Source organism: Megascapheus bottae, chromosome 10 (genome assembly GCF_031878675.1).
Source record: "Megascapheus bottae isolate mThoBot1 chromosome 10, mThoBot2.hap1, whole genome shotgun sequence".
NCBI lineage: Eukaryota > Metazoa > Chordata > Mammalia > Rodentia > Geomyidae > Megascapheus > Megascapheus bottae.
The window spans coordinates 41746330-41888403 of NC_143518.1; the positions used below are offsets into that span (position 1 = coordinate 41746330).

At 40.6% G+C, this 142074-nt stretch overlaps 6 protein-coding genes and 1 long non-coding RNA gene across 17 annotated transcripts in view; 5 read left to right on the plus strand and 2 right to left on the minus strand.

Annotated features, from left to right (window-relative positions):
* Positions 1-233: 233 nt before the first annotated feature.
* Ctxnd2 (cortexin domain containing 2) lies at positions 234-7826 on the minus strand. Of its 2 annotated transcripts, none has more exons than XM_090339902.1 (3): positions 7741-7826; positions 3253-3490; positions 234-253 (listed from the first exon to the last, which is right to left on the minus strand). In XM_090339902.1, exon 2 carries the CDS (start codon positions 3419-3421, stop codon positions 3254-3256), a length of 168 nt encoding a protein of 55 aa, XP_090196028.1. In that variant the 5' UTR covers positions 3422-3490; positions 7741-7826; the 3' UTR covers positions 234-253; position 3253. The 2 variants fall into 2 exon arrangements, with proteins under 2 accessions (XP_090196028.1, XP_090196027.1); XM_090339901.1 differs by lacking the exon at positions 234-253 and adding an exon at positions 1729-2091.
* Positions 7827-13704: 5878 nt separating this feature from the next.
* Positions 13705-72729, plus strand: Arnt (aryl hydrocarbon receptor nuclear translocator). 5 transcript variants are annotated; one of them, XM_090341064.1, is made up of 22 exons: positions 13705-13820; positions 21877-21988; positions 26122-26166; positions 34642-34686; positions 39721-39765; positions 43208-43421; positions 45192-45405; positions 47288-47390; positions 49356-49421; positions 51860-51945; positions 55896-55972; positions 58109-58243; positions 62155-62229; positions 63535-63686; positions 66111-66221; positions 66603-66675; positions 67675-67798; positions 67970-68069; positions 68425-68572; positions 70245-70407; positions 71058-71221; positions 72106-72729. In XM_090341064.1, exons 1-22 carry the CDS (start codon positions 13796-13798, stop codon positions 72193-72195), a joined length of 2367 nt encoding a protein of 788 aa, XP_090197190.1. In that variant the 5' UTR covers positions 13705-13795; the 3' UTR covers positions 72196-72729. The 5 variants fall into 5 exon arrangements, with proteins under 5 accessions (XP_090197190.1, XP_090197191.1, XP_090197192.1 ...); XM_090341065.1 differs by having other exon boundaries at positions 70248-70407; XM_090341066.1 differs by lacking the exon at positions 39721-39765.
* An 18-nt stretch (positions 72730-72747) lies between these two features.
* Positions 72748-88186, plus strand: Ctsk (cathepsin K). The gene is made up of 9 exons (XM_090341070.1): positions 72748-74733; positions 76942-77064; positions 78490-78610; positions 80337-80459; positions 80550-80705; positions 83336-83554; positions 86084-86249; positions 86398-86503; positions 87859-88186. Exons 3-9 carry the CDS (start codon positions 78491-78493, stop codon positions 87956-87958), a joined length of 990 nt encoding a protein of 329 aa, XP_090197196.1. The 5' UTR covers positions 72748-74733; positions 76942-77064; position 78490; the 3' UTR covers positions 87959-88186.
* Positions 88187-97235: 9049 nt separating this feature from the next.
* On the plus strand, positions 97236-112108 carry Ctss (cathepsin S). Of its 2 annotated transcripts, none has more exons than XM_090341072.1 (8): positions 97236-97331; positions 98672-98801; positions 105064-105186; positions 106052-106201; positions 106901-107128; positions 107993-108158; positions 110780-110882; positions 111681-112108. In XM_090341072.1, exons 1-8 carry the CDS (start codon positions 97306-97308, stop codon positions 111778-111780), a joined length of 1026 nt encoding a protein of 341 aa, XP_090197198.1. In that variant the 5' UTR covers positions 97236-97305; the 3' UTR covers positions 111781-112108. The 2 variants fall into 2 exon arrangements, with proteins under 2 accessions (XP_090197198.1, XP_090197199.1); XM_090341073.1 differs by having other exon boundaries at positions 97240-97331; positions 98675-98801.
* LOC150058305 (uncharacterized) lies at positions 98661-139665 on the minus strand. Of its 4 annotated transcripts, none has more exons than XR_016536866.1 (6): positions 139560-139665; positions 115241-115836; positions 111499-111604; positions 107207-107386; positions 105017-105089; positions 98661-98776 (listed from the first exon to the last, which is right to left on the minus strand). It is a non-coding gene; the product is annotated as an uncharacterized LOC150058305 (long non-coding RNA). The 4 variants fall into 4 exon arrangements; XR_016536865.1 differs by having other exon boundaries at positions 139520-139578; XR_016536867.1 differs by lacking the exon at positions 98661-98776 and adding an exon at positions 98983-99098 and having other exon boundaries at positions 139520-139578.
* On the plus strand, positions 115638-138523 carry Hormad1 (HORMA domain containing 1). Its single transcript, XM_090341071.1, has 13 exons — positions 115638-115732; positions 116649-116709; positions 118157-118301; positions 121443-121506; positions 122573-122609; positions 125434-125454; positions 125702-125728; positions 128261-128328; positions 130344-130495; positions 133457-133710; positions 135965-136048; positions 136788-136856; positions 138012-138523. Exons 2-13 carry the CDS (start codon positions 116677-116679, stop codon positions 138090-138092), a joined length of 1035 nt encoding a protein of 344 aa, XP_090197197.1. The 5' UTR covers positions 115638-115732; positions 116649-116676; the 3' UTR covers positions 138093-138523.
* A 208-nt stretch (positions 139666-139873) lies between the features above and the next one.
* The window catches only part of Golph3l (golgi phosphoprotein 3 like), a 21398-nt gene continuing 19197 nt past the window's right edge, over positions 139874-142074 (plus strand). The window contains exons 1-2 of one of the 2 annotated variants that reach the window (XM_090341074.1): positions 139874-140053; positions 140494-140625. The gene's annotated coding sequence lies outside the window, so the exon portion shown is untranslated. The remainder of the gene's footprint in view (positions 140054-140493; positions 140626-142074) is intronic. The other variant, XM_090341075.1, reaches the window with a different exon arrangement.

Here is a 142074-nt window from a genome sequence, read left to right on the forward strand (position 1 = left end):
CCAGTGGTTTGGCCCTCCCAATAAACTCTTTTCTGTCTGAAGAGCATGGTGGTCTTCTTTCACCATCTGTTACACCCAGGCCTTGAATTCAAGCTCCATGACCAACACTTGTAATCCTAGCTACTCGGGAGGCTGAGATCTGAGGATCACAGTTTTAAGCCAGCCTGGGCAGGAAAGTCTATGATACTCTCACCTCCAATTAATCACAGAGCCTGGTGCTGGAGGGTCACAATGGGGCACAGTGATTGACCTCCTGCAGAAGAGCAGAAAAACATTAAATTTATCACACTACTCAGAAGAGCAGGTAGCCAAAAACATATGGATTGTTATTTCTAAAATTTTCTACTTAGCCAAGCACGGTGGCTCATGCCTGTAATCTAGCTACTCAGAAGGCTGAGATCGGAGGGTCTTGGTTCAAAGCCAGCTCGGGTACTGAAGAATATGAAACTCTTGTTTTCAATTAATCACTAAAACTCTGAAACCTCTGAAAGCAGAACTGTAGATAATGGGGGGAGGGAGAGAATTGGATTGGCTCTAGGAGCTGAAGGTTGACCTGTACTGTATGACTGTTAAAAGTTTGGCCTAGTGGTAGAGTGCTTGCCTAGCATGCATGAAGGCCTGGGTTCGATTCCTTGGTACCACATACATAGAAAAAAGCCAGAAATGGTGCTAAGGCTCAAGTGGTAGAGCTCTAGCCTTGAGAAAGTCCAAGGACAGTGCTCAGGCCCTGAGCTCAAGCCTAGGACTGGCAAAAAAACAAAACAAAACAAAACCCTAGTCCAGGGCTGAGATGTAGCTCAGTGGCAAAAGCGCTTACCTGGTAAGTGCAACGTCCTGGGTTCAATCCCTAGTACCAAAACAAAACAAAACAAAAAAGCCTGGTCCAGCACAGCTCCATAGCAGCATGTCTCCTTTGCAGTGATTACTTATTGATCCAATTCCTGCTTCACTGCATAGGCCTAGGTAATTCCTCACATTTAAGCGTCAAGATTCAGTTCCCATGATATCTTATTGTTATCTAGACTATTTGGCCAGCATGGATGGTTATGAAGGTTTTCATTCTCCTTTACTTACTATGACAGAACTAATCCTTTTCCCCCATCGTGAATTTTGGTCAGCAGCCTCACTGTCCCCTTTTCTTCCTAGTGACTTTCCTCCTAGACTTTCCCACCAGTTAGCCCGTAGCCCACTCTTGCAACTTTCTTTTAACCTTGGAGTTCAAGATTATGATTTCCTTTCCTTTTCCTTTGAAAGATCTCTAGAATGATGACGGTAACAATCATGCATTTGTTTCCTGGGGTTTTCATAATATGTTACCTTTTCTTTTTCTTTCTTTTGTTCTGGTCGTGGGGCTTGAACGCTGGACCTGAGCACTGTCCCTAAGCTTTTTCGCTTAAGGCTAGCACTGTACCATTTGAGCCACACTTCCACTTCTGGCTGTGTGTGTGTGTGTGTGTGTGTGTGTGTGTGTGTGTGTGTGTACACATGATTAATTGGAAATAGTATCATGGACTATCCTGCTCAGTTTGGTTTTGAACTGTGGTCCTCAGATCTCAGCCTCTTGAGTAGGTAGGATTATAAGCTTGAGTTTTGTGATTTAAAGCACAGAGATTTATTCTCTCCCAGTTCTGGAGATAAGAAGTCTACAGTCAGGGACTTAGTGAGTCTACACCACCCGTGAGGCTAGAGAAGGGAATCTTTCTTTTCCCTTTTCTATTTCTTCCAGTTTCTAGTAATTCTCGTCAACAGTGTCTTGGCTTGCAATGTTTTCAGTCAAACCTCTGCCTCCATCTTCACATGACGTTTTTCTCCATCTTTCGGTCTTCTCTTCCATTTTTGGGGGGGGGTGTAGGGAGGGTGCTAGGTATCCATGGGTCTCTCTGAAATTATCTGGTGTTTCTTTTTTGTTGTTGTTGTTGAACTCAGGGCCTGGGTACTGTTCCTGAGCTCTTAGGCTAAAGGTTAACACTACCACATTGAGCAACAGCTCCTCTTCCAGGTTTCCAGTGGTTAATTGGAAGTAAGAGTCTCATGACCTTTGCTGCATGGGTTGGTTTTACCATAATTCTCAGATCTCAGCCTCCTGAATACCTAGGATTATAGACATGAGTCATCAGTGCCTGGCTATTTGAAGATTAAAAAAAACATATACATATATATATATTTTTTTTTTTTTGCCAGTCCTGGGACATGAACTTAGGGTCTGGGTACTGTCCCTAAAATTGTTTTGCTCAGGGCTAGCTCTCTCTCATTTGACCCACAGTGCCACTCCTGGCCTTTTCTGTTTATGTGGAACCGAAGAATTGATCCCAAGGGCTTCATGCATGCTAGGGGAGCACTCTACCACTAAGCCATATTCCCAGCCCAATTTATAGAGACCTTTTCCCAAGTAAGATTATAATCATAGGTTCCAGGAGTCAAGATTTAGATATATAGCTGGGCACAGTGGCTCATGCCTGTAATCCTAGCTACTTAGGAGGCTGAGATCTGAGGATAACGGTTCTAAGCCAGGCCAGGTACTAAAGTCCCTGAGACTCTTAGCTCCAGTTAACCATTAGAAAACCAGAAGTGGTGCTGTGGCTCAGGAATAGTACAGTAGCCTTGACAAGCTCAGGGACAGCACCCAGGTCCAGGGTTCAAGACCCACAACCAAAAAAAAGAAAAAAAAAGATTTAGATATATCTTTTGGGGACTCAATCATCCCAGTACTTGTTGGTTTACAGATGAAGGTATTGTGGTTGAGTGTGATTTGCCCAAGGCAAAGTAGGCCTCATTTACCACAGAGGCAAATGAGAACTACCTGTTTCAGAGCAGCAGATTTTGCAAAACCTCATAAACTAAAAAGTTCTTATTAGGTTCTCCCCAGGGAACTCTCAGTTCCTGCTTAGCTTATATTTTTATGACTAGAACAATCACTCAAGCCTGCCACCTCTAGGTGATCTTCTATTTTCAGATAGATCTTACAAAGTATATCATTATGTTACATTGTATCACAAAATTCCCAGCTCAGAGGCTGGGAATGTGGTAAGTGCATACCTTGCACTGCATAAAGCCCTGGGTTCAATTCCTCAGTACCACATAAACAGAAAAAAGTCAGCAGTGGCATTGTGGCTCAAGTGGAGAGTGCTAGCTTTGAGAAAATTCAAGGATAGTACCCAGGCCTTGAGTTCAAGCCCCAGGACTGGCAAAAAGAAGAAAAAAAAAAAAGATTGCCAGTCTAGTTAAGACAGAATCTTCCAGGGTTTATCTTACTTCAGTTCAGTGATGGTTCTATGGTTATGGAGCTTGTTTCATAGGGATTCTTCACCAACTTGGCACATCGGAAAATCATCACAATTAGAAATAGAAACAAGAGAATGACAAAGGCAATGGCAAAGCCCTTGTCCGCATCAACACTGCTGGATAGGCCTGAATCTTCCATGGAGACATCTGTTTACTGTTTCCCGGATGCAGCTACCTCTTCATATGTATCTTCTAACTGATTATAGTCCTAGAATGAAGAGTATAAAAACCAGTGCTTGAGCTGGATGCTGGTGACTCCTGCTTGTAATCCTAGCTTCTCAGAAGGCTGAGATCTGAAGATCACAGTTCAAAGCCAGCTCTAGCAGGAAAGTCTTTGAGACTCTTTTTTTTTTGCCAGTCCTGGGCTTGAGCTCAGGGCCTGAGCACTGTCCTTGGACTTTCTCAAGGCTAGAGCTCTACCACTTGAGCCTCAGCACCACTTCCAGCTTTTTTCTATGTATGTGGTACCGAGGAATCAAACCTGGGTCTTTATGCATGCTAGGCAAGCACTTTAACCACTAGGCTAAACTCCCAGTCCTGTCTTTGAGACTCTTATCTCCAATTAATCACAGAAAAAGCTAGAAATGGAGCTATAACTCAAGTGGCAGCATACTGGCCTTAAGCAAAGATGTTCAGGGACAGTGCCCAGACTCTAAGTTCTAGCCCCAGTGCAGGCATACCAAAATTAAACATTAAAAATAAATAATAATAATAATAATAATAAACATTTGGCCAGTTGTTTGTGGCCTGCACCTATAATCCTAATATCTGAAGATCACCCCCAGCCCAGGTAGGAAAGTCTGTAAGACAGTTAGCTTCAATTGACTAGCAAAAAAGCCAGAGGTGGAACTGTGGCTTAAGTGGTAGAGCTCTAGCCTTGAGTGAAAAAGCTAAAAGTCAGTGCCAGACCCATGAGTTCTAGCTGCAGTATCAGCATACACACACACACACACACACACACACACACACACACACACACACAAATTCCCAAACACACATTAAAAAAAACTGTCTTGAACATCCTAATTTTATGATAGATCCAACCCCTCCCTGCCTAAAATTTCTTCCAATTCCAAAAGCACTAATTGTACCTAATTTTTGTATAATCTTAAAATCAATACATAAGTAAATAATTTCATCAGTGTTTTGATTACATACAAATAAAGCTAAAAATCTTGTTCAGTAAAGGACTGATTGACATGGTAAGGAGCTAAATTGTTTTGATACATCAAGTGTTGTAGCTATTAGGGCCACTAAATTGGTGTAAGAGTGCCTCCTGATGGCTGAAACATGTAAAAGATTGGCAGTGATTTGTATCATCCTCTAAAGTGTTTATGTGTAAACACTTTATGTATAGGGCTCAGAATGTGTATTAGCGGTAGAGTGCTTTCCTAGCATACCTGAAAAACCTTGGGTTTGATTCCTCAGTAACATGTAAACAAAAACCTAGAAGTGGTAGAGCAATAGCCTTGAGTACCAAGAGGCTGTGGGTCTTGTACTCTTTTCTTTTCTTTTTGTGGGTTATGGGGCTTGAACTTGGCCTGGGTGCTGTTCCTGAGCTCTTCTGCTCAAGGCTACTGACCTACCCTCAAGCCAAGCCCCACTTCTTGTTTTCTAGAGGTTAATTGGAGATAAGAGTCTCAGGTCCTTTTGTTCCAGGGCTGGCTTTGAACCTTGATCCTCAGATCTCAGCCTCCTGAGTAGCTAAGATTACAGGTGTGAGCCACTCTGCCTGGCTTGGGTCTTATTCTTTCTAATGCCCCACTCCTCTCTCCCACCTACCCTTCCTCCCCCCTTTTCATTTTCCAGGGCCTAGGACTGTCCCTGAGTTGTTGTTGTTGCTGCTGCTGCTTCCTCCCCCTCCTTCCTCTCCTCCCCCTCCTCCCCCTCCTCCCTTTCCTCCTCCTCCTCCTCCTCCTCTTCCTCTTCCTCCTCCTCCTGTTCCTCCTCCTCCTCCTTCTCCTTCTTCTTTCTCAAGGCTACCACTTGAGTCACAGCCATATTCCAAGCCTGTTCTAGTGTTTTCACTTCTACGCTTTTGAGTTCTAAAAACTTACAGAATAGGCTGACAAACCCAGAAGCTTTTAGCTTCAAGCCCTGAGAACCACAGATCTATTGCTCCAGTTATTAGAAATCAGAAACTTGTAGGTACTCTGGTTAGAGGCTTACTGATAATTTCCATTAGCTCAGAAAACTGGAGCTAATAAAAATCCTTGGCTCTAAACAGCAGCTAGCAATGCCTGCTGGTGTTTCAACTCCCAGCATGCCTGAGGTATTGGGTCCTCTCAGTTCTTATAGTGGCTAGTGTTCCAATTCTTAAAAGCATAGGGTGTCGGAACTCTTGGCTCTTGAAGGTGGCTATTGTTACAGCTCTCAGGCCTAGTGTACATAACCCATAATTCTTAGAAAGGCGCATCCTTGGCTTTTCACAGCTTTCCTTTTTCCTTTAGCCTTGGCTCTTCACCCTCTCCTCTCTTGTCTTTTCTCTATTACTGCTTCTCTTGTCTATACTGCTTCAGCTGGCCATCACCTCTGTAGCGACCACTGCAACTATCTGACTGCTTCTGTATTGCTGCTCTTTGTATTATCACCTCAGCCCAAGCTACTTACGATAAAAATCACAAATAGGGTTGCGTGCCAGTGGTTCATGCCTGTAATCCTAGTTACTCAGGACAGTGAGATTTGAGGACTACAGTTCAAAGTCAACCAAGGCAGATAAGTCCATGAGATTCTTAGCTCCAATTAACTACCAAAAAGCCAGGAGTGGAGTTGTAGCTCAAATGGTTACAGGGATAGTTTGGGACACAAAAGCTTAGGAGCAGTACCTAGACCCTGAGTTCAGATATACCTCCTTCTCCCCAAACGAGGGGGAAAAAAAATGTGTGTGTGTGTGTGTGTGTGTGTGTGTGTGTGTGTGTGTGTAAATCACAAGTAGGTGTCACCCGAAAATCCTTTTATTGGGCCTTGTGTTACAACACTAGGGGTCAGTACAGTAGCTGGTCTTCCAGCTGATTTGAAAAGTGAGGCAAACAGGCTGCTTATATCACCAGAAAGGATTGTAGCAAGGGCTTTCACATCCATTTGCATGAAGAGCTATGTTTTCACCCATCAGCCTTTCTCCTGAGCCCTTAGGGTAAGCGCTCTGGCTACAGTTCATCAAGGCTTAAGAAGGCAGCATAAAGGTCTGGCACAAGCTGTTTGACACTTCTGCAGCAAGTAACTGTGGTTACAACATAGCTTTCTCAAGGTGTATGTGAAGTGTATTAGGGAATTAGAGAGACCTATCTCAAGTAACAAGCTAGATGAAGTGGTTCCTTTCTGTTCTGCAATCCCAGTTAGGTGAGAAGCATAAATCTAAGGCTTGGCCTAGGAAATACCCAACTTTATCTTTTTCTTTTTAATCTCAAGTATAAAGTAAAAGTAAACAAAGTAAAATGTTGTAGAAGCTTGGCTAAAGTGGTAGAACAACTGTCTGGCAAGTTCACACAGCAGTGGGATGGGGGTTATGGGACTTGAACTTGGCCTGGGCGCTGTCCCTGAGCTCTTCAGCTCAAGGCTACTGCCCTACCCTTGAGCCAAATCCCACTTCCAGTTTTCTAGAGTTTAATTGGAGATAAGAGTCTCAGGTCCTTTTGTGCCTAAGCTGGCTTTGACCTTGATCCTCAGGTCTCAGCCTCCAAAGTAGCTAGGATTTCAGGCGTGAGCCACTGTGCCCAGCTTATTTACCCATTTTTTGTCAGCCTTAGACTATGATTCCCCTACCTAGCTGGGATCACAGGATGGCCTCAGATTGCAGTTTACTTAAGCTGTACCTTCTGAGTAACTGGAATTACATACATGAGCCACAACATTAAGGATTAAACACAGTGACTAGTTAGGCAAGTATTCTACCACTTGAGTGAAGGCCCTAGTATAATAGGGCTTTACTCTTAATCAAATTCCCCTGGGGAGAGAAGCTATTTTTGTCTGTCTCACGTGTCCCAAAAACAGAAAAGAATGGGAGAAAAGTCAAGCAATGATTGAAATCTTGGATTTTTTTTTTTGTGTGCTAGTCCTGGGGCTTGAACTCAGGGTCTGGGCATTATCCCTGAGCCTCTTTCTGCTCAAGGATAGAGCTCTATCATTTGAGCCACAGTGCTATGTCTGGCTTTTTCTATTTATGTGGTACTGAGGAATGGAATGCATTCTAGGCAAATACTCTACCACTAGCCACCCTCTCAAGCCCTGAGACCATGGGTATTTAGTTTCTCAAGATCTTTTAAGCAAAAATAGTTTTTCTTGACAGATGCAGTATAAAAAAAAATGGTACAGGTCTAAAATGTGTTATCCAAGAAGGAAATCTGCTTGAAATATTTTTTTTTCTTTTAGTGGGGTTTAATCCTGTTTTGAGACAAGTGAATTACTGCTCAGGACCAGCATGGGGGGGGGATTAAGCATGACACCTACTGTTTATATTACCTTTAACCCTGCTAAGGTAAAAACCAGAATGACAGTATTTAGGATGTTCAGCAAAATCACTTCTACTTTGACTTCCAAAAAAGATGAAACCTTTTTTCTTTTTTATGTTTTCTCTCCAAGTCATTTAATTCTCCTCACCTACTTGATCATTCCTGAAAAGAAAAGAAAAAAAAAAAGGAGACAGAAAAAACAAAAACAAAAACAAAACAAGATTCTGCTTTAATCTCCTGGCCATAAATTTAGTCTGAAGGAAGATACAGGTGACAGTGGAGAAACCCAATAATTAAGCTTTTTTTGTGTGTATGTGCCAATCAGGCACTTCAACTCAGGGCCTGAGCACTGTCTTTGAGTGTTTTGCTCAAGGCTAGTGCTCTACCACTTGAGCCACAGAACTACTTCTGGCTTTTCTGATTGTGTGGTGTTAAGGAATCAAAGCCAGGGCTTTGTGTATATTAGGCAAGCACTCAATGGCTCAGCCATATTCCTAGCCCCAGAAGCCTTCTTTCCCCCCCCCCCCCATTTTTAGGTTCTGGGGCTGGAAGCCAGGATGTTGCACTAGCTAGCCAAATGCTTTGCCACTGAGCTACATCCCAGCCCTCCCCTCCTTTTTTATGTACAAGTTCTAAAATTAAAACACACAGAGGGATGGGAATGTGGCTTAGTGGTAGAATGTTTGCCTAGCATGCACGAAGCCCTGGATTCCATTCCCCAGTACTACATAAACAGGAAAGGCCAGAAGTGGTGCTGTGGCTCAAGTGGTAGAGTGCTAACCTTAAGCAAAAGAAGCTCAAGGACAGTGTTCAAGCCCCAGGACTGGCAACACACACACACACACACACACACACACACACACACACACTCTCACACACACAGAGGCCACCCTCTGGCTAATGGGACCAATCAGAGATTCCTCTTACTTGCCTGGAAAAGAGTATGTCTTTGACAACCAATCTTCTCTCAAATGGAAGTTTGGCTTTCCCCAGAAAGTTCTACTAGTTCTACTTCCCACAGTATTTTCTCCAATATTTCCCAAGCTCACAAGAAGGTACTATTAAATGATGAATCACTAAAAAGTTTCCCAGTTAAAATGCCAACAGGAAGGCAATGTGGTAGTTGAGTACCTTTTGAGAAAGTTCTTCCAGGCTTGATTTGGCTGTTGCCAGGACACTCTCCTCCTCTTCAAGCATATCTCTTGGCAGTCTCTTTCTATCAACCCCCTTTTACAAAAGGAGAGTGGGTTAGTAGCTCTCTCACCATTCCAACTCAGAAGCCTCCTGAATAGTTCAAACTAAAACAAGATCAAGTTTCAGACACTCCTGTAGTGAGTGAGAAAATGATCTTGCTAGATTAAATTGGAGCCTAGATCAGTGGAAGAATATTTCCATCACTCTGCCAGGGCTGGGGGCAGCCAAGGTTAATAGCTCAGGTGATATCTTCTAAGGTTTTATCACATGGGTGGTAGAGGATGGTGTAGTATTGGCTATGCAATGGGAGTAGGCAGTCTAGATCAGCATCCTCATCTGTGAACTTGCTAGGAATGCAGATTATTAGACTTCCCCCCAAACCAGCTTTAATGAGTAAAAGTTCTTGGGGATGCTGGCATCTGGCTTTTAACTAACTCCTCTAGGTGAATGTCGTGCACACTCGATTTGAGAACTACTTATCAGCAGGATGAGTGAACTTTCAAAGTATTTCTCAGCTGGGTGCTGGTGGCTCACACTTGTAAGGCTAGCTACTCAGGTGGCTGATATCTGAGGGTCGTGGTTCAAAGCCAGCCTTGAAAGGAAACTCCACGAAATGTTAATCTCCAAGAAACTAGTCAAAAAAGACAGTGGTAGAGTGCTCTCCTTGAGCAAAAAGAAGCTCAGGGAATAGTGCTCAGACCAGAGTTCAAGCCCCAGGATCAGCAAAAATAAATAAATAATTTCCCTGCTCCCCTCCCCAAAGATATTTGATATTTGAACAAGAAAAGTAAAAGTAAAAATGTTTCCACTTACCTTACTTATTATACAAGATAGAGAATGTGCACAGTTTACTAATATTTCTTCAAGGTTTTGTGTGTGTCTGTGTATCTGTGTACACATATGCATACATACTAGTACAAGGACTTGAATTCAGAGCCTTGTGCTCTTAGCTTTTTTGCTAGGGTGGCACTTTACTACTGAGCCACTCTTTGATTTAGATTTTTTTTTTTTAGTTAATTGGAGATGAAGTCTCACAGACTGTCTGCCTTGGTTGGCTCTGGCTTCAGTTCTCAGATCTCAGCCTTTCAAGTAGCTAAAGTTATGGTGTGAGCCACTGATGTCTAGACACTTCCTCTTCCTCCTTCTCTTTTGCCTTCTCCTCTTCCTCTTCCTTTTTCTTGCTTTTGGTTCAGGTCTTCAAGCTTGAACTCAGGGCCTAGGGGCTGTCCCTAAGTTTTTGCTCAAAGGTAGTGCTTTACCACTTGAACCACAACTCCACTTCCAGCTTTTCGAGTGGTTAAATGGAGCCAGCACCAGTGGGTCAGATTCTTTTTTTTTTTTTTTTTTGTGGGTCATAGGGTTGAACTCAACCTGGGCACTGTACCTGAGCAATTCAGCTCAAGGCTACCACCTTACCCTTGAGCCTGGGCATTGTTCCTGAGCTCTTCAGCCCAAGGCTACCACCCTACCCTTGAGCCAAACTCCACTTCCCATTTCCTAGAGGTTAATTGGAGATAAAGAGTCTCAGGTCTTTTTGTGCTGGGTTGGTTTTGAACCTTGATCCTCAGATCTCAGCCTCCTGAGTAGTTACAATTACAGGCATGAGCCATCACACCCGGCCAATCGGTCAGGGTGACCATAAGGTCACCCTAAAAGTTTCAAATTGGAAGAGATCAGAAATTGTATTCAGTTGCATTAGTTGCATTAGTTGCATTCTTTTGCAACACTTGGATGTGGTTTAGATTATATTAAAAAATGTGTTCTTTTAATTTTTCTCTAAAAGAAAGAAAGAGTGTGTTGGGAAATAATAAACTCTTGGCAGACAAAGCATTTGCATCATAGTCTGGTCTTCTTTCAAAATCCTGATGCTTTGTTCTTAACTTTAAAAATCATAGTTTTGCATAGATCTTTCTTTCAACTCAGCTACACTGCTGCTGGGAACATCCCAGAACATCATAAGTCAGGATACCGTAAAGACATTGCACATTCATGGTCACTGCTGCACTATTCACTAGAGTCAAGTTCTAGAAACAGCCCAAATGCCCTACAACAGATGATTGGATGAAAAAAATGTAGTACTTATACATAATGGAATTTGACATGGCCGTTAGAAAGAATAGTATTATGTCATTTGCAGAGAACAAATCACATTGAGGTAAGCCAGACTCAAAGAAATGGTGCATATCTTCTCTCATATGCAAAAGCTAGATCTAAAATACAGTAAGATATGGTAAATTACACAGTACTCAGGCATTCACATATGGCTAAACCAAAGGAGGATACACTTAGGGAAGGAATCCCAAGACACATACCTCTGTGACTCTGAACAAATGAAATAGTATAGATTGAAATTAATTTGAGGAAATGAGAACAAGGGTTTTTTTTGTTGTTGTTAAAAAAATTGAAGTCTTTTTTTTTTTTTGAGAGTGATCTGTTGTAGAAGCATAACCAAATGCAATTTTTTTTTTTGGCCAGTCCTGGGCCTTGAACTCAGGGCCTGAGCACTGTCCTTTGGTTTTCTCAAGGCTAGAGCTTTTCCACTTGAGCCACAGCACTATTTCCGGCTTTCTCTATGTATATGTGGTACCCAGGAATTGAACTGAGATCGTTGTGCAAGCACTCTACCACTAGGCCAAATTCCCAGCCCCAAATGCAGATTAAAAAAACAACAACAACAACAAAAACTTTGTTTGTTTGTTTGAATGGATATGGAACTTGCTAGGCAGGTGCTCTACTGTTGAACCCTGTATCCAGACTGTCATAAAAACTTATGGGAAAATACATTTCCTCAAGATTGAACCTTCTGTTATAATAGAAAAGATAAAAGATCTTCCAAGGTAAAGAAGGAATTCCCTCCTCCTCCTCCTCCTCCTCCTCCTCCTCCTCCTCCTCCTCCTCCTCCTTTTCCTCCTCCTCCTCCTCCTCCTCCTCCTCCTCCTCCTCCTCCTCCTCCTCCTCCTCCTCCTCCTCCTTCTTCTTCTTCTTCTTCTTCTTCTTCTTCTTCTTCTTGCCAGTCCTGGGGCTTGAATGCAGGGCCTGGGCACTGTCCTTGAGCTTTCTCAAGGCTAACATCTACCACTTAAGCCACAGCACCACTTCTGGCTTTTTTCAGTGTATGTGGTACCAAGGAATCAAATCCAGGGCTTTGTGCATGCTAGGCAAGCACTCTACCACTAGGCCACACTCCTGGCCTCAAGGAAGGAATTCTTGCTAACCAACAAAGACTGAGTTTTATAACAAGCAAATGGAAGATGAATGTACCTTCTTTGACTTTTGGTGTTGGGGGGACTGAACTTAATGCCTTATGCATGCTGACTTCACTCTTCATTTTGTGTTGACATCTGTCCTATTGCTAAGAAAAGGAAAAAGTGGAGCACATATTATGGCTGACTTTCCTAAAGTCAAGATAGAAGAGGAGGCTCATTTTTGAAATTGGTATCATGCTATTCATGAAGTAGTACCGTATAATATGCACATCGGTGATGTCTGTCTATGGCCTGTTATTTTTTTATTTTTTATTTTTATTTTTTTGCCAGTCCTGGGCTTGAGCTCAGGGCCTGAGCACTGTCCTTGGACTTTCTCAAGGCTAGAGCTCTACCACTTGAGCCTCAGCACCACTTCCGGCTTTTTTCTATGTATGTGGTATGGAGGAATCGAAACCGGGTCTTCGTGCATGCTAGGCAAGCACTTTAACCACTAGGCCAAACTCCCGGCCCATGGCCTGTTATTTTTAATAAAGAAATAGAAAGACTAACTTATGTCTCATTCCTTGAAGATCAGGTTGGAGTGAAAAGGTTCCAAACAAAGCAGTTCCTTAATTATTTAGGAAGACATAAAAGGACAATTTATCCATCTTCTAGTTCCTAGGAGGCCTGATACAGAAAATGAGGGGAACACTATAAAAGTTATACTGTTTGGAATTGGAAAATGATATATAGCCAAGGTCATGGAAGATTTAAACAATTCAGCTTCAGAAGCTAGTTTGTAAAGAATTTCCTGATTAAATAGAAAAGGAATGAGAATTTCTAGAATACTTACTTGATTATGATAAGAGCTTACTAGGGATGGAAGGGGAAGAAGTTTATATGAAGGGCCTGAGTTTGGCCTAGTGGTAGAGTGCTTGCTTATCATGCACACAGCCCTTGGTTTGATTCCTCAGTACCACATACACAGAAAAAAGCTGGAAGTGGTGCTGTGGCTCAAGAGGTAGAGCGCTAGCCTTGAGAAAGCCCAGGACGTTGCCCAGGCCCTGAGTTCTAGCTCCAGAACTGGCAAAAACAGCAACAAAAAAAGGAAGTATACATGAAGAGCTTACCATAACCTCTGGTTAAATGACTGAACTTTTGAGGGCAGCACGGTGAGTTTTCCTATGTTAGTAGGTTCCAGTGCTTTTTATATTAACTTTTGAAAACTTTTTTCCTTCTTATTAGAACACCTTAAAGGAGGATTTAGAAAACAAACCATTTGCCCAAACTCGGGCCTCACTCTCTGAAACTTTATTGGAAACACCCATCTTTCATTGCTTTTCAATGACGTCACTCGATCGCCGACCTCTGACGTAGAGAAGGCGGGATTAGGACGACAGCTGGACTTCCGACTTGGTGTTCCCATTGGTCGTTCTTCTCAGAGGCGGGCGATGAGTTGACTCCGCCCACCAAGCAGGCGTGGCTTTCCAGCCCCCGGGGCCGGGCTGGTGTGTGTTCGGGGTGGGGGTGGCGCGTCCGCCATCTTGGGTTCCGCGGTAGCGGTGGCTGCGGTGGGTTGCCGCTTCTGAGGAGTGGCTCTTCCCTCCCCCTCCCCCCCTCGGCTCGGTGGCGGCGGCTCCTCCCACTGGGGGGAGGAGGTGGCGAGGTGGCGGTGGCTTCTAGGCCATGGCGGCGACTACTGCTAACCCCGGTGAGGAGACGGTGGGTCGGAGAGCCTTTAAAGGGGGAGGGGCTGGAGCGACTGACAACCGCGGAGACCGGGGTCTGAGCGTCGGCTGCCGGAGCTGCGGGCGCGGGGCCCGGCGGGGGCGGCCCGGGGCGGTGGGGGAGGGGGCCGGGGAAGGGACGCCACCCCGGTGGACTGGGGAGAGCCGGCGAATGGAAGCCGAGGCGTTCGGGGCCCGTCGCGCACCCCCCTGCGGCGGTGGGCAGGTCTGTCGTGTGGTGGTTTTCTTGGCCTCGGCCGGCTGAGATTCTGTGCGGCTGAACTGCCTTCCTCGGACTGGACCGGGTGGCTCAGGTCCCTTGGAGGGTAAGCTTGCATCGGTGAGCGTCGCCTCACGTTGCTGCTTCGCTGACGGCCCGTTTCCAGACATTGAAAAAGTTTAGATTTCCAGGTAAATCTTCAGACTCTGGGCATTTCCACTGAGGTTCCGCAGGCCGAACCTCCAGCCCCACCCCGCCCCCTCGGGCTACACTTTGAAACTTGCTGTCCACGTTCTCAGGGTGGCCTCCGAGGCAGTGTCTAACCGCTGAAGGCCGAGGTTTTCAGGACCGTGCCTGCCGCTTCTCCACCACTCCAGGTTCGAGGCAGTTCCCATTCTTTCAGAAGTTTAGTTCCAGAACATTTTTCAATGAATATTGAAGACCACGTCCCCCAAATCGGGCCATGTCTCAGAGATGAAGTAGGTTATAATGCCGATCTAGAGAGGAGAGCCTCAAAACTCAACTAGTTTTCACTCTCACTATATTGAAATTATTTCTCCCTAGGAGTCATTTCATTTTGGAAGACCTAGTTTACCTTGTCAACCGTGGTCATTTTCTTGCAAAATTCTGTAGAGAAAGCCCGGCCCCTTGATAGTCTTTTAAAAAGGACAAGGTGGGGGCCGGGAGTTTGCCCTAGTGGCTAGCACGCAGGAAGTCTGGGGTTCGATTCCTCAGTACCACATACATAGAAAAAGCCAAAAGAGGTGCTGTTGCTTAGAGCTCTAGCCTTAGAAAATCCAAGGACAGGGCTCAGGCCCTGAGCTCAAACCCGAGGATTGACAAACAAAAACAAAATAAAAAGGGTGTGTGTGTGTGTGTGTGTGTGTGTGTGTGTGATACTCTATGCAATCCTCAAGTTAGAATTTTTTATTTTTTTATTTTTTGCCGGTCCTGGGCTTGAGTTCAGGGTCTGAGCACTATGCTTGGACTTTCTCAAGGCTAGAGCTCTACCACTTGAGCCTCAGCACCACTCCCGGCTTTTTTCTATGTATGTGGTACCGAGGAATCGAACCCCAGTCTTCGTGCATGTTAGGCAAGCACTTTACCACTTGGCCAAACTCCCGGCCCTCAAGTTAAAATTTTTATTTGATTTTATTGTTTGTGAAAGGCAGTATTGTAATATTCAGGTTTTGGTAGTATTGCTGAATCACTGTGAAATTTATTGTCTTTCCATTATGTTTCTCGGAACAGAGCTATTTTAAGAAGTAGTTAATTTGTCACATGTCAGTGTAAGTTTTTTGTTTTAATCAATCTTATAATTGTTATCTTTGTTAAGGAAAATAGAGATGAAATTAATGACTAAAAATTCTTGAAGGAAACACTGAATGATGGAGTAAAACTACACAACTGGAGAAATACTGTTAGTAAAATTTGACCTTGTAGTAAAATAACCAATCTGAGAACTGTTTAAACTGATCACACATTGCAAAATCCTTATATAACCCCAGTGAAATTGCAAAGCATTTCTCTTATTAAGAAGTGGCCTGGGTAAACAAGTTTTAGTTGGTTTGTCAGAAGCTTTTTTCCGGCTGGGTGGGTGGGGCTGCTTTATATTGTTTTTAAACTACAGTCCCCAGAAGGACATTGTCTTGAGTATATTTTCATTACCTGGTCATTATTAAATGTCTAGAATATATATATATATATATATTTGTTTCAATGAAGAATTTAATAAGCTTATATTGGTATCAGATATGGACTAAAGCAATTATTCACCAACATAACAGTCAAAAGTAATGCTCCTTGTCAGGTGGCATCTGCCTGCAATCCTAGCTACTTGGCAGGCTGAGATCTAAGTATTGAAGTTTGAAGCTGACTCTGGCAGGTAAGTCTATGACACTCTTATCTCAAATTAACCACACATGGTGCAAAAGAAAAACAGAAAGTTCAGGGACAGTGCCCTGGCCCTGAGTTCAAGCCCCAAGTCTCCCTCCACCATCACCAAAAACATCAAGAGAAGAGAGAGCATACCTAAAGGACTCTGGCTCTGAGCATTAGGTGCTGTCATATTCAGCAGTTGTGGATGCAGTGGGGTTTTGATGGTATTTTGAATATGTTTCTTTATTTTTTTTGCCAGTCTCAGGGCCCAAGAACTGTCCTTAGGCTTTCTCAAGGCTAGCAATCTACTGCTTGAATCACAGAACCACTTCCAGCTTTTTTCTATGTATGTGGTACCAAGGAATATATATATATATATATATATATATATATTTCTAATAAGGTGCAGAATCTTTGCTAATGAGAGTTAATTTTGTTTTCTGTCTTTCAGTTGGTTGGTTGCTTCTTTAATTTGCTTATTTCTTTTTTTTTCCACTCCCCCCCCTTTTTTTTGCCAGTCCTGGGGTTTGAACTCAAGAGTTTGGGCACTGTCCCTGAGCCTCTTTTTGTTCAAGGCTAGTGTTCTACCACTTGAGCCACAGCACCTGTTTTGGCTTTTTCTGTTTATGTGGTACTGAGGAATCAAACCCAGGGCTTCATGCATGCCAGGCAAGTACTCTACCACTAAGCCACAGTCTCATCCCAGATTATTCTTTTTTTTTTTTCCCCAGTCATTGGGTTCGAACTCTGGGCTTGGGCGATGTTCCTGACCTCTTCAGCTCAAGGCTACCATTCTACCCCTTGAGCAACAGTGCCACTTCTGTTTTCTAGTGGTTAATTGGTCATAAAAGTCTCACTGTCTTTAGTGCCTAGGCTGGCTTTGAACCGAGATTCTCAGATCTCAGTCTCCTGAGTAGCTAGGATTACAGGTGTGAGCCACCACATTGGGCCAGATTAGTCTTTTGTATAAGTTCTTTTTTATTATACAAAGGACTGTAGTAGTTATCCAAGGGGGGGGTCTTGTGAAATATCTAGACATGCACTTAATTTACATTTAAGTTTTGTTTTCTTCTAACATGTAAAATTCCTAAGGTCCCACGGGAGTCAGCAGAACTGTATATATTCTGTTTTGCTAAGAATAGTCTTCTCCCACTCTCCTACTCATTATTAACAGTTTTCATTGAAATTCCTATGTCATCTTCATACATAGTTGTACTGTATTTTGAAATTATTCATTCTCCATCTTTTTTCCTTCCCATCCTCTCATCTTCCTATAATTAGGATTTATATACATATATAATATGATACATATTATATATAATTTGTGTATAGGTATACTTACATATGTATATATCCATGAATATCTATGTCTTTTACATATTAGCTTTCACATATGAGTGAAACATGTAATCTTTGGCTTTTGAGCTTGGCTTACCTTGTTCAATATGTCTAATTACATTCATTTTCCTATAAATGATATGATTTCATTTTTTTCTATGGCTATGTAATATTCCATGGTTTATATAGATATATAATCTTTATCTGTTCATTTATTTTTGGCACCTTGATTCCACTGTTTAGGGTAAACAGTGCTGCAGTGACCATTGAGTTGCAAGTGCTTTTTTGTTCCTTCCTTTTCTTTTTTCTTTTTTGTCAGTCCTGGAGCTTGAACTCGGGGCCTGAGCGCTGACCTTGGGCTTTCTCAAGGCTGGAACTCTACCAAAAGAGTGACAGTTCCACTTCTGGCTTTTCTATGTATGTGTTACTGAGGAATCAAACCCCAGTCTTCATTCATGCTGGAAAGCACTCTATCATTAGGCAAAACTCTCAGCCCTACTTTTTTTTTTTTTTTTTTTGGTCTGTCATAGGGCTTGAATTCTGGGCTGGGGCTCTGTCCTTGAGCTCTTCAACTGAACGCTAGCAGTCTACCACATTGAGCTACAGTGCCACTTCTGGTTTTCTGGTGGTTAATTAGAGATGAGTCTCATTGGCTTTTGTGCCCCGGCTGGCTTTGAATCATGATCCTCAGATCTCAGCTTTCTGAGTAGCTAGAATAACAGGCTTGAGCCAGTGGCACCTGACTCACTTTCCTTTCCACCCTCTCTCCCCTCCCTCACACTCCCTCCTTTTTCTTTCTTTCCCAGTCCTGGGACTTGAACTAAGGGCCTGGGCACTGTCCCTGAGCTTCTTTCGCTCAAGGCACTTGGGCCCCGTGCTGCTTCTGGCTTTTTCTGTGTATGTGATGCTGAGAAATTGAACCCAGGGCTTTATGCAAGCACTCTACCACTAAGCCACATTCCCAGCCCAAGGATTATATGCCCAAGGATAGTGTGGTGTGATTATAAGGTAGGTCTTTATTTTTCTTTCTTGTGCCAGTCTTGGGGCTTGAAATCAGAGCTTGAGTGCAGTCCCTGAGGCTCTTTGTGTTCAAGGCTAGCACCCTACCAGTTGAGCCATAGGTTTATTTCTGGCTAAGACTCTCAGGGACGTTCCTGCCCAGGTTGGCTTTAAACAATCATCCTCAGGTCTCAGCCTGTGAGTTGCTAGGACCCACTTATGGAAGAATCTCCATACTTATTTACATAATGGTTGCACTAGTTTATATTCCCATCAGCAGTTTATGATGATTTCTTTTTTTTTTTTTTTTTTTTTTTGCCAGTCCTGGGCTTGAGCTCAGGGCCTAAGCACTGTCCTTGGACTTTCTCAAGGCTAAAGCTGTACCACTTGAGTCTTAGCACCACTTCCGGCTTTTTTGTCTATGTATGTGGTACCGAGGAATCGAACCCGGGTCTTTATGCATGCTAGGCAAGCACTTTAACCACTAGGCCAAACTCCCGGCCCGGTATGATGATTTCTTTTCCCCATATATCCTTGCCACCATTTGTTTTCTTGATGATTTCCATTCTGACCTGGATGAGATTTTTTTTTTTTTTTTTTGCCAGTCCTGGGCTTGAGCTCAGGGCCTGAGCCCTGAGCACTGTCCTTGGACTTTCTCAAGGCTAGAGCTCTACCACTTGAGCCTCAGCACCACTTCTGGCTTTTTTTCTATGTATGTGGTACCAAGGAATTGAATCCGGGTCTTTGTGCATGCTAGGCAAGCACTCTACCACTAGGCCAAACTCCTGGCCCCGAGATGTTTGACTTTCTTTTTTTTTTTTTTTTTTGCCAGTCCTGGAGACTGAACTTGGCTTGAGCACTGTCCTTGGACTTTCTCGAGGCTAGAGCTCTACTACATGAGCCACAGCACCATTGTCCAGCGTTTTTCTATGTATGTGGTACCACAGAGTTGAACCCTGTCTTCTTGCATGCTAGGCAAACACTTCACGACTAGGCCAAACTCCTGGCCCCGACTTTCATTTTCTTTATGGCTAAGTATGTTGAATAATATTTCATGTATCTATTAGTTGTTTGTATTGCTTCTTTTGAAAACCAGTTTTCACTTCATTTGCCCATTAATTGGATTATTAATTCTTTTGCTAGTCAGCTTTTTGAGTTTTTTATATGTTCTAGGTATTAATGCATTATCAGTTGAATAGCTGGTGAAGATTTTTTTCCCCCATTCTGTGGATTGTCTCTTGGTTCTGTAAATTGTTTCTTCTGCAGAAATGCTTTTATTGATGCAGTCACAAATGTCGTTTCTTTTTCTTTTTTCCCTTTTTCTTTTTGGCACCAGTACTGGGACCAGGTTGTACTTGAACTCAGGCAGGGCCTGGGCTTTGGCTCCAAATTTTTTTTTCTCAAGGCTAGTGATCTTCCACTTGAAACAAACCTTTATTTCTGGCTTTTAGCTGGTTAATTGAAGATAAGAGTGTTAGGGACTTTTCAGTCCAGTTGGCTCTGAGATCCTCAGATCTCAACCTTCTGAATAGCTAGAATTATAGTCAAGAGCCATTGATACAGCCTGATTCTTATTTTTGTTTTCTAAGTAACTGAAGTACTATTCAGAAAACAATTTTCAGTTTGCACAACTGAATCTTAGGATTGTTTTTTATGACCATGGATGATGAGCATTTTCTCATATGTTTCTTTGTCATTTTAACCTCTTCTTTTGATAAGTCTCTCTTAAGTTCCCTTGCCCATTTAATGATTAGCTTGTTGAGTTTGGGGTGGGGGGATTCGTTTCTTGAGTTCCCTGTAGATATTGGATTGTCTGATGTGTTATTGGTAAATATCTTTTCCCAGTTGGTTGGCTGTCTTTTTACTTTATTAGCTATGCCTTTGTCTGTACAGAAACTTTTTTATTTTTAGGTAGTCCCATTTGTCGAGTCTCCTATCTGTTGTGATCCTGGGACTCTGTTTAAGGAGTATAATGAAAAAAAGCATTTTTTAGATGTTTATATGCTTGAATTCCACCTCCCCGAATCCATGATAAATACTGAGAACTAAAAACTACATATGCAGGGCGGGGGGTTTGGCCTAGTGGTAGAGTGCTTGCCTAGAATGCATGAAGACCCAGTTTCGATTCCTCAGTATCACATACATAGAAAAAAGCCAGAAGTGGTGCTGTAAAGTTCAAGTGTACCGCTCTAGCTTTGAGAAAATCCAGAGACAGTGCTTAGGCCCTGAGTTCAAGGCCTAGGACTGACAAAACAAAATCTATATATGCAGATATTTTCTCTACCACCACCACCTCTTCCTCCTCCTCCTCTTTTTCTTCTTCTGTGAGTCATGGGGCCACTGTGCCTGGTATTATGCAAATATTCTTAGAGCATTATTTGTAATAATAAAAACGTGGCAACACCAGGTGTGGGGCTCATGGCTGTAATCCTAACTACTCAGGAGGCTGAGATCTGAGGATTGAGGTTCAAAGCCAACCCCGACACCAAAGTCAGAGAGACTCTTATCTCCAGTTAACCACCAGAAAACTGGGAGTGGTGCTGTGGCTCAAGGGGTAAGGCTGTAGCCTTGAGCTAAAGAGCTCAGGGACAACGCCCAGGCCTAGAGTTCAAGTCTCACGACTAGAAAAAAAAACAAACAAAAAAACTTGGCAGCGACCTAAAAGTTATTCAGTTGAAGACTGATTGAATAAAATGTGGTACACATGAGGGCCTGTAGTGTTGGAACAGTGAACACAGAGAAAGCAGGCTGAAACTGCTGCCAGAACCATACTGCTAGCAATAGTGTCAGCTTGCTTGACAGAATGTGAAAAAGCAGAGTGACTGTTAAGAGAAAACACTAAGATAGTGAGCTTTCTGCTGCTACCTATAAGAAGAGGCACACAGAGGCCACAAAGTAGAAATGGGAAAAGGCAGATAAGAACAAACTCAAGGGGTTTTGTGGCTATGTCCACTTACCTTGGTCTTTGCCTGTGTGCTTGCCATGTTGAGCCATAGTGATACTTCTGGTTTTCTGGTGTTAATTGAAGGGTCTCATGGACTTTTGTTCCTGGGTTGGCTTTGAACCATGATCCTCAGATCTCAGTCTTCTGAGTAGCTGGGATTGTAGGCGTGAGCCACTGGTGCCTGGCTTCTTCTGTTTAATTCTTAAATAAAAAGTGCAAATATTCACTGATTGCATGAAATCTATAAACCAACTTCTAAATGCTTATTTTGTATTATGTTACTTTTATAAGACTGAAAATGAATGCTAGTCTTGTATGAGGGCACATACCTGTAATCTCAGACTCTCTAGAGGTTGAGTCAGAAGGATTGCAGATTTAAGGTCAGCCTGGGCAATATAGAAGACTCTGTTTCCAAAAAAAAAAAAGAAGGCTACAGCATATAGTGTTCATATAAAGTTGGAAAAACTGAAGTATGAGGAAACCTTTTACCAGTGTAAGAATTCAAGAAGTAATCTATATGTGAATAGTTGAGTCTTCTAATAAATTGAGATTTTTATCCATACATTGAACTTTTAGCTAACTTGATATTGGTGATATTTATATATATGTATATGTACACACATATGCATATATATATTTATTTTTATTCCTTTTCTGAAAGAAATGGCATCAGATGTACCATCGCTGGGACCCACTATTGCCTCTGGAAACCCTGGGCCTGGGATTCAAGGTGGAGGAACCATTGTTCAAAGGGCTATTAAAAGGCGACAAGGGTGAGTTTGAATATAATGTCTTCTTATAACTGTCTGAGTTAGTTGCTAAATCTGCAACTTTTCTTTTACTCTCCCCCCTCTTTTTTTTTTTTTTGCAGTCCTGGGGCTTGAACTCAGAAACTGAGCACTGTTCTTGGGCTTTCTCTACCACTTGAGCCACAACACCACTTCCAGCTTTTTCTGTGTATGTGGTTCCAAGGAATTGAACCTGGGTCTTCGTGTATGCTGGGCAGTAACTCTACTACTAAGCCAAACTGCCAGCCCTTATTTTTCTTTTAATTTTCTAGATTTTCTGCAATGAATGCATGTGATTAGTAAGAATATATATTACATATAAAACATATTTAATAGATTGTAAATATTAAAATGGAATCTCTTTTTTTGTGTGCCAGTTCTAGTGCTTGAACTCAGGGCCTGAGCACTATCCTTGGGCTTTTTTTTTTTTTTTTTTTTTTTGCTAGTCCTGGGCTTAAGCTCAGGGCCTGAGGACAGTCCTTGGATTTTTCTCAAGGCTAGAAGTCTACCACTTGAGCCTCAGCACCACTTCTGGCTTTTTCTAAGTATGTGGTACCAAGGAATTGAACCCGGGTCTTCGTGCATGCTAGGCAAGCACTCTACCACTAGGCCAAACTCCCAGCCTCCTTGGGCTTTCTAAGGCTAGCACTCTACCACTTGAGCCACAACACCATTTCCAGCTTTTTCTGTGTATGTGATACCCAGGAATCAAACCCAAGGCTTCATGCATGCTAGGCAAGCGCTCTTCCAGCAGGCCACATTCCCCACCCTTAAAATGGGATCTTTCCATGTAACTGAGATTGACCTCAAACTCATGATGCTCTTGCCTGTTTCCCAACTGTTGGGATTTCAGGCATGTGTCTCACAGAAAAATATAGTCGAAGTCATCACATATTTGTTCTACAGTAATATTGGAAATATAAAAGCTTAGAACAGGGGCCAGGACTGTGGCTTAACAGAGTGCTTGCCTAGCATGCACAAAGCCCTGGGTTCAATTGTCCAGTACCACATACACAGAAAAGGCTAGAAGTGGAGCTGTGGTTCAAGTGATAGAGTGCTAGCCTTGAGAAAGCCCAAGGACAGTGCCTAGGCCCTGAGTTCAAGCCCCAGGACTAACAACAACAACAACAACAACAACAACAACAAAAACTTAGAACAGTCAAAAGGACCATCAAATTTTGTGTGTGCATGTATTGTATGTGTTTTCAGATGTATATGTGCCCGCCAGTACTGGGCTTCAACTCAAGACCTGGGTGCTGGCCCTTAGCTATTTCACTTAAGACTCCTCCACTTGAGCCACACCTCTATTTCTTATTTATTAGTGGTTAATTGGAGATAATTGTTTCATGGACTTTCTGCCCCCATCTGGCCTTGAACCTCGATCCTCAGATCTCAGCTTCCTTGTGGTGAGGATTTCAGGTGGAAGTCCTGGTGCCCAGCACTACCTTCAGCCTTTCTATGTATCTACTTCCTATAATGTTAACCTTAATCTCTTTGAATAGTAACACATCTTTACATCTTACCACATCAGATAGCCTTATTTGTATTGTTTCATATAGCAATTTTAAATATTTGCACAGAAATATGTACTTAATTTCTATTTCAGAGCTCTTAAGTTGTTTTGAAGGTTTTGTGTATTGCTGTGTTGAACTTCTTTTTTTTGCCAGTCCTGGGCTTGGGCTCAGGGCCTGAGGACTGTCCCTGGATTTTCTCAAGGCTAGGGCTCTACCACTTGAGCCACAGCACCACTTCTGGCTTTTTGATTAACTGTATTTTTTTTTTTTGACCTTTTTTTTTTTTTTTTTTGGGTACTGGGGATCGAACCCAGGACGTTGCACTTGCTAGGCAAGTGCTTTGCCTCTGAGCTACATCCTAGCCCTGCACTTCTGGCTTTTTGCTACGTATGTGGTACTGAGGAATCGAACCCAGGTCTTCGTGCATGCTAGGCAAGCACTCTACCACTAGGCCAAACTCCCGGCCCCTGTATTGAACTTCTTTATGATATAAACACTTTCTTCCCTATTTCAATTTTTTTTTCAAATTATTTCTTTAGGATTCTTATAGAGTTAGGAGGTAGATTAGGATTTTGATAAATGATCAAGAACTTCAGGAAGGAGGAAGAGGAATAAACATTTTTAGGATTGATATCACATACTTCATCTGTAACCCATGTAGAGTTATCCTACCAAATTATCTCACTAGTAGAAATGCTAAAAGTGGTTATTGGGTTAAGATGAGTACAGACATAATAGGAGATTGACCTCCCCTATTACCTATAATCTTCACTAATCCCCTTAAGTGAAAATCATTTCTCCTTTTCTTTTCTTTTCTGGTTTTTTTTATCTCTTCTTTTTTTGAACATCCACAGCATGTTATGTCCCTCACATGACATTTTTCTATCCTCCTTTTTTTTCCCTTTGCATTTGTTTTAAGCAGAAACCACATTGAGAGCAGTTTTTTGTTTTTCCCCTCATCTATCACAATCTTGAATGTACTGAAGGTTATGTATTTAAACTAACAAGTTTCTTTTGTCTAGGTTACTGTCATGTAATGTTACTGCTTTAAAAGATTTCAAGCTGGGTCCCAATGTGCTCATGCCTATAATCCTAGCTACTCAGGAGGCTTAGATCTGAGAATCAAGGTTCAAAGCCAGCTTGGGCAAGAAAGTCCATGAGACTCTTAACTTTGAATTAAAAAGCCAGAACTGGCTTTGTGGCTCAAGTGGTAGAATGCTAGTCTTGAGCAAAATGCACAGGGATGGTACCCATGTCCTGAGTTTAACCCCAGGACCAGCCCAAAATAAATAAATTAAAAATCAACCTGATAATATGGTATAGACTATAGAAATAAAAAATTGTGTATTTTAGTTTTATCAGTAGTAATATACTTGTCTTGCACGTACAAGATCCTATCTTTTGATTCTCAGCACTACATTAAAAACTCAACTGAAGCTGGGTGCCCGTGGCTTATGTCTGTAATCCTACCTACTTAAGAGGCCAAGATCTGAGGATTGCAGTTTGAAGCCAGCCTGGACAGAAAAAGTCCCATGAGAATCTTTTTTTTTTTGTCTAGTCCTAGGGCTTGAACTCAGGGCTCGGGCACTGTCCTTGGGCTTTCTCAAGGCTAGTGCTCTACCACGTGAGCTACAACACCACTTCTGACTTTTTCCATGTATGTGGTACCAAGGAATTGAACCCAGGGCTTCATGTACGCTAGGCATGCACTTTACCATGATCCCTCCCCTCCCCTACTCTCCTATGACAATCTTATCTTCAGTTAACCACTCAAAAACTAAAGTGGTAGTTGGGAGTTGTGGCTCATGCCTGTAATCCTAGTTACTCAAGAAGCTGAGGATCTCAGTTCAAAGCCAGCTGGGGCACTAAAGATCGTGAGACTCATCTCTATTTACCACTAGAAAACTGGAATGAAGCTGTGGCTCAAGGGGTAGGGCAATAGCCTGGAGCTGAAGAGCTCAGGGACAAGCCCAGGCTTATGTATGGGTAGGGTAGTAGTCTTGAGCTAGAGAGCTCAGAAACAGTGCCCAGGCATAGACCAAAGGGGAAAAAAAAGTGGTAGAGCACAAGCCTTGAGCAAAAGAGCTCAGGGACAGCACCGAGGCCCTAAGTTCAAGCCACTGACAAAACAACAACAATAACAACAACAAAAAAGCCTGAAAATCTCTTCTTTTCCTTATTCCTATTCCTTCTGTAGAGGTTATATTCACATGCAGATCCTTGGTTAGAGGCAGGCTGCCACTCCAGGAAGTTTAGTGATAGTTAGCATTTTTTTCCTATTGCTCAATTTCTTTTTCTTTTTTTCTTTCTTTTTGTCTACAAGGTCTTATAATCTAGCCTTGGCTGGCCTCATGCTCACAATTCTTCTGGTCAGTCTCCTAAGTGCAATGGCATCATATCTGATTTTATTGCCCCCCCTCCTTTTTTTTTTCTATTTTGTCATTTTAGGGAAGAGGTCATATAGATTGGATTTCTAACTTTTGCCTACTTCCTTCTTCCCTTTTATTGGACTAAGTATAAGGAAGCTTGTTTAAATAAATTTTAGGTTCTCAGTATTCTGCATTTTCAATAGGCTTACAGTTACTTTTTGTTGATTTTTCCCAGGCTGGATTTTGATGATGATGGAGAAGGGAACAGTAAATTTTTGAGGTAAGAGTTTGAAAATTTTTCTTGAGATTTTTTATATTGAAAATTAGTTACTAATATTTATAGTTCTGACTACTAATATTTTTGTTCTTATGCCTAAGAAGAGTGGTTTATCTTAGAACTATATTTTCATATTATACCCCATAAAGTTTTCAGACATTCTATGAATAATTTCAAAGACCTCAGTGAAGAGAGGACAGAGAGTTTACAAGAACCTCTGATTATCAGTTACCTGTTGATGCATGGTTTAAGAAGAACAACAAGGGCTGGGAGTTTGGCCTAATGGTAGTGCTTGCCTAGCATGCACAAAGACCTGGGTTCGATTCCTCGGTACCACATACATAGAAAAAAGCCAGAAATAATGCTATGACTCAAGTGGTAGAGCTCTAGCCTTGAGAAAGTCCAAGGACAGTGCCCAGGCCCATAGTTCATAGCCCAGGAATGGCCAAAAAAAAAGGAGAAGAAGAAGATTGCCTCGTGGTGGCTCACTCCTGTAATCCTAGCTACTCAGGATGCTGAAATCTGAGGATTGGGTTCAAAACCAGCCCAGGCACTAAAAAGTCTGTGAGACTCTTATCTCCAGTTAACCGCCAGAAACCCAGAAGTGGTGCTATGACTCAAGGGGTAGGGTGGTAGCCTTGAGCTGAAGAGCTCAGCGACAGCACCCAGGCCCAGAGTTCAAGTCCCACAACTGACGAAGAAGAAGAAGCGGAGGAGGAGGAGAATGTGAAGGAGGAGGAGGAGTGTATTATTTCTCACAGTTCTGAGGAGTCATTGCATGGTTATTCTGCTGATCTTGCCTAGACTTGCTCATAAGCCATATTTGCCTAGTGATCAGCTAAGTTCAGCTCAACTGCAGTGGTTGTGTATGTTTGTAAGAAGGCAAGTCTGAGTTTCTTCATATTATAATGACTATACTACAAGTAAAACACACTGGCAAGTCCCCTTGTGCTTAACAAGTTTCTACTTCTATGACATTTGCTAATGTCTTATTGGCCAAACAAAGTCATGTGATTGTGTCTTGGGTTGGTGTTGGAGAGGGCTGTGAAAGGAAGTAGACACTGGGAGATATAATTTGTTAATGTGTAACTGAGTAATACCTTCTGATATCATTTATTGATTCCCTCTATAAGAAGGAGAAATTGGAGCATACATATTTATGTGTGTATATATGTATATATATTCCAAAGTGTATGTATTTTTTGCTTATGTAGTACTGGGCTTTGAACTTAGAGTCATACTTGCTAGGTAGGTGGTTTTCTGCTTAGCAATGCCCACAGCTCTTTTTGCTTTCAGTTATTTTGCAAGTAGGGCCTTGAGATTATTTCCTGGGTCAGCCTGGACTACAGTTTTCCTACTAATACCTTGCTCCATAGCTGGAGATTTCAGGCACTTTTTTGATGAGGTGAGGCCTTGCTGTCTTTTACTCTATCTGGTCTCAAACTATAATCTTCCTGAAAAATGTCTTCCAAGTAGCCGAGATTTCAGTTGTAAACTATTGTGTCTGCTGGTTTGTATGCTTGAGTAATGAATCTTCTGGAGCACTGAAACTGGATTTTTATTTTTATCTTACTTTTTTTGTGGATCATGTGGCTTGAACTCTGGGTGTAGGTGCTGTCCTTGAGCTCTTCAGTATAAGACTACTGCCCTATCCCTGGAGCCATAGTGCTACTTCCGGTTTTCTAGTGATTATTGGAAATAAGAGTCTCACTGTCTTTAGTGCTGGGGCCTGGCTTTGAACCCCAGTCCTCAGATCTCAGCCTCCTAAGTACCTAGGATTACAGGCATGAGGTTGTGGGCTGGCTGAAACTGGATTTTAAAATATATTTTTAAAGGGATTCTTCCAGAAAGGTGGGATATTTTGGCACAAAATAAAAAAAGCAAAACGTTTGCTATTCAGCAAGAACATACCTGGCCAGGAGTGTGGCCTAGTGATAGAGTGCTTGCCTAATATTCAGGAAACCTTGGGTTCTATTCCTTGGTAACAAATACATAGAAAAAGCCAGAAGTAGTGCTGTGGCTCAAGTTGTAGAGCACTGGCCTTGATAAAGCCCTAGGACATTGCCCAGGCCCTGAATTCAAGCCTCAGGAATGCCCCTCAAGAAATATATAATTTGGTTATATGATTAGCAAAGCTTCATTTATTTTATTGTTTTACTAATTTATTAATTTAAATTTGGGGCAGTACTAGAGTCCCATGCTTGCTAAGCTTTAGGGGTTTGTTTGTTTGTTTGTTTGTTTATTGCCAGTCCTGGGGCTTGAATTCAGGGCCTGAGCGCTGTCCTTGGGCTTTCTCTATGCTAGAGCTCTACCACTTGAGCCATAGCACCATTTTCAGCATTTTTCTATGTATGTGATACTGAGGAATCCAACCCCGGTTTTCGTGCATGCTAGGCAAGCACTCTACTATGAGGCCAAAGTCCTGTAGCCCCTCCCCCTCCTTTTCTTTTTTGGCCAGTCTTGAGGCTTGAACTCAGGGCCTGAGCACTGTCCTTGGGGCTTTCTCCATGCTAGAGCTCTACCACTTGAGCCATGGCACCAACTGCTAACTTTTTCTATGTATTTAGTAGCCAAGGAATCAAACCTAGGTCTTTGTGCATGCTAGGCCAACACTCTATTGCTAAGCCAAACTCCTGGCCCTAGGGGCTTTAATTTTTAAATTTTATTTTTATTTACTTATTTATTTTGCCTGTCATGGGGTTTGAACTGCCTTCTGATGTTTTTTTATTTTTTTTTATTTTTTTGGTCATGGAGCTTGAACTTGGGTACTGGACACTGTTCCTGAGCCTCTTTGTATTCAAGTCTAGTATCCTACCACTTAAGCCACAGTACTACTTCTGGCTTTTTCTGAATAGTTTATTGGAGATGAGAGTCCCATTGACTTTCCTACTCAAGCTGGCTTTGAAGTTTGGTTTGCAGGTCTCTGCCTCCTGAGTAGCTATGATTATAAGTGTGAGCCACCAATGCCTATCTTCTACTTTTTATTTTTTATACAAAAAACTGTCCAAATTGTAAATTGTTCACTATTGTTTAGTTTTTTTTTTTTTTTTTTTTTTTTTTTGCCAGTCCTGGGCTTGAGCTCAGGGCCTGAGCACTGTCCTTGGGTTTTCTCAAGGCTAGAGCTCTACCACTTGAGCCTCAGCACCACTTCCGGCTTTTTTCTATGTATGTGGTACTGAGGAATTGAACCCGGGTCTTCATACATGCTAGGCAAGCACTTTAACCACTAGGCCAAACTCCCGGCCCCTGTTTTGTTTTGTTTTTTTGCCAGTCCTGGGCTTGAGCTCAGGGCCTGAGCGCTGTCCTTGGACTTTCTCAAGGCTAGAGCTCTGCCACTTGAGACTCAGCACCACTTCTAGCTTTTTTCTATGTATGTGGTACCGAGGAATCGAACCCGGGTCTTCATGCATGCTAGGCAAGCACTTTAACCACTAGGCCAAACTACCGGCCTATGGTTTAGGTTTTTAAAAAATGTTTAATACAGTTAGTAGATACAGTAGTATCTATGTTTTTTCACCTTTTTTAAATGGTAATTAATAGAATGGTTACATTATATTCCCCAGATAAAAGGTGCATTACTCCACAAACATTGATACCCCTTCTCATGTTTTTGTCCCCAGGTCCCTCCCCCAAGCCCGTACTTATATATTTTTATATATTTTTTATTATAATTAATAGAAGGGTTACATGATATTTGCCAGATAATCGTACTTATATTTTTTATAACATTAAAAGGTAAGATTCATATTTCTAGCAACTGACTAGTTGATGAGCCTTGCCAGATACTCTTGAAAACAACTGTAACTGGGTTACCATAAGAAATTAGGGCCAACCTATATGCTTGTGGCTCATACCTGTAATCCTAGCTACTTAGGAAATTGAGATTTGAAGATCATGGTTTGAAGCTAGCCAGGGCAGGAAAGTCCATGAAACTCTTATCTCCAAGTGGAAGTGGAGCTGTGGCTCTAGTGGTAGAGCAGCCTTGAGCAAAAGAAGCTCAGGACAGCATCTGGGCTCTAAGTTTAAGTTCAGAACTGTCACTGAAAAAAAAAAAATTAAAGAAAGAAAAAGAAAAAAGAGTGATTTAAAATGGGCTAGGAGTCATAACTCAGTGGTAGAGCATGTACTATGAGGCAAGAGGCCCTGGTTTCAATCCAGGTCTGAGAAAAGACAAACACACACACACACACACACAAGTCCAAATCATTATTCATTGAAAATGAATAGAAACCTTCCCTCTATCCTTAGGATTCACTGAGTCTGTGAGTTAATCTGTGGACAGAAAGGAAAGCAGAAGAAAAGACAGACTTAAAAAAAGGTAGATTCATGATATGTAAGCTCTGAAAATACACACAAGTGTGTGTGGGGGTGTAGGGGAAAGAGTGAGATGGAGGCATAGGAAATCAGAGTAAGTATACAAACATCCAGTGGAGCGTTCAGAACTAATGTGCCCTCCTCATAGATAGAGGGAGGGAGATGCAGGTAACTCAGAACCTAGTAAGTGATTTGGAGAAAGGATGAATAGGCTTTAGTATAATAGGTGGTACTGTACTAATAAGGTTCCTAGCAATATATGGCTGTTTTTCTTTCTGTTCTGAGCATATAAGTTGGAAAGTCAGAATTTATTTTTCACATACATTCATTTTAGTACAATAATCAATATAGACCAAACAGTTATGTTTGGAATGTCATTTACTGACTCTTCTAAGATAAGGTATCTGCCCATATGAGCTACCACATTGATTGGCTTAAATAAACAGGTCAACAGATGAGATCAACTTTTGTAGGACAGTGATAAATGACAAAGAGACTGTTACTTACGGAGGCTGTTATGGAAACAGCTTTTTTTTTTTTGACCAGTCCTAGGGATTGAACTCAAGGTCTGGGCACTGTCCTTGAACTTTTTCAAGGCTAGGGCTCTGCCACTTGAGCCCCAGCACCATTTCCAGCTTTTTTAATGTATGTGGTACCGAGGAATTGAACCTGGGTCTTCTTGCATGCTAGGCAAGCACTCTACCACTAGGCCAAACTTCCAGCCCCAGCTTTTTTTTTTTCTTTTTTTGTCAGTTGTGCTGCTAGAACTCTGGGCTTGGGTGCTGTCCCCGAGCTCTTCATCTCAAGGCTAGTGCACCACCACTTTGAGCCATAGTATCACTTTTGGTTTTCCGGTGGTTAGTTGAAGATGAGTCTCACAGACTTTTGCACCTTTGAACCACATGGCTTTGAACCACGATCCTCAGATCTCAGCCTCCTGAGTAGCTAGGATTGCAGGCATGAACCACTGATGGCCTGCTAGAGATACATTGAGAATCAGAGAGGCCTTGGAGGAGTGCACATTCCATCTGAGATTGAAATGTTAAGTAGGCAAATTGGGATGACTGGTTTGGGTAGAATAAGTAGATAGAAATTCTGCCACATGGTATAAAATGTAGGAATGTTGGATTTTTATACTAAGTACGGTAAGCCAGTCACAAAAAGACAAATATTGCTAAGCACTGGTGGCTCATGCCGTTACTCAGGAGGCTGAGATTTGACGACTGAGGTTCGAAACTGGTCTGGGCCAGAAAGTCCATGAGACTTACTTATCTCCAGTTAACCACCAAAAATAAGAAGTAGGACTGTGGTTCAAAGTGGTAGAGCACTAGCTTTGAGCTATTTGCTCAGGGACAGTGCTCAAGCTGAGTTAAAGCCTCAGGACTGGCAGGGGAGGGGGAAAAATTACATGATTCAACATGATTCAGCTTTTGTGAGGTATGCGTTATTATATAAGTAATTAAACTCATAGACACAGAAAGTAGAATGGTGCTTGGCAGTGTTGAAGGTTGAAGGTAAGGGAGACTAGTATCCAATGAATATAGTTTCAGTTGTGCAGGATGGAACTTTTTTTTTTTTGCCAGTACTGGGGCTTGAACTCAGAGTCTGGGCACTGTCCTTGTGCTTTCTTAAGGTTAGCACTCTACCACTTGAGCCATATTACTACTTATAGCTTTTTCTATGTATGTGGTACCAAGGAATTGAACCCAGGATTTCATGCATTCTAGGCAAGCACTGTAACAGTAGGCCACACTCCCAGCCCCAGTGTGGAACATTTTAGATTAACTTTTTTGTGTGTGTGTGGGTCATGGGGCTTGAACTAGGCCTGGTTACTGCCCCTAAAGGCTACTGCCCTACCCTTGAGCCAAGCCCCACTTCCCATTTTCTAGAGGTTAATGGGAGATAAGAGTCTCAGGTCCTTTTCTGTCCTGGCTGGCTTTGAACTTTGATCCTCAAATCTCAGCCTCCTGAGTAGCTAGGATTACAGGCATGAGCCACTGCACCCGGCTAGATTAACTTTTTACCACAGAGTGAATTGACCACTGAACTGGATTGGGAGACATGGCATAAATAGGAGTTCCTGGCTAGCAAGCACAAGAGTAGTTCAAACCCTAGTGTTTTTGTTTTTCTCTGGTCATGGGATTTGGACTCTGGACCTGGGTGCTGTCCCTGAGCTCTTCAGCTCAAGGCTACTGCCTAACACTGGGCCTGGACATTGTCCCTGAACTCTTCAGCTCAAGGCTACTGACCTACCCCTTGAGCCTCAGCACCACTTCGGATTTCTGGTGGTAAATTGGAGATAACAGTCTCATGGTATTTAGTGCCTAGGCTCGCTTTGAACCCTAATCCTTAGATCTCAGCCTCGTTTTTTTTTTTTTTTTTTTGCCAGTCCTGGGCTTGAGCTCAGGGCCTGAGCACTGTCCTTGGATCTTCTCAAGGCTAGAGCTCTACCACTTGAGCCTCAGCCCCACTTCCGGCTTTTTTCTATGTATGTGGTACCAAGGAATCAAACCCGGGTCTTCAGGCATGCTAGGCAAGCACTTTAACCACTAGGCCTAACTCCCAGCCCAGATCTCAGCCTCTTGAGTAGCTAGGATTACAGGTGTGAGCCACCTCTCCTGGCACTAGTATATATATATATTTTTTAAGATAATTTTGTGTTTGTATGTATGTACATCTGTGCATGCTGGTACTGGCACTTGAATTCAGGGCCTCATAATCTCACTTGGCTTTTTCACTCAAGTCACATCTCTGTTTCCAGCTTTTGGCTGGTTAATAAGAAATAAATGTCTCACAGATTTTACTATCCAGACTGGCTTTGAACAAGGATCCTCAGATTTCTGAATAGTTAGGATTATAGGCATGAGTCACCAGTGCCGGGTAGTATTTTTTTTCCTGCAATTTTTAAAAGGGGAAAATGAATATATCCCTAATATATCCATATATGTATATTGTTTCTTGCTGGTCCTGAGGCTTGAACTCAGGGCTTGGATGCTCTCCTTGAGCTTCTTTTATTCAAGGCTAGGGCTCTACCATTTGAACCACAGTGTCACTTTTGGCTTTTTTTTCCCCCCTTTGAGTAGTTTATTGGAAATAAGAGTCTCCCAGACTTTCCTGGCTGGGCTGGCTTCAAAGTATTATCCTCAGATCTCGGCCTCCTGAGTAGCTAGGTTTACAGGTGTAAGCCACCAGTGCCCAGCTTTTATTGCTAATTGTATAGTGTTACTAACAGGGTAGTTAGCTATGTTTTTTTTTTTTTTTTTTTTTGCCAGTCCTGGGCTTGAGCTCAGGGCCTGAGCACTGTCCTTGGACTTTCTCAAGGTTAGAGCTCTACCACTTGAGCCTCAGCACCACTTCCGGCTTTTTTCTATGCATGTGGTACCGAGGAATCGAACCCGGGTATTCATGCATGCTAGGCAAGCACTTTAACCACTAGGCCAAACTCCCGGTCCTTGTTTTTTTTTTTTATGTCTGTTGTGGCTTCAAATCTGGGCCAGGGTACTGTCCTTGAGCTCTTCAGCTCAAGGCTACTGCCCCCCCCTGGAGCCACAGTGCCACTTCCGGTTTTCTAGTGGTCAATTGGAGATAAGAGTTTCAAGGATTTTAGTACCTGGGCTGGCTTTCAAATGCTTTCTTCAGATCTTAGCCTCCTCCTAAGTAGCTAGGATTACAGGGTGAGCCACTGGTGCCCAGCTTTTTTTAAAAAATGTCTGATAAGGTAATGAAGATATCAGGAACCTGGCAAATATTAGTCATGAGATTATTTAAGTTCTTTGGGGTGCTGTGCTGTTTGTTTTTATTATTTTATTATTCTTTTCCATGAGCTCTTTTTTTTTTTTTTTTTTTTTTTTTTTTTGCCAATCCTGGGGCTTGAACTCAGGGCCTGGGCATTGTCCATAAGCCTCTGTGCTCAAGGCTAGCACTCAACCACTTGAACCACAGCACCACTTCTGGCCTTTCTCTGTGTATGTGGTACTGAAGAATTGAACCCAGGACTTCATGCATGCGAGGCAAGCACTCTACCACTAGGCCAAACTCCTGGCCCCTGTGTGCTTTTTCTTTTTGAACATTTTAATTTCTAATTCTAGTTTTCACATCAGGGTGTAATAAATATAACAAATGTGATGCTTTGAATTAAATGAATCATTTTTTTTTCTCCTTCAGGTGTGATGATGATCAGATGTGTAATGATAAGGAGCGGTTTGCCAGGTAATCTAGATCGTTTTGGTCTTTGTTATAGGACCAGACAATATAATCATCCTAAATTTTAATTTTATCTGAGTGAGTGGATTTCTCTAGTCTTTTTTCCTTTTCTAAAAGGTGATGAAACAGTATTATAGCTCTTGTATATGTTCATGTGACATGGCTTTAACTCAGAGTTAATATTTTATATAGTGCTTTCCTATGTATGTGACACATAGAGGAGTACGCAGCAAGGGTACTGTATATCTTTAGAAACATAGATTGTGGATTTCTTGATTTCGTTTGCTATTCAATTGGTACAGAATTAATGGAGGAGTCTTTATAGCAAATGATTTTATTCACTAAGAAATGACAAAGCCATTGAAACTGGAGTTTTGAATGAAAGAAACATAATCTGTTTTAATTACTGTCAAGATGATGAAATATACTTATTCCCTTCCTTCCCCCCTTTTTTTTCTGATAGGAGAACTTGAATTCAGGGCCTGGGTGCTGTCCCTGAGCTCTTTTGCTTATGGCTAGCACTGTACCCCTTTAATCATACCTTCTCCCGTGGTTATTTGGTGGCTAATATAAGAGTGTCATAGAATTTGTTGCCTGGGCTGTCTTTGAACTGCACTTCTCAGCTCTCAGTTCCTGAGTAGATAAATTACAAGTGTGGGCCATTGGTGCCCAGCCAGTGGTTTATTTTTTTTTACAAATTAAGTTTGTGGATTTGTGGGAATGAGTATCTTCCTAGCAAGCATGAAGTCCAAAGTTCAAATCATAATACTACCAGAAAAATAAATTTGTAACAACTGCAGAAAATTAATAATCTTACTTAAAAATGAAATACTTTGCTTTTATATTTTTTATTTTTGTGTTGGTACTGGGACTTGAATTCAAGGCCTTCTACTCTGTCTTGCCCTTTTCAATTATGGCTGGTATTCTACCACTTCAGCCAGGCCTCCAGTTGGCATTTTACATAGTTGAAGACAGAGTCTCATACATTTTGGCTGGTTTAAAACATCGATTCTCTAAGAGTCAGCCTTATGAGTAGTTAGGGCATGTGCCATTGGTATTCAGCATAGTGAAATACTTTGTTCATTGCTGAAGTTTGCCACTTTAAGAACAACCGATTTTTTTTTTTTTGCCAGTCCTGGGCCTTGAACTCAGGGCCTGAGCACTGTCTTTGGGCTTTCCTCAAGGCTAGTGCTCTACCATTTGAGCCACAGCACCACTTCTGGCTTTTTTCTATGTATGTGGTACCAAGGAGTCAAACCTGGGTCTTTGTGCATGCTAGGCAAGCACTCTACCTCTAGGCCAAACTCCCGGCCTCAGAACCACTGATCTCTAAAATCAAGAAATATTGGATTGTGTAGATTTAAATCCTCTGAAACAGTAAGATGCCACCACATGCTTTGAGTTAGAATATTTTATAGATAATAAAAATTTGATATTGATATTTCCATCATGGCAGTTTATAGGTTTGGTAACAGAGAGGACTTTAGTGAGGGTAGTAGAAAGAAGCTGTTGAAATGGTAAGAGAGCAATGAAGTCATGAGCGTATGAGCCAGAGTAGTGGAAATAAAACAAGGAAAGGGGAAGAAATAGGTTTATAAAAATTATTTGTCAAAACTACTTCAGTTAGATCATCATAAAGTCTTAATGTGAACAATTTCTAAAATGAGTTGATAGAAATTTGGAAGATAGTTTTTCAAGCTATATTAAAAAGTTAATATATCAGCCAGGGTGCCAGTGGCTTATACCTGTAATCCTAGCTATTCAAGAGATTGAGATCTATGATTCAGAACCAGCCTGGGCAGGAAGTTCTGTGAGACTCTTATCTCCATTAAAGCTGGAAGTAGAGCTGTAGTAGAGCTCAAGTGGTAGTGTGCCTAGCCTTGAGCAAAAACGCTGAGGGATAGCACTCAGGCCTTGGGTTCAAGCCCCAGGATCAGTGTCAATTAGTCTGGGTGGTTCAGGTCCACAGTCTCTTGACTGAAATTCCAAAACACTGTGAAAATGTGCCCTGAGCTATTTTAGTTTTCATTTGTATGCATATCTATACGTTTATTTAGAAATGTTGTGGATTTGAGGTGAAAAGATTTTTCTTTTTTTGTGTACTGATATTTATTTATTTATTTATTTATTTGCTAGTCCTGGGGCTTGAACTCAGGGCCTGAGCACTGTCCTTGGGCTTTCTCAAGGCTAGAGCTCTACCACTTGAGCCACAGCACCATTTCCAGCTTTTTCTGTGTATATGGTACTGAGGAATTAGGTCTTTTAGGAATTTTAGATATTTAATTTTCTTTCAAACAATGGAACTCAACCCTTAAATTTATGACTTGCAAAGATAGTTCATCTCATATACTTTTAGGGTTTGTTGTTGTTTTTGCCATTCTTGGAGCTTGAACTCAGGGCCTGGTCACTGTCCTTGGACACTTTTGCACTGCTCTGCCGCTTGAGCCAGAGCACCACTTCTGGCTTTTTCTGAGTATGTGATACTGAGGAATCCAGCCTAGGGCATGTGCAAGCGAGACAAGCACTCTACCACTGGGCTGTGCTCCTGGCCCCATCTCATATACTTTTGAGAGTTTAATAGACAGCCATCAAAAGCTAAAAAAAGAATGAATTTTCTCAAATTTTGAAAAAAAAAAATCTGTTTGGGCTGAGAATGTGGCTTAGTTGTAGAGTGCTTCCCTAGCATGCTTGAAGCCCTGGGTTTGATTCCTCAGTACCACGTACACAGAAAAAGCTGGAAGTGGGTATGTGGTTCAAGTGATAGAGCTCTAGCCTTGAGCTGAGAGAGGCTCAAGGATAGAACCCAGTCCCTAAGTTCAAGCCCCAGGACTGGCAATCCCCCCCCCCAAAAAAAAAGCCAACTGTTTTTTTGTTTGTTAGCAGGCTATCTGGAAGTAATAACTAAAGGAACCCTTAATATCATTGTTGTCATTCTGTGTTCTCATCAAGAGTACATACATAAAGTTTTACATGGTTCTTACTGTTACTGTTTGTCTTTTTTTCCTTTAGAGTATTTTATCGAATATTTGCCATGTGCTGCTAAAATCATTGCTTTTTGTTCCTTTTGTTTTTTTGGGAAGGGTCTCACTATGTTGAAGTCTACCCTCAAACTCATGATCCCCCTGTCTCAAATCTCCCAAATACTGGTGGGAGCCACTGTGCCCACTTTTGTCATTGTCATTTTTCATAATTAAACTTTCCATACTGTTAATATGTTTTACTTTACTTAGACATTTTATTTGAGACTTATCTATCAATCTAAAATATAATTGAGCTGGGTGCAGTGGCTCACGCCTAAAATCCTAGCTATTCTGGAGGCTGAGATCTGAGGATCAAAGTTCAAAGCCAGCCTAGGCACAAAGGATCTGAGACTCTTATCTCCAAGTAACCTCTAGAAAATGAGAAGTGTGGCTTGGCTCAAGGGTAGGGTGGTAGCCTTGAACTGAAGAGCTCAGGGACTATGCCGAGGCCAAGTTCAAGCCCCATGACCCACCCCCCCCTCAAAAATATATATATATATATATATATATTTGAGTACTTATACATTGATCCTCTAAAACTTTGTTTCTTTTCTTTCCTTTTTTCTTGTTGTTGGTCATGGTTGGTCCTTTTTGTTTTTTAAATTGACATCCATTCTTACGGTAACATGTAATGATGATTATCTTCATCCAGAGGAGGAAGAATTGATTTACCCATGCCTTTGTTATGCTGTGGGAAATAGTAAAGTAATAGATTCAAAATTAAGAATTTAAATTTAGCTGTTAGGTTCCCGCCCTCCCCCCTGGCCCCCAGTCCTGCGGCTTGAAACTCAGGGCCTGGGTGCTGTCTCTGGTCTTCTTATGCTCAAGATTAGCACTCTACCACTTGAGCCAGAACACCACTTCTTGCTTTCTTTGAGTGTTTTATTAGCTGGCTTCAAACCCTGATCCTCAGATCTCATTCAACTTCCTCAGTAGCTAGGATTACAGGCATGAGCCACCTGCACCTGGCAGCTCTTGGTTTTACTTAATATAATTCCTCTACTAAAATCTGGTCTGTTATTTTGTCTTTTTTGTTGTTATTTTGTCATTTGTGCATATGTGCTTTTTTGTGTGTGTACATGTATGTGTATAGGATGGGATTTAATTGTGATCATTTAACACTATCTTTACTCTCTTTAATTTTTTTTCATTATAGAATAGTACATGTGCAGGCCAGGCATGGTGGCTCATGCCTGTAATCCTAGCTTACTGAGGAGATTGAGATCTGAGGATCAAGGTTCAAAGCCAGCTGGGGCTCAAGGGGTAGGGTAGTAGCTTGAGCTGAAGAGCTCAGAGACAGCTCCCAGGCCCAGAGTTCAAGCCCCACAACCCACACACACACAAAAAAAAAAGTAGAAAAGATAAAAGAAAAAAGAAAGAATAGTACATGTGCCTATTATTTTCTTTCCAGATTGAGAGCAGTATATATATAAGAATTTTTTTTTTCTACCTCCGCCAGTCCTGAGGTCAAAGTCCTGGGGCTTGACCTCAGGGCCTGGGCATTGTCCTTAAGTTTTCCCAAGGTTAGAGGTCTACCACTTTAGCCATAGCACAACTTCTGGCTTTTTCTGTATATGGAGTACTAGGGAATTGAACCCAGGGCTTTGTGAATGCTAGATGACCACTCTACCACTTAGGCCATGCTCTCTGCTCCCAAGAACGGTATTTTTGAATTCCTTTGATATTTCTTGTTCAAACTATATATGCTTGGTTCCTATAGAGATTGGTTGATAAAATGCTTTGTGTTGAAATCTCAATTTATAGTTTGCCTTGCTTTTATGTTGACCTTCATATTATAAGTGAATCTTCTTTATCCTAACAGATAGCTTTATAAATTAAAGGCAGGATTCCAACGTGTATTTCCATTTCCCTCTCTGTTCTCTGCATTTCGTTTTTTTCTCTTTTCTCCCCTATCTCTTCTCCCCACTCTTCTTCCCTTTTCCCTTTCCCCTTTTTCTATTTCAATTTCCTTTTTTTTTTTAATTTAAATTTTAGCTTAGTTCATTAATTCTGTTTTTAGGTCGGATGATGAACAGAGCTCTGCGGATAAAGAGAGACTTGCCAGGTAGGAGAACAGTGTTGTTTAGCATGATGAAGCAGATGCTGCTGCTTTTGTATCCTTTTTCTTACTCTATCTTTTCCCATTTCTCTTTGTATTCTTCCTTATCTATGGCAAGAAAGGACAAGAGTTTTTAGAAGTTTGGGTGTAACAGGAACTTTGGCTTCCTCCCATCAGAAAGTGGGTGAGTTGAGGGAACTTTACTTAGGAATTTAAGAATTTGCTATTTTAACTTCATATTTTTCCTCTTTCTCTCAACAAGTTTCATGTAACCAAAAGGATTTACAAATAATGCTGCTGTGTCAGTACTTTAACAGGAAAACACATTTTATTAGAAAACTAATATAAAATATATCTGTATTTGACATTGTTCCCAGAATTTGGGCCTCAGCATTTATACCATATATCTCTAAAAGATTCACTTTTATTTTCCTATGTAGACTCATAGTCTAAACTGGTATGCCACAATAGAATTTATGTTACTTTGGTGATTGAGTCCTTATTTGTGTTTTTCCAGAAAAGTTTGTAGCCAGCTTGGCAAGGCTAATAAAAAATCAGATTTCAGCCTGTCAGAGGTGGCTCATACCTGTAATCCTTGCTACTCAGGAGGCTGGGATCTGAGGATTGCATTGAAAGCTTGCTGGGGCACAAAAGTGAGTGATACTCTTATCTCAAGTTAACCACCAAAAAGCTGGAAGTGGAGCTATAGTTCAAGTGGTAGACTCAAGCACAAAAGACCAGTGATGGATAATGTCCAGGCAACTGTGTTCAAGCCCCAGGACTGGACTGGCACCCGCCCAAAAAAACCGAATCAGTTTTCTGTACTAAATTGTTAAAAATCTGTCAGGTACTAAGAAGATGAGTGCATGAAATTTAAATTCAATTTTCCATCTTTTCAGCAAAGTAACTAAATTTGGACCTATGTGATGAGAAGTTGCCATTTGGAAAGAAAACTCAAGAATCTCTTTGGAGCCAGGTGCCAGAGGCTCACACCTGTAATACTAGCTACTCAGGAGGCTGAGATCTGAGGATTGTAGTTTGAAGCTAGCCTGGGCAGGAAAGTCTGTAACACTCTTCATTTAGTCACCAAAAAAGCCTGTACACAGCTAGCTGTACACAGCGGGGGCAAGGTGGGGAACAATCTCTTTGGAGACTATAATTCTTTCTCCTCAGACATTTCTGTCTGATCTGTCTGGTATGTAATGCCTTAATAGTTGTAAACAACTATTTTTACTACCCCCCCTTATTTATCATTTACCCCTAAGCTGGGCTACAGACTCAGTTTGGTGCATTTCAGCCCATGCCTATTGCTATTGGTTTTTTTTTTTTTTTTAAGTTTTTTCTTTTTAAAAATTTTTATTGTAATGTATAGAGGGGTTACAGTTATATTCGCCAGATAGTAGGTGCATTACTTCTCACACATTTATACCTCTTCTAATGATTTTGTCTCCATTTCACTCCCCCCACCCTCTCCCTGCTATTATTTTTACACTTCAGAAAGGCTCTTCTTCTTGTACATGATGTTTTGAAGAAAGCATTACATTGTCCATGAGAGGAACGCAGGGAAAAAGTAAATTTGGATTAGGTTATAGATGAGATTTGTTTGTTTGTTTGTTTGGTTGGTTTTAGCCAGTCCTGGCTTGAACTCAAGGCCTGAGCACTGTCCTTGGGCTTTCTCAAGGCTAGAGCTCTACCACTTGAGCCACAGCACCACTTCTGGCTTTTTTTCTATGTATGTGGAATTGAACCTGGGTCTTCGTGCCTGCTAGGCAAGCACTCTACCACTAGGCTAAACTCCCAGACCTTCCACTTAAATTTTAATATAAAGCTGAGCACTTGAGGCTGGCTCATACCTATAATCCTGTTTTAAGACACTGAGGTCTAAGGATCATGGTTCAAAGCCAGCCTCTGTAGGAAAGTTCATGACACTTACCTCCAGTTAACCACCAAAAAGCCAAAAGTGGAGCTATAATTCAAGTGGTAGAATGCTAGCCTTGAGCAAAAAAGGTCAGGGATAATACTCAGGCCTTAAATTTGAGCCCTAGGATCATTAAAAAAAACGGGGGGGAATTTAAAAAGTAATATCCATCCATCTCAGTTTTTAGCAAGTTGTTAAAGAAATGTTCTCTTAGCTTTTGACTGGCAACCATATGATATTTTACATTCTCTTTTAAGAACTTTAAGCCAGGCACAGTGACTCACGTTTTTAATATTATCTACTTTGGAGGCTGACATCTGAGGATTGTGGTTCAAAGCCAGCCCCCAGCCTGGGCACTAAAGAACAAGCAATTCTTACCTCAAGTTAACCACTAGAAAATGGGAAGTGGGGTTGTGACTCAAAGGGTAGTGTTGTAGCCTTGAGCTAAAGAGCTCAGGGACAGCACCCAGGCCCAGAGTTCATTAGTTGGATAAATGAAACTTTTTTTTTTTTTTTTTTTGCCAGTCCTAGGACTTGACTCCGAGTCTGTGTGCACCTTTGCTCAAGGCTAGCACTCTACCCTCACTGGCCTGGAAATGTGATCCTCAGATCTCAGCCTCTTGAGTAGTTAGAATTATAGGTGTGAGCCACCAGTACCGGGCAGATAACTAAAACAAGACTCTCTCTCTCTCTCTCTCTCTCTCTCTCTCTCTCTCTCTCTCTCTCTCTCTCTCTCTCTCTCTCTCTTTCTCTTTTTTTTTTTTTTTTTTTTTTTTTTTGCCAGTCCCAGACCTTGTACTCAGGGCCTGAGCCACTGTCCTTAGGCTTTCTCAAGACTAGAGCTCTACCACTTGAGCCATAGCACCATTTCTGACTTTTTCTATGTATGTGGTACTGAGGAATCCAACCCGCGTCTTTGTGCATGCTAGGCACTCTACCACTAGACCAAACTCCTGACTCTAAAACTTAAGACTCTTACACTTACATTTTCAGTGTCATTAAGTGATTATTATAACAAAGCAACATTTTTTTTTTTTTTTTTTTTGCCACTCCTGGGCTTGAGCTCAGGGCCTGAGCACTGTCCTTGGACTTTCTCAAGGCTAGAGCTCTACCACTTGAGCCTCAGCATCACTCCGGCTTTTTTCTATGTATGTGGTACTGAGGAATCGAACCCGGGTCTTCATGCATGCTAGGCAAGCACTTTAACCACTAGGCCAAACTTCCGGCCCAACACTATCATTTCTTAAAACAGTTTTTGTTCTGAGGGAATGATATTTACATAGGAAATGAGGTTGCCAGGGATAGTGGGAATTGAGGTATCTGCTTGCTCTTTGTTTACCTTGTTAATTTCTATTCCATGCCTGCTCTGCATGAAGTTGGGGAACTTTACCTTTAATTTCTGAGATGTAAGCATCATTAAACCTAATTATTACATTCTTCAGCAGCACGCTTGGTATCCATATCACTGTCCCTGAGACCAAATAATTTTATGTGACCACCTGGATGGGTCTTCTTTCTCTTTCCATGTAGGGAAAATCACAGTGAGATTGAACGGCGGCGACGGAATAAGATGACAGCTTACATCACAGAACTGTCAGATATGGTACCCACTTGTAGTGCCTTGGCCCGAAAACCAGACAAGTTAACCATCTTACGCATGGCAGTTTCTCATATGAAGTCCTTGAGGGGAACTGGCAATACATCCACTGATGGATCCTACAAGCCATCTTTCCTCACTGATCAGGTCTCGGACTTAAAACTGTGAGAGAGTAGCTTCTGGGTGAATCAATTGAAACTTTTGATTTCTTTTTTTTTTTAGTAAGAATTTAATTATTCAGGAAAAATGCAGACCATGTAAAAATGAGTTTCAGTTCTTAGCTGAATAAGCCTTGTGGTATTAAGAAGAAAAGAATTATGGGGGCCAAGAGCATAACCTAGTGGTAGAGTGCTCACCTAGCATGCACAAATCCCTGGGTTTAGTTCCTGGGTACTCTATACACAGAAAAAGCTAGAAGTGTCTCTGTGGCTCAAGTGGCAGAGCACTAGCTTTGAGCAAAAAGTGTCCAAGGACAGTGCCCAGGCCCTGAGTTCAAATCTCAGAACTGGCAAAAAAAGAAGAAAAAGTTATGGAATCTATTTAGCAAATAAGGTATTTGACAACTTGATCCATAAATATAGCCTATAAAGGTAGAAAAATAATGACATCCCAGAGAGACTAGATAACTATGTCCTTGGATCCAGTTTTCATCCTTGGCTTTAGAGTTACAAGGGATGAAAGAAACTTGTTTTTATTGGTAGTTTTTATGCCTAGTATGTAGTATTCTATGCTCAGCCACACTTCATGCCCATTTTCTGCTGTTTATTTATTTTTATTTATTTTTGTTGGTAGTGGGGTTTGAACTCTGGGCCTAGGCACTGTCCCTGAGCTCAAGGCTTACTGCTCTACCCCTGAGCTTGGGTGTTGTCCCTGAGCTCTTCAGCTCAAGGCTACCACCTTACCCCTGGAGCCATAGCCCCACTACTCCTTTTCTAGTGATGAATCTCTCTGTTCTTTAGTGCCCGGGCTGGCTTTGAACTGTAGTCCTCAGATGTCAGCTTCCTGAGTAGCTAGCATTATAGGATTATAGCTACCACACCTGGCTTGCTGGTTATTTTTTTAAGGGCAGAAAAGAGCCTTATTATATGATAGATGTTGGAAGACAACACTTCAGTAGATCTTCAGCTGTCTTCAGAGGTACAGATAATGGCCTCAGATTTGATAAGGAGAATAGGGGACAGAAGGTGAAAATGTTATACATAGTTAAGAACATCAAAGGTGTATGGCCTAATTGACCATTAGCTCAGTCTTGTTCCTGGAAGAGTTCCAGAGAATTGTTATTACTTTATTACTGAAACAGAATAAGAACAAGGTGGTCTCTTGAATTTTGGGCTGTTTGCTGTAAGATGATAAGAAGACATTGCCTTTTACCCAAGATGATTATCACTAGATTTAGATTTTTCTATAGTAATCTGCCTTCTAGGAATGATTTTTTTTTTTTTTTGGGTCAGTCATGGGGCTTGAACTCTGGCTCCTGGGCACTGTCCCTGAGCTCTTCAGCTCAAGGCTACTACTCTACCCCTTGAGCCAATACCCCTGCTCCCATTTTCTGGTGGTTAATTGGAGATGAGAGTCTCACAGACTTTAGTGCCCAGGCTGGCTTTGAACCATGATTCTCAGATCTCAAGCTCCTGAGTAGCTAGGATTACAGGCGTGAGCCACTGTGCCTGCTGGGAAATCTTTTTTATTTCCCCTTTGTCTTGAGATGGTTAGGAGGAAGGGGTAGACAATGACAGAAAAATTGTGGACATAATGAAGGTAATTATATTTAAGGTAGAAACTGGCAGCCATGAATCTGGTATGAACCAGGAGTTGCATATGATTAGAAGTGTGTGTTCTAAAGGGGATCTTGCTTTTCATGAATAGAAATAATTTTTCAGAGTTCATTATTAACTTTCATTTCTTTTCCTTGGCCAGGAACTGAAACATTTGATCTTGGAGGCTGCAGATGGCTTTCTGTTTATTGTCTCATGTGAGACAGGTCAGGTGGTTTATGTCTCTGATTCAGTGACTCCTGTTTTGAACCAGCCACAGTCTGAATGGTTTGGCAGCACACTCTATGATCAAGTGCATCCAGATGATGTGGATAAACTCCGTGAGCAGCTTTCCACTTCAGAAAATGCCCTAACAGGTGAGCTATGTGGATGGCAAATAAATGGGAAGTTCTTTATTTTTTTGATGTGTAAGAGGATTTAAATTTTAAATTGGTTTGTTGGATCTGGCCAAAGCTTTAGAATTTTCTCCTTTAGTGAATATAATCAATTCTTTTTATTCACATTCAGATTATCTACTCCATGGCTCATTCTTTTTTTTTTTTTTTTTTTGCTAGTCCTGGGCTTGGGCTCAAGGCTTGAGCACTGTCCGTGGACTTTCTCAAGGCTAGCACTCTACCACTTGAGCCTCAGCACCACTTCCAGCTTTTTGCTATGTATGTGGGGTACCGAGGAATCGAACCCGGGTCTTCATGCATGCTAGGCAAGCACTCTACCACTAGGCTAAACTCCCGGCCCCCATCCATGGCTCATTCTTATAAAAAGATTTGTTTAGGGCTAGGAGTTTGGCCTAGTGGTAAGAGTGCTGGCCTAGCATGCATGAAGACCTAGATGCGATTCCTTTGTACTATATATATAGAAAAGGCCAGAAATGGTGCTGTGGCTCATGTGGTAGAGCTCTGGCCATGAGAAAGCCCAAGACAGTGCTCAAGCCCTGAGTTTAAACCCTGGGACTGGCAAAAAAAAAAAAAAAAAAAAAAAGGTTTAGTGATTATGTTCATATAATATAATCACTTATTTTTATCTTAATCATTTATAAAATCATTAAATTGAAATTCACTATGAGGTTTGCAATTATGATTTGACATATGTTCAACTGCTGAGACTTATTGTTAGAGGAATTAATACCTTAAATCCAAGTTTGTCCTTTGTTTTGTGCAGCAAAACACATGATTTTTTCTTTCTTTTTTTTTGGGGGGGGGATTGCTTGTACTGAGGCTGAAACTCGGGGTTGGAACATTGTCAATTAGCTTTTAGCATAAAGCTGGCACTCTTTATGTGAGTGAGACATAGTTCCACTTCTGGCTTTTTGGTGTTTCATTGGGGATAATCGGGTCTCATGGACTGAACATTCCTGATCTCTTCGTGCTTGTATATGTTTCATTTTTTACAGTTCTTCCTTTTCCTATAAAGAAGAGAAACAGTTTTGATATCAGACAGATGTATGTTTCTATACCATATAGCATATCAAATTTCTTTTTTTTTTTTTTGCCAGTCCTGGGCTTGAGCTCAGGGCCTGAGCACTGTCCTTGGACTCTCTCAAGGCTAGAGCTCTACCACTTGAGCCTCAGCACCACTTCCGGATTTTTTCTATGTATGTGGTACCAAGGAATCGAACCCGGGCCTTCGTGCATGCTAGGCAAGCACTTTAACCACTAGGCCAAACTCCCGGCCCCAGCATATCAAATTTCTATCGCATATAAAATTATTGACTCTGTGTATGTGTCTTTATGTAAAAGTAATCAGGAGCTTGAAATGGATGGTTCCCTGTAATGCTAGACACTTAGGAGGCCAAGATCTGGAAGACAGTGGTTCAAAGCCAGCCTGAGACTCCCTCTTCAAATAAACAGCCAAAAAGCCAGGTTTAAGGATCAAGTAGTAGAGCACCAGTTGTAAATGAAAAGGCAGATAGAGATGAGACCCTGGAGTTCAAGCCCTAGTACCAGCAAAACCCCAAAAACAATGACAACAAAACCTATCAGGCATAAGAATATATTCTTGCCTCTTTCTACTAGCTTCCCTTATACAAAGTTATTTTCTGTGTTATATTTGAATTTACAATTAGATTCATAGATGAGAATTGAAATAGTGTAGTCTTCAAAAAAACCATCTCCCACTTGGCCTATGCTGCTGTATGCAAAGCATTGGTAGGATGCTCACTTATCTTTGCTCCTAGTATTTCTCCCCTTGTTCCCTGTTGATGAGAATGCACTTCAGATTGTTCTTCCCATGTTTTTTTAGGGCGTATCCTGGATCTGAAGACTGGAACAGTTAAAAAGGAAGGTCAACAGTCTTCCATGAGAATGTGTATGGGCTCAAGAAGATCATTTATTTGTCGAATGAGGTATGAGAGGATTGAATTGTGAATTGGGGAAGGGGAGAAAAGGGAAAGGAAGGAAGAAAGAAAGGGTGGGAGGGAGAAAGAGAGGATTAATTTAGTTTTTTTTTTTTTTAATGGGTTGTTATTTTTGTTTTGGGGGGGATAGGGTCTTGCTATGATGCTTAGCCTGGCCTCAAACTTGAATCTTTCTTTCTCAGCTTTGTGTGTATATATATGTACCCATGGGACTTGAACTCAAGACCTCGGTGTTCTTCCTTAGCTTTTTCACTCAAGGCCAGCACTCTGCCACTTGAGCCATACCTCTACTTCAGGCTCTTTTTGGTAATTAATTGTTATGGGCTTTTCTGCTCCTGATAGCTTCAGACTGCAATCCTGAAAACTCAGTCTCCTGAGAACAGCTAGGATTATAGGTGTAAGCCCCCAATGCTCATCGTTGCCTTAGCCTCTTGAATTTTGGAATTACATTTGAGCATCACCACATTGGCTTAAGAAAAAGCAGGCTGAGGTCTGTAATCCTAGATACTCAGAAGGATGAGATTTGAGGATCAATGTTCAAAGCCAGCCCATGTACAAAAGACAAAAGGACTTTTTTTTTTGGCCAGTTCTGGGCTTGAGCTCAGGGCCTAAGCACTGTCCTTGGACTTTCTCAAGGCTAGAGCTCTACCACTTAAGCCTTAGCACCACTTCTGGCTTTTTTCTATGTATGTGATACCAAGGAATTGAACCCAGGTCTTTGTGCATGCTAGGCAAGCACTCTTGCCACTAGGCCAAACTTCCGGCCCCCAAAAAGGCATTTCTTAATGTTACAAAGTGAGTTCAGGTTGTATAATAGAAATGTTGTACTAACAAGTTACATAGTAGAAATAGTTAGAATATTAAAGATGTAAAACTGAGTATTACATGGCTTAGTGGTTTAGAATAGTCTGTGAATTCACACTGCTGAGTTTTGCTTTTGTGAGAGGGTCTCATGTTACTCAGGTTGATCTTTTAACTCCTGGACTCAAGTGATCTTCCTTCAGCCTCCTGCATAGCTTTAGACTACAGGGTTAGGTCTAGTTTTGTTTTAATACACAGTAGTGATCTATGAATTTGAATTCTAGCTTTGACACTTTTCTGAAAGCATGGACAGATATTATGACTTCTTTGGGCTTTGATTTTATCATCTAATATTGGGAAATAATACTAATTACTGACTAAAAAGTTGCTAGAAATTAGTTTATGTAATATTTAAAAAGAGCATGTTTCATATTAAAACTTATATACATAGTGTCTCTATTTTAAAGAAAAAAAGGAGGGAAAGTAGGATTTAGAGGGATGTACTAACATGGCTATAGAAAAAGATAACTAGCAATGAAATGTAGCAAATGTAAAGCAGAAAGAAATCAGCAGACTATAGCTCTTTATTTGTAAATGAACTTTTATTGGAATATAGTCATACTTTTTTGCTTACATATAGTCTGTGATTACTTTATGGTACAGTGTCAGGATTGACTAGCTGTAAAATCTGGCCCATAGAGCTGAAAGTGTCTGGTCCTTTGCAGTTTATCAACTTGTGATATAGAGAATCTTTGCATTTGAAGAGTATAACATTTTCAACTTACAATTCTACTCAGTTACAAGTTTTAGAAATACTAAATCTCACTTTTGCCATTCTTTATTCTTAGGAGTTTTCTGTGTCCAGAGTCTCTTGTGCTATGAAAGGTTCACTCATCATACAGCCTTTACTAGTTTCTGTTTGTACTCAGCACCTGAATGCTGTCCCTGAGCCTCTTTGTGCTCAAGGCTTCTTTAGCACTTAAGCCTCAGTGCTACTTTTGGCTTTTTCTGAGTAGTTTATTGGGGATAAGAGTCTCATGGACTTTTCTGCCTGGGCTAGCTTTGAATCATGATTCTTAGATCTCAGCCTGCTGAGTAGCTAGGATTACAGGTATGAGCCTGCCTTACTAGTTTTAATCTCTGTTCAAACAGATGTGGCAATAGCACTGTGGACCCAGTCACCATGAACAGACTGAGCTTTGTGAGGAACAGATGCAGGTAAGGCCTTAAACATTGCAAACCAAAGAAAGCATCACTTTTTTTTAATTTCTAATTTATTGTGTAGTTCCTCCCTTCCTCCCATCCTTTCTTTTCTCTTTTGTCCTGGGTCTTGAACTGAGGTCCTTGGTGCTGTCCCTGAGCCCTTTTGTAATCAAGGCTAGTGCTTTATCGCTTGAGCCACAGTACCACTTATGGCTTTTTTCTGAGTCTCATAGATTTTCCTACCCAGCCTGGCCTCAAACAACAATCCTCAGATCTCAGCCTCCTGAGTAGCTAGGATTACAGCGTGAGCTACCTTATAGTTACTTTTTTCTGGCAGTATTTTCTTAGGTTGTTTTTTTGTTGTTTGTTTTGGTAGGTCATATGGGACTTGAACTCTGGGTCTGGGTACAGCTCAAGACTAAGAGTTCTACCACTTAAGCCACAGTGCCACTTCTGTTTTTTTGATTAGGCTAATTGGAGATGAGTCTCATGGATTTTTTTGTGCCCGGGCTAGTTTTGAACTGAGATTGTCACATCTCACCTCTTGAGTAGCTGTTATTACAGATGTGAGCCAACTGTTCGTTTTTTTATTTTTTAAATTTTTTAAGCTGTAATTTTTTTTTTTTTGCCAGTCCCGGGGCTTGAACTCAGGGCCTGAGTACTATCCTTGGGATTTCTCAAGGCCAGAACTCTACCACTTGAGCCACAGTACTACTTCCGGCTTTTTTGGTGTATGTGGTACTGAGGACTCAAGCCCAGGTCTTTGTGCATGCTAGGCAAGCACTCTACCACTAGGCCATACTCCCAGCCCCCTGGCAATATTTTCTTAAACTTTGTTCTCCTAATTCTATTTAAGGAAGTAGTACACTTTGTCTATTTTCCTCTTGGTTAACTATGCTTTTAATTTTTTTTTGTTTTATTTTTGTTGGTCCTGGGGCTTGAACTCTGGGCCTGGGCGCTGTCCTTGAGCTCTGCAGCTCAATTGAGATAAGAGTGTCAGGGACTTTAGTGCCTGGGCTGACTTTGAACCATGATCTTCAGCTCTCAGCCTGCTGAGTAGCTAGGATTACAGGCGTGAACCACACCCGGTTTGCTTTTAAGTTTTGTTGTTTGTTCTTTGGGTGAACTTAGGGCCTTGAGCTCTTGCTTGGTTTTCTTTTTTTTTCTCTGTCTCTTTCTCCTTCCTTCCTTCCCTTTTTTCAGTCCTAGGGCTTGAACTCTGGGCCCAAGCACTCTCCTTGGGTTTTCTCAAGGCTAGAGCTCTACCATTTGAGCCGTAGCACCACTTCCAGCCTTTTCTATGTATGTGGTACCAAGGAATAGAACCTGGGTCTTTGTGCATGCGAAGCAAGTACTCTTACCACTAGGCAGAACTCCTCGCCCTTGCTTGGTTTTCTTGATAACTTTTGGTGCTCTAGCACTTGAGCCAAACCTCCTTTTCTGGATTTTTGCTGGTTAATTGGAGTTAAGAATCTTAGGATAGGGGCTGGGATTGTGGTGTACTGATAGAGTGCTTGCCTAGCATACATGAAGCCCTGGGTTTGATTCTTCAGTACCACATACACATCCATGTTGGGGCCTGACCTCCATCTCTGAGTCCTGATTCTGGCTCAGCTGCAATTAAAGGGCTTTGGCCAAGCATTCACTCCTTGTATACCTCTCTTAAGGCATCTCTGTGTACGTGACTCGATTGAGCCCCCACAGCTTTGCGGGTCTCGCAGCAATGCAGGTCTCCCGCGCTTTCCTGCACTTGTCCCGCCCAGTACCTGAAAGTCCCCCCCCAGACCCTTAGTGGTAGCACGGTGACCCTCTTCCTATTGGCCAGCTTCCCAATTCCCACCTTCTCTCTCCCCAACAGTATATAACTAATTGTCTGACGCAATAAAGAGAGAGCAGATCAGATCAGCGGAGATCAGCGGAGAGATCTGATGCGCTTTCATGGTTTATACTGCTCCTGACTCAGTGTGGTTTTTTCTTCCCCAGTAACTGGGGAAGGGCTGGGTCACCGATACTTACCATCTCGCTTGGCTCCGGGGACTACAGGCTGGCCCTGTGTGTCCCTCCCCGTCCCCGTGTTGCTCGAGAGTAGCAGCACATCCAGAAATGATGCTATGGCTCAGTTGGTAAAGTGCTAGCCTTGAGAAAGCTCAAGGACAGTGCCCAGGACTGGCAGAAAAGAAAAAATAAAATAAATATTGGGATATATCTGCCTGGGGTGGCTCTGAACTTCAATCTTTCTATCTCAACCAACTAAGTAGTGATGATTGTAGGCGTGAACTACTGGTGCCCTGTATTTTGGCAGTGGCTAACATATGGTGGTCACTTCTGAGTGGAAAAGGGTCAAACATTGACTATCCTGTTTTCTAAATACTCAAAGCCTCAGGGGTACTAAGACAGTACTACCTTTTTAGATTTACATTATAGAATGTTCCTGTTTTCTGTAACACTTGTAGGAATGGACTTGGCTCTGTGAAGGATGGAGAACCTCACTTTGTGGTGGTCCACTGTACAGGTTACATTAAGGCCTGGCCTCCAGCAGGTAGGAAAGTTGAATTTCTCTCCTCATATACAATTACTAAGAGTGTACAAGGAAATTGTTAAGTTAGCAGAATGTTATATGTCTTTTGGTATAAGCTATAAGAAAGTTGGATTGATATATCAGGCTTCTTCAGTCTATTTTTGAATTCATTTTCCCCTTGAGGGGATGGATTATTTTGATTTAAAAGTGATTTAGTGGCCGGGAGTTTGGCCTAGTGGTAGAGTGCTTGCCTAGCATACACAAAGTCCTGGGTTCGATTCCTTAGTACCACATACATAGAAAAAAGCCGGAAGTGGTGCTGAGGTTCAAGTGGTAGAGCTCTAGCATTGAGAAAGTCCAAGGACAGTGCTCAGGCCCTGAGCTCAAGCCCAGGACTAGCCAAAAAAAAAAGTGATTTAGTATTGTTGGGTGCCAGTTGCTCACACCTATAATCTTATCTACTCAGGTGGCTGAGGTTTGAGGATCCCAGTTCAAAGTCAGTTCAGGCAGGAAAGTCCCTGAGACTCTTTTGTCCAGCTCAGCAGCAAAAAGCTCGAAGTGTAGCTGTAGCCCAAGTGGTAGAGAGTACTACCCTTGAGCATAAAAAGCTTTGGGATAGGTTCCAGAACCTGAGTTTAAGCTCCAAGACTGGCACCAAAATTTTAACACACACACACACACACACACACACACACACACACACACACACACACACACACGAAAAAAACATGCCAGGCACCAGTGTCCCTGTCCCATGCCTGTAATCCTAGCTGCTCAAGTGGCTGAGATCTGAGGATTATAGTTCAAAGCTAGCCTGGGCATTAAAGTCTGTGAGACTCATCTACAATTAACCACCACAGTTGGGCACTGTGGCCCAACTGGTGGAGCACTAACCTTGAGCTAAAGAGTTCAGGGACTGTACCCAGACCCAAAGTTTAAGTCCCATGACTGATAAAAAGAAAGATTTGTATGTCACGGGATGTAGTTGTTTGTTGGCTTTTTGTTTGTTTTTGGCTAGTCTTGGAGCTTGAATTCAGGGCCTGAGCTCTGTCCTTGGGTTTTCTTAAAGCTAGAGCTCTGCTACTTTAGCCACAACACAACTTCTGGCTTTTTCTATGTATGTGGTACTGAGGAATCGAGCCTGTGTCTTTGTAAATGCTAGGAAGCACTCTACTATGCCGACTCCCCAGCCCTTGTTGGCTTTTTTAATTGATTGATTGTGCCAGTTCTGGAGATACTGTACTCAGGTCCTGGGCACTGTCTTTTAGCTTTTTTGTTCAAGGCTGGTACTCTTACTAGGGTTTGAATTCAACATCTGTGCTTACTAGTCAGACACTATGCCATTTGAATCATGAAAATAATTTTTAAATGTTTAAAATCATAAAAATGTAGACTTCATACCTATGTTCTTAGTAGTCATTGCAAAGAAACATTGACATTTAAGTCAAGTAATTTGTGAAGGCTTTGAAATGTAATACAGAAATTGAGAGACAGAGGGAAAATGACTTGATTATAACACTATTTTTTTTTGGTCAGTTGTGGGCTTGAACTCTGGGCCTGGTCACTGTCCCTGAACCCTGAATCTTCAGATCAAGGCTAGCGTTCTACCACTTGAGCCACAACACCACTTCCGTTTTCTGGGGTTAATTGGAGATAAGAGTCTCACCGACATTTTTCATGCTTGGGGTGGCTTTGAACCACAATCCTCAGATCTCAGACTCCTGAGTAGCTAGGATTACAGGCATGAGCCACCAGTGCCCGGATGATTATAATAATTTTTTTGTGCATGTATGTGTCTATACAAGTACTTGAACTCAAGCCCTGTGCTTTTTCTTAGCATTTTTCCCCAAGGCTGATGCTTTACCTTCAATACTGAATCACACCTTTACGTCTGCCATTTTTTTGTTGATTATTTGTAGATAAGTCTCTGGTGTTTTTTTCTGTGTAGGCTGGCTTTAAACTGGGATCCTCAGATCTCAGCCTCCTAGGTAGCTACGATTATAGATATGAGCCATTGGTGCCCTGCACTGATAGTAACAACTTTAAAAGAGATTTTCTTTCCAAAGGCATTACATCAACCTGTGAACAAAATAGTATTTAAAGTTGAAGTCAAACAAATAATGTGATACAGAGCTGGGTGCTAGTGGCTCTTAACGTTATAATTGTACCTACTCAGGAGGCTGAGATCTGAAGATTGAGGTTCAAAGGCAGTCTGCACAAGTCTTGGATCCTTCTATTTTACCAATGTGCAAGATTTCAGTCCTTCTATTGGCTTTGATCCCCAGACATTGATCCTTCTATTTTACACTTTCCATCACAACTGGGATGCTACTACACCCAGCTATTGGTTAAGAAGGCTTGAGTATGTGTTCAAGTTGGCCTCAAAGGGCAGTCCTCCAATCTCAGAAGTCCATGTCACTAGGATGACAAGTACACACTACTCTACCTAGCTATTGAGAATGGGGATGAGGGGCAGCCCTTGTATGTATGCCTGTTCTGGCTTCAAACTGTGGTTGTTTCAATATGAGCCTCAAAAGTAGCTAGGACTACAGGCAGGAGCCACTAGAGCTAAGGATCACCTTTTAAAATTGATTTTGCAGTTTCCAAAGCTTAACAGCTATATTAGTTTCATGCTGTTTGGGGTTTTGGGAATTTGGAGTTGTTTTTTTTTTTTTTGCCAGTCCTGGGCTTGACCTCAGGGCCTGAGCACTGTCCTTGGATTTTCTCAAGGCTAGAGCTGTACCACTTGAGCCTCAGCACCACTTCCGGCTTTTTTCTATGTATGTGGTACCGAGGAATCGAACCCGGGTCTTCATGCATGCTAGGCAAACTCTTTAACCACTAGGCCAAACTCCCGGCCCGAAACTAAACTCTTTAGAGAGGCAAGGTACTAGGTATATTTTTGGGAAAATATTAATCTTTTGATTTGGAAAAAACCTTGTTATTTATTAGTGACATATACAAAAGTAAATTCTTGTCCTTTAGTACGGATATAAGATATCCTATATAATGTTATTGTGACAATTAGATTTAATGCAAGGGAAGTATCCAGTTAAGTGCCTGGCGTATGTCTGGCTCACATTAAATAGTAGTGACTAAGAAAAATTAAATTTTAAGTAGTACAAATAATGACATTTGACTTTTTTAAACTGCTGTATAAGGTTTGGATGATTTTCCCCCCATACTTCTGTGTAGTTATCAGTGACATACTATTCTTCTGGGTAAAAAGAAGTTTATGCATATAATTATGGGGAAATACATTCTTCTCTTTCCATGCAAAACATTGACTTCTTTCTTTTCCAAAGAATATAAATTACTATAGATTGCTCCTTTTAATTTTTTCTTTTGGTTAATAGTTCTGGGCTTGAACTCTGGGCTTTGATTTCTTGCTTGGCTTTTTCTTACATGATTGGCACGCTATCACTTCAGCCATATTTTCACTTCAGCTTTTTACTGGTTAATTAGAGATTAGTCTTGTTATATCTGCCCAGACTGGCTCTGAAGCTTGATTCTCAAATGTCAGCCTCCAGAGTAGCTAAGGTTATAGGTGTGTGTCCCTGGTGCCTGGCTTTGGTATATTTTGATTTGTTGTTGTTTATTTCAGAAGTTATAGTTCTCAGCCTGTGATATGGTTCCAGAATGACTGCCTTCCGTGTATGTTTAATTTGGCCTGCATAGTGTTTTAGATGAATTTGGATGAGGCTTGCACTCTCTAGTTTAATACAAATAAAATACGTAAAATATAGCAGTGCACATGCACACACACTTATATATGGTAAATTCTACATAAGTGTTCATATAGAATTTATTTACATAGTCCATAGTATTAGGACTCATTTATTTCTGTATTGCTTTATACTTACTTTCTTCATATCCAAATATATTTAAGTGATTACTCAACTGACCTTTGACCTTGAACTCAAATGAGTTTCAGATTCTCTATAAGTCCTTTTCATTTCATTTTTCTAAAGGTGTTTCGCTCCCAGATGATGACCCAGAGGCTGGCCAGGGGAGCAAATTTTGCCTAGTGGCCATTGGCAGATTGCAGGCAAGTGTGTGTGAATTTTCCATTTTATAGCCATGATAAGGAATTGAATAAATCTTTAGAGATTATATTCCTTCTCTCTCTCCCTCTTCTTCCTCCCTCCATCCTCTTCCTTTTTTTTTTTTTTTTAATTTTGTGTGTGGGGTGGGTGGTGGGATGTGGGGTCATGGTGCTTGAACTGTGGGCCTGGGAGCTGTCCCTGAGTTCTTCAGCTCAAGGCTACCACCCTACCCCTAGAGCCTCAGCCCCACTTCCTGTTTTCTAGTGGTTAATTAATTGGTTAATTGGAGATAAAAGTCTCAGGTCCTTTTGCTCCTGGGCTGGCTTTGAACCTTGATCCTCAGATCTCAGCCTCCTGAGTAGCTAGGATTACAGGTGTGAGCCACTGTGCTCTCAGCCATTCTCTTCCTTCTATCCTTCCATCATTTTCTCCTTCCTTCCCTCCCTCCCTCTTTCCTTCCTCTCTCCCTTGCTATCTTTCTTCATTTACCTTCCTTGTACTGGGATTTGAACTCAAGGCCTTGCATTTACTAGGCAAACATTATACCACTTGAAACACACCTCCAGTCTTTTACTCTCCAAAAGTAAGGAGAAATATAACATGCGTAGTAAACATCACTACTCTTTCAGATTAGCAAAAGTTGAAGTGTATGAGAAAGAGAAGGGAAAATATTTTCCTCTTATCTCTTTTTTGTTTGTTCCTATCCTGGGTCTTGAACCAATCCTTAGATCCTTAGCCTCCCAAAGGGAGGGCTACCAGCATGAACCACTGGCACTAAGCTTTTCTTATCTTTTTATTGTTGATGGTATTGAGGTGAGGTCTCTGTAAGTCATATAGACTGGTCTTGAACTCTTAGGCTCAAGTGTCCTCTTGGCTCAGTTTCTAGAATACTGGCACTTCACTGTGCCTAGCTTCCTATATCTGTTTAGTTTTTAATATTATCATGATGAATTTTCTTTTTTTTTTTTTTTTTGCCAGTCCTGGGCTTGAACTCAGGGCCTGAACACTGTCCTTGGACTTTCTCAAGGCTAGAGCTCTACCACTTGAGCCTCAGCACCACTTCCGCCTTTTTTTTTTTCTATATGTGGTACTGAGGAATCGAACCCGGGTCTTCATGCATACTAGGCAAGCACTTTAACCACTAGGCCAAACTCCTGGGCCCTGTCTTGATGAATTTTCTACATCTAATTAATTTTATTTACTTATATACAAAAGAGGAAAGATCTTTTTTATTTTACAGTTGTATGACTTAACAATCAGTTTGATTCTTAAAGTGTAGATAAGTTTGTGTTACTTAAACAATTTTCTTAATAATGAACAAAGCACATAATAGTTGGTAGGTTTTAATCAATTTTTTTTTCTTTTTGCCAATTCTGGGGCTTGACCTCAGGGGCCTGAGCACTTTCTCAAGGCTAGAGCTCTGCCACTTGAACCACAGCACTACTTCCTCTTTTCTATGTATGTGGTACTGAGGAATTGCTAGGCAAGCACACTACCACTAGGTCAAACTCCCAGTTTTGTTCTTGGATACTTTTTGATCCGGGCTAGAGCTCTGTCACTTGAATTGCATCGCCACTTCTGGCTTTTCTTTCTCTATATGTGGTACTGAGGAATTGGACCTAGGGCTTTGTGCATGCTAGGTGAGCACTCTACCACTAGGCTATGCTCCCAGCCCAATTTTTATTTATTTATTTATTTACTGTACTAACTTCATAGAGTACATTTTTGAGAGTAGAGTTAGACTTCTTTTTTTTTTTTCTTTTTTTTTGCCAGTCCTGGGCTTGAGCTCAGGGACTGAGCACTGTCCTTGGACTTTCTCAAGGCTAGAGGCTCTACCACTTGAGCCTCAGCACCACTTCCAGCTTTTTTCTATGTATGTGGTACCGAGGAATCGAACCCGGGTCTTCATGCATGCTAGGCAAGCACTTTAACCACTAGGCCAAACTCCCGGCCCCGAGTTAGACTTCTTAAACTCTCAGATTGTTATTGTCATTTTTTCCCTTCTGGGTGAGATATAAAAGTATAGAAATTTCTAAATTGAACAGTCTTATTGTCTGCTTAAATATCCATGAAGAAACCAGGATTATGTCTGTAAAGAATGATATAATTTTACCTCATTTTTATCTCTTCCCTCTTAGGTAACCAGTTCTCCTAACTGTACAGACATGAGTAATGTTTGTCAACCAACAGAATTCATCTCCCGACACAACATTGAAGGGATATTTACCTTTGTGGATCATCGTTGTGTAGCTACTGTTGGCTACCAACCACAGGTGAGAAGCTGGAGCTATTATCTCATGAATACTTGAGCTTCTGTTTTCCCTTGCCAGTGCTGAAGTTATACAATCATGTAATTCCAGAGATTGCCAAACATAGTAGTCCTAGTTCAGAAAAAAGAGATTATCCTATCCTATTAGTAGCTGAGTTTATTCTCAATTTCTAACCAAGCTTACTATCCCATCTAGAAAAAGGTGGTATGAAAGACCAAGTGGAAACAACACAGACTGATATGAATATATAGACAAACATAATCAAATAAGTTTTTTTTTCTGATACTAATACAAGTAATAAATTGAAAGTGCTCCCTTTAGTTGATTATGCTCCTAAGACTATCATTAGATACTTTTTTTTTTGGTCTGTTGTAGGGCTTGAACACTGGCCCTGGACGTTGTCCCTGAACTCTTCAGCTCAAGGCTACGGCCCTACCCCTTGAGCCATATACCACTTTAGTTTTTCTGGTGGTTAAATTGGAGATAAGAGTCTCACAGATTTTTTTTTTTGTCTGCTGTGGGACTTGAACTCTGGGCCTGATCTGTAGTGCCACTTCCCATTTTCTGGTGATTAACTGGAGATAAGAGTCTCGAGCTGGGAGCTGGATGAGCTGGGAGCTGGACTGGGAGCTGGACGGGTAGCTCACACCTATAATCATAGCTACTCTAGAGGCTGAGAACTGAGGATCAGGGTTCAAAACCAACCCAGGCACAAAAGGACCCAAGACTCTTATCTCCAATTAACCTCTAGAAAATTGGAAATGGGGCTTGGCTCTAGAGTAGGCTGTAGCCTGGAGCTGAAGAGTTCAGGGACAACGCCCAGGTCAAGTTCAAGCCCCATGACCCACCAAAAAAAAAAAAAAAAGTCATGGATTTTTTTGGTATCTGGGCTGGCTTTGAACCACAAACCTCAGATCTCAGCCTCCTGAGTAGCTAGGATTACAGGCGTGAGCCAGCAGTGCCTAACTCGTTAGACACTTTGTGTAATTAATAATAATCCAAGATATAGGCAAATTCGGCACATTATTATAATTTACTCATTCTGCAGAACATTTTAACTATGCTAAATGGACACATGTGAACTTGTAAAAGTATAAATGCCAGGAGTAATTTTTTGCTATGGCTATGTAAACTAGACAAGGAAAATGAAGAGTTGGAGGATTCACAGTCCCTGATTCAATAGTTACTGTAAAGCTGTTATTAGGCTATTATTGTCAGTGTGGTATTGGTGTGAAGAGAGATGTATGGATCAGTAGAACAAAATAGAGTCTACTTTTACATTTAGGGTCAACTAATTTTCAGCAAAGGTGCCAAGATAATTCAGTGGAGGACATGAGGTTTTTCTTATTGATTGGTTTATTTCTCTAGTCTTGGGGGTTGAAGTCAGGCCTGGGCACTGTCCCTGTGCTTGTTTTGCTCAAGGCTACCATACCACTCTACCACTTGAGCCACAGTGCTACTTCTAGCTATTTCTGTGTATGTAGTACCAAGGAATGAAACCCAGGGCTTCATGCATGCTAGGCAAGCACTATGTCTGTCTCTAGGCCACATTCCCAGCCCTAGTCTTGGAGTTGGAATTCAGGTCCTGGGTGCTGTCCCTGAACTTCTTTTGCTCAAGGCTAGTACTCTACCACTTGAGCTACAATACCACTTTCGGCTTTTTCTGTTTATGTGGTATTGAGGAATTGCACCGAAGGTTTCATGCATGCTAGGCAAGACTGTACACTAAGAGACAATCCCAGCCTGAAATTAGTTTTTTTCTTTCTTTTCTTGCTTTTTTTTTTTTTTTTTAAACAGAGTGATAAAACAATTAGATACCATCTGTCCCACCCAGGAAAAAACAAAAGAAAACCAAAAAATCAAGCTTAGCTGGGCTCACTCTTGTAATCCTAGCTACTCAAGAGGCTGAGATCTGAGGATCACGGTCAAAGCCAGCCTGGATACTAAAGACTGTGAGACTCTTATTTCCAATTAACCACTAGAAAACAAAGTGGCGCTTATAGCTCAAGGGGTAGGGCAGTAGCTTTGAGCTGAAGAGCTCAGAGACAGCACCCAGGTCCAGAGTCCAAGCCCCATGAGCAACAACAACAACAAAAAAATCAACTCAGAGGCTTAAATGTATATAGAGGTAAAGTTAACAATATATCGAAAAAAGGGATGGCCAGGAGTTTGGCCTAGTGGTAGAGTGCTCACCTAGCATTCATGAAGACCTGAGTTTGATTCCTTAGTACCACATACATAGAAAAAGCCAGAAGTGATGATCTGGCTCAAGTGATAGACCCCTAGCCTTAAGAAAGCCCAAGGACAGTGCTCAGGCCCTGAGTTCAAGCCCCAGGACTCACCAAAAAGAGAGAGAGAGAGAAAGAAGAAAGAGAGAGAGAGTGGGAGGGAGGGAGGGAAGGGAGGAAGGATAAAAAAAGGGGATAATAGAATTGCAGGGACTAAGGTTGAACAAGTACAGCAGTGCTAATCTCATTAGATACTATGTTGAAATAAACTATGCAACTTGTGGGTGGGGATAAGAGGGAAAAACTAGGAGAGAGAGCAAGGGAAGGAATGATATTGTTCAAAAAGAAATGAACTCTTATCTGACTTATATGTAATTGGAACCCCTCTGTATATCACCTTTATAATAACAATAAAAATTTGATATCTTACCAAAGAAAAGTATGTGGCATACAAAAAGATGTTCAACACCATTAGTCTTTATGAAACTCAAAAAAAGATGTTATTTTATACCAACTTGAATCGCTGTAATGAGAAAATGTTGTCAAGACTGTAGAAAAGCTGGGATCCTCATATTTTAGTGGACATGGAAAATGGTATAGTTTGCTTCAGTTTCCAAAAATGTGAAATATATTCTTATCCCACAACCTGTCAGTTCTACTCATAAATATCCCAAGTGCCATGTAAACATGTTTATAAAGATTTGTAAATAAATGTCCTTAACTGAATTATTCATAATAGCTTACAGTAGAAGTAATGTAAGTATACATTACCAGCTTATGAGTGAACAAATTGTTAGAATCTTCTGAGAAATACAAAGGAATAAATTATTAATATGTACAATAACAGAACTTAAATATTATAAGCAAAATATTACGGATCTAAAAGAATATAAATTATTTTATTTGTATTAAATTTCTAGAAAAAGGAAAGCCAGGAGTGGTGGCTCATGCCTGTAATCCTAGCTACTCAGGAGGCTGAGATCTGAGGACCAAGGTTCAAAGCCAGCCCGGGCACAAAAGGAGCTGACACTCTTATCTCCAGTTAACCTCTAGAAAATGGGAAGTGAGGCTTGGCTCAAGGGTAAAATAGTAGCCTTGAGCTGAAGAGCTCAGGGATAACGCCTAGGCCGAGTTCAAATCCCATGACCCACTTAAAAAAAAAAAATCCAGAAAAAGGAAAACTAAAAAGGCAGAGAGAAGGTGAGTAGTGGAGTGGAGGGATGGGAATAGGCTGACTGTCAGTGGCCCAGGGAAACTTTTTGGTGTAGTGTACATATGGTAAAACTGAACTGTAATATTTGCACTACTGTATAAACTTCCTGAGATTTCATTTGCTTCCTTAGAATTAGTGAATTAAAAATTATACCTAAGACCTATAGTTAATTACTGTTAAAATAACAGCATAGATTCTGAAAAAAATACCCATGAAGCCAGCTGTTAATTACTTTAGTATATTTCTTTTTGTTTTTTTGTTTGTTTTGTTTCCCTTCATACTTATATTTGTAATCTTCGTTTTAAGACAAAAAATAAAATCCAAATCCCCAGCTAATGGACCAACAAAGTTAGATGACTATAAAAATGTCTATCTTAGTCTTCTTTCTCTATTCTAGGAACTCTTAGGAAAGAATGTTGTAGAAGTTAGATGACTACAAAAATGTTTATCTTATTCTTCTTTCTCTATTTTAGGAACTCTTAGGAAAGAATATTGTAGAATTCTGTCACCCTGAAGACCAGCAACTCCTGAGAGACAGCTTTCAGCAGGTATAACTTTATTTTTTTTTCTGGTTTATGTTTGAATATTTTTACCTATTTATCACATTCAGTTTATAAATGCTTATTGCCCACTGATTAATGGAGCAATGTGACAGGCACCACAGTTTTATTTATTTATTTTTTTGTATTTGGCCTATATCCTTATTTTATTTTGTTAAACTCTTTTTTTAAGGAGTAAGAATATTCCTTGGAACTACTAGGTAATGTCCAAGGTATATTTACTTAGTTTTGGCTGTTCACTTTGTATGTCCAACTAGCTATATCCAGGGGATTGCCTATTTTGTTTTGTTTTTTTTTCTTTTGCCAGTCCTGGGGCTTGAACTCAGGGCCTGGACACTGTCTCTGAGCTTCTTTTACTCAAGCTAGCACTCTACCACTTGAGCTACAACACTACTTCTAGCTTTTTCTATTTATGTACTGAGGAACTGCATGCATGCTTGGCAAGCACTATACCACTGAGCCACATTCCTAGCCCCACAAGGAATTGTTTTTGTTTTGCAAGTATTTAAAGTAATTTTAGGCTTCACGGATCTGTAGATGGTTGCAGGAAAATATATTTCAGATTTATTTATTCATTATTATTTATTTATTTATTTTGGTTGGTTGTGGGGCTTGAACTCTGGGCCTGGGTGCTGTTCCTGAGCTCTTCAGCTTAAGGCCAGCACTCCAGCATTTGAGCCACAGTACCACTTCTAGTTTTCTGGTGGTTATTTGGAGTTGAGTCTCATGGATTTTTCATGCCCAGGCTGGTTTTGAACTATGATCCTCAGATCTCAGCCTCCTGAGTAGCTAGGATTACAGGCGTCAGCCCCCAATGTCCAGCAGGAAAATATATTTCAACTTATTTTTATAGATAGGTGAAAATTAATTATAACTTTTAATTGTAATTGTCTAAGTCTTACCTTTGAAAGTACCTGCTTTAGACAACAGCTCATACTTTATATACACAAGTGACTAGTATCTTTAAGTCTCATTAGTATCCTGACAAAACTAAAATCATGTCATTTAACTTAAATTTCTAGTATAAAATTGTAAAGTTTACACAGCAACATATTTGATGGAATTCTCAGGGAAAGCAGGGCAAGTCTTCTCTTCCTGGAAATAATGGTTATTCTCTAACTTGGATGTTGATAGCTTGGGACTCTGGGAGAAAATGTGACAAATTTCCTCCTCCTCCTTATTTACACTTAGTTTTCATCTCCTTTTGTTGTTTTAACATTGAGAAATGGGAATTCCTGTTGTAGAAATGAGAATTTCAAATTTTAATTTTCTTAATTATGTTAACTTCTTCAGGTGGTAAAGTTAAAAGGACAAGTGCTATCTGTCATGTTCCGGTTTCGGTCTAAGACTCGAGAATGGCTCTGGATGCGAACTAGTTCCTTTACTTTCCAGAACCCTTACTCAGATGAGATTGAGTATATCATCTGTACAAATACAAATGTAAAGTATGTATCTTTCTATCCTTTTCCATTGTCAGGATTTCTCTTTCTCTCTTTCTGGCTCTTATTTATAAAATTTGATTTAGTTGACCAACTCTTTTAATAGTTAGAAATTTACTCTTGAGATGGAAGGGATTTTATTTCAATTTTATATAGCAAACCTTTCTAGAAAGGATTTTGTTGTATATACTATGTCTTGCTTTGATCTGGTAGAATTTTCAACTAGAACTGGGTTGAATAAACTTATTTTAGGCTTTGTGGGCCCTATGGTCTTTATTGTAACAACTCTGCTATTGTAGCATGAAAATAGTCATGGTTGGCTGGAAATGTGACGTAGTGGTAGGCCGCTTGCCTAGCATGTATGAAGCCCTGGGTTTGGTTCTTCAGTACCACGCAAACAGAAAAATTTGGATGTGGTGCTATGGCTAAAGTGGTAGAGTGCTAACCTTGAGCAAAAAGCAGCACAGGGACAGTGCCCAGGCCCTGAGTTCAAGCCTTAGGACAGGGGAAAATAAAAGTAACACCTCCCCCCCAAAATAATAAAATAAACCATGGCCATGTTCCAGTAACACATTATGTACAGAAAAAGCAGTGGTCTAGATTTGGTCCGTGGACTACTTTGCTTTAGAGCATAGTTACAACCCACGGTTTCCTCTGTTTTTGAACTATTTTCTATCAATCATGGGGTTTGAACTCAGATCCAGGAAACTGTCCTTAAGCTTTTTTGCTCAAGAACTTTTTGCTCTACTGCTTTGAACCATAGCTTCACTTCTGGTTTTCTGGTGGTTAATTGGAGATAAGAATCTTGGGATAGAGGCTGGGATTTTGGCATAGTGGTAGAGTTCTTGCCTAACATGCATGAAGTCCTGGGTTTGATTCTTCAGGTACCACATACACAGAAAAACCCAGAAATGGTGCTGTGGCTTAAGTGGTAGAGCACTAGCCTTGAGAAAGCTCAAGGACAGTGTCCAGGCCCTGCATTCAAACCACAGGGCTAGCCAAAAAAATAATCTTGGGATATATCTGGTTGGGATGGCTCTGAACCTCAATTTTCCCATCTCAACCTCCTAAGTAGTGACAGTTGTAGGTGTGAACTACTGGTGTCTTATACTTCAGTATGTTATTTTATTTTGCCCAAGGTAGCTTTGAACCAAGAGCCTCTTATCTCAGCCTCCTGAGTAGCTAGGAGTGAGCGACCATCACCTAGCTTTCTAAAGTTTTGGGGTTTTGTCAGTCATGGGGCTTGAACTCAGGGCCTGGGCATTATCTTTGGCAGCTAGTGCTCTACCACTTGAGCCATAGTGCTACTTTCAGCTTTTTCTGTGTGTATGGTACCAAGGAATTGAACCCATGGCTTCATGCATGCTAGTTGAGCATTGTACCACTAGGCCACACTCCCAGCCCACTACTTCCACTTTTCTGGTGGTTAATTGCAGATGAGTCTGACAGCGACTTTTTCAGCCTGGGCTGCCCTTGAACCATGATCCTTAGATCTCAGCCTCCTGAATAGCTAGGGTTATAGGTGTGAGTCACTGCCGCTTGGCTGTATAAATTTTTATTGATATACCTTTCACATATCAAACAGGTCATCCATTTTAAAGTTTATTTTGTTTTTAGTATATCATGAGATTATTTAACTATTACAGTTATCTAAATTCATAACAGCTTATTCCTCTTCAGTTGTCATTATTTTCCTTTTTATTTTGAAGCTCTAAGCAACCTCTCTTAATTTACTCTCTATAGATTTGCCTATTTCAGTCATTGCATATAAATAGAATCGCAGAATATATGGTTTCTTTATGGCTGCCCTCTTTTTTTTTTTTTTTGCCAGTCCTGGGCTTAAGCTCAGGGCCTGGGCACTGTCCTTGGACTTTCTCAAGGTTAGAGCTCTACCACCTGAGCTTCAACCTGAGGAATCGAACCCGGGTCTTTGTGCATGCCAGGCAAGCATGCTACCACTAGGCCAAACTCCCGGCCCCATACCTGCCCTCTTTTATTGGGTATAATTTTTTTTTTTTTTTGCCAGTCCTGGGCCTTGAACTCAGGGCTAGGGCCCTGAGTTCTCAAGGCTTTCTCAAGGCTAGAGCTCTACCACTTGAGCCGCAGCACCATTTCTGGATTTTTGTTATGTGTGTGGTATCGAGGACTCAAACCCTAGTGTTTGTGCATGCTAGGCAAGCACTCTACCACTAGGCTAAACTCCTGGCCCTATTGGGTGCAATTTTTAAGGATCATACATATTGTAGCATGGATCAGTACCTCTTTTAATACTCTATTGTATGGACTACTACTGATTATATGGACTACTACTGGTTGTATGAACTACTACTGATTGCATGGACTACTACACCTACAGATGAATCTTAAATCTGTGACATTTTTTGTATAGAATCATTTCCCTACCTGTTCTTATTTACTGTATTTTTATAGAAACTCTAGCCAGGAACCACGGCCTGCACTATCCAACACAATCCAGAGACCACAGCTAGGCCCCACAGCTAATTTACCCCTAGAGATGGGCTCGGGGCAGCTGGCACCCAGGTAAGAAATGGTGAAGTAATTATTTATTGAGGAATAGCTAGGAGGGGATGATTTGGCTCTTTATGATTTTTTGTTGATTTTTTTTTTTTTTTTGCCAGTCCTGAGGCTTGAACTCAGGATCTGAGCACTGTCTTTGGGCTTTCTCAAGGCTGGAGCTCTACCACTTGAGTCACAGCACCACTTCTGGCGTTTTCTATATATGTGGTAACAAGGAAATGAACCTGGGTCTTTGTGTATGCTAGGCAAGCATGCTACCACTAGACCAAACTCCCAGCCCTCTATGATTTTCTTGTTAGGTGGTTTGTTTTAAGCCCTTTCCTTCAGATTCTTTGTTAAAATCTTTGTTTCCTACCTCTTTTCTCACTGATCATTAACATATAGGCAGCAGCAACAGCAAACAGAACTGGACATAGTTGCAGGAAGAGATGGACTGGCCAGTTACAGTCATTCCCAGGTGAGTGTGTATTTTATTCTGTGAAGAAGACAGTTAAGCATTTCCTTAACGCTGTAGACGTAATGTTATATTATATAGACCAATATTGTAATTATGACATACAAACTCTAAGCCTAATTTTAATTATGTTCTAAAATCTGTGTGCCAGTGATTGCATATAGAGATTCTGTTCTTGAATACTTGTTTGTTAAACATGACATTTGAAATATGATGTAAAAATCAATGTTAATCTTCCAATTAAAAATAAAAAAACTGTCCCCTAGGGGCCAGGAGTGTGGCCTAGTAGGTAGAGTTCAAGCTCCAGGACTGACAAACAAAACAAAACAAAACAACCCAGCTGTCCCTTAGGCTGAGCATGGTGGCTCATACCTATAATCCTAACTGTTTAGGAGGATCATGGTTCCAGGTCAACCCAGGCCAGGCTTGGGGGTGTGTACTTCATCCCAGCTATGATAGATAGGAATGGAACAAGAAGCCATAAGTAGGATTGCTGTCTGAGGCTGACCACAGGCAAAACAGAAGACCCCAACTGAAAAATTAAAGCACAAAAGGGTTGGTGGTGTGGTTCAAGTGATAGAACATCTATCTGCTTGTCAGGGACAAGGTCCTAAGTTCACACCCTAACACTACTCCCCCTTTCTACACTTGCCCACAGAAATTTATATTTATATATGCAAACTCCTATACTCCTGTGTATTTTATGTGACTATTTGGATTAATGAATTGTCATATTAAATCTTTTTTTGTTTGTTTGTTTGTTTTTTTTGCCAGTCCTGGTGCTTGAACTAAGGGCATGAGCACTGTCCTTGAGCTTTCTCAAGGCTAGGACTCTACCACTTGAGCCACAATGCCACTTCTAGCTTTTCTTTCTGTATATGCGGTACTGAGGAATCAAACCGGGGTCTTTGTGCATGCTAGGCAAGCACTCTACCACTAGGCCAAACTCCTGGCCTATCATATTAAATCTTTAAAGATTATTTTCATCATTTGATTCCATAGGTTTCTGTCCAGTCTGTGACAGCTACAGGCCCAGAACAAAGCAAGGCCCTTGAAAAGTCAGATGGTCTGTTTACCCAGGATAGAGATCCAAGATTTTCAGAAATCTATTCCAACATCAGTACAGGTAGGTTTCTTCCTTGGTTTCTTTTCATGTTCTCATTTAGATCAGTATTGATGGGCCTGATCAGTAATCTTCCAACATATTTCCACTTAATTATAATAATAAGTAGGAATTTACTAAACTATATACTACAGCCCCTTGACTAGCCCTCCCCCAACTCCTTTTGGTCCACAGATCAGAGTAAAGGCATCTCTTCCAGCACTGTCCCTGCCCAACAGCTATTCTCGCAGGGAAGCTCATTCCCTCCTAACCCCCGGTCGGCAGAGAATTTCAGGTGAGCCTGGTTATGTGTGTGCTACTTTATAGGGCCCTGAAGGATTCAGTTGCTGAATCCAAGTTTTTTTCTTCCCTTTCTCTGGTTATTTATAACAAAGTAGTAGATTGTAGGGCCTAAGTTAAGGCAAAGAAGCTGCTGTTTTCTTCCTCCTGTTTCTTTGCATCTGCCCTATTGCTGTATTTTAGGTTCCATCTGTGTCCTAATCAGTGTGTAGCTATCAGCCTTTTTTTGTTTGTTTGTTTGTTACCCAGTTCACTTCAATTCAAAGAAGTCAAGGAAATAGTCTAGATTATCTTTGATTCTTAGCTTCCATGATATCTTTTTGATCATTCACCTATTTTTTCACTCCTAGGAATAGTAGTCTGGCCCCTCCTGTAACCATTGTCCAGCCATCATCTTCTGCAGGGCAGATGTTGGCCCAGATTTCTCGCCACTCCAATTCTACCCAGGGAGCAGTCCCCGCTTGGACCCCTGGCACCCGCACAGGCTTCTCTGCCCAGGTAAAGCTTCCAATCTATCTGACTTTTTTTTTTTTTGCTTGATTGAGCTCTCCCCATATGTGAATTTATTATTTTGTATCATATCCTCAACCTCTATCCTCTCCCTTCTACTTTCAATGTTGTTGAGAGCAATTAGATAGTTAAAACACTAGTGAGGTGCCTGTGGCACATTCCTGTAATTCAAGCTATCAGGAAGCTGAGATCTGAGGACTATGGTTCAAAACCAGGCCAGGCAGGAAAAGTCTGTGAGACTCTTTATCTTCAGTTAAACATAAAAAGCTAGAAGTAGAGCTGTGGCTCAAGTAGTAGAGCACTAGCATTGAGCAAAACGGCTCAGGGACAATGTCTAGACCCCAAGTCAAGCCCCAGTACACACACACACACACACACACACACACACACACACACACGGCACAAATAACCCTAAATCCAGCAAAATGGCTCAGAGACAATGCTCAGACCCTAAGTTCAAGCCTCAGTACCTGCACGCGCACACACACATGCACACACACACAAATAACTCCAAATCCATGTTTTTCACCTATCACCTTAATTCATAATTTCTCATACAAAATAATTTGAGTAGGTTTGATGTTCACATTTGTTTTGGAGTATTTTAAGGAACTTCTTTGTTAAGGACTGTAAAAATAAGGAGAAAACTAGTATATAATACAAAGTAAATGTTAAACTTGTAAGTTACTATATATTTATACTGTGGTTGCATGGATGTATTATATATATTACATAGTGTGTGCATGTGTGTATATATAAAAGTATATGTATGTATATATATATATATATATTTTTTTTTTTTTTTGTACTGGGGTTTGAAGCTAAAACTTCATACTTGTTAGGCAGGCATTCTACTACTTGAACCCCACCTCTGGCCCTTTTTGCTCAGGTTAAAATTTAATTTATTTTGGCAGTACTGGCATTGGAACTGAGGGCTTTGCACTTAACTAGGCAGGTACTCTACCACTTAAACCACACCTCCAGTCCTTGCTTTTTTTTTCTAACATGCTACTGTTATCAGTACCTCTTATTTTTAGGGCTAGTATTTGGGTTTGAACTCAGGACCTGAATACTATTTCTGCACATCTTCTATTCAAAGCTAGCACTCTACTACCAGCGCATTAGTCACAGCTCTACTTATGGCTTTTTGGTGGTTAATTGGAGATAAGAGTCTCATAGACTTTCCTGCTTTGGCTGGCTTGGAATGTTCATCCTCAACTCTCGGGCTCCTGCGAGGCTGGGATTATAGATGTGAGCCACTAGCATCCAGCAGTGCCTCTACTTTTATAATTAGATTTAATCAAATGTTTGCAAATCTCACAACTTTTTACTTTTTGTACTTTTTTCTCAGCTACCTAGAAAATAGTGCCAACACACTGGGAATTAATTGGAAGTGTAGCGTTGGGAATGTGATTAGCTTGGATTTAAAAGAATAGTGATTGAGGGTGTTGGAGGGGGGAGGGAAATGGGTACCAAGACATGTGAAAGGGTATCAATGTATGTGAATTAATGCACCTTCTATCTGGCAAATATCATGTAACCCTTTTACTAATTACAATAAAAAAAATAAAGTAAAAAAAAAAGAATAGTGATTGATTACGAAACTACAATAGAAATGGTTTATACAGTAATGTTACTTGTTGGTCTCTGTCCCCTTTAGCAGGTGGCTACGCAGGGTACAACCAAAGCTCGTTCTTCTCAATTTGGTGTGGGCAACTTTCAGACTCCATCTTCCTTCAATCCCATGTCTCTCCCGGGTGCTCCTACTGCAGCACCTGGTACTGCTGCCTATCCTACCCTCACCAATCGTGGATCCAACTTTGGTAAGTTCAGATCAGAAGCAGGATAATAGGAAAATAGTACTACTAAAGAATTTGGTAATTAACATTGTTTGTATCCTGGGTATATTGACCTCATTCTAAGGAATTGCAAGGTGGCAATGTATTCAGTATTAAAAAGCTTCATTCAGAACTGGGTATGGTGGCCTGTAATCCTAGCTACTCAGGAGGCTGAGATCTGAGGATCAAGGTTCAAAGCCAGCTGGGCACTAAAGTACTTGAGAGTTATCTCCAATTAACCACTAGAAAAGCAGAAGAGCAGTGCCTAGGCCCAGAGTTCAAGCCCCACAACAGACGAAAAAAAAATTCTTCATTCAGGAAACATACTTTAAAGCACATACAAGAAAATGAATATTCATTGTAATATTATAATTTTACAATAATTTTATATAAAATTTACAAAACGCTTTCACATTTTAACAGTACACATATGTAATCTAAATGACCAAATAACTTTTTGTGAAGACTAGAGAAGAAAAGTTAATTTGGGATTTGGCTTAGAAATAGAAGATCATTGGTTAACAGAATAAAGGACAGAAGGTATCCCAGGTAAAGTTAATTGACATATATGTGCTAGTTTTTCCTCATCATTGGTATAACTAGGTTGAAGGTATTTATTCTTCCTATCTTTCTAGCTCCTGAGACTGGACAGACTGCAGGACAGTTCCAGACACGAACAGCAGAGGGTATAGGTGTCTGGCCACAGTGGCAGGGGCAGCAGCCCCATCATCGCTCAAGTTCTAATGAGCAGCATGTTCCGCAGCCATCAGCACAATCGAACCAGCCTGAGGTCTTCCAGGTGAGACAATAGACTTCAGAAAGTCAGAAGCAAGGAGGAAAAGGGTCAGGGAGAAAAGGTATAGACAGAAGAATACCCCTGTGAAAGTATAGGTTGGGAGTGTGTATGAAAAGACAGAGGGGATGTGTAAGAATAAATGTCAGTAATTGAAAAGATCATGAACTTGGTTTGATACATGTATTTCAACCAGACTAGACAAAAATGTTAAAGTGAAGCATGTGAAGATGCCAGATAAGTTATTTAGCTGATTCACAAAGATCCATATCCTTATTTTACAATATCTTTGGATTTAAAATAGAGCAAAAATATTTTTGTTGCCAGCTGTGGGGTTTGAACTCAGGGCCTGGGGACTGTCCTTGGGCTTTCTACAGGCAAGCTAGCACTCTACCACTTGCGCCACAGCACTACTTCTGGCTTTTTCTGTGTATGTGGTACCAAGGAATTGAATCCAGGGTTTTGTGCATACTAAGCAAGCTCTCTACCACTAGGCCACGCTGCCCACCCACATAGGGCTAATTTTAAAAGTATATGAAATATACTAATTATGGCTGTAATGGTCTATTTATGTAAAAGAGTTCTGAGGAGACTGCAAAATTGAATGTAGTAATCTTAAGCCAAAGGAAGAGCTACTATAAAGTACAGAAAATTTTTAAAAAGTAGACCAAAAAAAAAAAAAAGAAAGATAAGTGAAAATAAAAATGGACAATTGGGGAAAACTGGCTATGATGTAAAGGAGTCATTGTTGCTGGAAGTAAGGAAGGCTGAGAGAACTCAGTGCAAGGAAGACTTACTGGGTTCAGGGATAGTATTGAAGAGAAATGTTGGGAGGAAACTCAGTAAATCTAAGCTTGTATGACCCAAACTTCATTTTTTTCTCTCGTTAGGAGATGTTGTCCATGCTGGGAGACCAGAGCAACAGCTATAACAATCAAGAATTTCCTGACCTAACTATGTTTCCCTCCTTTTCAGAATAGAACTGTTGGGGTGAGGATAAAGGGCAGGGGAGAAAAATCACAGTTTTTAAAAGCAAATCTTTTGTAAACAAATAAAAGTTCCTCTCCCTTCCCTTCCCTCACCCCCTAATATGTAATCCTATCCCTTCTGTACTTTCCTTGACTCCTCCTTCCTTCTCTGAGCTAACATTTATAGAAGGAATTAAGTCAATCCCTAAGGCTTCTCGAGCCTTTGAAAATTTGAGACTTGGTGAAGTTAGAATGCCTGTCTTTATGTCTCCTGACCAGAAGTTGCACAAAGATGGTTTGTGTTAGGGTCAAGGGCCAGGTTAGAAGAACCTGACATTCACTATTTGCCTTGGATACTGTGGCTTATTTTGGAAAGAATTCGGAATAGAATGGAATAGAGGAGGAATATCCTCATAATTGAGAACCATGAAATATGGTAGTATACATGGAGCTTTAGGAAGTAAGTATAGGCTCTTTCTGCTACCTGTGAGCAATTCCCCTGGAAAGAAACATGTAAGAAAGAGAACAAGAATTTGTGTGTGTGTGTGTGTGTGTGTGTGTGTGTGTGTGTGTGTGTACCTGCCCCATGTGCGTGTGGATGCATGTGTGAGTACTTGCATGGTCCTCTATTTCTGTCTCCCTATTAGGGAGTTTATGCAAACTTTGTCCCAGATTTTATCTTTGTCTTTTTGTGTGCTCTTCCAAGAGTCCTAAGGAGTTAAAATCCTCAAGTGTTTTCCATTTAGTTTTGCAGCCAAAGTATTTAAAGAAGTATTTGCTGCACTTACATATATACTCAGCCAATATGCAACTATAGGCAAATATATAATGTCTTCTGTTGATAAGGTTGATCTCTAACCTAACAAATTCAGTGATCAAACTGGATTACTCATGCTTTTGGTGCTCTCACCTTATTTGGAAGGTCTGTATACATTACTGAAATAGGCTGATCAGATAAACACTTTACAAAGTCCCAGACTTGGCCATAAGGAAATGCTGCATTTTCTGTCAGAATCACACAATGTTATGTGTGTTCTACAGAGGTTATTTCTGCATGGAAACTCAACTTCTTGGATTAGCAGTCCAGTGAAAATACTCACTATTGGAATATAAACCAAATATAGTCCTTTTGCAAAGTGGCCTTTTTCATCCCATCCTCAAAATATCACATCTAGCAAGAAGCACACCAGGCCTGTAATGTTTCCTCTTTGCTCCCTTTCCAATTTTAAGATTGGGTTTTGTCTGGAGCAGTGTAATTTCATGTGTTGGGTAGGGCCTGGACTCCCATTCCAGCAGGGTCACTGGTAAGTACAGCCATAGAAATGTGGATCCAGGTTGCTACTCTCACCCCTACCTTCCTCAGGGAAGTCATGTTTATCAGCCTTTTAAAAAATGTTCCTGCCAGATCTTAAATGCAAGACTGAATTAATAAGGAAAAATATATTAAGTATATTCATAGGGGACTGAGGAGCACAGGCTGAGGGAATGTCATTTACTGGTTCCCCCCACCCCTCTTTTTCTCCAGTCTGGTGCCAGGTAGTAAAGTGGAAATGGAAATGATTTATTTTTCTATTCTATGTGCACACATACAGTATACATATATATATATATATATTTATATCACAATTTACGAAACCAAAAAGTTGAGTTTCCAATGGAACCCTTGTTTTTTTTAATAATCAATTTGTTTTTAAATGTGATTGGGACTATAATATTGTACAGTTATTACAGGGTTTTGGGAAGGGGAGGGCAGAGAGAAGATACTCTGGGGGTTTGCTTTCTGTTTTCCTTCAGGGTTTTATTTTTTGATTTTTTTTTTTCCCTTGGTGGCCCTTTCTGTATTGCTGGCATTTGTGCTAAGCCATACAGTGGAAAAAATAATGAGATGTAGCAAAGATTGTAAAACAAAGCATTTTTTCTTTTTGTAAAATTTCTTGTGTCGTGTGATCTTGATTGTGGCTTTATTCTTTTCTAGCATATAAAATACAAATACCTTAAAATATACATCCTGCAGAAAAAATACAAATACACATACCCACCACTAAAAGAACACATAGCTCAGGTCAGGCACATTGGATCACGCCTGTAATCCTAGCTACTCAGGAGGTTGAGATCTGAGGATCAAGGTTCAAAGCCAGTCCGTGCACAAAAGGACCTGAGACTCTTATCTCCAGTTAACCTCTAGAAAATGGAAAGTGGGCTTGGCTCAAGGGTAGGGCGATAGCCTTGAACTGAAGAGCTCAGGGACAGTGCCCAGGCCGAGTTCAAGCCCTAGACCCCAAAACAAAACAAAAGAATACATAGCTCAAGCTTGAAATGTAACTCTGGAAGAGCACTTGCCTAGCTCACACAAGTCCCTGAGATTGATCCCTAGAACCACAAGAAATAACAGAGAGGAATTGGTAGCTTGAGCTTCAACACAGACAATTATAAAACACTATTAGACTTTGAAGAATCAGAAGTCACAGGGCCCTGATGACTCAACACCCTTCCTCCTCACTTGCCCTCCTGACCCTGACACATTCTGAGAAGACAGCTACACTGGAAGGGGTGAGTAGGGGTTTGCCAAAGTTCGTTTGACAGAGGGAGAAAGTTGGGACTTGAAATCAGTAGAGCAGTACATCTGGATGTATGTTCTCCTCTGGATTAAAAAGAGTTAGGAATTAGGGAATTTAAACTTTCAAATCTGTACCTGGATTTCTTCTCTATGCCGATGTGGCTCATAAGTAACATTTAAAGTCAAAAGACATAAGCCTTTTTTGTTATTCAGGGTCTATGTATAGAGTACAGTTAGAAACTGGACCTCATGTTTTATCCTTTCTACTCCAAGGTCCCTCTTTTCTTTTCCCTCACATCTGTTTATGGAAGAAAATAGAGTTTGGGGCCAAGGATGATTTCATGATTCACTAGAATCTTATGATCTATCACATGTCTACATTTTTGGGAAGCATTTGTAGAAGCTCATGTGACTAGACCTAGATTGGGAATTTTAATAATTGAGACATGCTCACCAGACATCCTACCATCTGAGAAATTTGTTAATAAAGTCACATGTGAGTCCCTCAGTCAATTCAAGTGATGTAAATTACAGTAGTCATATTGGAATTCTTTTTAGAATCAATTTCTTTTGGAAAGAGGCTAGTTACTATGGCTCAGATCTGTAATCCCAGCTCCTTAGAGGAGGGGATTGGGTGGCTTGAGGTTTAAGACTTACCTGGGCAGAATGTATAACCCCATCTCAACCAATAACCAAGCAAGGTAGCACTCAGCTGGGAGGTCTAAATAGGACTATGGTCCACGCTTCTGGGCAAAACTGTGAAACTAGCTGGGCGCAGTGGCTCATGCCTATAATCCTAGCTACTTGCGAGGCTGAGATCTGAAGATCGCAATTCAAAGCCAGCCCAGGCACTGAAGATCATGAGACTCATCTCCAATTAACCACTAGAAAACCAGTAGTGGCAGCCGGACGCAGTGGCTCACACCTGTAACTGTAGCTACTCGAGGCTGAGATGTGGCTCACACCTGTAACTGTAGCTACTCAGGAGGCTGAGATCTGAGGATCAAGGTTCAAAGCCAGCCTGGGCACAAAAGGACCTGAGACTCTTACCTCCAGTTAACCCCTAGAAAATGGTAAGTGGAGCTTGGCTCAAGGGTAGGCCGGTACCCTTGAGCTTAAGAGCTCAGGGACAGTGCCCAGACCAAGTGCAAGCCTCATGACCAAAAAAAGAAAACAAAACCAATAGTGGCATTGAGGTTCAAGAAGCAGGGCAGTAAGTAGCCTTGAGCTAAAGAGCTCAAGGAAAACACACAGGCCCTGGGGTAGGGTAGTAGCCTTGAGCTGAAGAACTAGAAACAGCGCCCAGGCCCAGAGTTCAAGCCCCACAACCTACAAACTAAAACAAAAATTTTGAAAGTATTCTAAATACAATTAAAACAAGAAGGGCTAGGGATGCCTTCCTAGCAAGTACAGAGCCTTGAGTTGAAGCCTCACTACCACAGGAGAGTGGGGATAGGAAAGCCATTCCTCTCCTGGAAAAGTGATAGCAACATTTAGACAACAAAGCCTAAGCCTGTAATACTAGCCACTCAGGAGGTGGTGATTGGAAAATTGTGGTTCAAATCCAGCTTGGGAGAAAAGGTTCCAGAAATGCCATCTCCATACAAAGCTGGGCACAGTGACTTGTGTTTGTCAGACTAGCTACACAGGAAGCATAAACAGGATGATCAAAGACCTGTTCTAAACCCTACCTTTTAAAAAAATAGCAAAAGCAAAAAAAGCCTGCAGGAACCTGCCGTAACAAACACAAGGCCCTGAGTTCAAACTCCAGAATCAACGAGAAAAGGGGGAAGAGCTATGTCTACCTTTAGGTTACTCATTTCTGGGTTTTTGAGTTTATTCCATCAACCCAGAGTTGAGGATCACATAAATTTGGAAACAGGCTTCAGTAATAGGTGAATAATAGGGGAAGGGTGGGAAAAGATGCAGTTCACTAATACAATAAAATATTTTAAAGGATTGGACGACTTAGGGCTGTATCCTTCCATTTCCCCACCAAAGAAAGTAATCCCTGACTAAAATATATGTACAAGGGTTTTTGTCTGCCTCCAAAGACAGTCTTGTGAAACTAAATATCTAGCAATTCTCCACTTAGCACACAACTGCACACACAGAGAAACATGTAAATCTGCTGCCATCTACCCCTCTAGCCCCCCTTTTCTCAACGTTTCTATCCCGCCTTCCTTATCCAAATTTTCCAGCCAACTGCTGGAGCTGACTTCCGCAATCCTGATGTAATAAATCCAGCACCCCTAGTCTTCCACCCACATTAGACACACTTTCTGACCTAAGAGGAGCTCAGACAGCAAGATTCCCGGCAGCAGGTAACGTTTTTAACTTCTAGATCTTTTCAGCTTCAATTCCTTTTCATTCTTTCAAGAGGATTAAGGGGATAGTGAATTGGAGATTAAAATAAACTTAAGCTCTGTGGAAAACAGCATGTCCTTAGTTCATTTCCTGGCCAAATAAAAAAATGCCTGGAAATTTTTAGGATTCCTTGTATGATTGTGCATATGTATATGTGGTTTTATTAAAAGAAAAATATTAGAGAATCGCTACCCATTCCTCAAAAGTGACCTCTATTGGCCACAAGGGTTAACTATGAGAAATATGAGGGAGTATGAGGAAGAGAAAGGAGAAGCAGGAGGAGGAGGAAGAGAAGAGCTACTACTGGTAGGTAGTAGCACAGCATTTTGTGCTCTGAAAACATCTCCAAGACCTGAAATGTCCTACTGGACATTTTTTTCTGGTTTGAAAAGACTACATAAAGATGGATTCTAAATTTAATATTGAATAAATCATATGACTTGCTTTGAAACTGAAAGATATATTTAAGCAAGCCAGTGTAAGAAATTAGTGACACTGAAACAAACTTCTGAAAAGCTCAATGTTTATAGAATGTTGCTTTTTTCATCCTACATTCTTCTAACTGCTTCTGAGACTTTTACCCTGTGAGGCAGTCACAAAAGTTATTTATTGTTGGAAAAAGAAGAGAAACTGCTTGCCCACAGCATCTGGTTAAGATTAGGGCAGTTTCCTGCCTAAAGAGGGAGGAGGGATGAAAAAGGAAGAAGAAATGCATGGAGAGATTGAGAACCGTAAACATCTCATAATTAAAGGGGATACTGTCAACTTCAGCCTATCCGCTTTTCAGGAAAATGTGGGAAAAAAATAACCAGATTAGATACAGATTTAAAAAATGCCTTGATGAAATGACCAGGAAGCAAAATGTAGCTAGCAATTTTTGTGTCTCCAGCCACCATTCCCGGCTTGTGCTTATTTTGTATATCTCCAGCTTTGGAAGGTATACTGAAGAAGATAAGTGCTGAGCTTATCCCACTTGGCTTTTGCCATCTCATTTCTGCTTGTCCAAAAGTATGTGCATGTAGCCATTGGTTGAACAACCTTATGCCAAAATATTTGAGACCAGATGTATGCCACCTGTCTCAAACCCAGCCACTATCATTAGTCATATGCAAACTACCCTTAATTCTTACCTTCTTTATAAAGCCAAGTTTCCTTCTATCTCACAGTTAAGAAGGGTTTTTTTTTTAACTTTGTGGTCATGAATTCCATAAGATTATTACATGCGCATGCACTTTTCTGGTAAGAGAGACTATATTAGTTCCCCAAAGGAGTCTCACAAAAGATTAAGAGCTACTTGCCTGAAAATATAGCTGTAGCTATTTCCTCATTCTAAGCCAAGCTGTGAAATCTCTGCCAAATGGAAATGTTCCCTCTTTCTTCAGGATGTGGGGACTCAAGATTCTACTGCTACCCATGGTGAGCTTTGCTCTGCACCCCGAGGAAATACTGGATACCCAATGGGAATTATGGAAGAAGACCTATCTGAAGCAATACAATGGCAAGGTGCCTGGGAATCTGGAAGGGCTGGCAGGAAGGCTGGGACCTCACATTTCCAATCTCAGTTATTAGGCTTTGTTATTCACAATGCAGTAAAACCTACTGCAACTAAGCAAACCTGTCTCTGTTCCCTAACTCACATGCTTGAACTCTGGGCCTGGGCACTGTCTGAGTTCTTCAGCTCAAGGATACTGCCCTACCCCTGGAGTCACAATGCCACTTCCCATTTTCTAGAAGTTAATAGGAGATAAGAGTCTCACTGCTTTGTAGTGCCTGGGCTGGCTTTGACCCCTGATCCTCAGATCTCAGCCTCCTGAGTAGCTAGGATTACAGGTGTGAGCCATTGCACCTCGCTCTGCTTTTCATTTTTGTGCCTCAACTGCTATCCTTCTGTGCTATATAGAAAGAGTTGTTGGAAGTGGCACTGTGGCTCAAGTGGTAGAGCGCTAGCCCTAAGCTGAAGAGCTCAGGGATGGTTTCCAAGCACAGAATTCAGGCCTCATGACCAAACACCCCCCTCTCCCCCACCCAAAAAAAACCCAGAAGCGTTGTAAAGCCCTGTAAAATTTAGATTGTTTGCCTAGCATGGATGAGGCACTGGGCCCACTCCCAATATCACAAGAGAGGGAGAAAGGGGGAGGAGAGAGAAGGAGGAGAGGAAGAGCAAAGGAGAGGAAGAGGAAGAGAAAGGGTGGGGGAAGAAAAGGAAAAGAGAAGAGAGGTGCAACTTTTCCTTTGGGAAGGCTTCTCAGATTAATACTACCAATCTATAAATTATTCTACAGATCTTTCTGATAGTTTGCATTTTTTTTTTGCCAGTCCTGTGGTTTGAACTCAGTGCCTGAGCACTGTCCTTGGGCTTTCTCAAGGCTAGAGTTCTGCCACTTGAGCCACAACATCACTTCCAGTTTTTTCTATGTATGTGTTACAGAGGACTTGAACCCAGGTCTTTGTACATGCTAGGCAAGCACTCTACCATTAGAACAAACTCCCAGCTGGTTTGCATTAATTTTTACATAAGTTCTTTTAAGTGCTCTTAGTAAATATTGGTTGGTTTCTCAACTAGACCATATGGGTTGTTTGGGGTTTTTTTGTGGGTCATGGGGCTTGAACTCAGTCTGTGCACTGTCCCTGAGCTCTTCAGTTCGAGGTTACCGCCCTATCCTTAAGCCAAGCCTCACTTCCGTTTTCTTTCTTTCTTTCTTTCTTTCCTTCCTTCCTTCCTTCCTTCCTTCCTTCCTTCCTTCCTTCCTTCCTCTCCCCCTCTCTCTCTCTCCCTCCCTCTCTCTCTCTCTTTCTTTCACCTGTCCTGGGGCTTGATCAGGGCCTGAACACTATCCTTGGGCTTTTTTTCCCTCAAGGCTAGCACTCTACCACTTGAGCTCCAGCACTATTTCCCACTTTTCTATGTATGTGGTACCAAGGGACTGAACCCAGGTCTTTGTGCATGCTAGGCAAGCACTCTACCACTAGGCCAAACTCCCTGCCCCCACTTTCCGTTTTCTAGAGGTTAATTGGAGATAAAAGTCTCAGGTCCCTTAGTGCCCGGGTTGGCTTTGAACCTTGAGCCTCAGATCTTAGCCTCCTGAGTAGCTAGGATTACAGGCATCAGCCACGGAACCCAGCCTAGACCATATGGTTTTTATGATTATAAGTTATCTCTTTTCACCTAAAAAAAATATTACCTATGTCACTTCTCTGTCAACGCTTATACTGAATATGTTCTGTTTAGATGGATGAACTCTCTCGGCGTTTAATTTGGGAAAAGAATCTGAAATATATTTCCATCCATAATCTTGAGGCCTCTCTTGGTGTCCATACATATGAATTGGCCATGAATCATTTGGGAGACATGGTGAGTTGATCGTCAGTTTCTAGACCACCTGATTCCTGTTTGTCTTTGTTTCCTGCTAATAATGCCTAGCCTCCATCTTCTTTGTCTCAGACCAGTGAAGAAGTAGTTCAGAAGATGACTGGACTCAAAGTACCTTCTTCTCATTCCCATAGTAATGACACCCTCTATATCCCAGACTGGGAGGGCAGAACCCCAGATTCCATCGATTATCGAAAGAAAGGATATGTTACTCCAGTCAAAAACCAGGTACTCTCCTTTCTTTGGGGTATGAGTAGGTAATCCGGCATGGCCAATCCCCATTTCTGTTGTTTTGTGGTTGAGCTAAGAGATCACCAGAAAGAAAGGGTAAGTAATTAGGGCACAACACCCACACTATGAGATGCTGGCCCATTCTATTACTTAATTCACTTTTTTTTTTGGCCAGTCCTGGGCTTGAACTCAGGGCCTGAGCACTGTCCTTGGGTATTTCTCAAGGCTAGAGCTTTACCACTTGAACCACAGCATCATTTCTGGCTGTTTTCTATGTATGTGGTACCAAGGAATCAAACCTGAGTCTTCATGCATGCTAAGTAAGCACTCTACCGCTAGGCCAAACACCCAGCTCACTTTTTTGTTTTTTTGAGACAAGGTCTTGCTATAAGGTCCAGGCTATTCTTTTTTTTTTTTTTTTGCCAGTCCTGGGCTTGAGCTCAGGGCCTGAGCACTGTCCTTGGACTTTTCTCAAGGCTAGAGCTCTACCACTTGAGCCTCAGCACCACTTCCGGCTTTTTTCTATGTATGTGGTACCGAGGAATCGAACCCAGGTATTCATGCATGCTAGGCAAGCACCTTAACCACTAGGCCAAACTCCCGGTCCGAGGTCCAGGCTATTCTGTGTTGTGCCATAGAGAGCAAAAGCATGTATCACCATGCCCAGGTCACCCGTGTTGTCCTCAGTACAAAGTGTTGTAATAAGTATCTTCATATGTATTTTTTGTGTATTTGTAGAAATACTTCATGTAAAATAAACTCTAAAACAAATTGCTAGGCCTAAGAGTATCCTTTCCTAAGATCTTACAATCTTCCTAGCATGAGAATGTTCGTTTTCCCATAAACTTAACAGCACAGATTTGTGTCAGTTCTCCTTTGCCTAGAACTTACCAGGTATATAGTGCTAGGCAGTAGTGATTCAAAATAGTTAAAACAACTCCAAGAAATGAAACTCTTAAACTGGAGATATGGTTTAAGTGATAGTGCATGAGCCTACAAATTACAGGCTCTGAGTTCACTCTCCAAACAAACAAAACAAAAAAATTCTTAATATTACCAATAAACTAGAAATCAGGTGCTGGTAGCTCATACCTGTAATATGAGCTACTTAGGAGTCTGAGAATTGCAGTTCAAAGCGAGTCTGGGAAGGAAAATCCATGAGACCTTTTTTTTTCTAAACAAAGTTCGGGTTAAGAAAAGATAGGTCTGGTAATGTGGCTTAGTGGCAGAGTGCTTGCCTAGCATTCATGAAACCCTGGGTTCGATTCCTTAGTACCACATAAACAGAAAAAGCTGGAAGTGGTGCTGTGGCTCAAGTGGCAGAGCACTAGCATTGAGCACAAAGAGGATCAGGGAGAATGCCCAAGTCCTGAGTTCAAGCCCCCCCCCAAAAAAATCCTCCAGGATTGGTACATACGCGCACACACACACACACACACACACACACACACACACACACACACACACACAGACTAGGAAAGAGAAATCTAGAACAAACACTAATAATGACTATTATGTGTAAGAAACTTGTAAATTGCACATGCAAAATATATTATTATTGCCAAGCGCAGTGTAATCACACCTGTAATCCTAACTACTGAAGAGGCTGAGAGCTGAGGATCAAGGTTCAAAGCCATCCCAGACACAAAAGGAAGTGAGACTTTTTGTGTGTGTGTGGGGGGGAGGTTATGGGGCTTGAACTCTGGGCCTGGGTTGCTGTCCCTGAGCTTTTCAGCTCAAGGCTACTGCCCTACCTTTGAGCCAAGCTCCACTTCCCATTTTCTAGAGGTTAATTGGACATAAGAACCTCAGGTTCTTTTGTGCCCCGGCTGGCTTTGAACCTTGATCTTCAGGTCTCAGCCTCCTGAGTAGCTAGGATTATAGGCATGAACCACTGTACCTGGCTGACCTGAGACTCTTAACTCCAATTAACCTCTAGAAAATGGGAAGTAGGAGTTGGCTCAAGAGTAGGGTGGTAGCCTTGAGCTGAAGAGCTCAGGGACAGCGCCCAAGCCGAGTTCAAGCCCACACACACAATTTCTTTATTAAAATCTCAATATAGTATTACCTGACATTTTACAGGTAAAGAAAGTGGAACAGGTTTAGTAACTTACAACAAACTTACCCAAGCTCATGTAGCTAGTGGGTGAAAGGCCAGAACAACTACCTGTAAAGCTGCACTCTGCTCTACTGTTTACCACATCTAATGATAGCAACAGTTATCAGTAGCAACAACAACAGCATCGTAACACTGAAACAAACCGTAAAGGGAAGCCTGCAGCAGTGGCTCATGCCTTATAATCCTAGCTACTCTGGAGGCTGAGATCTGAGGATCACAGTTCAAAGCCAGCCCAGGCACTAAAGTCTGCAAGACTCTTATCACCAATTAACCACTAGAAAATGGGAAGTGGTGCGGAGGCTCAATGGGTAGGGTTGAAAAAGCTCAGGGACAGGGCCAACGCCCACAGTCTAAGCCCCATAACAGACAAAAAAAAAAAAAAAAAAGAGAGGAAGAATGTGACAAAGGCAACATTTGTTCAGGAATTTACAAAATGCATAGAATGTCATCAGGTTGATATAGCATGTGTGAACAGAAATCACTGATTGTTTCTCTGTGTGCTTTTCAGGGTCAGTGTGGTTCCTGTTGGGCTTTTAGTTCTGTGGGTGCTCTGGAGGGACAACTCAAGAAGAAAACTGGCAAACTCTTAAATCTGAGTCCTCAGAACCTAGTGGACTGTGTGACTGAGAATGATGGCTGTGGAGGGGGCTATATGACCAATGCCTTCCAATATGTGCAGAAGAACCGGGGTATTGACTCTGAGGATGCTTATCCATATGTGGGACAGGTGAGATTACTTTTTTCTTTTTGCCAGTCATGGGACTTGAACTCAGGGCCTAGCACTGTTCTTGGGCTTTTCCCAAGGCCAGAGCTCTACCACTAGAGCTACAGTACCACTTCCAGCTTTTCTCTAGATGTGGTACTGAAGAGTCGAACCTGGGTCTTTGTGCATGCTAGGCAAGCACTCTACCACTAAACTCCGGGCCCCAGATAAGATTACTCCTAAGAGTACTGACTCCTCCTCTCTCATTACGGTATTATTTTACTGGCAATAATATCAGAAATCTTGTTTTCTGCCAGCCCTGGTGGCTCATGCCTATAATCCTAGCTACTCAGGAGGCTGAGATCTATGGATCCAAGTTAAAAGCCAGCCTGGGCAGTATAGTCTATGACTTTCTTATTTCCAGTTAACTACCAAGAAATGGAAAGTGGTGCTGTTGAGCTCAAAGTGGTAGTGTGCTAGATTTCAGCAAAAGAACTCAGAGACAATGCCCAAACACACACACACACACACACACACACACACACACACACACACACACACACAAGAAATCTTGTTTTCTTGCCCTAGTCTGTTCCCCTCCCCCCACCCCTGCTGAAGATTAGATGAAAGGCCTTGAAGCCCAAGCTGACCTTCAGCACAACCCTTCTGGCTAAACATCCTGAGTGCTGGGATTATAGGTGTGTATCATGATAACCAGTTTAGTCTTTTATTAAATTAAATTAATTAATTTAATTTTTGCCAGTCCTGGGGTTTGAGCTCAGGGCCTGAGCCCTGTCCTTGGGCTCTCCTCAAGGCTAGAGTTCTACCACTTGAGGCACAGCACCATTTCTGGCTTTTTCTATATATGTGGGTACTGAGGAATTAAACCCATGTCTTCATACATGCTAAGCAAGCTCTCTACCACTAGGCCAAACTCCCAGCCCCCCAGCTTAGTCTTTTAAAGTTTAATCCTCTCCTCTCCTCTTCTCTCTCTCTCCCTCTCTCTCTCTCTCTCTCTCTCTCTCTCTCTCTCTCTCTCTCTCTCTCTCTCTCTCTCTCTCTGTCTCTCCCTTTTCTCCCTTTCCCCCCACCCCCATCAATTATGGGGCTTGAACTTAGGGCCTGAGTTTTGTCTCTGAGCCTCTTTGGGCTCAAGGCTAGCACTCTACCATTTGAGCTACAGTGCCACCTCTGGCTTTTTCTGAGTCATTTATTATTTATTTTTTTTAGTCAGGCATGGGGCTTGAACTCGGCCTTGGTACTGTCCCTGAGCTATTTAGGTCAAGGCTATCACTCTACTACTTGAGCCAAAGCATCACTGCTGGTTTTCTGGCAGTTAATTGTAGATAAAAGTCTCATGGACTTTCGTGCCGGGCTGGCTTTGAACCTTGATCCTCAGATCTCAGCCTGCTGAGTAGCTAGGATTACAGGCGTGAGCCACTGACGCTTGGCCTGAGTCATTTATTGAAGATAAGAATCTCAGGGACTTTTCTGCTGTGGCTGGCTTCAATCCTTAGTCCTCAGATCTTAGTTTCCCAGCACCTAAGCTCTTCTGTGTCATCTGGAGTTGATTTTTGCATGGATGGCTGAAGGTAGGAGTTCACTTTTCACACAGTATTTTGTTGTTTTGTAAAGGATAGGTGAATAGCTGGGTGCTTGTGCTCACACCTGTAACCTGTAATCTTAACGTAGGCTGAGATCTGAGGATCATAGTTCAAAGCAGCCTTGGCAGTAAAGTCCATGAGACTTTTGTTTTTCCCATTTGTCAGTTGAAAGGCTTGAACTTTGGGCCTGGACGCTATCCCTGACCTTTTTTCTCAAGGCTAGCACTCTGCCACTTTGAGCCACATCTCCACTTCCAGTTTCTCTAGTGGTCAATTGGAGATAATAGTCTCAGGCAGGAGCTGGGAAGGTGGGTTAATGATAGAGTGCTCACATAGCGTGCATGAAGCCGTGGGTTCGATTCCTCAGTACCACATAAACAGAAAAAATGAAATGGTTCTGTGGTTTAAGTGGTAGACTGCTAGCCCTGAGTACAAGCCCCAGGACCAGGGGAAAAAAAGGCTCAGGCAGTTTCCCATCAGGGCTAGCATAAACCATAATTCTCAGAGCTTAGCCTCCTGAGTAGCTTGGATTACAGGTGTGAGCCACGGGTGCCCAGTTTCTGTGAGACTTCTATTTATCTCCAATAAACTGGTACTATGGTTCAAGCAGAGCACTAGCCTTGAGCACAAAGAGGATCAGGAGCAGCACGCAAGTCCTGCCCCAGCACCAGCAAAAAACAAAAATAAATGATAGTAGGAAAGGGCTGACACTGTCCAAAAAGAAACATATTCTTTATCACGCTTAGGTAACTGTAATCTCTCTGCAAATCACCTTTATAATAATAAAACATTTTTTAATAAAATAAAATGTCAGGAAGAACAGACCCTCTGTAGAGACTAATTAAGTTAAATCCGTTCACTAACATTTACCCAAAATATGTGTTGAGTTTCTTGTTCAATTCATTGCCTATTTTTTGTTCCAATCTTACTGTGAGCTTGTTGTTTTCAGGATGAAAGTTGCATGTACAACCCAACAGGCAAAGCAGCTAAATGTAGAGGATTCAGAGAGATTCCCATAGGGAATGAGAAAGCCCTTAAAAGAGCAGTGGCTAGAGTGGGACCAGTCTCTGTGGCCATTGATGCAAGCTTGACCTCTTTCCAGTTTTATAGCAAAGGTAAGGAACTATTTCTAGGAATCACACTTAAAAAAAGAAAGAGAAAGTTGGGAATATGGCAGCTTCTCAAAAGGTCTTGAGTAGCTAGATGAACAAGAGTGAGCCACCAGCACCCAGCTAAAACTCATCTTAATATTTTGTTTCCTAGGTGTATATTATGATGAAAGCTGCAATAGTGATAATCTGAACCATGCAATGTTGGCAGTAGGCTATGGGATCAAGAAGGGAAACAAGCACTGGATAATTAAAAACAGGTAATGACAACAACACTACTTTTGTTATTCACTTAGCCTCATAACCCTCAATTTCACCTCCAGTTTTCCAGTATTCATTTCTTTCTTCTTAATCATAGGAAATTCTCTCAGGCTTTTCAGTTTAGAGATGCTAACCTATGAACACTAGACAATAGCAATATAAGTATGTGTTAGTCAGCTGCCTCTGGGCAAGATGCTTAGTGACACATAGAGACCGTAAGCAAATGTTTGCCCATTAAGATAGGCATAAGGTATATACATAGAAAAGAACATACAAGGTAATATATAGAAAACTGAAAGTAGCACTAAGAACCAGCTCATTTCCTTAGTAGTCTCATCCACTCTTAGTATCATCCGTCTTGCCAACAGAACTTATTCCCACATCAAAATCACTGACTTCAGCCTCTCTTTCATTAGATCTAAAAACTGTACATCTGCAGTAGTGATAATTCAACCTGATTTCAATCTACCTTTCCAGATGTTATCTGCTGCTTTACTCTGTTAAGCACTGAATGTTTCAGTCACATGAGCTGAACACATCTTCCTTTCCTGTCTCTATTATTGATTTCCCACTATTCTGTACATTGGGTTCAGCCTCAAATGCCACAGTTCATCAAGTCTTCTTCCTCCTGATCAGAAAAATTTTTTCTACCTTTGAGACCTATAGCATTTATGCCTTCTGTCTACTTCTTGTCTTTAACTCTTTAAAAGTAAAACTGGCCGTGTGTGGTGGCCTATGCCTAAATCCTAGCTACTCAGGAGGCTGAGATCTGAGGATCAAGGTTCAAAGCCATCCCAGGCACAAAAGGATCTGATACTCTTATCTCCAGTTAACCTCTAGAAAAAGGGAAGTGTGGCTTGGCTCAAGGGTAGGGCAGTAGCCTCGAGCTGAAGAGCGCAGGGACAGTGCCCAGGCCAAGTTCAAGCCCCATGACAGACACACACACACATACACACACACACACACACACACACACACACACACACACACACACACACACACACACACACAAAGTAAAACTGTTGGGAGCCAGGAGTGTGGCCTAGTGGTAGAGTGCTTGCCAAGCATGCAGGAAGACCTGGGTTCAATTCCTTTGTACCACATACACAGAAAAAGCCAGAAGAGGCACTGTGGCTCAAGTAGTAGAGCACTAGCCTTGAGCAAAAAGTGTCCAAGGGCAGTGCTCAGGCCCCGAGTTCAAGCCTCAAGCCCCAGAATTGGCAAAAAAAAAAAAAAAAAGAGTAAAACTGTTTTACTCATTTTTGTCACAATCTGTCCTTACCACAATATAGTAAATGTTTCAAAAACTATTTAAAACTATGGTTACTAAGTGTTTTTATTGGTTATCTTACAGCTGGGGAGAAAATTGGGGAAACAAAGGCTACATTCTCATGGCTCGGAATAAGAACAACGCCTGTGGTATTGCAAACTTGGCCAGCTTCCCCAAGATGTGATTGCATCCAGACAGCCCCATCCTACTCTCGCAATTCCTTTTATGGTGGTGCAGTCTATAGATGTACTTTGGAAGGGAGTTGTATTATTCCTGAAGTAGATGTGGTGATCCTGAGATTGTTTAATTTCTCTAGTTATTGGTGCTTCCAGTGACACCTGTACTACCTTCTATTCTTTCTCCCCTTTTCCTTGTGGCCACAGCAGGAATTTCCCTAAGAGGTGTGCCCTTTTAGGCTAAGAGTTATGACCACAGTCTGCATGACTTTGTTGTTCTTGGACTGTTGCTATGTGAATAGATGCTTCACATGTTCAGCTAGGCCAGATCCTCATTTATTGGGATTCTTTAGTTTAATTACCCCAGAGGACTGAAGTGACCAGACCCCCCAACTTCCAAGTCCCCTTCTTCAAGTAGATCCTCAAGGAGATAGTTCTGTGTTTTTTCACCAACTCACAAATCTATTCATAAAATTTTGGTACCAGTTTACATAATATAGAAATGTATTTTCTTTTTCTTCTTTGAATTTTTTAAATAAAGTATTTATCTTGTCTATAATGTAATAAATCGCATTCAGCATACAGTCATTGTGTATTGGGTACTGTGTTAGGTGCTAAAGACAAAAAGATAAGTACAGGTGGCTCAGGCCCATAATCTTAGTTAATCAGAAGGCTGAGATCTGAGGATTGCTGATAAGTCAACTTGAGCAGAATGATATGAGAGACTATCTGCAATTAGCCAGGAAAAAAGCTGGACTGGATGTGTGCATCAAGCATCAACTGTGAGGAAAAAAGCTGAGCAGGAGTACAAGATCCTCAGTTCAAGTCTCAGCTTGATATATATAGAATTTGCCTTCAAACAAACAAACAAATAAGGTATTAGGCATTAAAGAAGAGATTCAAGGGGCCAGGAGTTTGGCCTAGTGGTAGAGTGCTTGCCTAGCATACACGAAGACCTGGGTTCAATTCCTCGGTATCACATGCACAGAAAATGTTGGAAGTGGTGAAGTGGCTCAAGTGGCAGAGTGCTAGCTTTGAGAAAACCTGAAGGACAGTGCTCAGTCCCTGAGTTCAAGCAGAAAGAAGAAGAAGAAAGAAGGAGGAGGAGGAGGAGGAAGAGGAAGAGGAAAGAGAAGGAGAAGAAGAAGAAGAAGAGGAGATACAAACCAGTGCCAGGAGTTCATGCTTGTAACCCTAGCTACTCAGGAGGCTGATATCTGATATCTGAGGATTGTGGTGTGAAGTCAACCTGGGCAGAAGGGCTGTGAGACTGCTGTCTCCAATAAACTATTCAGAAAACACTGGAAGTGGAGCTGAAGCTCAAGTGGTAGAGTGCTAGCCTTGAGTACAAAGAGGCTCAGGGATAGAGATCAGGCCCTGAGTTCAAGTCCCAGGACCTGAAGAAAAGAAGACATATAAAATAGTCAGTAAATACATAAAAACATATGTGTGAGTCTTCAGACATTATCACTAACCATTGGAGAAATACAACTAAAACTGCAAAGAGTTGGCACTTTATTCCCATTAAGATTTTTTTTTAACCAGTCTTAGGCTTGAGCTCAGGGCCTGAGCACTGTCCTTGGACTTTCTCAAGGCTAGAGCTCTACCACTTGAGCCTCAGCACCACTTCTGGCTTTTTTCTATGTATGTGGTACTGAGGAATAGAACCTGGGTCTTAGGGCATGCTAGGCAAGCACTCTACCACTAGACTAAACTCCTGGCCTCATTAAGATTTTTTTTTTAAGATTTTTTTTTGTATTCCTATTTGGGAGCTTCTTTGGGGGGGGGCTTCTCCAGCAAAAAAGTTCATGAGACTAAAAAATTCATGAGACCTAATTTCAACAAATGAAAAGGCCTGTCTCCCGTCCCAGCTATATAGGAAGATAAATGGAAAACTCAAGTTCCATGCCAGTCTGAGCATAAATGTGAGACCTAATTAAAAAATAGCTAAGCTGGGCACAGTGGCTCATGCCTGTAATCCTAGCTACTCAGGAGGCTGAGATCTGAGGATCACGGTTCAAAGCCAGCCCGGGCACTAAAGGCCATGAGACTCTTATCTCCAATTAACCACTAGAAAACCAGAAGTGGTGCTGTAGCTCAAAAGGTAGGGTGGTAGCCCAGAGTTGAAGAGCTCAAGGACAATGCCCAGGCCCAGAGTTCAAGCACCTCAACTGACAAAAAAAAAAAAAAAGCAAAAACAACAAAAGAAACCCAAAACAACAACAACAACTAAAGCAGCCATGTTCTAGTGGCTCACACCTATAATCCTAGCTACTCAGCAGGCCACGATTTGAGAATGGAGATTGGTTTGAAGCCAGCCTGTACAAGAAAGTCCTCCAATTAACTATCCAAAAGCCAGAAGTAGTGTGGCTCAAATGCTTAAGTGCCAGCCTTGAGGAAAAAAAGCTAAGAGACAGCATGCAGGTACTGGGTTAAGTGCCTACTACCATCTTAAAAAAAGAAAAAAAGGTTAAGATTGTGGCTAAAGTTATAGAGCATCTGCCTAGCAAACTCAAGGCCCTCAGTACAAACTCTAGTACTTATAAGACCAGAATATAAACTCGTGAACATTGTCATTGGGCATGTAGTATGCTGTAGCAGCTATAGGAAGTTATGCATAGAACTATCATATGATCCAGCAATTCTACTCCCAGGTATAGAAAGTCAAGAAAAAATAAAGATCCAGACAGACACTTGAATGTTTTCAGCAACATTGTTCATAATAACCAAAAGGTAAAACTCAAGGGTCCATCAACAGATGAACTGATAAGCAAATGTTATATTCTATCCAAGGGACTATTTTTTAGCCACATAAAGGTAGATCCTATCATATAGATAAACCTTGAAAACATGGTAAGTAAAACAAGTCAGAGCCAAATATTGTATTTCCACTTAATAGGATGCACTTAATATAGTCAAATAGGACAAGTAGCAGAATAGAGGATACCAGTGGTTTGCAAAGTGGTGAAATTAGGGGTTATTGATTAATGGTTGTGGAGTTGCGCTCCCCCCCTCTTCTTTGCCAGTTGAAGCTTGAACTCAGGCCCTGATCATTGTCCATTGGCTTTCTCAAGGCTAGAGCTCTACCACTTGAGCCACAGCAACACTTCTGGCTTTTTATGTGAATGTGGTACTAAGGAATCGAACCTGGGTCTTTGTGCATACTGGGCAAGCACTCTACCACTGGGTCACAGTCTTGGCTCTCAGTGTGGAGTTTCTATTTGGGATGCTAAAAAGGTACTGACAGGGTAGATTAGTTGAGACCCCTGGCCCTTGGACAGCATCTTGACTTAGCAGGTAGAAACAGGACAGAAAGGAGTCACTGTTTCAAAATATCATGCCTGCCCCTCTCTACCCCTTCTAATTTTAGAGAGAGGATTTGCAGAAGGGAACCAATTAGTAACTAATAATCAATCTGAATATTGCAGGACCCAACCACTAAGTTACCTTTGAACACAGTTAATTATAATAGGGACAACCAATCTGAGAACAGCCTAGGGTATAAAAATCCTTACGAGTCACAGAGAATATACACAGAGGTAGAGTGGGGGCCGGGAGTGTGGCCTAATGATAAGAGTGCTTGCCTAGTTGCATGAAGCCCTGGGTTCGATTCCTTGGTACTACACACACAGAAAAGCCTGGAAGTGATGATGTGGCTCAAGGAGTAGAGCGCTAGCCTTTAGAAAGCCCAAGGACAGTGGTCAGGCCCTGAGTTCAAGTCCCAGGACTGGCCAAAAAAATTAAAATAAATAAAATAAAGAGCAGAGTGGGGGCTGTGAGTTTGGTCTAGTGGTAGAGTACCTGCCTAGTATGCACCATGGTAGATTCCTCAGTACCACATACATAGAAATATTACCAGCACCAAGCAGAAAACCTAAATAGAGAGCATAAAAATAAGGCATGTTTTCGGCTTAACAGAAAAATGTTAACTACATAAGTTTATTAAGGGGGCTCTATTATCCCTCAACTAGCTTTATATTTAAATTATCCTTCCTAAGTCTCCCTATTCTCCCAATTCTATTTACTCTTCATTTCACCTTTGTGTTTATTTGGGGAGAAGGTTAATAAATGAGCTATTTTATTATGAAAATAATGGTTGTTATAATTAGTATACTTGTATAAATAGGAAATAAAACTAGCATCTTTATCACCACAAAAGTCAGGGTCTTAAGATTAAGTAAGATACTTCCTCAGAAAAACTTAACACAGCTGATTTTGGGGGTGTATGAAGCTAAAGAAAGGGTGACTTCAAAACACAGAAAAAGCACAAGTGTAACAAGCAGGCATAAAGCTTTCTTGTTCTGCTTTCGTTTCAACTTTCTCACATTAGTCAGGAAATGCCTTCTCATCTATGATGGAAAGGTGCCAATGTTTCTGAGAAGATTTAGTATTATGCTGTTGGATACTTGTCTTGGATTTTATTTTTATTTTATTTTATTGCCGGTTGTGTGGCTTGAACACAGGGCCTGCCTTTGTCCCTGAGCCTCTTTGTGCTCAAGGCTCTACCACTTGAGCTGCAGTGCCACTTCCAGGTTTTCTGGGTGGTTTATTGAAGGTAAGAGTTTCATGGACTTTTCTGCCTGGGCTGACTTCAAACATCATCCTCAGATCTCAGCCACTTGAATAGCTAGGATTACAACAGGCATGAGCCACTGCTACCCACCTTGATTTGTTTGTTTGTTTGTTTTAGTCATGGGTCTCGGCCCTGTCCCTGAGCTCTTCAGCTCAAGGCTGCTGCTCTACCCAGGGTGCTCAAGGGCACCTTGAGCCACAGCCCCACTTCCTGTGTTTCTAGAGTTAACTGGAGATAAGAGTCTCTTGTTCTTTAGTGCCTGGGCTAGCTTTGAGTGATCCTTTGGCCTCAGTCTCCTGAGTAGCTAGGACTACAGGCAGAAGCCACCATGCTGGATTGTTTTTTATTTGTTTATTTATTTTGCCAATCCTGGGCTTGAGCTCAGGGCCTGAGCACTGTCCTTGGACTTTCTCAAGGCTAGAGCTCTGCCACTTGAGCCTCAGCACCATTTTCAGCTTTTTTTCTATGTAAGTGGTACCGAGGAATCAAGCCCAGGTCTTCATGCATGCTAGGCAAGCACTCTACCACTAGGCCAAACTCCCAGCCCCATTGTTTTTTTTATTTTAATCACCTAGTAAGTAAATACATTTGGAATAACAAGTTACTCTATTTCAGGGGAAACTTACTAAACAAAAGTCCAATTTATAGCTGAAAAATGTTACAGAATGATTTTTTTCCCCCCACAAGGACTCACTCTAACTCAGGCCGGCCTTGAACACAAAATTCTCCTGTTTCAGCTTCCTTAGTGCAAGGGTCATAAAAATGTATCACAATACATAGCTAGGATGATTTTTAAGCTTATAACATTTATTAAATGAGGGCCAGAAGTTTGGCCCAGAGGTAGAGTGCTCGCCTAGCATGTCCCAAGACCTGGGTTCAATTCCTTGATACCTCATATATAGAAAAAGCCAGAAGTGGTACTGTGGCTCAAGTGGTAGAGACCTAGCCTTGAGAAAGCCCAAGGACAGTGCTTAAGCACTGAGTTCAAGCCCCAGGACTGGCAAAACAAAGCAACGACAACAACAAAAAAAATATATTAAATGAACATATAGTAAGTTATCTAATGATAGGTTCCCCTAATGTATTCAACTATAGTATTTGTTTACAGACTTACTATGACACAGAGACTATTAAAGCTAAAGGCTTCAGAATCCATGGCCAATGGGCAATGAATAAAGATAAGAAAAATTAACAAACAAGTATTTATTAGTTGTTGCCTTAACATGTTTTTGTTAAACTTCAGAACAATACAAAGATGTTTGTATTGTCCTTTCCCTTTCAGACAGTGTCTTACTATGCAGTCCGGGCTAGCCTCAAATTTTCAATCTACTTGCCTATGCCTCCTGAGTTCTAAGATTCCAGGCATGCATCACCACAACCAGCTAAGATCCTTTTTTTTGGGGTCAGTCATGGGGCTTGAACTACTGTGGGCTTTAGCGTGTCCCTGAGCTCTTCAGCTCAAGACTACCACCTTGAGCCACAGCACCTCTTCCAGTTTTCTGGTAGTTAATTGGAGATAAGAGTTTCATGGACTTTAGTGCCTGGGCTGGCTTTGAACTGTGATCCTCAGATCTCAGTCTGAGTAGCTAGGATTACAGGCCTGAGCCACCATGTTGGGCTGAGATCCTATTTTTTCAAGTCAACTGTTAAGGTAAAATGAAGAATAGGGCCAAAATGTTGGTACAACTTATAAGGGTAGATGGAGGAAAATGAGTAGGGAAGTCAGAGACGATTGCAGAGACAGTTCTTGCCTGGTATGGTGGCTCATGCCTGTAATCCTAGCTACTCAGGAGGCTGAGATCTGAGGGTCCTGGTTCAAGTCCAGCCTGGGCACTACAATGCCCATGAGACTTATCTCCAATTACTCACCAGAAAACTGTAAGTGATGCTGTGGCTCAAGGGGTAGGTTGTAGCCTTGAGCTGAAGAGCTCAGGGACAATGCCCAGGCTCACAGTTCAAGTCTCACAACCAACAAAAAAATAATTTTTGAAGTGAATCTTGCAGGTTAAAGATTCAAAGAAAGGAGAAAAATCATTCTTGAAAGAAGGCAAAAATGACTAGAAAAAAATGTGAGCTGAATTCTAGTGGCTCACATGTGAGCCATTCAAACCCATGAGACCAGAAGGAAAAAAAAAAAAACCAGAAACAAACCCATGGAGATGGATTTGTAAGTGGTAGAGTACTAGTCTTGAGCAAAAACAGCTCAGGAACAACACCAAGGCCCTGAGTTCAAGTTCTAGGAATAGCATACACACACACACACAAATAATTTGAACTGGCACCAGTGTCTTATGCCTATAGTCCTAGCTACTGAGTATTTCTGGACTACTTATGCATATGGAAACTAAACTCCAGATACTTAATTTGTATTTGTTCTAGGCCTTATAACCATAATCACAGTGACAAAAACAAAACAAAAACAAAAGCTAACGCAAATGGCATAGGACATTTTTCTCCATTCCCGTTTTCCTGGCTATGAGTAGTTTGATCGTACAATATAGTCACTATAATGGCCCCTTATTTGAGGCCCAAACTAATGGAGCCACTGAACTTGAAGTTGAGCCTCCAGAATTACATGTCAAAATAAATCTCTTCATTTAATAAATATGCTGTGTAAAGTATTTCATGATAGTAATGGAAAACTAATACAATAATACTTGCTCTTTTTCTCATAAAAGGCAATTCAGGCTGGGAATGTGGCTTAGTGGTAGAGTGCTTGCTTAGTGTGCATGAAGTCCTGGGTTTGATTCCTCAATACCAAATACACAGAAAAAGCTGGAAGTGGTAGAGTACTAGCCTTGAGCAAAAGAAACTCAGGAACAGTGCCTAGGCCCTGAGTTCAAGCCCCAAGACTCCCGGGCGGGGAGTGGGGGTGGGGGTAGGGGGGTGGGGGGTGGTAAGCAATTCAATGGTATTCTCCTTTCCTTCCATGGGAAGGGGAAGATTATAAGCAGCAAGAATATATACTTTTTAATGAAGAAAAATACAACAAACAAAAGAAAAAAAACCCTAGAAATCACTAAGAAGAAGATACAACAAATGCAAGAGAAAAATGAGCAAAAGAGATGAAAAGGCAAGTTAAAGAAAATGCAAATTTTTAAATGATAGTTCACCTATCATTTAAAGGTAAGTACAGTAGCAGTAATAGGTATATAAATATATCCTTTTTTTATGTAGTATAATAGTGTGTGTACTGAGGTATTTTGAATTGATGAAAAAGAGCAAAGTGAAAATTATGACAATAGAAGATCATGGATGATTTTTATTAAGAAGAATAAGACAAGCTGGGTGCCCATGGCTCACATCTGTAATTCTAGCCACACAGGAGACTAAGATCTAAGGATGCAGCTTCTTCAAAGCCAACCTAAGAAGGAAAGCCTGTAAGACTACCTACTTACTTATTTGTTTATCTTTGGTCAGTTGTAGGACTTGAACTCTGGGCCAGGGCTTGCCTTGACCCTAAGTTCTTTTGCTCAAGGCTAGTGCTCTACCACTTTCTGCCACAGATCCACTTCCAGTTTTCAAGTAGCTACTCAGCCTGAGTAGCTAGGATTACAGGCATGAGCCACAGTGACTGGCCTCTTTGAGGCCAAAGAGAAGTAGATCTATGGCTCAGATGGTAGAGTACCACTCTTGAGCAAAAAAAAATTTCAGGAACACTGCCCAGACCCTGAGTTCAAGCCCCAGGACTGGCTTTGAAAAAAGAAAAAATGAATAAGACAGAATTTCCTGGACAGTCATGAACAGTTAAGATTTAAGAAAGTATTAATCGTAATCTCTTCATAACTCAAATTATTTCCATCTCAAAATTGGTATTTTTACTAAAGCAAGTGTTTAAAAAATGTGGCAGGTGGCAAGGACCAGGATTTTGGCCTAGTAGTAGAGTGCTTGTCATGTACAAAGACCCAGGTTCAACTCCTTGGTACTACATACACAGAAAAAGCCAGAAGTGGTGTGTGACTCAACTCAGGTAGTAGATCTCTATCCTTGAGAGAGCCCAAGGACAGTGCTCAGTCCTGAGTTCAATCCCTGGGACTGGCAAAAAAAAAAAAATATGGCCGGTGGGATTAATATATAACCTTCTACTGATATTCTCTTGATCTCTATTGAGGGCTCTTTCTCTCCCCTCGGAACACCTCCCTCCCTGCTACCACTTTAAATCTGGGGTTGAACCCAGAACCCTGCACTGTGCTTTTCCACTTAAGCATAATATTCTCAGTTTGTTTTTAATTTTTAATTAATTTATTTTTGTCTTGGGGCTTGAACTCTGACCTGGGCGCTGTCCTTGAGCTCTTCAGCTCAAGGCTACCACCCTATCTTTGAGCCATAGCCCCCCTTCCCGTTTTCTAAGGATTAATTGGAGATAAGAGTTTCCTGGCTTTGTATTGTCCAAGCTGGCTTTGAACCATGATCCTTCTATCTCAGCCTCCTGAGTAGCTAGGATTACAGGCGGGAGCCACTGCACCCAGCTTTTACTTTGTTTTTGAGACAAGGTCTTGCTAACTTTGTATAGCCTACAGTATTGCCTCCCAACTAGCTGGAATTCCAAGCAGGAGCTCATTCTGGGTGTTCATCTTTATGATTTACTATACTCACCTTGTGCTCAAGACAATAAGAAGACTGCCAGTGGTAGCAGACCTTGTAAGACTGCAAATGAAACTGAAATGAAAGTTCACTTCCTCCTTATGGGTACATCATGTGACAAGTTTTGATTTCTTTTTAAAGCAACTCAACTAATGTCTATCTGCCACCTTTGAGCACGCCAATTCACGGATTTTTACTATGGAAGCTTCTGCCGGTTCTATCATGTATGTATTGTTTGTGTGTTTGGTTTTTCTCCTGATGTTTGGTTTTAAATTCCTGATTTGCTTTGTCTACCAAGTTTTAAATATTTGGTTATAGGAAGTAAACTAAAAAAAAATCATGTTGTTCAAATTGCCTCATTTTTCTGATTAGAAAGAAACTGTTATTAAAAATTAATGTCTCCTAAAAATCTGTACTTGAATCTAAACCTAGTCTTTGAAAGATAATGTGAAAGTTTACATTGTTAAATTCCTAGCTGCTTTTGAGTTTAAAAGAAATAGAAAGTAAATCTAATATTAGGCAGTTAGTCACTGAATTTCCCCCCCCTCTCTCTTTTTGGTTAATTGGAGATAAAAGTCTCAGGTACTTTTGTGCCCGGGCTGGCTTTGAACCTTGATCCTCAGATTTCATCCTCCTGAGTAGCTAGGATTACAGGCATGAGCCACCACAGCCGGCTAGCCTAGCTTATTTTTAAAATCATACAAACTATACATATTAGTGGGATGCTATGAGATGTTTCAATATGTATACGTACTTGGGTTTGGATATTTAAGTAGGCCAGTTAAAACAATATGATTCATGGATTTAAAAATTCAAAAGACAGGGCTGGGAGTTTGACCAAGTGGTAGAGTGCTTACCTAGCATGTACAAAGACTGGGGTTTGACTCCTCAGTACAACATACATAGAAAAAGGCCAGATGTGGTGCTGTGGCTCAAGAGGTAGAGCTCTAGCCTTGAGAAAGTTCAAGGACCAGTGTTCAGGTCCTGAGTTCAGTCTCCAGGATTGGAAAAAAAAATGGGGCCAGGAGTTGGCCTAGTGGTAGGGTGCTTACCTAGCATGCCCAAAGATCTGGGTTTGATTCTTTGGTACAATATAGAAAAGCCAAAAGTGGTGCTGTGGCTCAAGTGTAGAGTGCTAAACTTTGAGGAAAGCCCAAGGACAGTGCCCAGGCCCAGTGTTAAAACCCCATGACTGGCAAAAAAAGAAAATTCAAAAGACAAACTGATTTTTCTTAAGGATAATTTTTCTTTATAAAGGGGAAAATAAAATTTCCCTTGATTATTTTTGTAGGCCAACCTTGGAAGGTCCTTACTTTTAACCCTTTAGGTATAAAAGGAAATTTATGAAAATTCACTTTTTAAATCCTGAATATTAGAAGTGATGTTTCAGATATAATTCCGTACTTGTTTCTTGTGTTTGCAAATTCTCAGAAGTCATCTATATAATCCTGGTTTATGGGCAGGTGTTCCTTTAATGGACTTTGCACTGCCATACTGTTTTGGAAATACAGAGTTGCAAAATACACAGCTACCAGCTATGCTTGCTGTATCACCTTTCTCACAGCAGAATGAAGTGGCTGGTGTGGGTGTCCCTGGTGTGCTCCTTCGCAGTGGCCCAAGTCCATGAAGACCCCAGCCTGGATCATCACTGGCATCTCTGGAAGAAAACCTATGGCAAACAATACAAGGAAAAGGTAGCTGCAAGTGCCACTTGAGTGATATGCTTTTATCTAAGTACACTGTTCTCTTCTCTTTCTCCCCCCCCCCTCTCTCTCTCTCCCTCCCTCCCTCCCTCCCTTTCTTTCTTTCTTGTTGTGGGTCATGGGACTTGAACTCTGGGCCTGGGCGCTGTCCCTGAGCTCTTGAGCTCAAAGCTACCTTCCTACCCTTGAGCCACAGCCCCACTTCCCAAGTACCCTGTTTTCTTCCTCTCAAAATCTTCTGCCCAAACATGTTATGCACTTTTTTCTTGTCCAATGTTGTTGTTGGTACTATGGGAGGTACAGAAGGAGACAAAATAAAGTTCTTGTTACTATGGGGCTTGTATTAATTACACTGGTAGAAACAGGAAGTAAATAAACAAAAATATAAACATTATCATGTGAGATGACAGTAAGTACAGTACAGTAAGCAAGACAAGGGACTATCAGGTCCATGGGGTAGCAGTGGATAGGTTGGTGAGGGAAGTCCCACAAATAATTTGACACTGGACTAGAGAGAAAGAGAGGGGGGGGGAAGCAAAACAGATGGAGTGAAAATCCCAGCCTAAGGGAAAATTACAGTAAGATCTTAAAGAGGCAGCATACTTGGCCCATCAGAGCAACAAAAAGTCCTTCTTTTAGTCCCTGTCATATAGAAGTGCTGCTAGAGGGGCCAGGAGTTTGGCCTAGTGGTAGAATGCTTTCCTAGCATGCAAGAAGACCCAGGTTCGATTCCTAGGTACCACATACATAGTTAAAAAGCCAGAAGTGGTGCTGAGGCTCAAGTGGTAGAGCTCCAGCCTTAAGAAAGTCCAAGGACAGTGCTCAGGCCCTGAGCTCAAGCCCAGACTGGTTAAAAAAAAAAAAAAAAAAGAAGAAGTGCTGCTAAAAGTTAATTCTTGACTCACACTTCCTGTTTTCTCCTTTCTTTCAAAACATACTTTTTTTTTTTTTGCCAGTCCTGGGCTTGAGCTCAGGACCTGAGCACTGTGCTTGGACTTTCTCAAGGCTAGAGCTCTACCACTTGAGCCTCAGCACCACTTCCAGCTTTTTTCTATATATGTGGTACCGAGGAATCGAACCCAGGTCTTCATGCATGCTAGGCAAGCACTTTAACCACTAGGCCAAACTCCCGGCCCCTCAAAACATACTTGATGACTGATTTTAACAATCTTATTACTTAAAACATCTACATCCACTGCTACATGATTTGTAAGTTATAAAGCTTCTTTAATCTTATTTTGTATAAAAATAACTTAATTGGGGGCCGTGAGTTTGGCCTAGTGGTAGAGTGCTTGGCTAGCATGCACAAAGACCCGGGTTCAGTTCCTCGGTACCACATACATAGAAAAAAGGCAGAAGTGGTGCTGAGGCTTAAGTGGTAGAGCTCCAGCCTTGAGAAAAGTCCAAGGACAGTGCACAGGCCCAGAGTTCAAGCCCAGGACTGGCCAAAAAAAAACCCAAACACTTAATTGGAGGCGGGAATGTGGTTTCGTGGTAGCTTGCATGAAGCAGTACCACATTAAAAAAAAAAAAAAGCTGGAAGCGGCACTGTGACTTAAGTGGTAGAGTGCTAGCCTTGAACACTCAGGGGCAGTGCCCAGGCCCTGAGTCCAAGACCCAGAATTGACAATAAATAATAATAATCACCTAGTCACATAAACTTTAAATTTTCATTTGTATACAAGGGCTTGAACTTACAGCCTCATCTCATTCACCTTTCGTACTCATAACTAGCACTCTACCACTTGAACCACACCTCCAGCCCAGGTTCTTGCTGATTGTTTGAAGATAGTCTTGAAGCCAGCCCCAGCTAGCTTCAAACACCACTTCTCCATACCTCAACCCTCCTTAGAAGCTGGATTACAATCATGAGCCACTGGCACCTCATTCATGGGCTATAATGTGATGTTATGATAATGTATAAATTGTAGAATACTTAAATAAAGCTAGATCCCACCAGATACTCTTATCCTTTGTAGTAAGGTTGTTTAAAATAAGCTCTTTTAGCAATTTTCAAGTATAAAGTATTTTATCATTTATTATAATTATCAGTGTGTGATAGAGAAAGAGTATATTCTTGTCAAACTGAAACATGAATTTTGACTGTTGTCTCACCTTTCCCTGTCCAACTTCCCCCAGCCTTTGATAACTACTATTTGACTTTCTATTTCTGAGGTGGACTTTTCTTTCTCTTTTTTCTTTTCTTTTCTGTGCTTTGCTTTGATCCATCGTGGAGCTTGACCTCTGGGCCTGAGCACTGTCCCTGAGCTCTGCAGCTCAAGGCTAGTGCTCTACCACTTTGAGCCACAGTGCCACTTCCAGTTTTCTGGTGGTTAACTGGAGATGAGAGTCTCATGGACTTTTGTGCCTAGGCTGGCTTTGAACTGCAATCCTCAGATCTCAGCCTCCTGAGTAGATAGGATTACAGGCAAGAACCATCAGCACCTGACCAGAGTTGTACTTCTTTTTTTTTTTTTCCCAGTCAGTCATGGGACTTGAACTTGAGGTCTGGGCACTGTCCCTGAGCTCTTCATCTCAAGGCTACCACCCTACCCCTGGAGCCACATCGCCACTTCCAGTTTTCTGGTGATTAATTTGAGATAAGAGTCCCTCAGAATTTTTAGTGTCCAGACTAGCTTTGAGCCATAATCGTCAGGTCTCATCCTCCTGAGTAGCTAGGATTACAGGCATAAGCCACTGGCACCTGGCCTTAGTTGGACTTTTCTTACTATCCTTTTTTTTTTTCCTGGATACTAGAGATGAAACTTAGGGTCTTAGATGTACTAGTTAAGCAGTCTACCAGTGAGCCATACCCACAGCAAATGAGTTTATGTGTCAGTAAGATCATGTAGTATTTGTCTTTCTGCGCCTAATTTTGCGTAGCATATCTTCTATATTTATTCATGTTGTTATTTATTTATTATTTTTACCAGTCATGGAACCTGAACTCAGGGCCTGAGCACTGTCCTTGGGCTTTCCTCAAGGCCAGTGCTCTATCACTTGAGCCTCAGCACCACTTCTGGCTTTTTCTTTGTTTTTTTTGCCAGTCTTGGGCTTGAGCTCAGGGCCTGAGCACTGTCCTTGGACTTTCTCAAGGCTAGAGCTCTAGCACTTGAGCCTCAGCACCATTTTCGGCTTTTTTTCTATGTATGTGGTACCGAGGAATCGAGCCCAGGTCTTCGTGCATACTAGGCAAGCACTGTACCACTAGGCTAAACTCCTGGCCCCTCCTTTTTATTTTTAAAAATTGTATTTATTTATTGCTTATATAGTACCGAGGATTTGAACCCAGGGATTCATGCATGCCAAGCAAGCAGTTTACCACTAACCCACATTCCCAGTCACAATTTCCTCCTTTTAAAAACTGTTTATTCATACAACCTTCCCTGTATCTGTTCATGTATGATGAACCCTTTAAGTTGACTCCATAGCTTAGCTATTGTCAGTGAACCCGGGCCTGGGTGGGGGTTGATATTCTGATTTCATTTCTTTCAGATATATTCCTAGAAGTGGTCTGTCTTAGGGGTTCAAGCCTAGGGCCTTGGACACGATGGGCCAGAGCTCCATCACTGTGCTACATCTTAGGCTGGCTTATTTATTTATTTGTTTGTTTGTTTTCTGGTGATACTAAGGATTGAACCCAGACGTGTGTGTGTGTGTGTGTGTGTGTGTGTGTGTGTGTGTGTGCCTGCATATCAGTCCTAGGGCTTTAACTCAGGACCTAGGCACTGCCCCTGAGCTTTTGTGTTTAAGGTTAGTACCTACTCCTTAAGTTACAACTCTATCTGACTTTTGGTGTTTAATTGGAAATGAGAGTTTCATGGCCTTGCCTGCCTGGGCTGGTCTCAAACTGTGGTTCTCAGATCTCAGCCTACTGAGTAGCTAGGATTATATGCGTGAGCCACAGACATGTAACTTGAACTCAAAGCTTTGCTAGGTAAGTGCTCTTCCATTTAAGCCATGCTTCTCACCTAGTTTGCTTTTTTCTTTTCTTTTATTTTCTAGTTTGCTTTTGAGAAAAGCGCCTGCTAACTTTGCCCTAGCTGGCCTCAAACTACAATTCTTCCTCCTCTGCTTTTCATATCTCAATTCCTCTTTCTTAATTTTGTGTGTATATATGTGTGTGCACAAATTTTTTTGTACACATTTGTTCTGGCCTTGAGCTCATAGCCTGGACGCTGTACTTTTACTTTTTTGTTCAAGGATACTACTCTTACCACTTGAACCACAGCTGCACTTCTGACTTTTTGGTGGTTAATTGGAGATAAGAGTCTCATGGACTTTCTTGCTAGGGCTGGCTTTGAACCAAAATCCTCAGATCTCAGCCTCCTGAGTGGCATGAACCACCGGTGCTCAGTCTATCTTTTGGTTTTTTGAGGAATTTTCATACTATTTTCCAAAATTTACATTCTCAAAAACAATGTACTAGCATTTTCTCACCAACACATATCTTTTAAATAATAGATATGAGGTGATGTTTCAGAGTTTCAATTGCTCTTTGCTGATGATTAATGATGTTGAGGATTTTTTCATGTACCTCTTGGCCATTTGCACTTTATGTTAGGGAATGCTCATTTAGGTCCTTTGCTTAGTTTTAAATAATGACTTGCTATTTTGTTATTAAATAGTTTGTTATTGGATTCTTCCTACATGTGTACTAATGTCACTTATCAGGTTTATACTTTGCCAATATTTTCTCTCAATCTCTCCACTGCCTCTTAATTTTGTTAATTGTTTCCTTTGCTCTGGAAAAACTTTCTAGTTTAAATTAATCCCATCTGTACATTTTCCCTTTTATCTCAGTGTTTTTAGTGTCATATCCAAACCAATATTATGAAGCTTGACCCTCACCCTAAGTATTCTTATAGTATGTTTGTTTGTTTTTGGTAATGGGTTTGAATTAAGGACCTCAAGCTTGCTCAACAGGCAATCTACCAATGAGTCACACCTCCATCTAGCCCCCACCCCTACTCATTTCTTTCCCACTGCTTATTTTAAGACAGGAACTCACTTTTTGCACCAGTCCTTGAGGAATCTGGCAAACTTTTTTGCCTAGAATGGCTTGAAGACTCAATCCTCCCAGGCCTTCATGTAATCTGCAGCACCACAAAAAGAGCCTGACACCACTGGCTCACACCTAGAATACTCAATACTCAAGAAGTTAAGATCTGAGGATTGAGGTTGAAAGCCAACCTGAATGACAATTGTTAGACAGGAGTGTGATTCAAGTGGTAAAGTACAACCATGAGTGTAATGTCAAGTGAGAGTGTTTGGTCAAATTCAAGCTCCAATACAGGCAGAGAATAAAAAGTAGACCCCTGGAGGCTGGGAGTATGGCCTAGTGGTAGAGTGATTGCCTAGCATGCATGAAGACCTGGGTTCCATTCCTCAGTACCACATACAGAAAAAAGAAGACAGAAGTGGTACTGTTGCTCAAGTGGTAGAGCGCTAGCCTTGAGAAAGCCCAAGGACAGTGCCCAGAACTTGAGGTCAAGTGCCAGGACTGGAAAAAAAAAAAAAAGTAGAAACCCCTTAAATGTAAGACTAGGATTTGGACTGGGAGCGTGGCCTAGTGGTAGAGTGCTTGCCTAGCATGTACAAAGCCTTGGATTCAATTTCTCAGTACCACACACACAGGAAAAGTCAACAGTAGTAAGGACTGTGGCTCAAGTGGTAGAGTGCTAGTCTTGAGAAAACTCAAGGACAGTGCCTAGGCACTGAGTGCAGGCCCCAAAATGGGCAAAACCAAAAATCCAGAATTGGGGCCATGGCTCAAGTGGTAGAGTGCTAGCCTTGAACACAAAAGCTCAGGGGCATGGCCAGGAATGTGGCTTAGTGTAAAGTGCTTGCCTAGCACACATGAAGCCCTGGGGTCAATGCCTCAGTATCAGATAAACAGAGAAAGCTGTTAAGTGGTGCTGTGGCTCAAGTGGTAGGGTGCTAGCCTTAAGCCAAAAAAGCTTAGGCCCTGAATTCAAACCCCAGGACCAACACTGAAATCAAAAGAAAAAGAATTAAAAACTGAAACAAAAACAAAACCCCATCCATAAAGGAAAACCATCCATACTAATGAACATTAAATTATGCAATAAATTAGGAATTCTGTAATATATAAATATATATTAGATTTTATCTATTTTCTTCTAAATAGGTATACATTTGGTAGAACACTTTGTGAAATGTTATTTGTATTAATGAACACTTACTTTGTCAAGGATGCAGCAAAATTGCGTTCTTTTTCCTTATATTTTAGAATGAAGAAGTGGTACGGCGTCTCATCTGGGAAAAGAATCTAAGGTTTGTGATGCTTCACAATCTGGAGCATTCAATGGGGATGCATTCATATGACCTAGGCATGAACCATCTAGGAGACATGGTATGTAAATTATAAATAATCCTATTTTCCTGTCCTGGTTTCTATCCCTCCAAAAACAAACTCAAGGAAAAAACAAAACAAAAACAAAGGAGACTAAATAGCCAGAGGCTCATGCCTGTTATCCTAGCTACTCAGGAGGCTGAGATCTGAGGATCGTGGTTCAAAGCCAGCCAGAACACTAAAGTCAGTGAGACTCTTATCTCCAATTAACCACTAGAAAACTGGAAGTGGCTCCAGGGATAGAGTGCTAGCCTTGAGCTGAAGAGCTCAGGGACAGTGCCCAGGCAGAGTTCAAGCCCCATGACTCACAAAAAAAGACTGAAGAGACTTTACTGTAAGTCTACTCATCAATTACTCTTTAGTCTATTAGTAAGAATAGTACTTATGTTGGTCAGAAGCAACATTTGTTTTTCTTAGTTTTAAAATATATTCACATTTGCAAACACTAGGATATTAAAAAGAACATGCAGCTGGTTGCTGGTGGCTCATGCCTGTAGTTCTAGCTGCTGACAAACTAAGTTCTGGGAATTACAGTTCAAAGCCAGCCTAAGTAGGAAAGTCTATGAGGTATTTATCACTAACCACCTAAAAGATGCCAGAAATGGATCTGTGGCTCAAGTTGTAAAGTGCTGGCCTTTAGTAAAAATCTCAGGGACAGGCCCTAAGTTCAAGCCCCAGGACTAGCACCCAAAAAAAAGGGCATAACATTTTATTAAAAATTATTTGTATAAAATTTTTAGTTTTAGTTTAATATTAAATTGCTTCATTTATACTTCTAATTTTATTAAATGCTATGATTAAAACTAATATCACCAGCTTTAGAAAAAAAAGGAAATGTGAAAAATGATGTGTATTTGCTCTGTAGACCAGTGAAGAGGTGGCATCTTTGATGAGTTCCTTGAGAGTTCCCAGCCAATGGCAGAGAAATGTCACTTATAAGTCAACTCCTACTCAAAAATTGCCTGATTCTATGGACTGGAGAGAAAAGGGGTGTGTTACCGAAGTGAAATACCAGGTGAGCATTACCACTCCACGCCTCCACGTCCTAGGCAGACTCTCTCTTCCTATGTTAACCCATATGTTTGGGAAGGAACTTCAATCTCTTGTGTTACTTTCTAATTGTTTTTGTTATTCTTGTATTCCCAACTGAATTGTAAAGTCTTTTGGGGTAAGAATCATCTATTATTCTTTCTTATTCCTACAGTGCTTAGAACACTCGTGGCTTTGAGAATTCTATTGTACACAAACACCGTTAACTATATACATTGTTCTGTAAGACCAAGTTAGTGGTGATCTTATCTACTGGTCACACATGATCTTCCTAGGTATCATTTGATCTGGGGAAGGATTCCTTAGGGGAAGGAAATCAACCTATTGTGCTCAAAATCATTTTATTGTAGACATTTATTTCCCCTTATAGGTGAACATAGGTAGAATTTGGCACATGCTCAAGGAATACTATAATATATTCGACCATGCTCACTGTTCTCTGAGCTGATATTTACAAATATCCATCAAGGTTGACCTTGCCTAGAGAACAATAAAATGTTTAGTCTTCTTTCCCACTGACTTAGAGAGAAGGAAACTGTAGTGGGGAATGCTTCCTGAAAATTACTGGCCAATGTGACATGGCTTGATGTTCTCCTGTTTGTATTATGAAAGCCATCCTTACTGATTTTCTGTGATTTCTTTTGTGACCTTATGTGTGTTTTAGGGTGCTTGTGGTGCTTGCTGGGCTTTCAGTGCTGTGGGAGCACTAGAAGCACAGCTAAAGCTGAAAACAGGAAAGCTGATATCTCTCAGTGCACAGAACCTGGTGGACTGTTCAACTGAAAAATACCAGAATAAAGGCTGCGGAGGTGGCTTCATGACATCAGCTTTCCAATACATCATTGATAACAAGGGCATTGATTCAGAAGCTTCCTATCCCTACAAAGCCCTGGTATGTCACAGGCAAACTGTGTGCTGTCCCATGACCTTGTTCAATCCATTGACTCATTGTACCAGAATCACCACTTACTCAATTGTTTCAGAATCAGTATTACGTGTATGAGCTAGAACTCCTGTCAACATCTCTTAAATTCCTGAGTTTTCATTCTTACGCAATAGTCTTCTTATCAGTGGCAGTGGTTTACATATCAGAGTTGCTATAATTCCAGAACCTCAGGAGTTTGAGGCCAGCCATAGGTAAAGGAAGACCCTGTTTCAAAATAAATTACAAGAGAAAAGGGTTGGTAGGATGGCTCAGTGGGGTTGCACAGTGTAGGACCTGGGTTCAATCCCCAGTGGGAGTGTGGGGATAACCAGTGGTGAAATATTTTTATATAAGGAAGAGGTGTTCATAATTAAACAAAGACTTTAGATAAACAATCTTTAAAATTCTCTCTGTACAATCTTCCCAATATTTTTGTTATTATTATTATACAACCTCCATGCTTGGCCTGATTCTCAAATTATATGGTAGTACAGGTGGCTCATGCCTATAATCCTGGCAACTCAGGAGCTAAAATCTGTAGATCATGGTTCAAATCCAGCCTGGGGAAGGAAAGTCTATGAGATTCTTATTTCCAGTTAACCACCAGAAACCAGGTATAGGTTTGTAACTCAAATAGCTCAAAGAAGTAGTAGTAGAGTGCTAACCTTGAGCAAAAAGGCTGAGGGACCGTTCCTAGGCCTTGAGTTCAAACCCACCAAGCAACAAAAATAAAGTGGAGAAAGAAAGCATATTTGAAATCTAGACTTAAAATACTTATCATTTACAAAAGAAATTCAAGTTTGCTTCTTATTCTGATTTATATTTTTAAAGGATGAAAAATGCCATTATGATGCAAAAAATCGAGCTGCCACATGTTCAAAGTACACAGAGCTTCCCTTTGGAAGTGAAGATGCCCTAAAAGAAGCTGTGGCCAATAAAGGACCTGTGTCTGTTGCCATAGATGCAAGTCATCCTTCGTTCTTCCTCTATAGAAGCGGTAAAAACAGATATATGATTATTCTCTTGTTATATGCAACCTAGTATAGAAGCCAACTAGAATGTTCCTTTTTTTTTTTTTTTTTTTTTGCCCTGTCCTGTTGCTAGAACTCAGGGCCTGGGCACTGTCCTTGAGCTTCCTCAAGGCTAGGGCTCTACCATTTGAGGCATAGCACCACTTCTGGCTTTTTCTGTGTATGTGGTAATGGGGAATTGAACCCAGGTCTTCATGCATTCTAGGCAAGCACTCTACCACTCAGCCAAACTCCTGGCTCTATCTTAACATTTTATAGCCACTTCTAATTATGAAAGTAACACTTATTAAAGTTTGCTAACATTATATTTCAGGTAATATGCTAATTTCTTGATGTGTCAGGTCTCACTTACCACAAGAATCCTAATTTGCAAACGAAAAATCACAGTAGAGAATTTACCTAAATTCAAACAACCTGAAAATGGTTAAGCTGTTGGTGAGAGCACAAATTAGTACAGTCATTATAAAAAAAATTTAAATTCTTCCTCAAATTAAAATAAGAACTAACTACTGCTGAGGTACAGCAATTCCACTACTAAGTATACATATATCCAGGGGAGAATCAGCATGTGGAGAAGACATCTACGCTGCCATATTCACCGCAGCACAGTATTCACAACAGTCAAGATATGGAAGCAACCTAATGTCCACCAACTGATGACATGGATAAAGAAAATGTAGTATACATAGACTATGGGATATTATTCAGCCATGAAAGAGAATAAAATCCTGTCATTTGCAACAACATAGAATGTGGGATCATTATACTAAGTGAAATAAGACAGTCACAGAAAGACAAGTCCTGAATGATCTCATGAGAATACTTAAAAAATGTCAGAGGGCCAGGAGTGTGGCCTCATGGTAGTATGCATGAAGACCTGGGTTCAATTCCTTGACCACATACAGAAAGAGCTAGAAGTGGCTGGGTGCAGTGGCTCACACCTGTAATCCTAGCTATTCAGGAGGCTGAGACTTGAGGATTGCGGTTCAAAGCCAGCCCGGGCACTAAACAGTCCATGAGATGCTTATCTCCAATTAATCACTAGAAAATAGGAAGTGGGGCTGTGGCTCCAGGGGTAGGGTGGTATCTTTGAGCTGAAAAGCTCAGGGACAGCGCCCAGGCCCAGAGTTCAACTTCTGCAACAAAGTAAAATAAAATGAAAAAGAAAAAGAAAAAGCTAGAAGTGGTGCTGTGGCTAAAGTGATAGAGTGCTAGCCTTGAGAAAGCCCAAGGACAGTGCCCAAGCCCTGAGTTCAAGCCCCAGAACTGACCAAAAAAAAAAAAAAGATTTCACACCAGGTTTGTGGCTCCCATGGTAAAGCATTTTTACTTAGTAAACTTTAAATTCTAAGTTCAACCCCCAATATCACAATAAAATAAATAGTCAATACATAATAGGTAAAAGCAGAATAGTTGGGTGCTGGTATCTCATGCCTATAATCTTAGCTACTCCGGAGAATGAGATCTGAGGATCGTGGTTCAAAGCCAGCCTGGGCAGGAAAGTCTGTGAGGCTTTAACTGCAAAAATAAAATAAAATAAAGGTGGAAGTGGAGGTGTGATTCAAGTAGTAAAGCACTAGCTTTGAGCACAAAAGCTCAGGGGCAGTTGGCCCAGGCCCTGAGTTCAAACCCTAGGACCAGCACATGCACACATGAAAAAGCAAAATAATCATTAAGAGAAGTTAGTAAAATAGGAGGAGGGGAAGGATAGGGACAACTTAACCAATGGGTACTAAGTGATACTTATACAGCAGTAAAAAGTTCTCTGTAGTACTGCATATTAAGATGACTATAAATACTCTAAGGCTGGAATATAGTTCAATTTTAAAACATTTGCCTAGAATACTTGAGGCCCTGGGTTCAATCCCCAGGCAATTGGAAAGATTATTATAAATGAATGTAGTGATGCATGCCTGCAATTCCAGTACTCAAGATCTTACCTCAGTAAAAACAAACAATAACAAAAAACATCAATATAGCCAGGTGCAGTGGCTCACACCTGTAATCCTAGCTACTCAGGAGGCTGAGATCTGAGGATCAAGATTCAAAGCCAATCCGGGAACTAAAAAGTCCATGACTCTCTTATCTCCAGTTAACCACTAGAAAACCGGAAGTGGCACTGTGGCTCAAGGGGTAGGTCAGTAGCCTTGAGCTGAAGAGCTCAGGGATAGCACCCCATCCCAGAGTCCAAGCCCCCTGACTGCCAAAAAAAAAAAAAGATGGTTATAGTTAACAATAATGTAATGTATATGTGAAAAGACGAAAAGACTAGATGAAAGGAATTTTAATATTTTTAAATAAAGAAATTCTGTGTTTGAAGAGACAAATACATTATGCAGTGCATACATGGATCAAAACTGGTTAATGACTGAACTGATGACAAACGTGGCAAGAAAACTGACAGATATAGCATGATGTCAAAGAATTATAAGCTCTAAAATAATTGATACATAAAAGTATGTTACTAACATTTTAATTAATCTTGTCATATGTCCAAAATAGTCTAAGAAAAAGTAACAGAATTTTCAAATGTCTTTTAATATCAAATAGCATTCATTCCTTTCCCACAACTTAATTTTGTTTTCAGGTGTCTACTATGAACCAACCTGTACTCAGAATGTGAATCATGGTGTGGTAGTGGTTGGCTATGGTAATCTTAATGGGAAAGACTATTGGCTTGTGAAAAACAGGTAACATATTTGTAAATTATTTTACAGTTAATGGGGCTGGGAGTTTGGCCTAGTGGTTAAAGTGCTTGCCTAGCATGCATGAAGACCCGGGTTCGATTCCTCGGTACCACATACATAGAAAAAAGTCGGAAGTGGTGCTGAGGCTCAAGTGGTAGAGCTCTAGCCTTGAGAAAGTCCAAGGACAGTGCTCAGGCCCTGAGCTCAAGCCCAGGACTGGCAAAAAAAAATTATTTTACAGTTAATTAAATCAAGAACTTGAGGAAACAAATATGATCTTATGATTATGATGTTGATCATAATCATGTTAATAGGAAATATCAAGTTTCTTACCAAGTAACATTCTAAATTACCAAGTGCCTCCATTTACCCACTTACTATCTTCTTGTTTTCATCATTTGTCTTCTTCAATACTTATTAGCCATTAATGGAACTAGCCTTGAGCACAAAAACTCTGGGATAGCACCTATGTTCTTCTGAGTTCAAGCCCCAGGACAGGCACAAAATCAAAAAGAAAAAATTCCTCCTAGAGGAATTTAAGTTTGTTATAAAATCATTACTCATGATCCTATTATGCAAAAGCACTTAGAAATTGATCCATATAAATACTTGTTCTTACAAAAGGTATATTTACAACACAGGAACATTGACTGGGATGAACTTTGCATTGTTTCCTTAGGTAGTAAGTCTTCTCAACATTATAATTTGTTTCATATGAAATCATTCTAGGAGAAAAACAAAGATAAAAAGATGCAATTTTATTGTATTTGTTTTTAATTTTGCATTATTTCTTTTTCTAAGTTGGGGCATCAACTTTGGTGAACAAGGATATATTCGAATGGCAAGAAATAGGAACAATCACTGTGGAATTGCTAACTATTGCTCCTACCCAGAAATCTAGAGGATCTCTTCATTTTACAAGTAGAGAAGATGAAATATTCCCTCAATTTGACCTTCTATATTCTGAAGAAATAAGGTGTCACAATCAATGTACAGTTACTATGTTAATTGGAATATATAGTTTGTCTCTTTGCTTTACACATCTTGAGAAGAGGTGCAAATTAAGTTATAAATTTACTAAAGACATAACTGTATGAGAACTGGTCTTCCTGAGATAATCTGTTGTGTTTGTCATTGTTTTATTTTACACACTGTCATTTTGAGTCTCCTATAGCCTTTTATAACATGATGGCCTAAAAATGTTTAATAAATCTGCCATTTCAAATTTCTATTGTTACCATATATCTTTTTTTTTAAGTTAGTCTTAAGGGCTGGGAAAGTGGCTTAAGTGATAAAGTGCCTGCCTTCCAATTGTAAGCCCCTGAGTTCAAACCCCAGTACTAGAAAATAAAAATGAAAGCAAAACAAAAAACAGAAAAAATACCCTGACATAATTTTTCTTAGGTAATTGTTAAATTTACAATAAGAATGCTAATTATAGTATGCTGGTAATAGGTATGGCAACTATGGTAAGAAAAAAATATTAGTTTATAAATTTCCCAAGGCTCGCATTTTATCTTTGCCTATAACACATTTAATAAGTGATTTATTTACTTATTTATTAGCAGTACCAGAGTTTGAGCTCATGGCCTTACATTTGCACAGCTAGCTAGGCAATCTACCATTTGAGCTGTGCCACCACTCTACATTTTTCTGGTTATTTTAGAGATAGAGTCTCTTAAACTTTCTTCCTTGAGCTAGCCTTGAATCATTATTCCGTGGTCCTCAGAATCCTAAGTAGTTTTGTCACTTGTGGGGCTTGAACTCGGCTTGAGTGCTGTCCCTCAGCTCTTATGATCAAGGATAGCACTCTACCACTTTGAGCCACAGCTCCATTTCTGGTTTGTGGCTCCGTTGGTAGAGCATTAGCCTTGAGGAAAGCCCAAGGACAGTGCTCAGGCCCTGAGTTCAAGCCCCAGGCCTGCAAAAAAAATTTTTTTTTGCCTAATCATTAACAATTAACTAGAACCTTCTTTAAAAACAATTGAGTAAAATAACCAAATTGCATTTTTTTTGGCCAGTCCTGGGGCTTGAACTAGGGCCTGAGCACTGTCCTAAGGCTTTCTCAAGGCTAGAGCTCTACCACTTAATCCACAGCACCTCTTCCAGCTTTTTCTGTATAAGTAGTACCAAGGAATCGATCCAGGTCTTCGTGCATGGTAGGCAAGCACTCTACCACTAGGTCAAACTCCTGGCCTCTGCAGTCCTTTATTCTACTATTCATATTTTTAATCTAATTCAGATGAATCCACATCATAATTGCAGTATATGAGTATATTGTTTCTGAAAAACAGCAGGAGTTTAAATTTTAAAAAAGTTTAAATTCATTCCTGTGCCATGACAAATGTGTTGAATGATGTCATTATATATCCTAACTAATTTCACTATCTCTAGTTCCCTCTTTATTAGGTACATTTCAAAGAACAAACATTGATAAATATAGTTAATTATCTTTGATTTTTGTTTTATTTTAGTTTATACTGGTACCAGGACTTTACCTTAGAGCCTTGCTCTCTTGCTTAGATTTTTTTTCCCCTCATGGCTGGCACTATACTACTTGAAACACACTTCTATGTCCAGCTTCTTTGCTGGTTAACTGGACTGGAGATAGAATGTCTCACACCATTCTTCCTAGGCTGGCTTTGCACCACAATTCTCAGATGCCAGCCTCCTGACTAGCCTACTGACTAGCCAGTGGTGTAGGCATGAGCTTCCAGTGCCTAAATTTAATTTTGTCTTTAATTTTAACTTTGTTTTATCCATAACTCTTCAAGTGGTATAATGGACACACTGGTTCTTAAACTTTGGCATTCTGGTGAAGTCTGTGTATGTGTTTTCCAAATAAAATTAAATATACAGAGGAGCCGGGAGTTTGGCCTAGTGGTAGAGTGCTTGCCTAGCATGCATGAAGACCCACGTTTGATTCCTTAGTACCACATACATAGAAGTGGTGCTGAGGCTCAAGTGGTAGAGCTCTACCTTTGAGAAAGTCCAAAGACAGTGCTCAGGAAATGAGTTCAAGCCCAGGACTGGAAAAAAAAATTCAATATACAGGATTATAAGTAACTATATTAAAAATTCAGTTGTTAAAATGTTAAAATCATCTCCCCCTCAAATGCCACAAAGATGCAAAAACATGACACTAAACAGAGCTCAACATGTTGCATCTAGCAGCTGAAACAAGAAGAGTAAATTTTACCTTGTTCAACTTCATGTTGTATGGGAATATGCAAAACGAGATTCTTTTTTTGGTTTTGTTCTTTTGTGAATGTCTCCAAACGACTACAAAAGCCATATTGAACCGATTATAATTTGAAGGGTTACAAATAGCGAGTGGGCAAGGTCTGTGTGCGTGCGTGTGTGTGTGTGTGTGTGTGTGTGTGTGTGTATAAAAGAAACCAAAAAATCTCTATTCAGTAAGCTAGCCCTTTGCCACTCCCGGCCCCAAACTAGATTAGAATTTATGTTTATGTTATTAACACAATTTGGATATATGAAAATAACAAATTAAGTAAAGTAGGGCTGTGAGTGTGGCCTAGTGGTAGAGTTCTCACCTACCATGCTTGAAGCCCCAGGGTTCGATTCCCCAAAACCACATACACAGAAAAAGCCAGAAGTGGGCTTGGAGTTTGGCCTAGCGGTAGAGTGCTTGACTAGCATGCATGAAGACCTAGGTTCAACTCACTGGTACCATATGCATAGAAAAACCAGAAGGGATGCTGTGGCTTAAGTAGCAGAGCTCCAGCTTTGAGAATGCCCAAGGACAGTGCTCAGGCTCTGAGTTCAAGCCTCAGAACTGGCCAAAAAAAAAAAAAAACAAAACCCAGAAGTAGTAATTTGGCTAAAATGACAGTGTTAGCTTTGAGGGGGAAAAAAAAAAGTGTCCAAAGACAGTGCCTTAACCCAGTTCAAGTCCCAGGACTGGCAAATAATAATAATAATAATAATAATAATAATAATAATAAGCAGCTTGCACTACTAGAAAACTCCCAACTAATACCCCTCCTGATCTTATTTTGTTTCCTAATGAGACATAGATGACTTCCAAAGTTATTCAGTGACCTCACCTTTCAGTAGAAAGTAATCCGGGAAGCTGGGCGGAGACGGCTCACGCCTGTAATCCTAGCTACTCTGGAGGCTGAGATCTGAGGATTGAGGTTCAAAGCCAGCCAGGATGGTAAAGTCTGCAAGACTCTTCTCTCCAGTTAACCACCAGAAAACCAGAAGTGGTGCTGTGACTCAAGGAGTAGGGCAGTAGCCCTGAGCTGAAGAGCTCAGGGACAACACCCCAGGCCCAGAGTTCAAGCCCCACGAGCAACAACAACAACAACAAAAAGTAATCCTGGAATAGTGAATCATACCTGTAATCCCTGCATGGCAAAGGCTGGGGCCATGGATGGTGCCTTCAGTGACCAGACTGGACTTCAAAGAGGGACCTTGTCTTTAGAAAAGGCCAAACAAACCTAACCAGACTGTTAAGAACAGCTGTTTTCTTACAGACAGAAGAAACTGGAAGAAACGCAAAATGTAATATGTCAAAAGTCAGAAAATAAGTCGAAATAAATGGTGGCCGACAATCACTTTGGTCCATCAGGACAGCTATGTTGCCCTGGAACACTACACACCACCTTCTAACGGCGTCTACCAGTTCATGGAACCATCTGTGTAGCTTTTCTGCGCATGTGCATTCCCGGCATGCCTTGCACAGTTTTTGGCGGGAAAGGCTCCTGGCTGGGGGTCAAAAGGCTCCTGTTCCGGCGCATCTGCCACGGACCGTTGAAGGCAGGCGCATGCGCATTGGACAACACGTGAGGCATTTCGCATTGTCGTGTGGTCTCCGGCGCCAGCCTCCGGTACTTTATGTATTACATGTTGTTTGTTGGGGTTTTCTTCGTCTGTTTTTTGTTTTAAATCTCTTTTCTGTCACGTTCTGCCCACTGTTAAGTTTCTGAAGGGCCTAGTAGCAAAATATTTGAGAAAATATGTATTTTCCGCAAGAGTTTCCACAGATAACAGTCGACGCCGGGCCCGCCAGCCCAGCTTGTGTCCGGATAAATTTAAGTATTTCTAGTAAATTGATCATTCTGGGAAATTTTTATCTGTGAGCGCTTCTAGTCGAATTGTCTAAGAAAATTAAATCGAAACTAAAATAAGCATTTTTCTCAAGTTATGATTGGGGAATCAGGATCAGTCGTAAATTAAAAAACAAAAAGACGTAATATTTACACCAGAGCCATGCTGAAGAATGGTTACATAGCTTGACTATTTTATTTGTTTTGTTTTTGTGTTAGTAAAAATATCTGGGCTCAAGCGGCAGAGTACCTACTGCGCAAGCGCGGCCTCGATCGCAAAAGCGCGCCAAAACAAGACTTGGTTGTCTCAGGCCATGAGATGAGGAAGCAGAGCCGTGGGTGTGAGGTCCCATGAGATATCAGGAACTTGGGGGCCAACCAGGAGGACAGAGCGAGTCCCAGACTCAACACAGCAAAGACAAAACCTGAAATGTGAAGTGTTTCTTTGAGGAGAGGGAATAGCTAAGCAGTAGAACACGAGTGAGGCCCAGGAAAGAGACACACATCAGACTTGCTTGGTGATTTATGTAAGATGGCTCATCAAAATGGCTTAAATTTGTTAAAATGGGTACATTTTCGAAGGTTCTGTTTTGATTCTCATATTTATTCAGATGAAATTCTTCACTGTATTTGTAATAAACTAGGGGGTCAGAGATATGAGTATGATCTAATATTAAGGGCTTGTATTGTGTTACAGGTTGAATTAAAGAAAATACCATAAGAAGATGGCCACTGCACAGTTGCAGAGGACTGCCATGGTATGGTTTCTTGTAACTTAAAATGTATTAATTATTTTTTATGTTGAGTAGTTCTGGGGTTTTAACTCAGGGCCTTGGCTTTGGCCCTGGAATTATTTCTTTTTTCTTTACTGGTTATTTTTAGGATAGACTCTCCAGCCAGATTAGCTATATGTGTTTGAGCTGAGATCTATTACTTGAAGTTTCCTGTCTGGCTGGAATCCTAGAGAAGCCAACAGTGTCCAACTTCCCTCCATTGAAAAGTTTCTGGACTTTTCTGCCCCTACTGACCTGGAAATCCTCACATTATAAACCTCCCAAACAGCTAGACTTAACAAATGTGAACTAGGCTCAACTACTTTATTTTTAAAAAAAATTTTTTTTATGCTAGACCTGGACTTGAGCTCAGGGTCTGAGCACTGTCGTTGGACTTTATCAAGACTAGAACTCTACCACTTGAGCCTCAGCATCACTTTCAGCTTTTTTCTATGTATGTGGTACCAAGGAATCGAACCTGGGTCTTTGTGCATGCTAGGCAAGCATTCTACCACTAGGCCAAACTCCTGGCCCTCAACTACTTTTATTTTGGGAGTTGACTGTTTAGGGATTCAATGATACCAGGAAACCCCATATTTTAAGAAAGGAAGATATTTAAGAAGATATTTGCTAAACTATTGTGAATTGAGAGTTGGTTTCATTACATAAAATTGTTGGTTCTGATTTAATTTAGGATTAAGTGTTCATGATTGGCTGTTCCACTGCTTGAATTAAAAAGTTCACAAGTCCAGCCTTAAAAAATGTCCTTGATTCAGAAACAAAGATAAAATTGTCATATTTACATACCATCTTGTTTTGTAGTTAATCTTGTTAAAACCTAGTCTAAAACGACTAAAGAGGTGAATCAGTATAACTGCTTTGTGTATTAACTATTTACAGTTAATCTGTAGAGTATTAAAATTCTTAAACATTTTCTGTGCATTACTTTTAGATCATTACCCTACAAACAGTCTGACATGTTAACAAGCCACCCAGACTTTCTTTTCTGTGTGTGTGTGTGTGTGTGTGTGTGTGTGTGTGTGTGTGTGTGTGTGATTGTGGAGCTTGAACTCTGGACCTGGGCACTGTTCCTAAGCTCTTCAGCTCAAGTCTAGTGCTCTATCTTATTGAGCCACGGTGCCAGCCACTTCTGGGTTTTTTGGTGGTTAATTGGAGATAAGAGTCTCATGGGCTTTCATGCACGGGCTGGCTTTGAACCGCAATCCTCAGATCTCAGCCACCTGAGTAGCTAGGATTACAGGCATGACCTACCATTGCCCAGCTCACCTGACTTTCTGAGATTGCAAAGTACTATGAATAGTAATTCTTTCAGAGAATATAATACTTATGCAAAACTGAATTTACCTTAAGTTCAAGAAAAAACTATTTTTAATATTTGTAATTAAGATGTTTAATTTCCCTTAAATTTTAGAGTGCATTGGTATTTCCCAGTAAGATATCAACTGAGCAGCAGTCTTTGGTTTTAGTGAAGAGGCTACTAGCAGTTTCAGTATCCTGTATCACATATTTGAGAGGAATATTTCCAGAATGTGCTTATGGAACAAGATATCTAGATGGTAATGTAATTTTTACGATTTTGTTTCAAAAATTTTTATTACTCTAAACAGTAACTTTTGACTTAGACATTTTTTGGTAGCAGCATAATATAATCACATACATGACATTTCACTCAAAAGTGTACAATTCAATGACTTCACAATGTTCACAAGATTGTACTGCTCCCACCACAATTTTAGTACATTTTCATTACCCCCAAAACGAACTCTTACTCCTGGTAGGTCCTATGTACTTCCCTCTTCCATGTCATCACGTTTCCCAGCACTGGGCAACTACCAGTCTATTTTCTGTTTCTGTGGGATTTACCCATCCTGGACATTTCATATAAAAGGAATCAAAATATGTAGCCATTAGTGACAGGTTTCTTTTAGTATACTTTCTTTTGATGTTCCTGCATGTAGCATTGATAATACTTTACCTGTTTGTACTGTTGGATAATGTGCCATTGTATGGCTATCAGTCACTCATTAGTTGGTGAACTTTTGAGTCGTTTCTTCTTTTTTGGCTGTTATGTATAATATTATATTCATGTTCAAATATTTTCAGTAATGTTAAAAGCACTCATAAAAATTACCTAAAGTTTCTTAAGTATAATTCACTTGACATATCTACAATGAATTAAATAGATTAAATCATTGCTATTTGTAACTTTATAAAGTGATAGTTTATGTTCTTTTGCTGTTTTAAAGAGGTGAAAAAATGACACCTTTATGCAACAATAGTTACTTCCCAACACATGCTCTGTACATATTATTATTCATCAACTATGTACCAAGCACTGACATATATACATATATATATATACACATGCTATCTTTTTTTTTGCCAGTCCTGGGCTTGAGCTCAGGGCCTGAGCACTGTCCTTGGGCTTTCTCAAGGTTAGAGCTCTACCAGTTGAGCCTCAGCACCACTTCTAGCTTTTTTTCTATGTATGTGGTACCGAGGAATCGATCCCGGGCCTTCGTGCATGCTAGGCAAGCAGTTTAACCACTAGGCCAAACTCCCGGCCCCACATGCTATCTTTTTAACTCATAGTCCTATGAAGTAAATATTATGCCTATTTTTCTTTTGATATGTGTATGTGTGTAGGGTACGGGGATCTGAACTCAAATCATTGGGCTTGCTATGCTGGCATTCTACCACTTGAGCCACAGCTCTTCCACTTCTGGCTTTTTAGTGGTTATTGGTGATAAGATTCTCTCTGGCCAGGGAGCTAGTGGCTCACATTGTAGACCTAGCTATTCAGGAGGCTGAGATCTAGGAATCAACATTTGAAGCCAGCCCAGTCAGGAGAAAGCCTCTTATTACCAATAAAGCACAGAAAATGGGAAAAAAAAAAAGCTGGTAGTGGAGGTATGGCTCAAATATAGGACCCAGATCCTAACACACACACACACACACACACACACACACACACACACATGCACACTCGTGTGTGCGTGTGTGCGTGCGGTTGAAAAAAAGTCTTACTGTCTGGTCGAGAGATCTTTGAACCACAATCCTCAGTCTCAGCATATTCCAGAGTAGCTAGGGTTACAGGCATAAACCATTGGCCTTTGGCTGGTGGTCATTTAAGAGATGGAGTTTAGTGAAATTTTTCTGAGTTTTAAGCCACAGTCCTCCAGATCTCAGCTTCCTGAGTAGTTAGAGTTACAGATGTGAGCCAGTGGTACTTGGCTCCTATTTTTTCCAATAATGAGAGATGCTCTCAAGTCCTTTTTACTCTGTTACATTTTATCTTTTTTTTTTTTTTTAACACAATTCTCTGTCTCTGATACCTATTAGCTTCTTAGTCTGTTACAAGTATTTCAATGGGATAAAGAACCACAGCAAACATTTTTAAGATTCTAGGATATGTAATTTTCCGTATTCTGTAATTTTTTTTGTCAGTCCTGGGGCTTGAAATCAGGGCCTGGGCACTGTCCTTGAGCTCGTGCAATACCACTTGAGCCACAGTACCACTTCAGCTTTTTCTGTAGATGTGGTACTTAAAAATCAAAGCCAGGCTCCGTGCATGCTAGGCAATCACTCTACCACTAGGCCACACTCTCTAGTCCCTATTCTGTAATTTTTATAAGTGATAGGAAGTGAGTGTAGTAGAATCATAGTCTAAGGCCACTCTTCCCCAGGGAAAATTGTGTGACCCTATCTGAAAAAAAATGAACCAAAAGTTAAAAGACTTTGTGAGTGTCTTAAGGATTAAAGCATGAAAATACTTCCCATCACCACATTAAACAAATTTTTTCTACCCATCAATTTAAATCTCCATTAAATCTCCATAATGACATTTTATAATAAAGATAAAAGAGTACTTCCTGGGCTGAGAGTTTGGCCTAGTGGTAGAGTGCTTGCCTAGCATGCACAAAGACCTGGGTTCGACTCCTCAGTACCACATACATAGAAAAAAGCCAGAAGTGGTGCTGAGACTCAAGTGATAGAGCTCTAGCCTTGAGAAAGTCCAAGGACAGTGCTCAGGCCCTGAGCTCAAGCCCAGGACTGGCAAAAAAAAAAAAAAAAAGTACTTCCTTTATGTTAATAGTACCAATCGTTGGAAGTTTATTGCCTTTAATAATAGTCCACTAATACATAGCTAAAGAAAATAAGCTTTGGGCTGGGAGTTTGGCCTAGTGCTGGAGTGCTTGCCTAGCATGCATGAAGATCAGGGTTCTATTTCTCGATACCACATACATAGAAAAAGCCATAAATGATCCTGTGGATCCTGTGGCAGACCACTAGCCTTGAGAAAGCCCAAGGACAGTACTCAGGCCCTGAGTTCAAGCCCAAGACTGGCAAAAAAAAAAAAAGAAAGGAAAAGAAAATAAGCTTTAAACACTGGTAGCTATTCAGGAAGCTGAGATCCTAGAATCACAATCCAAAGCCAGCAGAGGCAAGAAAGTGTGAGAGAATCTTATTTCCAGTTAACCACCAGAAAACCAGAAGTGGTGCTATGTCTCAAAGTGGTAGAGCACTAGCCTTGAGCAAAGAGCTCAGGGACAGTGCCCAGGCCCTGATTTCAAGCCACATGACCAAAAAGAGAGAGAGAAAGAGAGAGGGGGGAACAGAAAATAAAGAAAATAAACTTTATTTAAATATATATTTGTTTATTGTTAAGTTACATATTTCATTATTTTTGTGTTTAGATCTTTGTGTCAAAATTCTGCGAGAAGATAAAAATTGTCCAGGGTCTACACAATTAGTGAGATGGTAAGTAAAAGAATACCTATAGATAAAAAATTAGTATTTTTCAGCTGGGCGTGGTGGCTCATGCCTGTAATCCTAGGTACTCAGGAGGCTGAGATCTGAGTATCGAGGTTCAAAGCCAGCCCCGGCCACTAAAGACCACTGAAGACCATGAGACGCTTACCTCCAATGAAGAACTAGAAAACGGGAAGTGGGGCTGAGCTTCAGGGGGTAGGGCAGTAGTCTTAAGTTGAAGAGCTCAGGGACAGCAGCCAGGCCCAGAGTTCAAGCCCCACCAACCACCAAAAAAGAAAAAATTAGTATTTTTCTAAATCATTTTTTGGGGCCGGGAGTTTTGCCTAGTGGTAGAGTACTCGCCTAGCATGTACAAAGACCTGGGTTAGATTCCTTGGTACCAGAAAAAAACTGGAAGTGGTGCTGAGGCTCAAGTGGTAGAGCTCTAGCCTTGAGAAAGTCCAAGGACAGTGCTCAGGCCCTGAGCTTAAGCCCAGGATAGGCAAAAAATAAAATAAGTCATTTTTTTGTATATTGAATACTCCTTAATATGCAACTAAGTTTTAGTGATTGATCCTTTAGTGATGGGTACTCTTTTGTCAGATGTTTGAATTTATACAATGCAATCCTTTATTTTATACTCCATGAGAGCAGCTTTATTTTCTTTGTTGTCTTCACAAATTCCATCCATCCTGTATTGTCATCTTATTTATTTATTTATTTATTTATTTAATGGCTCATTGGGCTTGAACTGGGCCTGGGCGCTTTCCCTGAGCTCTTCAGCTCAAGGCTACCACGCTACCCTTGAGCCAAGCCCCACTTCCAATTTTCTAGAGGTTAGCTGGAGATGAGTCTCAGATCCTTTTGTGCCCAGGCTGGCTTTGAACCAGGTGTCTCGCTTCATCATCTTATTTTCTTACCAAATTATTTCTTATATCGTATCTTATTTAAATCTAAAAGAAGGGTGCTTCTAATGTTAAATTTTTGTATTAATGATGATGTAATGTAGAAATTTATGAAAAGTAGTTTTTGAAGTTACATTCTATCTAAAATAAATATTTGATTTTTCTTTTAGGATGCTAGGGTGCTATGATGCTTTACAAAAAAAATATGTAAGTTTTAGTATTCTTTTTCTACTTAGTCCTATATGTTGTATTCTATAACTCTAACTCAAATCCAGAAATAATGAAACATTAATTTAAAAACGAACTGATACATAAGCAAGTCTGAGTTAATGAAAAATGTGAGCATTTGGGAGTGTGGTTTAGGTGGTAGGGGTACTTGAACTTAGGCTTGAACTTAAAGCCTTTCACTCTGACTTGGCTTTTTCATTCAAGGCTGGTGCTGTACCACTTGAACCAAACTTTTACTTATGGCGTTTTACTGTGTAATTGAAGATAAGAATTTCTGGGACTTCCCTGTCTCACTGACTGGGGGGGGCCAAGGGTTGGGGTGGGGGCAGTGTTGCTGTTAGTGGTGGTGGATTTGTTTGTTGTCAGTTGTGGGACTTGAATTCAGGGCCTAGGCACTGTTCCTGAGCTCTTCAGCTCAAAGTTAGGGCTATACCTCCTTTACAAGCCACAGTACCACTTCTGTTTTTCTGGTGGCTAATTGCAGATAAGATTCTCACAGACTTTCCTGCCTTGGCTGTGAACTGTGATCCTCAGATCTCAGCCTCTTGAGTAGCTAGGATTGCAAGCATGGGCCACTGGTGCCCAGTTTTGCCTCTGTTCTTTAGTATTATTCTAATAATTCAATGAATTATTTCTTAATTATGGTTCAAAAATAAATCACCAGCTGGGAATGATGGCTTACGTCTATAAATCTTAACTCTTTGAGAGGCTAACTTCCCCCTCCCTTCCCCAAAACAAGAAACTCTATCTTGACCAATGACAGGATCCAGTACTCAGTGCCTGTCAATCCAACTCAGGGAAGGATAAATAGAATCAGTTAAGGCCATCCCAGGTGCAAAGATCGACTCTCTCTAGAATAACCAATCCAAGAGTGCTTTGCCTAGCATACATGAAGCCCTGGGTTCGATTCCTCAGCACCATATAAACAGAGAAAGTCAGAAGTGGCTCTGTGTTACATGAGAAGGGGTATCAATGTGTGAGAAGTAATGCACCTACTATCTGGCAAATATAACTGTAACCAAGTGCTAGCTTTGAACAAAACAAGCTCAGGCATAGTGCCCTGGCCCTGAATTCAAGCCACAAGGATTGGCCAAAAAAAAGGTGGGGGGGGAAGCTGACAGAGTAGAGTATCAGCCTAACAAATAGCATGAACTTAAACCTGAAACAATACCACAAGAAGATAAATTAGTTAGTTAATATCCTAGGGTTTTTGTCTTCAGGTGTACAAGGACCTAAATTAAATTTCCTGGGTAACAAAATAAGTAATTTTTATATATTTTGGTTAAATTGTCACTAATTCTGGCTTTTCGGTAAAACACTAAGATTTTACAGTAAGTGGAGCACAGAGGCTCAAATCTACAATACTTTCTACTTAGGAGACAGAAATCTGGCGATTACATTTTTTAGGTCAGCCCAGGAAAGAAAGAGGTCTTAGGAACTTCATCTCAATCAGTGGCTGAGCAGACAGTATAGCATGTGCCTATTACTCCAGCTACAGAGGAAAGCAAAGTGTAGGTAAAGTGGCTCCCAGGAAAAATAATCAATTAAAATACGGCTCAAATGGTTCAGTGCCTACCTACCTCAAGAATAAGATCAAATTCAGGGCTGGGAGTTTGGCCTAGTGCTAGAGTGCTTGCCTAGCATGCATGAGGACCTGGGTTTGATTCCTCAGTACCACATACATAGAAAAGCTGGAGGTGATGCTGTGGCTGAAGTGGTAGAGCACTAGTCTTGAGAAAGTCCAAGGACAGTGCTCAGGCCCTGAGTTCAAGCCCCAGAATTGGCAAAAAAAAAAAAAAGAATGAGATCAAGTTCATTCCCAGTACTACCAAAAAAAGGAGGAAAAAAGGGGGCTGGGAGTTTGGCCTAGTGGTAGAGTGCTTGCCTAGCATGCATGAAGACCAGAGTTCAATTCCTCGGTACCACATACATAGAAAAAAGCCAGAAGTGGTGCTGAGGCTCAAGTGGTAGAGCTCTAGCCTTGAGAAAGTCCAAGGACAGTGCTCAGGCCCTGAGCTCAAGCCCAAGACTGGCAAAAAAAAAGGGGGGGTGGGAATTGCAATAGACTATCAACTGCCTTGGACACTTAGTGCAAAGTGGTAGAGCACTAGCTTTGAGCTGAAGGGCTGAAGGACAGCACTCAGGCCAAGTTCAACCCCATAATAAAAAAAAAAATGAATGAATAGCAATAGTGGTCTTATTAGACACTACATTGAAAATGAACTGCGCAACTTGTGGTTTGGAAAAACTGGGAGGAAGCGAGAGAAGGGATGACGTTGTTCAAAAATATACTCATTATCTGACTCATTTAACTATAATCTATAACTCTGCACATTACCTTTATAATAACAGTAAAGATGCATGAAAAAAATAAAATGTTGAGAGCCTGGCGCAGTAGCTCACGTCTGTAATCCTAGTTACTCAGGAGACTAAGATCTGAGGTTCAAAGTCAGCCCAGGCACTAAAAACTTTGAGTCTCTTATCTTCAGTTAACCACTAGAAAACCAGAAATGGTTTTGTGGCTCAAGGGTAGGGCGATAGTTTGAGTTGAAGAGCTTAGGGACAGTGCCCAGGCCCAGAGTTCAAGCCCCAAGATCGACAAAAAAATATATAATAAATAAAAATAAAATATTGAGATAGGACATTTATTTATTTTTGATGCTGATGATGGAACCCAGGGGCTTGCACATGCTGAGTTATATACCCTACTGCTAAGTCCAAGATATAGTACAAAGTAAGTTTTATGATTTACATGAAAAACTATTTTAAACAAGTAACATATTTGTTCTTTGTTGTGTTTCAGCTAAGGATGGTCATTCTAGCTGTAAGTATCTTAAAATTGTATTTTAGTTTGTCCTTACTTCATTAAATGACATTGAAACTATCAATTGATTATCATATCATTTTTTTTCAAACAACTAGTCTATTCAATGAGAAAAATTAGTATTGTGGAGTCATTTTATTTTTTGTTTTGTTTTGCTGTGTTAATTTAATACTTTAATATAAATATACATTGTAGTTCTTTTGAATACTTAAACTCACTTTATTTAATTTTAATTGTTTTTAAATAGGTTTATACCAATCCAGAAGACCCTCAAGTAAGTGTGCTTCTAATATCTAAAAATATGCTTCTAAATATGTAAAAATAGCACAAAACTATTTTAACATTTAATATATATATGTTCAAATCTTTTTTTTCCAGTCCTGGGCTTGAGCTCAGGGCCTGAGCACTGTCCTTGGACTTTCTCAATGCTAGAGCTCTACCACTTGAGCCTCAGCACCACTTCTGGCTTTTTTCTATGGATGTGGTACCAAGGAATCGAATCCTGGTCTTCGTGCATGCTAGGCAAGCACTCTACCACTAAGCCAAACTCACGGCCCGAATGTTTAAATCTTGTATGTTTAAATCTTGTATAAGCCTTCTGAGTTTGTATTGTTATATTTAAAAAGAGAAATATGCTTACTGTAGGAGATGATGTGACTGTTCTTATCCTATAAAGCTTATAAAACTTTAGAAATAACCTAAACCACCTGACTTTTGGTTAATACAGTATTATTGGGAATAGTTACTTCAGTTCAATCACAACCACCTGTTCAGGCTGTTAATCAAAGGAGAAAAAAGAGAACATGAACTCAAAGGGAAACAGGGAAGGCAAGAAACAAGAGAGAGAAGTCTCTTTAAGTATTAGGCTTAGTTCTTTGGATGTTATATTTTCTCTCATTTATTCATTATAACCTTCATGAGGTAATTACAATTATCATTTCCACATTACAAGTTAGCAAACCTAGATACAAGATTTCTTTTTTTGGTGCCAGTCCTGTGTTTTGAACTCAGGGCCTAGGACTGTGTTTGAGCTTTTTCACTGAAAGCTAGAGAACTATTACTTGAGACACAACTTCACTTCCTGCTTTCCCTCCTGGGCTGGCTTTGAACCATATTCCTCAAATCTCAGCCTTCTGAGTAGCTAGGATTGCAATCATAAGCAGCCATGATTCAAGGTGATTTAAGGTATCTATCTATCTATCTATCTATCTATCTATCTATCTATCTATCTATCTATCTATCTATTGTGGGTTCTGAAACTTGAACTCAGGCCCTGGGTACAGTCCCTGAATTGTTTTGGGCTCAAGGCTAGCACTCTACCACTTGAACCACAATGCCACTTCCGGTTGTTTTTTTTTTTTATTAGTTTATTGGAGATAAGAGTCTTACAGACTTTTCTGCCTGAGCTGGCTTCAAACAGCATCCTCAGATTTCAGCTTCCTGAGTAGCTAGGTGTAATCCGGCCCAATACAAGGTTTCTTACCTAAGGTTATGTGATAGAAGAAACAGAACCAGGATTTGAGCCTATGAAGGTTATCTTGTCATCTGGATGCTTAATCGTTATAATACAGGGTTTCAGTATAATGTTTTAATCAGTCATGGAGAAAGAGATTAAATTGATTTAAAACACAGCAGACCGCCTATCTTTATATGAGTACTGACATGCAAAGAAAGCAAACTTTTCCAAGCTTCAGAAGGGTTAAGATTGTCTTTATCTTTGATATTCATGCTTCAATTAATGCTTAATGTTGTCCTTAGTGACAAAGCTGGTTATTTGTGCAAAGTTTATGAATTAGTTGGTCCAGAAACTAGTTAACTGTACAGAAAATATTATTTATAGTTATGCATTTTCTTCTACCAATAAATAATCTTATTGATGCACTATGGTTAATTATCATAATATGGTGAACATTTATTGTATTAGGAACTAAACAGAGTATTCAGTAGCTGGGAATACAGGATGTGCCATCATGTTCAGCTCTAATTGTCTCTTAAATTTCTAATACATGAACTTTTGGTGACACATTCAAACTATATCACTTAACTACTCTGTTGCGATATTATTCCTCTCTTAATTGTTTCCTTCTGAAGAGTTCCTAACATTTAGTATTCATAAACTTTAAAAAAAAAAATGGGGGAGGGCCGGGAGTTTGGCCTAGTGGTAGAGTGCTTGCCTAGCATACACGAAGACCCGGGTTCGATTCCTCGGTACCCCACGTACATAGCAAAAAGCCGGAAGTGGTGCTGAGGCTCAGTGGTAGAGTGCTAGCCTTGAGAAAGTCCAAGGACAGTGCTCCAGCCCTGAGCCCAAGCTCAGGACTGGCCAAAAAAAAAAAATAATGGGGGAATAAATACCTCTTTAAGACTGAGGTCCCAAATCCTAGACTATTAGAATTGACTCTGAGGACTTGAAAGCCTTAGTGGACCAATATTGATTAGCATGTAAAAACAAACTATTGACCAAATGTTGAGTCATAAAAGTAGCAATATAAGCTGGGCACCCATGGCTCACACCTATAATCCTAGCTTCTCAGGAGGCTGAGATTTGAGGATCTGGTTCAAAGCCAGTCTGAGTACTCAAGACCCCTTACGGTCTTTACTCTCACTCTTATCTCCAATTAATCACTAGAAAATGGGAGGTGGGGCTGTGGCTCCAGAGGTAGGCTGGTAACCTTGAACTGAAGAGCTCAGGGACAGCACCCCAGGTCCAGAGTTAAAGCCCTATGACTGACCAAAAAAAAAAAAAAAAATCATATAGCTGTTTATGTAGCCAAAATTTACCTAAGTCCAGTGTTTTCTATTTTAGACTATTTCAGAATGCTACCAATTTAAGTTCAAATATACCAAAAGTGGACCAGTTATGGATTTTATAAGGTATTGTTCTATACTATCATTTTTATATTACTAATACCATATATTCATTAATGTTTATTACCTAAACTTTAGGATTAATTCTGGAAAGCATCATTCATTCACTCATTCATTCATTAACTTATTATATTGGGGCTTGAACTCAGGACCTCTTACTTGCTTTACCACTTAAGCCTTATCCCACCTCACAGGATTAATTATAAAACTTCTCAAATTTCCAGCTGCCATCAAGATCAGGCTGTGCCAAATAGAATAGTACTTGTATAGCTTCAATACAGGATTATGTAACTAATTATAGGATTTGCATGATTAGAAATATGATTAAAGGGGCCGGAAGTTTGGCCTAGTGGTAGAGTGCTTGCCTAGCATACACAAAGACCTGGGTTTGATTCCTCAGTACCACATATATAGAAAAAAAACCGGAAATGGTGCTCAGGATCAAGTGGTAGAGCTCTAGCCTTGAGAAGGTCCAAGGAACAGTGCTCAGGCCCTGAGCTCAAGCTCAGGATTGGCCAAAAAAAAAAAAAAGAAATATGATTAAAATCTGTCATTTAGGGGTTGGGAGCATAGCCTAGTGGTAGAGTGCTTGCCTAGCATGAAGCCCTGGGTTCAATTCGTCAGTTCCACATATACAGGAAAAAGCTGGAAGTGGTGCTGTAGCTCAAGCAGTAGAGTGCTAGCCCTGAGTTTAAGCCCCAGGACTGGTTTATTTCCTTTAAACACTTCATTAAAATATAATATGTTTTATTATTATGGCTCATGGCTCATGCCTATAATCTTAGCTACTCAGGATGCCGAGATCTGAGGATCAAGGTTCAAAGCCAGCCCAGGTACATTTAATCACCAGAAAACCAAAAGTGGTGCTATGGCTCAAGCGGTAGAGCTGTAGCCTTGAGCTGAAGAGCTCAGGGACAGCACATAGGCCCAGAGTTCAAGACCCACAACTGACAAAAAAGAAAAGTTAGCATGAGCAGAAAAGTCAGTGACACTCTTTTATCTCCAATTAATTTAATTTAATTTATTCATTTATTTTTTGCCAGTCGTGGTGCTTGAGCTCAGGGCCTGAGCACTGTCCTTGGACTTTTCTCAAGGAATCAGACTGGGTCTTTGTGCATACTAGGCAAGCATTCTATCACTAGGCCAGACTCCTGGCCCCTCCAATTAATTTTTTAAAATAGGGGAAAGGGGAGGACTGGAAATGTAGCTTAGTGATAAGGTTGCTTTCCTAGACTGCACAAAGCCCCAGGTTTGATTCCTCAGTATGACATTAACAGAAAAACCTGGAGTGGCACTGTGGCTTAAGTGGTAGAGTGCTAACCTTGAGCAAAAGCAGCTCAGGGACCTGGAGTTCAAGCTTCAGGACAGGCAAAACAAAAAGAAAAAGCCAGAAGTGGAGCTGTAACCCAAGTGGTAGAGCACCAGGCCTTGAGCAAAAAAAGTCCATATTCTGAGTTCAAGCCTATATGTGTGTAGGGGTGTGTGTGTGTGTGTGTGTGTGTGTGTGTGTGTGTGTGTATGTGTGTGTGTATAATGCTGGATATAGATGGCCCATACTTATAAACCTAGCTACGTGGGAGACTAAGATTTGAGGATTACAGTTCAAAGCCAGCTTAGGAAGGAAAGTCCAGGAGATTCTTATCTCCAGTTAGCTACCAAAAAAGCAAGGAGTAGAGTTGTGCCTCATGTAATAGAATACTAACCTTGAACATGGTGGCTCATAACATCTATCCACCTACTTGGGAGGTAGATATAGGAAGACTTGGAATTCAAAGCCATCCCAGGAAAAATTTATGAGATCCTCTTTCAAACACAAAAATTAAAAGTAAATAAAATGTGAATTAAATGTGTAAAATTAACATTTGGATTATAGTGATCATACACTTTTGTAATAGTGACTTTTAAATACATTTATATTAACTTAATGCTATAATAAATATAAGAATTTCAAATATTTAAAATGTGAAGTTACATTAGCAGCACCAGTTTTATGAAAAATTTAATATCTGATTCTTTTCTAGTAAAAATCAAAACAATGAATCTAACATATCATCTGCTGACACCAAGAAAGCAAGTATTCTCCTCATTCGCAAGATTTATATTCTGATGCAAAATCTGGGACCTTTACCTAATGATGTTTGTTTGACCATGAAACTTTTTTATTATGATGAAGGTACTATTTGCAACATGTCACTTTTTTATTTGGAACCTGCATATTTTATTATTATTGAAATAATTGGTTTCTTTTCTAAATGCTTTTAGCACCTAAACTGTTAATATATTTTTTAGCTTAAAGAATTTGCAAAAGAGGGCCGGGAGTTTGGCCTAGTGGTTAAAGTGCTTGCCTAGCATGCATGAAGACCCGGGTTCGATTCCTCGGTACCACATATAGAAAAAAAGCCAGAAGTGGTGCTGAGGCTCAAGTGGTAGAGCTCTAGCCTTGAGAAAGTCCAAGGACAGTGCTCAGGCCCTGAGCCTCAAGCCCAGGACTGGCAAAAAAAAAAAAAAAGAATTTGCAAAAGAAAGACTTGAAAGTGGTGCTGTGGCTTAAGTAGTAGAGCACTAGCGTTGAGCGGAAGAGCCCAGAGGCAATGCCCAGACCCAGAGTTCAAGCCCCATGACTGATAAAATAAATAAATACTTTAAAATATGCACATTTCAGGCTGGAAATGTGCCACAGTGGTAAGAGCGCTTTCCTAGCGTGCATGAGGCCCTGGAGTTAGATTCCTTGGTACTACATACATAGAAAAAAGCTGGAAGTGGCATTGTGGCTCAAGTGGTAGAGTGCTAGCCTTAGAAAGCCAAGGACAGTGCTCAGGCCCTGAGTTTAAGCCCCAGGACTGGCAAAAAAAAAAAAGTGTTTCTCACATAGGTTTTCAGGAAATACATATGTCCTTAGAAATAGAAATGATCATACTATTATATATCTAGTTGTTCTTGATGTAATACAATTTAATTTTTTTTCTATTTTATCTTTTTTTGGCAGTCGTAGGAACAGATCCTAGGGCCTGAGTTCAAGCCCCAAGACCAACAAAAATACACACACACACACACACACACACACACACACATTTCTCTATTGACAGGGACATATCCATATGAAATATAATTCTACTCATAATTAAAGAAATGAAATGAGGCCAGGAGTTTGGCTTAGTGGTAAGAGTGCTTGCCTAGCATGCATGAAGACCTGGGTTCGATTCCTTTGTGCCACATACATAGAAAAAGCCAGAAATGGGGCTGTGGCTCAAGTGGTAGAGCTCTATCTTTGAGAAAACCCAAGGAAAATGCTCAGTCCCTGAGTTCAAGCCCGAGGACTGGCAAAAAGAAAGAAAGAGCAAGCAAGAGAGAGAAAGAGAAAGAAAAGTTTACATTTCAATACAAGAAATCTATAGCTAGAAAAAATATTGTGAATTTATACCTACAGAAATATTTTTGTTATAATTTTGCTAAAATAGGAACAAACTGTTGTTCCTTGAAAATTGAGTAAATATAGTGTGGTACATAGTTGGATATAGGTGGCTTATGCCTGTAATCTTACTTACTCAGGAAGATGAGATCTGCGGTTCAAATCTAGCCCAAGGCAGGAAGTCTATGAAACTCTTACTGCCAAAACAGCTGGTTGGTTCCACGTACACAGAAAAAGCCAGAAGTGGTGCTGTGGCTCAAGTGGTAGTGTGTTGGCCTTGAGAAAGCCCAAGGACAGTGCCCAGACCCTGAGTCCAAACCCCAGGACTGGCAAAAAAATAAAATAAATACTAAAAACTGGAAGTGGAGCTGTGGCTCAAGTAGTAGAGTACTAACCTTGAGCAAAAAAGCTCAGGGATAGGGCCCAGGCCCTGAGTTCAAGCCCAGGATCAATATAAAAGAGCAGGGGAAAAAAAAGGAGCCAAAACAGATTTTAAACATAAGTTGTAACTGTACAATTGAAAATTGTTGGTATTGTGTCTATGTAAATCTTCCTGAATTGTATAACTTTTTTCTCATATGTTATTATTGTAATTAATAGAAGGGTTACATTATATTCATCAGATAGAAGGTGCATTACTTCACAAACATCGATACCCTTTTTCATGTTTTGGTCCCCATTTCCCTCTCCCCACCCCCAGAATTGTATAACTTTTGTTGACATCTTTAATTAGATCTATTTCATATATGTATCTTGTGTAAATGATGTAATTTTCTTCTTTTGCTAAAAGATACAAAAAAAAAATGCTGGGCATTGTGGCTCACGCCTGTAATCCTACCTACTCAGGATCCTGGTTCAAAGTCAGCCTGGGCACTAAGAAGCCTGTGAGACTCTTATTTCCAATTAATCACTAGAAAACCAGAAGTGGCACTGTGGCTCAAGGGGTAGGGACAACACCCAGGCTCAGAATTCAAGTCCTACAACTGCCCAAAAAATTAAATAGAAAAAAATTAAATTGCATTACATCAAGAACAACTAGATACATAATAGTATGATCATTTCTGTTTCTAAGGATATATGTATTTCCTAAAAGCCTATGTAAGAAACACTATTTTTTTTTGCCAGTACTGGGGACTGAACTCAGGGCCTGAGCACTGTCCTTGGGCTTTCTCGAGGCTAGAGCTCTTCCACTTGGGCCACAGCCCCACTTCTAGCTTTTTCTATGTATGTGGTACCGAGGAATCGAACCCAGGTCTTAGTGCGTGCTGGGCAAGCAATCTACCGCTAGGTCAAACTCCCAGCCCCGAAACACTGTATTTTTATTACATGTATATTGTTTTTCAGGAACATAAAGCAAAGACAATAGCAACTTAAATTTATCAAATATTTACTTGTATATTTGTTGCCATTTCTCTTCTGAATGTTATACGTTTTAATTCACTTTATAGCCATAGTGACCCTATGAGAGAGATACTATAATTTTTCCCATTTAATCAATAAGGAAGTCACCAAGGAAAATAAACAATTTGTTACAGATCACACAGCCAGTCAAAAAAATGAAATAACTCTTAGGAAATAAAAATGGGGACTTGGTGATGAGAAGAGAGTAATTATGCTTTTCAGTTTGTGGCCTCTATACTATTTGAAACTTGCCTGCATGTTTTTATATATATAGTAATGCTTTCTTCAGTTTTGTGAACATCATGGTTAAACTTTTTTTTGTAGTTACACCCCCAGATTACCAGCCCCCTGGCTTTAAAGATGGTGATTGTGATGGGGTAACATTTGAAGGGGACCCTATGTATTTAAATGTGGGAGAAGTCCCAACACCTTTTCACACCTTCAAAGTCAAAGTGACCACTGAGAGAGAAAGAATGGAAAATATTGATTCAACTATACTGTTACCGAAACAATTAAAAACGCCACTTCGAAAAATCCTGATGGACAAAGATGATGTTGAAGATGAAAATTACTTAAGTGTGAGTTTCTTTATTTGTTTTGTTTTTTATTTATCTTGCTAGTACTGGACTTGCACTCAGGGCCTGAGTACTATCCCTGAGCTTTTTAGCTGAAGGCTAGCATTGTACCACTTTGAGCCACAGCACCACTTTTCAGCTTTTAGCTTCATGCATGCTAGTCAAGCACACATTCCCAGCCAGGGTGAGTATATTTGAAGAGTTATAAAGTGCAATAGTAACAAATGTTTGATTTGATTCAGAAGACTTAATATTCACATAAATACTATATTATGAACTTAAGGTTGGCTGGGCGTTGGTGGCTCATGCCTGTAGTTCTAGCTATTCAGAAAACTAAGATGTGAAGATTGCAGTTTGAAGTCAGGCTAGGTAGGAAAATCCCTGAGACTCCAATCTCCAATAACCACCTAAAAACCAAAATTGTCTCTGTGGCTCAAATTGGTAGAACATTAGCCTTGAGCTAAGAAGCCAAGGGATAGCACCCAGACCATGACAAACACAAAACTAAAAACTTAATGGGCTGGGTACCGGTGGCTCATGTCTGTAGTCCTAGCTACTCAGGAGGCTGAGATCTAAGAGGATCACTATTCATAGCCAGCCCGGACACAAAAGTCCATGAGAGTATTATCTTCAATTAACACCAGAAAACTGGCAATATATATTTTTTACAGAACCAAAGTTAATTTATAGAGAAGATGAAATTATGAGATATAAAGTCTAAAATTTTCAATTTCTCATTCCCCAGTATACTTTTTTGGGGGCCAGTCCTGGGACTTGAACTCAGGGCATGAGCACTGTCCTTGGGCTTTCTAAAGGCTTTACCACTTGAGCCACAGCACCACTTGTGGCTTTTTCTGTGTATGTAGTACAGAGGACTTGAACCCAGGGCTTCTGGTTTTCTGGTTGTTAATTGGAGATAAAAGTCTCAGGTTGGGGCAGGGAGTTTGGCCTAGTGATAGAGTGCTTGCATAGCATGCACAAAGACGTGGGTTCGATTCCTTGGTACCACATACATAGAAAAAAACTGGAAGTGGTTCTGTGGCTCAAGTGGTAGAGCTCCAGCTTTGAGAAAGCCCAAGGACAGTGCTCAGGCCCTGAGTTCAAGCCAGATGGGCAAAAAAAAAAGTCTCAGGTTTTCATGCCCCATCTGAGTTTGAACCTTAGATCTCAGCCTCTTGAGAAGCTAGGATTACATGCATGAGTCGCCAGTGTCTGGCATCTCTGTCTTTTAAGTAACCAGAATTACAGGCATGAACCACCAACACATGGCCTCTTAACTTTTAAATTGCTTTTGTTGTTGTTATTTTTGAAGATGATCGCTTATATGCTTAGTTTTCAGAGTTTCTTATCCTAGGTCTTTTTTATTTTATTTTTTATTATCGAGGGGTTACAGTTACATTCTCCACATAGTAGGTGCATTACTTCTCACACATTCATACCTCTTCTTATGTTTTTGTCCCCATTTCCCTCTCTTACCCTAGGTCCTTTATAATAAAATTAAGTATTTACAATGTTTATGATTAACAAAGACTTGTTATATGTTGGAATAAATCTCAGTATAGAATCTTAGAATTGCATAGCTAGGCAGAATCTTAAGCAATTATTTTATTCACCCTGCTTTGTAGTATAAAACTTATTTATAGCTTTAGAGCAAAACATTTTTAATTTTGTTCTCAATGTATAATTTAGGAAAATTTTGAAAGAGGAAATCTAAATAATACAAATTTAGAAATAATGGGATTGATGATTGAGGTTCACTTTCCTCTCCTTTAACTCTTTCTCAAGTGGGAGTGAGCTAAAAGTTGTATCATCTGGAAAGGTAGTACCTAGTAATCATTTAGGACTTTCTTGGTTCAGTGTACAGTATATAGTGTTCAGTGTAAAATGTCACTAAATTTTGTTCTTTTTGGGGGGGAGCAGTCCTGGAGCTTGAACTCAGGGCCTGGGCACTGTCCTTGAGCTTTCTCAAGTCTAGCACTCTGCTGCTTGAGCCATAGTACCACTTCTGGCTTTTTCTGTGTATGTGATACCAAGGAATTGTACCCAGAGCTTTGTGCATGCTAGGCAAGCACTCTACCACTAGGCTACACTCCAGGCCCAAAATTTTGTTCTTTTTGTGGCAGTATGAACCAATTAAATTTACTGGTTTTATTAACGTACTATAACAAAGCACTGTGTGCTTTGTGTGCTTGAATCTTTGGACTTCATTATATTATGAGTTGGATTACATAGTTTATGTAATTTATTTCTTTTCTAGGTTGAACACTTAGTCAGTAAAACATCTGAACTTGATGTATCTGAAAGTAAAACAAGGAGTGGAAGAGTCTTTCATAATAAAATGGTAAAAACTGTACATTTTATTCTGATTGTATAATTCACCTCCTATATGTGAATTTAGTTTACCATATTATTTATTGGACCAGTATTAGTTGAAAGCGCATTATGTGTCAGGTACTTTTCTAGGCATTGAGGATAGAACATGGCTAACCTTAGGAGAAAAATTGGTAGCTGAAAGTAAATAGGCAATGATATAGAGAGCCATTATAGAAGTCTGTATAGGCTATATATAGGCATAATGGAAACAAAGTTTAATTTTATTAAAGGCACATTAGAAAGAAGAATCCAAGGAAAGCTTTAAGTTAGAAGTGATATTAACCACACTCCCAAGAGAATCCTAGAATACTAGAATATTCACATGTTCCCCTTTATAAATTTATTATCTTGTTGATAACATTGAAATTTAAATTTTACATATCTTGTATAACATGAGTTATAATTCTAAATCAAAATGTGTCATTTGTTAATTTTTGAATTATACTAAATAGAATTTGATATATTCACATTTGATTTTAGATTTTTAATTTCAAAGGATGGGGTAGAGAATAAACAGTGTAAAATATAAAATATTACATTTGAAGTTAGGAAGCAGATTGCTCTATCAGTGGTATCCCAGAACATATCTTCCAACTCCTCAATAAAGCTATTCTTTTTTTAAAACTCCATGTAGTTGTATAAATTTGAAAATCTGTTAGGTGTTTTTGAGCAATAACCAAATTAGTAACTAGTCTATCTTTGTTAAGGAAAATGAAAATCATCCAGTAAAATGTAAAGAAAATCAGAAGAGAAGTGAACATAAATCTAGAAAAACAGTAAGTGTTATGATAATGTGTAGGTTGATAAAACAACAACCATCAGAATGTCATTACTATACTTTAAAGTAATAAATTTGATCATGTACCTGAATATACTTCAAATCTTGATCAAATGTATTTTTTTCAATTGAAATGATTTGGAAATAAGATTTAATATGTTGGCTATTATCTCATTGCATGAGCACTTTATTTTTTCCATAAATGATTTGAAATTACTAGAAGAATTTATAAAACAGTGGATGTTAGGAAAACTATGAGTAGAATATAAAAAATATATTATAAGAATATTAGGACATTTTGTGTATATGCAACTGAAATTGGCCAACAGATTTGATCTGAGTTATGTAGACACTAAAACAGAAATAAGAAAAGTTATCAAATATATGCATGTCCTAAAAATATGGTACTTTCTCATAGTATCTCTGTAGAATATACCCTCCTAATATAAATTATATATATGTGTATTTTTTAATTTTTTGTGTATGCTGCCCTGGGTCTTGAACTCAGAGCCTGGATGCTGTCCCTGAGCTTTTTAGACACAGCTTCACTTCTAGATTTTTGGTGATAAGTATCTCATGGAATTTCCCTAGCTGTCTTCAAATCATGATCTCCAGATCTCAGCCTGCTGAGTAGCTAGGATTACAGGTGTGAGCCACTAGTGCCTGGCATGCACGTATATATTTGGAATCTTACTGAACCAAATCTAACCATATACTTTTATTTTTGAGATACTACTTCTTTCAAATGAAAAATTGTAGTGCTGTTAATCTTTTAAAATTAGGCAATTGAAGGACTGAAAATGTGGCTTAGTGGTAGAGTGCTTATCTCACACTCATAAAACTCTGGGCTCCATCTCAGCACAAGAGGCAGAGAGGAACTTCGGAAACTGAAAATTTAAGATTTTTTTTTTTTGGTGTGTGCCAGTCCTGGGGCTTGAACTCAGGGCTTGGGCACTGTCCTTGACTATTCTCTGGGTTTGATTCCTTGGTATCACATTCACAGAAAAAATGCCAGAAATGTCACTGTGGCTCAACTGGTACAGCACTAGCCTTGTGCAAAAGTATCCAAGGACAGTGCCCAGAGATATGAAAATAGATATAAAATTAAAGACATGTAAACTGCAAAGTATCTTAATATTTTTTCTTTTCACAGGTACTCCATCACTTTGATTCTTCTAGTCAAGAATCAATTCCAAAGCGGAGAAAGTTTAGTGAACCAAAGGAACATATATAAAATTACTTTTCCTTCTGTGCATTTGCAAAGTTTTTCTCAACATTTAAATGAAAAGACCCTATATTACATGTGTTTTCTGTCCTCTGAAAATTCATTTGTAGTTTTAAGTAGTTCATACACTAAAATGAACTGATAAAATAGCTATTACATTTTGATCCGAAACTTACCTGAGATTAATTCAAGAGAACCCAAAATACATATACAATTGATTCTGTTCATTATCTACAAATATTGATTTGCCTTACATTTTAGTAGACATTTTCTTTAATTGATTATAAAGGCCTTCTAAAATAATTTTGTGAAAAAAAAAGATTACTCTGGCGTTAAAATTTTGTAGACTCATTTTTTACTAATGTGAAAATTATATAACTGGCTGTCATTGTGTTGTTAATAAAGCTATGTTCTTTAATATGGTGTATTGATATGATAATATATGATGTACAACTTAAAATTGATACTTTTTTTTACATTTCTACTACAGAATAAAATGATAACATTTTAAAGACAAGCATGTTATCAACATAAATAAAACATTGTTCAGAATGTTGGCTTTTTTGTTGTTTATAATTTTTCTTTATCAAAGTGTTCAGTACTGTTCAATATTTCAGTAGAAACTATTTTCAGGAACAGAACACAGCAGGGCACCTGTGGCTCACACCTGCAATCCTAGCTACTCAGGAGGCTCAGATCTGAGGATAATGGTTCAAAGCCAGCCGGGGCACATAAGCTGTGGGGCTTGAACTCTGGCCTGGGCGCTGTCCCTGAGCTCCTCAGCTCAAGGCTACTGCCCTACTCTTTGAGCCACAGCATCACTTCCGGTTTTCTAGTGGTTAATTGTAAATAAAAATATCAGGGACTTTTTAGTGCCGGGGCAATTCTCAGATCTCAGCCTCCTGAGTAGCTAGTATTAGAGGCGTGAGCCACGGCGCCCGAGAAAGTCCAAGAGACTCTTATCTCCAATTAACCTCCAGGAAAAAAAACAAAAACAACGGAAGTGGCAGAGTGACTCAAGGGATAGATAGGGCAGTAGCCTTGAGCTGAAGAGTTCCAGGAACAGCGCCCAGGACCAGAGTTAAAGTTCCATGACCGTCAAAAAATAAAATTTAAAACAAACAGAACACAGTACTTTTGATATGTTGAACGACTGCTTTTGATGAGAAACCTGACACTTATTTCTAGCCTTACCATTTAAATCTTGGTCTAAAAACAATAACAATAAAAATTAACAAGACCCAGGTGGGGAATGTTAATATACGCATGATGGTTGAAATGATCTCATCAATACTGTTTGTAAACCAAATAACATCCACAAACTGACATAGATAAGGTTTTAAAAGAACAGTTAAGCCAAGGTTTAGCTGACAGAAAAAATCACTTTTTAAATGTTTATTTGTTCTTAGATTTATTGCTTGGATCCAAGCACTTACTTGGAAATTGTCCCAGTATGAATTGCTCTAAGTAACACACCTGCTTCGCTGAAATTGGCCAACGGAAACCTTTCACGATTGGCAGCCCTTTTTACTTCACTGAATGGTTTGATTGGCCGATTTAAGGGGGGTGGGGAGCGCAGCCCTCTTTCCTCTATTCCAGCAAGGCATCTTCATTGGACTGACCAGCTGTCACGTTGAACCCAAACCTGCCTCCTTTTGGTGATGTTTGTCTGGATCGCAACACAATAGCCTGGGGAGAGCCTCCCCTCTTAAGCTCCGATAGGCTAGGCTGAATCTTGGTGCTTTCTGATTGGTCCGATGAGGAAACACCAAGGTAGGTTGCCTAGTGATCCTAAGGAAGCTGATGTGTTATTCCCTCTCTGCAACGAAGGATCAGGAAGTTTGTGCTCTCTCCGTGGCTGAGAAGTTTGTCCACCTACTAAGACTGGGGTGGATGTGGGAACAGGTGTCTTCCTAAAATAGATCACAAGCTGCAGCCCGAGTCCAACTGTAACCCAGGAGTAACATCAGGTAAGCAACGGGAAAATTACATTTCCTAGTCTACCCTCCCCCCCAAAAAAAAGCTAATTAAAATTTTTTATTTTATAGGGAAAAGTTCGTTTTTCTTATGTATATATACTTGGCCATTTGTTGTTTTTTCAAGTAGGATTTGTAACTAGTAAAAAAAATATCAAAATTCCTCTTTTTCCACTCCTCCCCACGCACACACAAAATTTAAAGTTTTTGGGTTTGGGTTAGGAAATGATCCCAATTAAATGCTAGATAGTTCCCTAATGTATTTACTTCATAGTTTATTTCCTCCACTTTTTCTTGCCTCCCACTGAATACTGTATTTAAAATGCATACCCGTATACAAAGAATCATTTGTAAATCACTTCATTTGTATTTTATTTAAATGCACATATGCATTTCTGAGGATTCATTTTAATCAGTATATATTTATTGAGCAGTTACAACGTTAAAGACGTGCTAGTTGCTATGGAGAATGTAAAAAACCAAGAAGACAATATCACTACCCTCAAGAAGTTTGCACTTGAGACAGCCATACCAAAAGAGAGACTATAATCAATACTTTAAAGGAAGTAAGTATAAATAAAGTTCTGTGAAAGTACAGCTGAGAGAGAGACCAATTCTGGCTTGAGACATATAGGTAATGAAGAGACCAAGTCCCTCTTCATTAGGCCTTAAAGAATAGATAAAATTTAGAAAAGAAAGGAAAAAAGAGACCCTCAAAAAAGTACCATGGAGCAGAGGCAGAAAGAAAGCAGGAGACATGTTTAGGGTAAAAACAGATTGAAAACAATACTTATTTGGTAATAATAAATTTTGCTAGAAAGTAGAACAAGATTCAGTCATAATGGCTCTTAACTAATATTCTTTTTATCTCAAAGATATTACTTTGTGCAATTTCTGATTTTAAATATTTGTTTTATGCTATCTTAAGAATTAACATCTAGATTTGTATAAACTGATACATGTTAACTTTAAACAACTATAGTACAGAGCATAAGGCCATGTGTTCAACTCTTTTTTTTTTTCCCCCTTGCAGACTTAGAGATAGAGCTCAGCACATGCCTTTAACCCTGAGCTAAAACCCAGAATTTTTTTTTATAACAGAAATAATTTGCTAAAAATTTTAACTGTTTTTTTTGAGGCAAAGGGAGGTGGGTCCCTAGGTTTTGAACTGAGGACCTTCATGCTCGTTCATCATGCGTGTTTCACTGGCACTTTATCACCCCACCTGGGTCTTCCTGCATGCTAAGCAAGCACTCTACCACTAGGCCAAACTCTCAGTTTCTTTTGACACTCTTACTAATGGTTTTTGTTATTATTGTAGCTATTGTTGTATTTATAAGGTAGCTACTTAAAGCCTGAGTGCTAAGTGCTGACTGAAACTACTACACATGATTTTCTTACTATCATTTTCTAGCCTAGTGACCTACCAAGTGAATGCATGAGATGCATTGGGAAGAAAATATAAAAGCATATATTTTTTTTCTTGGTCTTCTTTACTTTCTAATTTGGTGCTATTTTGTGCCATTGAATATTTATAGGAGTTATATATATGTAATATATATGTATCTATTATATTCATTTGGCAGCTTGCTCATATTTTGCTGTGTAATCTCATTTAACTTGAAGATCCATTTTGTTTTGTTTGGGCCACTTTAAGGTTTGAATACAAGGCTACTCTAATACTGCTTCAGCTACTTGAGCCACATCCCACTTGGAAGTTTTGGGGGTTTAGTTTTGTTTCGGCAGTAGTGCTGGAACTCCAGGTGTGGGCACGGTTCCTTAGCTTTATTAAAGCTCAAGGCTAGCACTCTATCACGGGAGCCACACTTCCACTTCCAAGTTTTTTTTGGTGTTTAATTGGAGATAAGAGTCTTACAGATTTTCCTGCCTGGCCTGGCTTCAAACAGATTCTCAAATCTCTGCTTCTTGAATAGCTAGGATTTACAGGCATGAGTTACACCAAGTCTGGGCTTAGAAATCTGTTTTGTAAAAGACAGACAGATAAACCACTGTGG

Bases quoted from the DNA above. Each gene is read 5' to 3' on its own strand.
- Ctxnd2 (XM_090339902.1), bottom strand. From the start codon at position 3,421: ATGGAAGATTCAGGCCTATCCAGCAGTGTTGATGCGGACAAGGGCTTT.
- Arnt (XM_090341064.1), top strand. From the start codon at position 13,796: ATGGCGGCGACTACTGCTAACCCCG. The intron at 66,222-66,602 runs GTAAGAAATGGT...ATTAACATATAG, and splicing joins TCGGGGCAGCTGGCACCCAG to GCAGCAGCAACAGCAAACAG. The intron at 70,408-71,057 runs GTAAGTTCAGAT...CTATCTTTCTAG, and splicing joins CAATCGTGGATCCAACTTTG to CTCCTGAGACTGGACAGACT.
- Ctsk (XM_090341070.1), top strand. From the start codon at position 78,491: ATGTGGGGACTCAAGATTCTACTGCTACCCATGGTGAGCTTTGCTCTG. The intron at 83,555-86,083 runs GTGAGATTACTT...TGTTGTTTTCAG, and splicing joins CTTATCCATATGTGGGACAG to GATGAAAGTTGCATGTACAA. The intron at 86,250-86,397 runs GTAAGGAACTAT...TTTGTTTCCTAG, and splicing joins TTTCCAGTTTTATAGCAAAG to GTGTATATTATGATGAAAGC.
- Ctss (XM_090341072.1), top strand. From the start codon at position 97,306: ATGGAAGCTTCTGCCGGTTCTATCAT. The intron at 106,202-106,900 runs GTGAGCATTACC...TGTGTGTTTTAG, and splicing joins TTACCGAAGTGAAATACCAG to GGTGCTTGTGGTGCTTGCTG. The intron at 110,883-111,680 runs GTAACATATTTG...TCTTTTTCTAAG, and splicing joins TATTGGCTTGTGAAAAACAG to TTGGGGCATCAACTTTGGTG.
- Hormad1 (XM_090341071.1), top strand. From the start codon at position 116,677: ATGGCCACTGCACAGTTGCAGAGGACTGCCATG. The intron at 121,507-122,572 runs GTAAGTAAAAGA...TTTTTCTTTTAG, and splicing joins TCTACACAATTAGTGAGATG to GATGCTAGGGTGCTATGATG. The intron at 133,711-135,964 runs GTGAGTTTCTTT...TTTCTTTTCTAG, and splicing joins AAGATGAAAATTACTTAAGT to GTTGAACACTTAGTCAGTAA.